General features: G+C 38.7%; 3 protein-coding genes and 1 non-coding gene across 5 annotated transcripts in view; 2 read left to right on the top strand and 2 right to left on the bottom strand.

Annotated features, from left to right (window-relative positions):
- Nucleotides 1–38,359, bottom strand: part of LOC133542864 (general transcription factor IIF subunit 2-like) — a 45,258-nt gene extending 6,899 nt beyond the window's left edge. Inside the window, exons 1-7 of one of the 2 annotated variants that reach the window (XM_061887077.1) lie at nt 38,189–38,359; nt 26,519–26,592; nt 26,407–26,431; nt 15,016–15,157; nt 6,540–6,599; nt 1,789–1,870; nt 1,417–1,516 (exon numbers count right to left, since the gene is read on the bottom strand). In XM_061887077.1, coding sequence (XP_061743061.1) covers nt 1,417–1,516; nt 1,789–1,870; nt 6,540–6,599; nt 15,016–15,157; nt 26,407–26,431; nt 26,519–26,592; nt 38,189–38,254 — 549 coding nt within the window. In that variant the 5' untranslated portion in view covers nt 38,255–38,359. The remainder of the gene's footprint in view (nt 1–1,416; nt 1,517–1,788; nt 1,871–6,539; nt 6,600–15,015; nt 15,158–26,406; nt 26,432–26,518; nt 26,593–38,188) is intronic. The other variant, XM_061887078.1, reaches the window with a different exon arrangement.
- On the top strand, nt 16,631–16,749 carry LOC133543217 (5S ribosomal RNA). Its single transcript, XR_009804342.1, has one exon. It is a non-coding gene; the product is annotated as a 5S ribosomal RNA (ribosomal RNA).
- Nucleotides 38,360–39,146: 787 nt separating the features above from the next.
- Nucleotides 39,147–60,165, bottom strand: LOC133542776 (GPALPP motifs-containing protein 1-like). Its single transcript, XM_061886929.1, has 7 exons — nt 59,972–60,165; nt 53,903–54,014; nt 53,728–53,823; nt 47,360–47,615; nt 44,314–44,478; nt 42,479–42,580; nt 39,147–42,384 (listed from the first exon to the last, which is right to left on the bottom strand). The coding sequence occupies exons 1-7, from the start codon at nt 60,048–60,050 to the stop codon at nt 42,166–42,168; spliced, it is 1,029 nt and encodes a 342-aa protein (XP_061742913.1). The 5' UTR covers nt 60,051–60,165; the 3' UTR covers nt 39,147–42,165.
- Nucleotides 60,166–70,928: 10,763 nt separating this feature from the next.
- Nucleotides 70,929–132,409, top strand: LOC133543195 (cytochrome P450 27C1). The gene is made up of 9 exons (XM_061887705.1): nt 70,929–71,345; nt 80,972–81,162; nt 81,252–81,451; nt 88,088–88,297; nt 104,975–105,138; nt 127,312–127,478; nt 131,698–131,776; nt 131,869–132,072; nt 132,134–132,409. The coding sequence occupies exons 1-9, from the start codon at nt 71,070–71,072 to the stop codon at nt 132,251–132,253; spliced, it is 1,611 nt and encodes a 536-aa protein (XP_061743689.1). The 5' UTR covers nt 70,929–71,069; the 3' UTR covers nt 132,254–132,409.
- The last annotated feature ends 11,770 nt before the right edge of the window (nt 132,410–144,179 follow it).

The following is a 144,179-nucleotide window of genomic DNA, read 5'->3' as shown; positions in this document are numbered from 1 at the left end:
TATGTAATAGTCCTTTTATTGTCCCAAGGCTTGAGATTTTACGTGGGACCGCTGCAGGCAGCACTTTGGACACCCCTGACTTTAATTGTTCTGCAAACTTGTGCATTCTTCTACTCTGCTCCCTTGGACTGGAGTGTGAGCTGCATGCTTTTCTCGTCATCGTTTCGTAAAATCTCGCACTCTTGCGCGTTTTTGATTACCGTATTTCCTTGAATTGCCGCCGGGTATATAGTATGCGCCTGTCTAGAATTACTGCCGGGTCAAACTCGTTTGGCAAAATAATTAGCGCATGCTTAGCATTACCGCTGGCTCAAACTCGTTTCGCAAAATATTATTTTTATTAGTGCATGTCTAGAATTTCCGCCGGGTCAAACTCGTCACGTCACTAGTGACACTTCACCTGTCATCATTTTCAAAATGGAGGAGGCTGATTTCAATCATTTGAAATCGCAAAAAGGGAAGAAGATTAAGAATTATTCAGTATGATTTAAGGTCCAAGCTATTGAATATGCTAAAAAGAACAGTAAGCAGCTATGTTTTATTAATATACCGTAGCTGTGTGTGTCAAATATGAGTCATTAAATGACTCCCGCCTCCTGGTGGTAGAGGGCGCTAGTGATCCTTCTTGCGACTACTCGGCTGCAGAAGAAGTGACAACAAGCAGCAAGAGTGAGCAGCGATCCTTTATTTTGTTCCTCTCGGTTGCACTTTTAACATGGAGGATTACATATCTAAGATAAAACAGTTTTCTAAACTGGACTTTCAATCGAAGCAGGAGGTAATAAAGGAAGATCTCCATCGAGACAGAGGGACTTTTAAAACTGAAGAAAGATAAGGAAGACTTCTATAAACAAGTTACCGATGCTTTTGATAAGAAGGAGCTGCGCATGAACTTAATTTATAAGTAAGACCATAATAATGTTTTTTTTTATAAAATGTGCTTTTCATGATGGTATCCTTACATCACACTCAAATTTATAAGCGCTGGCCTAAATTTACCGCATGCATTTGGTAAGTGCCGGAGTGAGAAGAGGTTTTAAAATAATTAGCGCATGCTTGCCTTTACCGCATGCCTTTTGGTAAACGCCGGAGTGAAAAAAAGGTTTTAAATTAATTAGCGCCCCGGTTGGCAATTCAAGGAAATACGTTACCTTTCCAATAACTCTGAAGAACCGCTTATCCTTTTCTTGATGTGTAGGATTCGTAAAGCCAAGAACAACACAAGCATTTTGCTTTTTTTCTAAAAGAAAGGCGCCTATAACCCATTGCGAACAACTAGCTTGACCACCCCACGTATTTATTGGGTGGGACGTGAAATCCCAGCAATATATAAATATAAATAAAGAGTATTGTATTCCAACACCTTTTCTTGCATGGTTCATGATGTGTGCAGTGAGAATATCAATCTGTTCTTACATTGTAGGCATGGTTCGCCACAGGTTTGTAGTTGTTGGTGACTGCTTTGGCCAACTGCTGCGAAAGCCGGATGGGCTTGGAGGACTCTTCAATTTGTAACCTGGAATACAATCACAACACATTTCTTCCATTTGAAATTCTACATGCACGTTTACATGACAACATGATCCCTGCAGTAGACATAAACATCAAAGGCTGGAATTGGGGGGGTTAAATCACCAAAATTATTCTCGTGCGCTCCACTCACCTCCCAGGAAATGGGTTAAATGCAGAGAGTAATTTCACCACACCTCGTGTGTGTGTGTGTGTGTGTGTGACTATCAGAGGTACTTTTTAATAAATAGTGTTAGGGAGAAGACATAAAGAACTCACCTCTTTAGCTTCATATAACTTTCACTAACAGCAGGCCGGCACTCTGCTCTCTGCACCACCAGTCCCTCCAAAGCTATTTTATCTGGGAATAAAAACAGAACCACAACTTAAGTCCCAACTCTAAAATTGCTATAAAATGACGTTTATGTGTATAAAAAAACCTTACTAAATTATATATTAGTGGCATTATTGAATATCTCAGTAAAGTCATTTCTTCTTCGTGGGGAAAGAGTCGTGTATTTTTTCCATTCTATTGTAGTCCGATTTAATACAACGTGGATAAAATCAAGTTCCTCCCACACACTTGCTGATCACAAGTTAATGATAGTACTTTATATATTGTATGTCCATCATCAGTGTACACAGTCAAACTACAAACCCCGTTTCCATATGAGTTGGGAAATTGTGTTAGATGTAAATATAAACAGAATACAATGATTTGCAAATCATTTTCAACCCATATTCAGTTGCAACAAAGACAACATATTTGATGTTCAAACTGATAAACATTTTTTTTTTTCAAAAAATCATTAACTTTAGAATTTGATGCCAGCAACACGTGACAAAGAAATTGGAAAAAGTGGCAATATACACAGATAAAGTTGAGGAATGCTCATCAAACACTTATTTGGAACATCCCACAGGTGTGCAGGCTAATTGGGAACAGGTGGGTGCCATGATTGGGTATAAAAACAGCTTCCCAAAAAATGCTCAGTCTTTCACAAGAAAGGATGGGGCGAGGTACACCCCTTTGTCCACAACTGCGTGAGCAAATAGTCAAACAGTTTAAGAACAACCTTTCTCAAAGTGCAATTGCAAGAAATTTAGGGATTTAAACATCTACGCTCCATAATATCATCAAAAGGTTCTGAGAGTCTGGAGAAATCACTCCACGTAAGCGGCATGGCCGGAAACCAACATTGAATGACCGTGACCTTCCATCCCTCAGAAGGCACTGTATCAAAAACCGACATCAATCTCTAAAGGATATCACCACATGGGCTCAGGAACACTTCAGAAAACCACTGTCACGAAATACAGTACGTCGCTACATCTGTAAGTGCAAGTTATAACTCTACTATGCAAAGCGAAAGCCATTTATCAACAACATCCAGAAACGCCGCCGGCTTCTCTCGGCCTGAGATCATCTAAGATGGACAGATGCAAAGTGGAAAAGTGTTCTGTGGTCTGACGAGTCCACATTTCAAATTGTTTTTGGAAATATTCGACATTGTGTCATCCGGACCAAAGAGGAAGCAAACGATCCAGACTGTTATCGATGCAAAGTTGAAAAGCCAGCATCTGTGATGGTATGGGGGTGCATTAGTGCCAGAGGCATGGGTAACTTACACATCAGTGAAGGCACCATTAAAACAGGTTTTGGAACAACATATGCTGCCATCCAAGCGCCGTCTTTTTCATGGACGCCCCTGCTTATTTCAGCAAGACAATGCCAAGCCACATTCAGCACATGTTACAACAGTGTGGCTTTGTAAAAAAAGAGTGCGGGTACTTTCCGGGCCCGCTTGCAGTCCAGACCTGTCTCCCATGGAAAATGTGTGGCGCATTATGAAGCGTAAAATACGACAGCGGAGACCTCGGACTGTTGAACGACTGAAGCTCTACATAAAACAAGAATGGGAAAGAATTCCACTTTCAAAGCTTCAACAATTAGTTTCCTCAGTTCCCAAATGTTTATTAAGTGTTGTTAAAAGAAAAGGTGATGTAACACAGTGGTGAACATGCCCTTTCCCAACTACTTTGGCACGTGTTGCAGCCATGAAATTCTAAGTTAATTATTATTTGCAAAAAAAAAATAAAGTTTATGAGTTTGAACATCAAATATCTTGTCTTTGTAGTGCATTCAATTGAATATGGGTTGAAAATGATTTTCAAATCATTGTATTCCGTTTATATTTACATCTAACACAATTTCCCAAATCATAAGGAAACAGGATTTGTAAATAAATATGTATCTTCTATATCTATATCTATATATATATATATATAAGTGTTTCTATATACATCAATATATATATTTATATCTACTATATACATCAATATATAGCTTCTAAATACATCTATATATATTTCTAAACACATCAATATATATATCTTCTAAATACATCGATATGTATCTTCTATACATCAATATGTATCTTCTATATATCAATATGTATCTTCTATATATCAATATGTATCTTCTATATATCAATATGTATCTTCTATACAGCTACTGTATGCAAGTCTGAGTAATTACAGTACACTCAACTATGTGTAATCTTTGAATGTAGTTATCCCTCATTCATCGCGGTTAATTGGTTCCAGGCCAGACCATGGTAATCCGTGAAGTAGAATTATCAATAATAAATCAAATATTTTCATTGTTAGAGCATAAAAAAACATAACGTTTATAAACTTTTTAAATTATAGCCCTTTAACATTAAAAGAAGGACATATCATCACCTTCACACACACCTGATGTATTGGCTTTGAGTGTGTTCTACTGTAGATTACAGAACTCACTGGTAGCCTGGAGGATTCTCCAAGCGTAATTGCTATAGTTGTCACCCAGCCACTACAACACAACCACTACCTGGAAATACTGCATCACATCCTGGGTAATTCCTCTAAATTAGAACTGGGTTTCCATGTGCTGAAACCACGGGCATAAGTTTTCTGGGAAAAAACCTGGTCGACTTGATTGTCGTGGTAAAGATAGCGCTAAGATTAGCCGCCTTGTTGTTAGCATTGTTCACCTTTAACTCGGAAAAATAAGTCGTGCTGGGTGACTCTCTTTATCGACTGCCCCAACATAATAAGTAAGACTTCAATCAACACTTAATCAAGTACAAAATAAGTAGAATTTACCGCAATATTTGAGGTGTGGTGTGGTGAGAGACGACTGTAGTAATAAATATAGACATTTTTGGGCCCAAAATGTGACTTTAGTAACCCGAGTGATCCATGTAGGTCAGGGGTCACCAACCTTTTTGAAACCAAGAGCTACTTCTTGGGTACTGATTAATGCGAAGGGCCACCAGTTTGATACACACTTAAAATTTGCCAGAAAAAGCCAATTTGCTCAATTTACCTTTAATAAATAAATCTATATGTATAAAAAATGGGTATTTCTGTCCGTCATTCCGTCATACATTTTTTTTTACTTTTACGGAAGGTTTTCTGTACAGAATAAATGATGAAAAAAACACTTAATGGAACGGTTTAAAAGAGGAGAAAACAGGAAAAAAATGAAAATTAATTTTTGAAACATAGTTTAGCTTCAATTTCGACTCTTTAAAATTCAAAATTCAACCGAAAAAAATTGAGAAAAACTAGCTAGTTCGAATATATTTGAAAAAATTAAAAAAATTATTTATGGAACATCATTAGTAATTTTTCCTGATTAAGATTAAATTTTTAAATTTTGATGACATGTTTTAAATAGGTTAAAATCCAATCTGCACTTTGTTAGAATATACTGTATTTCCTTGAATTGCCACAGGGCATATAGTATGCGCCTGCCTTGAATTACTGCCGGGTCAACGCTTCCCAAAATAATTAGCGCATGCTTAGTATTACCGCCTGGTCAAACTTGTGACGTCCCCTGTCATCATTTTCAAAATGGAGGCTGATTTCAATACCGGTAATTTGAAATCACATAAAGTGAAGAAGATTAAGAGCTATTCAGTGGGATTTAAGGTCTAAGCTTACATCACACTCCAATTTTTACTGCATACCTTTGGTAAGTGCCGGAGTGAGAAGAGGTTTTAAAATAATTAGCGCATGCTTACTTTTACCGCATGTCTTTGGTAAGCGGAGGAGTGGGAAGAGGCTTTAGATTAATTAGCGCCCCGGCGGGAAGTCAAAGAAATACGGTATAACAAATTGGACCAAGCTATATTTCTAACAAAGACAAATCATTATTTCTTCTAGATTTTCAAGAACAAAAATTTTAAAATAAATTCAAAAGACTTTGAAATAAGATTTAAATTTGATTCTACAGATTTTCTAGATTTGCCAGAATAATTTTTTTTAATTTAAATCATGAGTTTGAAGAAATATTTCACAAATATTCTTTGTCGAAAAAACAGAAGCTAAAATGAAGAATTAAATTAAAATGTATGTATTATTATTTACAATAAAAAAATAAAATACTTTTCCATTGATTTAAATTGTCAGGAAAGAAGAGGAAGGAATTTAAAAGGTAAAAAAGTATATGTGTTTAAAAATCCCAAAATAATTTTAAATGTTGTATTTTTTCTCTAAAATTGTCTTTCTGAAAGTTATAAGAAGCAAAGTAAAAAAAAATAAATGAATGTATTTAAAAAAGTGAAGACCAAGTCTTTAAAATATTTTCTTGGATTTTCAAATTCTATTTGAGTTTTGTCTCTCACAATTAAAAATGTCGAGCAAATAGAGCCCAGCTTGCTAGTAAATAAATACAATTTAAAAAATCGAGGCAGCTCACTGGTAAGTGCTGCTATTTGAGCTATTTTTAGAACAGGCCAGCGGGCGACTCATCTGGTCCTTACGGGCGACCTGGTGCCCGCGCGTTGGTGACCCCTGCTGTAGGGTGTCTAGAAACTTTGCACAGAAATATTTGTTGCTTCAGGCTTTACATGAAGGTTAATGCCAACGTTCTGGACAACAAACAACACAGTAGTGATAATTCACAGATGACACTCATTTGATTGTGTAATTTTCGGCGATGCAGCTGAATCACCCGCTGGCAAAAATGGTGAACTCACCTGGACCAGCCCCTGCCCCTGAACCTGAGCTGCCACCATCAGATCTCTCTTCTGATTGGCCTACAGGGGGGGGAGGGAGGGATGGTAAAATAAAAATATGTGGATATATATGGGCAGGGGAAATGGATAAAGGAGGGGATCGAACAATCAGAGCCACACCCAGGGTTTAGTTGCACGCCAAATAAAAGTCACCTCTGCTGAGCACACCACAAGCACAAAGCCTCACACCACAAATTCATATTCTGCAGAAAAACGCTAAAATTACAATACATGCAAACACACATAACGATAGAAAAGTCCAATCAAGGTATTAAAATAGATTTCCACTAACAGTATTTTTTTAATAATCTCAGCTGGCAGCATGCCAGTTGTCTACATTTTACATGATGAACATGATTCAGAAATGCACGATTGCAAGCTCACCAGCACCCATAGCAAGAAACACCAGTGCACGCACACACACACACACACACACACACTCACACACACACTTTATTTCAAAGAAACACAACAACCATGCATGTGTGATGCTATTGCAAATCAGCAATAACAATATCAATAAGTATTGATTTGGTTTATTCCATAGTAGAAGTACAGTATTCTAAATGGGGCCAGTGTGTCTGATTTTGGGGAAAAAAACATGTATTTATTAATTTGTTTAACATTTTGTCATACAGGAAGGTAACATTTCACCGTCTCAGTGATTTAAGTTACACAAAACATTGACTACATGATTTGTTTTTAAAAATAGAAAATACAAAGTTAGCATTAATGTTAGTTTCCGCAGAGTTTGGTGAATATATGTCCATTTGTAGAAATGTTTGTTGGTTTATGTCAACTGTGTGCCATTAAATAATATTTGTTAAGGCTTTGCATAGGTTAATAACATCAGAATGCTAATTTTCGTTAGCCTGTCAAAGGGCTCGTCCATTGTATGTTAGCATTAAGCTAGTCAACATTTATCTTGTAAGTTGTATTTGGATTTTTTCAGTTTAAGCCAAACTGTATTGTTGATTTAACGTGATTCTTACATGTATGTGCACTTCACATGAATTTCAATGTATTTTTCTTGGTGTGCTTAGTGTTACAGTAACTTTATTGTGGAGACTAGCAATAAACAACCTCAAGTTTTTTCGTCTTTAAATTTAAAGAAATCTGCCAAACTACATTCCAACATTGTTTATGTATAATTATGTATAGCAATATAATATGTACAACAATTTTGGGGCGGTATAACTCGATTGGTAGAGCTATAGAACTTGAGAGTTCCAGGTTCGATGCCGCTTCCGCCATCCGAGTTTCTGCCGTTGTGTCCTTGGGCAAGACACTTTACCCACCTGCTCCCAGCGCCACCTACACTGGTATAAATGTAACTTAGATATTGGGTTTCACGATGTAAAGCGCTTTGAGTCACTAGAGAAAAGCGCTATATAAATATAATTCACTTCACTTTAGAGTTTAAAAAAACAAAATAAAATAATTATTCAATGTCAAATTGAAACCGCCCCCCACTGTCACAAATATATTGCTGCTCTACGGGAAACATTGTGACGTATTATTTTTGTAATTAGTAGTAGTTATTGTTCTGTATAAAAATAAGTCATAAAATAAATGTGACTTTACTCAGCAGACTAAAATATAATAATTGGCATAACAGCAGCAACAGAAGAGTGTCTCAAAAACTGGCGAACCAAAAATGAAAATTGAATGCTGACATTAAAGCATCTCAAACTGTGTGCAGTTTCTGGAGTACCTTTCTGCAAGGCTTTGGGTCCTAAGCAGTCCCATACTCACAAAGTTTATAAAAGACTACTAATTGTGAAACTAAATGACAACATTTAGAGACGTGATGTTTGTGAACGAATAGAGTCAAAAGGCTCTTTCAAGTGAACGACCGATTCATAGTCATGAGCCGTTTGTTAAGGAACTGTTTTTAAGCCAGGGACTGGACTGCTGTCACACCCATAGACATCTTCTAAGGCCGGGGTCGGCAACCCTCGGCTCTGGAGCCCCATGCTGCTCTTAAGCGCCGCCCTAGTGGCTCTCTGGAGCTTTTTCAAAAATGTATGAAAAATGGAAAAAGATCCATCCATCCATCCATCTACTTCCGCTTATCCGAGGTCAGGTCGCGGGGGCAGCAGCCTAAGCAGGGAAGCCCAGACTTCCCTTTCCCCAGCCACTTCGTCTAGCTCTTCCCGGGGGATCCCGAGGCGTTCCCAGGCCAGCCGGGAGACATAGTCTTCCCAACGTGTCCTGGGTCTTCCCCGTGGCCTCCTACCGGTTGGACGTGCCCTAAACACCTCCCTAGGGAGGCGTTCGGGGGGCATCCTGACCAGATGCCCGAACCACCTCATCTGGCTCCTCTCGATGTGGAGGAGCAGCGGCTTTACTTTGAGTTCCTCCCGGATGGCAGAGCTTCTCACCCTATCTCTAAGGGAGAGACCTGGAAACTCATTTGGGCCGCTTGTACCCGTGATCTTATCCTTTCGGTCATGACCCAAAGCTCATGACCATAGGTGAGGATGGGAACGTAGATCGACCGGTAAATTGAGAGCTTTGCCTTCCGGCTCAGCTCCTTCTTCACCACAACGGATCGGTACAACGTCCGCATTACTGAAGACGCCGCACCGATCCGCCTGTCGATCTCACGATCCACTCTTCCCTCACTCGTGAACAAGACTCCTAGGTACTTGAACTCCTCCACTTGGGGCAGGGTCTCCTCCCCAACCCGGAGATGGCACGAACCATGGACTCGGACTTGGAGGTGCTGATTCTCATTCCGGTCGCTTCACACTCGGCTGCAAACGGAAAAAGATGAGGGGCAAACATTTTTTTTGTTCTAATTTAGTTTCTTTGGGAGGACAAACATGACACAAACCTCCCTAATTGTTATAAAGCAAACTGTTTGTATTAAACATGCTTCACTGATTCAAGTATTTGGTGAGCGCCGTTTTGTCCTACTCATTTTGGCAGTCCTTGAACTCAGAATAGTTTGTTTACATGTATAACTTTCTCCGACTTTCAAAGACATGTTTTATGCCACTTTTTTTTCTGTCTCATTTTTTTCACCAAACTTTTAACGTTGTACGTAGATACACAAAGGTGAGTTTTGTTGATGTTATTGGCTTATGTGGAGTGCTAGTCAGATATACTTGGTCACCGCCTGACTGCAAGCTAATCGATGCTAACATGCTATTTAGGCTAGCGGTATGTACATATTGCATCATTATGCCTCATTTGTAGCTATATTTGAACTCATTTAGTTTCCTTTAAGTCCTCATAATTCAATTAATTTCTCATGACACACTATTGTTTTTGTATTTTTGGTCCAATATGGCTCTTTCAACATTTTGGGGTTGCTGACCCCTGTTCTATGGGTACGCAGCATGGAGCGCTACTGCCTACTGGCGCCGACGAGACGCGGGGCCGCCATCTTGGAGTGGTGATCCGCTCCACTCAGTGCAATTCACTTGGCAGGAGCAAAGAACTTTCAGCGCATTTCATTCATTTTACCTCAATGAATACCACTCATTTTCACGCGCTTTGTTGTCATACGTGTAGCTATGATAAAAGGACACATGATTTATTATTTCATAGTTTGTTTAACAGTAATAAAACATGCTATAAGTGACCGGACGTCCCAGATCAAAACTGGGAATATAATCCCAGAGAAAGGGGAAAAAAACGCTCAGCTATTTTTGCGTTAAAGAAACAATATGATTAGGTTATATATACACATGCGTATATCCTACATAAACAATGTACGAATACATTAGATATCTAAATATCTTATAGACTGTTTCTCTGTTGCTGCTGTCTTGACACTTTGTATTGATATTTTCTATTACATTCTTCCCTTAAATGATCATGTTTACAGTGATTGTTTTATATGTATTTTTTATGTACGTCGCTTTGGATAAAAGCATCTGCCAAATACTTCAACATAAACATATATAAACACCTGAGAGTCTTTCTATCAGCTAAAACCACCAATCAGTTTCACTGGATTCAGAATAAAACCAAATTCTTTCTTACCCAAACAATGTTAGTATTTGAATATTATTACTTGAAGCTCGACTAAATTTAGACTTGTATAATACTGTATAGCCACTGCCCATCTGATTGTGTAGTTTGCTAACATATATAACAGTGATTGGAGCACCTACTTGTTGGTCACAAAAAACATTCATGAAGTTTGCTTCTTTAATGAATTTATTATGGCTCTACTGATAATGTGAGCAAATGTGCTGGGTCAAAAGTATACATACAGCAATGTTAATATTTTCTTACATTGATTTAAATAGACTCCCTTTTTAGACCAGTTGATCTGCCGTTTCTTTTCTTTTTCTCCTATGTCCCACTCTCCCTTGTGGAGGGGGTCCGGTCCGATCCGGTGGCCATGTACTGCTTGCCTGTGTATCGGCTGGGGACATCTCTGCGCTGCTGATCCGCCTCCGCTTGGGATGGTTTCTTGCTGGCTCCGCTGTGAACGGGACTCTCGCTGCTGTGTTGGATCCGCTTTGGACTGGACTCTCGCGACTGTGTTGGATCCATTATGGATTGAACTTTCACAGTATTATGTTAGACCCGCTCGACATCCATTGCTTTCCTCCTCTCCAAGGTTCTCATAGTCAACATTGTCACCGACGGGTGTGAGTTTATGTGGGCCTACCGAGGATGTCGTAGTGGTTTGTGTTGTGGTTTGTGCAGCCCTTTGAGACACTAGTGATTTAGGGCTATATAAGTAAACATTGATTGATTGATTGATTGATTGATTGACATGTCCTTTGGCAAGTTTTACTGCAATAAGGTGCTTTTGGTAGCCATCCACCAGCTTCTGCTTACATTTTTGAACACTCCTCTTGACAAAATTGGTGCAGTTCAGCTAAAGTTGTTGGTTCTCATAGTCATCATTGTCACCGACGTCCCACTGGGTCATTATTGTCACCAATGTCCCACTGGGTGTGAGTTTTCCTTGCCCTTATGTGGGCCTACCGAGGATGTCGTGGTGGTCTGTGCAGCCCTTTGAGACACTAGTGATTTAGGGCTATATAAGTAAACATTGATTGATGGTTTTCTGACATGGACTTGTTTCTTCAGCATTGTCCACATCTTTAAGTCAGGACTTTGGGAAGGCCATTCTAAAACCTTCATTATAGCATTATTTAGCCATTCCTTTACCACTTTGGGTGTGTTTGGGGTCATTGTCCTGTTGGAACTAGGGCTGGGCTATATATCGATATACACGATATATCGTGGGTTTGTCTCTGTGCGATATAGAAAATGACTATATGGTGATATTGGAGTATACGTTCTCACGCAGTTGCTTTTAGCTGCGGGCATTACATTACAGGCTCTCCTCGCTCTTTCCTGTCTCTCCTTCTCACAGACAAGCGCACTTTCTTACATACGTCACATATTGTCACGTCACATACGTATACGCCCTCGCGGAGCAGAGGTAGCAGCATGGGTAACGTTAGCTGTGATGCTAGCGGAGCCATGCGAGTGGTAAGACGAGAGACAGAAGGTGCGAATGAAGGAAGAATTAATTCCCTAGAAAAACAGCAGGTGGAGGTGGTTTGTCGTCAAGTGGGAATATGTCGAACAGACAACCGTAATTTGTCAAGTGTGGTGCTGAAGTGTTGCTATAAAAAGTAGCATCACTGCTAATGTGTAGCATCATTTGAAAAGTCACCCGCTAGACCAGGGGTCACCAACCTTTTTGAAACCAAGAGCTATTCTTGGGTACTGATTAATGTGAAGTTTAATACACACTTAAATAAATTGTATTTCTGTCCATTATTCCGTCATACTTTTTTTTCTTCCTTTTACGGAAGGTTTTTGGTAGAGAATAAATGATGAAAAAAACAATTAATTGAACAGTTTAAGAGGAGAAAACACGAAAAAAATGAAAATTAAATTTTGAAACATAGTTTATCTTCAATTTCGACTCTTTAAAATTCAACATTCTACCGAAAAAAAGAAGAGAAAAAATAGCTAATGCGAATCTTTTTGAAAAGATTTAAAAAATAATTTATGGAACATCATTAGTAATTTTTCCTGATTGAGATTAATTTTAGAATTTTGATGACATGTTTTAAATAGGTTAAAATCCAATCTGCACTTTGTTAGAATATATAACAAATTGGACCAAGCTATATTTCTAACAAAGACAAATAATTATTTCTTCTAGATTTTCCAGAACAACATTTTTTAAAGAAATTCAAAAGACTTTGAAATAAATCTGATTCTACAGATTTTCTAGACATGCCGGAATATTTTTTATTTATTTTAATCATAAATTTGAAGAAATATTTTACAAATATTCTTCGTCGAAAAAACAGAAGCTAAGATGAAGAATAAAATTAAAATTGATTTATTATTCTTTATATTAAAAAAAAAAAATTTACTTGAACATTGATTTAAATTGTCAGGAAAGAAGAGGAAGGAATTTAAAAGATAATAAGGTGTAAGTGTTTAAAAATCCTAAAATCATTTTTAAGGTTGTATTTTTTCTCTAAAATTGTCTTTCTGAAAGTCATAAGAAGCAAAGTAAAAAAAAATGAATGAATTTCTTTAAACAAGTGAAGACCAAGTCTTTAAAAATATTTTCTTGGATTTTCAAATTTTATTTGAGTTTTGTCTCTCTTAGAATTAAAAATGTCCAGCAAAGCGAGACCAGCTTGCTAGTAAATAAAAAAAATAAAAAAAATAGAGGCAGCTCACTGGTAAGTGCTGCTATTTAAGCTATTTTTAGAACAGGCCAGCGGGCGACTCATCTGGTCCTTACGGGCGACCTGGTGCCCGCGGGCACTGCGTTGGTGACCCCTGCGCTAGAGAATGAAGAATGTTAAACTTCGCATGTCAACATCTCCATTCGGTGCCACACGCCCACACCGAGGCAAACATTTCCAGATCGACACCGTATGAAAAAAATAGTCAACAGAATCTAAAAAAACGTCCGTAGTGACCTACCACATAGCGAAAGAGGAATACTATTTGATTTCCTATTATGCAGCTCATTTTTATTTGACCTCTAGGCTGATGATTTTAGGTTTTACAGAGAGTAAATGGGACAATAAAAAAGGAGGATTAGCTCCAAATTCTTCAGGACAAGCTAAAATCATCAGCCCGGATGTTGGGTCTTAGGCGCAGTTGGGTGTTCCAACAGGACAATGACCCCAAACACACCTCAAAAGTGGTAAAGGAACGGCTAAATCAGGCTAGAATGAAGTTTTTTTAGAATGGCCTTCCCAAAGTCCTGACTTAAAGGTGTGGACAATGCTGAAGAAACAAGTCCATGTCAAGTCCAAGTCCATTGGGACGGCGTGGCGCAGTGGGAGAGTGGCCGTGCGCAACCCGAGGGTCCCTGGTTCAATCCCCACCTAGTACCAACCTCGTCACGTCCGTTGTGTCCTGAGCAAGACACTTCACCCTTGCTCCTGATGGGTGCTGGTTGGCGCCTTGCATGGCAGCTCCCTCCATCAGTGTGTGAATGTGTGTGTGAATGGGTAAATGTGGAAGTAGTGTCAAAGCGCTTTGAGTACCTTGAAGGCAGAAAAGCGCTATACAAGTATCCATTTTCTATCCATTTTCTACCGCTTATTCCCTTTCGGGGTTGCGGGGGGCGCTGGCGCCTATCTCAGCTACAATCGGGCGGAAGGCGGGGTACACCCTGGACAAGTCGCCACCTCATCGCAGGGCCAACACAGATAGACAGACAACATTCACACTCACATAGGGCCAACTTAGTGTTGCCAATCAACCTATCCCCAGGTGCATGTGGCGACTTGTCCAGGGTGTACCCCGCCTTCCGCCCCGATTGTAGCTGAGCTAGGCGCCAGCGACCCCAAAAGGGAATAAGCGGCTATACAAGTACAACCCATTTATTTATTATTTATGTCAGAAAACCAACAACTTTAGCTGAACTGCAGCAATTTTGTAGTGAAAAATGTAAGCAGAAGCTTGTGGATGGCTACCAAAAGCGCCTTATTGCAGTGAAACTTGCCAAGGGACATGTAAGCAAATATTAACATTGCTGTATGTATACTTTTGCTCACATTTTCAGTAGAGCCATAATAAATTCATAAAAGAAGCAAACTTCACTAATGTTTTTTGTGAGCAACAAGTATGTGCTCCAATCACTACATCACAACAAAATAAGAGTTGTAGAAATGATTGGAAACTCAAGACAGCCATGATCTTTACAAGTGGATGTATACTTTTGACCACGACTGTATATAATAACAATAGTTTATGGAACTTTTTTATAGTGAAACTGAGTTGCACACTTTGGGAAAAACCATGAAGATGTCAAAGAAGAAGAACAAGCAGGTCAGACAAGAACGTATGGACAGGCTGCACACACGGGCACCTCCACCAACCACCAAATCATAATCTACTTACCTCTAAGCTGCAGAGCAAGCAGTTAATAACATCTTATTTCACGCAGGTAAGAAACACTTTTAAAGCTCACCCGCTGATGATGCCTCTGTGAAGACCGCCAGTGTCTGACCTCCCACCGTCTGCATGGTTAGCGGGTGATCCCGAGGTGCAGACACCGTCTTGTCTTCCAGACCCTCGATTACGGTCAATTCTTCATTTAATGTGAAAGACACCTGCAAAGTATCATCTTTGTTCAAATATGCGTTTCCAGCTGGCTCCTCATCTCTCATGTGTATCATTTTTAGCCTCCATTCACATTTTAGGGGAAATAGCTGAAATAAACCACTTTTCTGCTTGCCTTAACTTTCAGTGCATATTAGAGATCGATCGATTCGGTTTTTCATGGCCGATTCTTATTTTTAGTAGTCTAGGAGGCCTTTATTTGGAGCTGATATTTATTGATAGTTTGAAGTTATTTCAACATGATTAGTCTGTAAACAGCTGGACAAGGCTTAAAGTTGTTTTTGCACGATATTTTTAAGACCATTTGCGGTCCGCAGCTTGTTTTTTATGACACATTCTAAAGACTAAATAAAATGATCGCAAATTACAACATTGTACGATAAAAGTAGAATCAGCATTTTTGGGAAAAATTCTATGTGAATGTCTATTGCATAAGCTAAACTTCAATTGTAATGTTAGCATGCTAAGAGTTAGAGTGCGTCAAGTACCAGGTCATATGACTGAAGCGTAATATGTATAAAATTACCTTAAAAAGTTAGCGCTATAAGCTTGCATTTGTCAAGTACCAAGTTATATGACTGAGTAGTTTTGCTGCGTAATTGGCTAAAAAAGTAAGCATAGTAAAATGCTAACAGTATGTATCAAGTACCAAGTCCTATGACTCTAAAGCAGTGGTCCCCAACCACCGGCCCGGTACCGATCAGGCCACGGCCCGGTAACGGGCCACAGAATAATTTTTTATTCATTTTTATAAAAATAAAATAAAAATAAAAATGTGTTCATTTTTTTTATTAAATCAACATAAAAAACACAATATACACTTACAATTAGTGCACCAACCACATAAACCTCCCTTTTTCATGACAAAACGTCCCTTTTTCATGACAAAGAAAAAAAATTATTAGGCGTTGACCGGTCCGCGGATACAAAAAGGTTGGGAACCACTGCTCTAAAGTGTTTAACTGCAAAATTGATAGATAGCATGCTAATGTTAGCTTGCTAATAACACATGTCAAATACAAAGTTATACGAGTCTGCGGCATTCAAGGTGTTTGGTTGCAAAATTGGCTTAAAAAGTTAGCATTATAATGTTAGCTTGCTAATAACACATGTCGAATAAAGTTATACGAGTCTGCGGCAGTCGACTGCAAAACTGGCTAAAAAAAGATAGTATGCTAAAGTTGGTAATGTTGCTTGAGGCTAAGCGGATCAGGGACCACAAAACTGAACCGAGCAGTCTGATTGGTTTGGTTTTACGGAGTAAGACAACTTACACTGAGCCTAGTCTTATCTAAACTTTTCTACAACTCCCTGATACCGAAGTACATGTCAAACTACTTCCGGAACGTAAATGACCGCCATAACCACAACACCAGGGGGAGCTCTACAAACCACGTCAAACCCAGATTCCGATCTAACAAAGGTCTTAACTCATTCTCCTTCTATGCCACATCACGTGTATGGCGTACGGCCATACTACCCTGAGCACGCCCGATCTCGTCCGATCTCGGAAGCTAAGCAGGGTTGGGCCTGGTTAATACTTGGATGGGAGACCGCCTGGGAATACCAGGTGCTGTAAGTCTCGTCCGATCTGTACCCTGTACACCCTGTACACCGCTGACTTCTGCTACAACTCAGAGCTGTGTCACATCCAGAAGTACGCGGATGACACAGCCATCGTCGGGTGCATCAGGGACGGCAGAGAGGAGGATTTTCGGAATCTGGTGAGGGACTTTGTTGTCTGGTGCCACACGAACCTCTTGCAGCTCAATCCATCAAAGACCAAGGAGCTGGTCATTGCCTTTGGGAAGTCTAGTCCACGGTCACAACCTATTTCATCGAGGGAGTTGAGGTACAGACCGTGGACTCATTCAAGTACCTTGGGGTTTGGGTGGACAATAAGCTGGACTGGACTGTTAACACGGACCACCAGTACAAGAAGGGACAGAGCAGGCTGTACTTCCTCAGGACACTACACTGCTTCAACATCTGCAAAAAACTACTGTGGATGTACTACCAGTCTGTGGTTGCCAGTGTTCTGTTCTACATGGTAGTGTGCTGGGGGGGGGGCAGTACATCTAAGAAGGACAGCTCCAGACTTGAGAAACTGATCAGGCGGGCCGGTTCTACAATGGGAATGAAACTGGACACACTGGCAGAGAAGAGGACTGTGGACAAACTAGTGAGCATCCTGGATGATGCCAGTCACCCTCTGCATAGTGTTATCAGTAGCCAGAGGAGCCTGTTCAGTGCTAGACTGCTTCATCCCAAGTGCAGGACTAATAGACTCAAAAACTCCTTTGTCCCACACGCCATTAGACTGTACAACTCCTCTCTGGGGAGGGGGGCGGGGGGTACTAGGATGACAGGGGATGCAAAACAATAATAGTGCAATACTTTTTCATAACATGGTCACTACTGCCTACTTTGTCTTGTTATATTCTTAATTTCCATCCATTTTCTACCTTTTATTCCCTTTTGGGGTTGCGGGGGGCACTGGCGCCTATCTCAGCTACAATTGGGCGGAAGGCGGGGTACACCCTGGACAAGTCGCCACTCATCGCAGGGCCAACACAGATAGACAGACAACATTCACACTCACATTCACACACTAGGGCCAATTTAGTGTTGCCAATCAACCTATCCCCAGGTGCATGTCTTTGGAAGTGGGAGGAAGCCGGAGTACCCGGAGGGAACCCACGCATTCACAGGGAGAACATACAAACTCCACACAGAAAGATCCCGAGCCTGGATTTGAACCCAGGACTGCAGGAACTTTGTATTGTGAGGCAGACGCACTAACCCCTCTGCCACCGTGAAGCCCATATTCTTAATTTACTGTTATATTTTTATTCCCATTGTTGCTTTTTAGTTCTTATTCTTATTGTAATATTTCTCTATTTTGTTTCCATTTAAACCCCCATTATTTACTTTTTACTTTTATTTTAATCAATGGTTCCCAAACTTTTGCAGGCTGGCGCCCCCTTGGCTCCCCAGTGAATTCCTACCACCCCCCCCCCCCACCCTCCCAATCTCCCCCAACCCCCACAGACACATATGGAAACAAACACCTCTTTCTTGATATTTGGTATGCTGCAATTTGAAAAGAGAAAGGTTAAACACAAATGTGTATTTCACAAATAAAACCCAATTTAGTAAACCAATTTATTTTTTAGCAGTTTTAACTGTTTCAGCAACATAGAATGGTAAATAAACATTCCACCAGTAACCTTCATTGTCTCACACTTAATATTAATGGGATGGATGTGCTTGGTGCAGGGACATAAGCTTCTCAACATCAGGCTGGAACTCACTAAGAAGAAGTCGTAGATCCCCGCGGATCTACGACGGATCTGACTGGGCCAGAGCGGCGTGTGGTAACCGGACCCTGATGCGTCGTCCACTGACTCGTCCTGCTGCACGTGTTGTGTACAAATCGTCAAACAAACGTTCGAATTTCTGACGTCGACTTCGGACTGCCGCCCCCCTACCGCCCCCTTCTTCCTCACCGCCCCCCCAGATCTTTCCACCGCCCCCAGGGGGGAGGTACCGCCCACTTTGGGAACCACTGATTTAAATTGATCTCAACTCTGTACACTGCTGCTGGAATTTTAATTTTCCTGAAGGAACTCTCCTGAAGGAATCAATAAAGTACTATCTATCTATCTATCAATGTGGAATGCACTCCCAACAGTTGGAAAAGAAAGTGCATCTCTATCCTCCCTCAAAAGCGCGCTAAAAGAACACCTTCAGGCAACTTCAACCCTAGCCTAACCCCCTCACATCCCACCTCTCCAGATTGTAAATAATAAAATGTAAATAATCAAATGTATATACTTGTTCTTATGCTATCTGAACTCAATATGTTCACTGCTGGCTGTAAAGTCAGACCTACACTGTTTCAATGTCATTTTCTCAGATTATATAATTATAAGCCACCCCCCCTCCACCCTCCCACATCCCACTCCCCCGGACTGTAAATAATTCAATGTATATACCCTGATGATTAACTTATGTGATGACTGTATTATGTTGATAGTATATATGTGTACCATGAATTGATTAACGTGGACCCCGACATAAACAAGTTGAAAAACGTATTGGGGTGTTACCATTTAGTGGTCAATTGTATGGAATATGTACTGTAATGTGCAATCTACTAATAAAACAATCAATCAATGGTCTTGTGCAGTGGCCAATACTCCTGTAGAATTGGTATTTTTAGTTCGTCGAGCCATTTTTATGCTCGGAAATTTTTAATTTAGGGCAAAATGACAAACTTAATGGTTTGTTACTATAACACACAGGTGAAATATGGATGTGTTCAAATAATTTAGCATGTATTGATTGACCTACATTGTATTTGTTTTAGTATATTTAATAAACAAAATGTATCAAAGTGGCCTGTGCATCTTTCAATTTTTATTGACACGCTAGAACAAGTTTGGACACCCCTGCACTGTGTTTTATCTAAAAGCAGGTATTGTGTGTATATATTATATTTGCTGGTGTAGTTATGTTGTAATTGTTTAAAAAAAAAAAAAAAGGGGCTGATATCATCCATCCATTCTTCCATTTTCTACCGCTTGTCCCATTCGGGGTTGCTGGCGCCTATCTCAGCTACAGTCGGGCGGAAGGCGGAGTACACCCTGGACAAGTCGCCACCTCATCACAGGGCCAACACAGATAGACAGACAACATTCACACTCACATTCACACACTAGGGACAATTTAGTGTTGCCAATCAACCAATCCCCAGGTGCATGTCTTTGGAGGTGGGAGGAGCCTATCCCCAGGTGCATGTCTTTTTGGAGGTGGGAGGGGCCTATCCCCAGGTGCATGTCTTTGGAGGTGGAAAGAGCCTATCCCCAGTTGAATGTCTTTTTGGAGGTGGGAGGAGCCTATCCCCAGGTGCATGTCTTTGGAGGTGTGAGGAGCCTATCCCCAGGTGCATGTCTTTTTGGAGGTGGGAGGAGCCTATCCCCAGGTGAATGTCTTTTTGGAGGTGGGAGGAGCCTATCCCCAGGTGAATGTCTTTTTGGAGGTGGGAGGAGCCTATCCCCAGGTGGATGTATTTGGAGGTGGGAGGAGCCTATACCCAGGTGCATGTCTTTTTGGAGGTGGGAGGAGCCTATCCCCAGGTGCATGGGTTTTTGGAGGTGGGAGGAGCCTATCCCCAGGTGAATGTCTTTTTGGAGGTGGGAGGAGCCTATCCCCAGGTGGATGTATTTGGAGGTGGGAGGAGCCTATCCCCAGGTGGATGTCTTTGGAGGTGGGAGGAGCCTATCCCCAGGTGCATGTGTTTTTGGAGGTGGGAGGAGCCTATCTCCAGGCGCATGTGTTTGAGGTGGGAGGAGCCTATCCCCAGTTGAATGTCTTTTTGGAGGTGGGAGGAGCCTATCCCCAGGTGCATGTGTTTGAGGTGGGAGGAGCCTATCCCAAGGTGCATGGATTTTTGGAGGTGGGAAGAGCCTATCCCCAGTTGAATGTCTTTTTGGAGGTGGGAGGAGCCTATCCCCAGGTGCATGTCTTTGGAGGTGGGAGGAGCCTATCCCCAGGTGCATGTCTTTTTGGAGGTGGGAGGAGCCTATCCCCAGGTGCATGTCTTTTTGGAGGTGGGAGGAGCCTATCCCCAGGTGCATGGGTTTTTGGAGGTGGGAGGAGCCTATCCCCAGGTGAATGTCTTTTTGGAGGTGGGAGGAGCCTATCCCCAGGTGGATGTATTTGGAGGTGGGAGGAGTGAAGTGAAGTGAATTATATTTATATAGCGCTTTTTCTCTAGTGACTCAAAGCGCTTTACATAGTGAAACCCAATATCTAAGTTACATTCAAACCGATGTGGGTGGCACTGGAAGCAGGTGGGTAAAGTGTCTTGCCCAAGGACACAACGGCAGTGACTAGGTTGGCAGAAGCGGGAATCGAACCTGCAACTCTCAAGTTGCTGGCACGGCCACTCTACCAACCGAGCTAAACCGCCCCAGGAGCCTATCCCCAGGTGGATGTCTTTGGAGGTGGGAGGAGCCTATCCCCAGGTGCATGTCTTTGGAGGTGGGAAGAGCCTATCTCCAGGCGCATGTGTTTGAGGTGGGAGGAGCCTATCCCAAGGTGCATGGATTTTTGGAGGTGGGAAGAGCATATCCCCAGTTGAATGTCTTTTTGGAGGTGGGAGGAGCCTATCCCCGGTGCATGTCTTTGGAGGTGGGAGGAACCTATCCCCAGGCGCATGTGTTTTTGGAAGTGGGAGGAGCCTATCCCCAGGTGCATGTCTTTGGAGGTGGGAGGAGCCTAACCCCAGGTGCATGGGTTTTTGGAGGTGGGAGGAGCCTATCCCCAGGCGCATGTGTTTTTGGAGGTGGGAGGAGCCTATCCCCAGGTCCATGCCTTTGGAGGTGGGAGGAGCCTATCCCCAGGTGCATGGTTTTTTGGAGGTGGGAAGAGCCTATCCCCAGGTGGATGTCTTTGGAGGTGGGAGGAGCCTATCCCCAGATGGATGTCTTTGGAAGTGGGAGGAGCTTATCCCCAGGTGCATGTCTTTTTGGAGGTGGGAGGAGCCTATCCCCAGGTGCATGTCTTTTTGGAGGTGGGAGGAAGCTGGAATACCTGGAGGGAACCCACGCAGTCACGGGGAGAACATGCAAACTCCACACAGAAAGATCCCGAGCCCGGCATGGAACCCAGGACAATTCAACAAAATGCCAAATATTGGCCCGTCTGATAATCGGTCCATCTCTAATGCTCATTGTCAACATTAAAATTGCACTTTTAACATGAGTGCATTAAAAACAACAACAAACTTCGCTATGCCCTGCTGTCACTAGACCATCGGTATGGGGTCCACGCATGCACAAAAACTGCGTCACTTCCTGTAGTCGCACATTTTACAACAGTGCTTCTGTGACGTCACGTCTTGCGACATTTAAATGTGTGATTAAGCATTTTGGCCATGGTTCATGGCCAAAAAGTACAATCCATACGTTCCTTTTCTACCGCTTGTCACCTTTTGGGGTCGCTGGAGCGTATCTCAGCTGCATTCGGGCAGTAGGCAGGGTACACCCAGGACAAGTCGCCACCTCATCGCAGGGCCAACACAGATAGACAACATTCACACACTAAGGGCCGATTTAGTGTTGCCAATCAACCTATCCCCAGGTGCATGTCTTTGGAGGTGGGAGGAAGCCGGAGTACCCGGAGGGAACCCACGCAGTCACGGGGAGAACATGCCAAAAAGACGGATAATATGAAAATGAATAAAAAGTGTGAGTTTCACTTTGAATCACATCTACTCTGTCATCGCACTGAATCCCAACATTTGTATTAAACGTTCCATTTTTCAATCTACTTACACTTATTAATTACCAGTATGGTGAATTGATGTAACTAAAAGTAGCAAAAATAATCAATTACTTTGTATTTTGCAGAATTCAAGGCTGCAGAGCAAATGGTTTGGGTTTCTGTACGGATCGTTAAAATGACTATTTGTCTCTAGTGCTTTATAATAATAATAATAAATTACATTTGTAACAAACTTTACATTTGTTAAAATCTCAAAGTGCTACAAGTATAATAAAAAAAGATAAAAATAGAAAGTTAGAATATATAATAGAAGATTTAAATAGAAATGACGAGATGGTGACTTGTCCAGGGTGTACCCTGCCTTCTGCTCGGTTGTAGCTGAGATAGGCACCAGCCCCCCCCGCAACCCCAAAGGCAATAAGCGGTAGAAAATGGATGGATGGATGGAAGAAAACATGAAACACTAGATAAAACAGAAACATAGATACAAATAGCAATAAAAGCATGAAAGCAGTGGATAAAACAGATAGGCAAGCAGTGTATTTAAAAACAAGAAGGTAGAGAAATTAGATAAAAGCTGTGCTAAAAAAGTGAGTTTGGTCCGTTTTTAAAAACGGTCGAACGACTGTGGCGCGCTGAGATGGTCGGGGAGAGTGAAGTGAATTATATTTATATAACGCTTTTTCTCTAGTGACTCAAAGCGCTTTACATAGTGAAACCCAATATGTAATTTAAAGCAGTGCGGGTGGCACTAAGAGCAGGTGGGTAAAGTGTCTTGCCCAATGGCACAACGGCAGTGACTAGGATGGCGGAAGCAGGGATCGAACCGGCAACCCTCAAGTTGCTGGCACGGCCGCTCTACCAACCGGGGTATACCGCTCCAGAGTTCGGGTGCGGTCGAGCAGAAAGCATGGCGGCCCATTGATTGTAAGTTTGTCCTGATAGGTTTGAGCAGTGGCCCCCAACCACGGGGTCGCGGCTTGATAGCTACCGGGCCGCAGAAGAATTTTTTATAAAAATATATATATATATGTAATTAGTGCACCAACCCAGGACTGCAGGACCTTCGTATTGTGAGGCAGACGCACTAACCCCTCTGCCACCGTGAAGCCTGCCCTGAACTTAAAATACGCAAAAACATAGTTTCCGCGCGGCTACTGTATTAGAGCGCACACAGGTGTGTGTGTGTGTGTGTGTGTGTGTGTGTGTGTGTGTGTGTGCGTGCTACGCAATCGCAAAGACCACGTCACTTCCTGTCAACGTGTTTTATGGCTGTCATGCTTTACATTTTTCAAAAGTATCTTTATTTAAATAACATTGTGAGATAAAAGTTTGTCCTCAAACCCAGTGGTCCCCAACCTTTTTGTAGCTGCAGACTGGTCAACACTTGATATTTTATCCCGCGGGGTGGGGGGATTTTTTAATTTTTTTTTTGTCATGAAAAAGGGAGGTTTTTTGGGTTGGTGCACTAATTACATATATATATATATATATATTTATAAAAAATTCTTCTGCGGCCCGGTAGCTATCGAGCCGCTCCAGAGTTCGGGTGCGGTCGAGCAGAAAGCCTGGCGGCCCATTGATTGTAAGTTTGTCCTCATAGGTTTGAGCAGTGGTCCCCAACCACGGGGTCGCGGCTCGATAGCTACCGGGCCGCAGAAGAATTTTTTATAAATATATATATATATATGTAATTAGTGCACCAACCCAAAAAACCTCCCTTTTTCATGACAAAAAAATAAATAAAAAAATCCCCCCACCCCGCGGGATAAAATATCAAGTGTTGACCAGTCTGCAGCTACAAAAAGGTTGGGGACCACTGGGTTTGAGGACAAACTTTTATGTCACAATGTTATTTAAATAAAGATACTTTTGAAAAATGTAAAGCATGACAGCCATAAAACACGTTGACAGGAAGTGACGTGGTCTTTGCGATTGCGTAGCAAGCACGCACGCGCACACACACACACACACACACACACACGAACACACCTGTGTGCACTCTAATACAGTAGCCGCGCGGAAACTATGTTTTTGCGTATTTTAAGTTCAGGCACTGAAGCAACAGAAAATTAATTTAAACTTTTTTCTAATCAAGTAATCGCTGCAGCGCTCATAATGTTATTGTTGGAGCCTCCATCCATCCATCCATCATCTTCCGCTTATCCGAGGTCAGGTCGCGGGGGCAGCAGCCTAAGCAGGGAAGCCCAGACTTCCCTCTCCCCAGCCACTTCGTCTAGCTCTTCCCGGGGGATCCCGAGGCGTTCCCAGGCCAGCCGGGAGACATAGTCTTCCCAACGTGTCCTGGGTCTTCCCCGTGGCCTCCTACCGGTTGGACGTGCCCTAAACACCTCCCTAGGGAGGCGTTCGGGTGGCATCCTGACCAGATGCCCGAACCACCTCATCTGGCTCCTCTCCATGTGGAGGAGCAGCGGCTTTACTTTGAGTTCCTCCCGGATGGCAGAGCTTCTCACCCTATCTCTAAGGGAGAGACCCGCCACACGGCGGAGGAAACTCATTTCGGCCGCTTGTACCCGTGATCTTATCCTTTCGGTCATGACCCAAAGCTCATGACCATAGGTGAGGATGGGAACGTAGATCGACCGGTAAATTGAGAGCTTTGCCTTCCGGCTCAGCTCCTTCTTCACCACAACGGATCGATACAACGTCCGCATTACTGAAGACGCCGCACCGATCCGCCTGTCGATCTCACGATCCACTCTTCCCCCACTCGTGAACAAGACTCCTAGGTACTTGAACTCCTCCACTTGGGGCAGGGTCTCCTCCCCAACCCGGAGATGGCACTCCACCCTTTTCCGGGCGAGAACCATGGACTCGGACTTGGAGGTGCTGATTCTCATTCCGGTCGCTTCACACTCGGCTGCGAACCGATCCAGTGAGAGCTGAAGATCCCGGTCAGATGAAGCCATCAGGACTACATCATCTGCAAAAAGCAGAGACCTAATCCCGTGGCCACCAAACCGGATCCCCTCAACGCCTTGGCTGCGCCTAGAAATTCTGTCCATAAAAGTTATGAACAGAATTGTTGGAGCCTATTTATATTATTTATTCATTGATTGTTTTGACAATGGAATCCAATGCCAATGATGATGTTGATTGATTATTGGATGTTTTAGATTAATTATTGTGTTCGGCTGCTCACGCTCCTCCTGGTGAGCCACTTCCTCCTCCTATGCCTTTGTCTGTCATGCTGAAGGAGTGAGGAGTGATATAGTTTGTTTACCACTAAATAAGTTTATTTTTGATTATGTAGAACAGGAGTAGGGAACCTATGGCTCTCGAGCCAGATGTGGCTCTTTTGATGACTGCATCTGGCTCTCAGATAAATCTTAGCTGACATTGCTTAACATAAGTAATTAATAATTACGCTCAAAATATAAATAACGTTCAAAATAATAAACATTCTCATGCATTTTAATCCATTCATCCGTTTTCTACCGCACCTGTTCACGAAGTTGCATTAATTGTAGAATTATTTTATTTATTACTGGTTTACTATTTACTGTTACTATTTACTACTAGCTTCAGAATAACCATGTTATTAAAAAGAATAAGAGACTTATTATACTCTAAAAATGTTGGTCTAACTTAAAAATCCACACATTTAGTTGTATTCAGTGTTAAAAAATATTATAAGGCTCTCACGGAAATACGTTTTAAAATATTTGGCTTTCATGGCTCTCTCAGCCAAAAAGGTTCCCGACCCCTGATGTAGAAAGTCAACCAAGGAGAATAGTTTTGGTTTGTGAAAATAAATTAATATTTTTTGAATCTAGAAATATCTCCGTGAGTGCTTATTCAAGAATTTAGTGCGTCATAAACCTCCTCCTCAGGGCTACTATGCTAACTTTATTTTTTCGAAACTTTTATGGAACGCAAGAGTAGCCGTAACAGTTATTCATTGACAAAAAAATAAGTTCCTTACCTCTGGCTTTCCTTGGTTTCCTTTCCTTAAAAGACAACAAAGCTTAGTTGATGACAGTGTGACAGTTCACTCACCACCACGTTCGTGCTTTTTTGGGGGGGGTTGCACCTACTTTGATATTCTGAGTTTCCCAACGTCGCCTCTTCCTGTGGCTTTTGCCCATTGTTGAGAAAGATACTTAGGAACCTGGAAGCAGTCAAAAAGCGTTGGTTTATTATTTCCGTGACAAAGGTCCTGGATCACCTACGGTTAGGGTTGCCAACCGTCCCTTGAAAAACGGAATTGTCTGGTATTAAGTAAGACAATTATGCCTTCCGTATTGAGTTGTCAAGTGACGCTCTTTGTTCTGTATTATTATTACCGTGAGAGTTATAGATAGATATAGATGTAAGATATCAAACTCTAACGACAACAGCTTCAAAAAAGTCTGACATGGACTAGAGAAGTGGTTCTCAACCTTTTTTCAGTGACGTACCCCCCGTGAACATTTTTTTAATTCAAGTACCCACAAATCAGAGCAAAGCATTTTTGGTTGAAAAAAAGAGATAAAGAAGTAAAATACAGCACTATGTCATCAGTTTATGAATTATTAAATTGTATAACAGGTCAAAATATTGCTCATTTGTAGTGGTATTTTTTGATTGATTGATTGATTGAAACTTTTATTAGTAGGTTGCACAGTTCAGTACATATTCCGTACAATTGACCACTACTGTAAATGGTAACAACCGAATAATCAATCATCAATCAATGTTTACTTATATAGCCCTAAATCACTAGTGTCTCAAAGGGCTGCACAAACCACCACGACATCCTCGGTAGGCCCACATAAGGGCAAGGAAAACTCACACCCAGTGGGACGTCGGTGACAATGATGACTATGAGAACCTTGGAGAGGAGGAAAGCAATGGATGTCGAGCGGGTCTAACATGATACTGTGAAAGTTCAATCCATAAATGGATCCAACACAGTCGCGAGAGTCCAGTCCAAAGCGGATCCAACACAGCAGCGAGAGTCCTGTTCACAGCGGAGCCAGCAGGAAACCATCACAAGCGGAGGCGGATCAGCAGCGCAGAGATGTCCCCAGCCGATACACAGGCAAGCAGTACATGGCCACCGGATCGGACCGGACCCCCTCCACAAGGGAGAGTGGGACATAGGAGAAAAAAGAAAAGAAACGGCAGATCAACTGGTCTAAAAAGGGAGTCTATTTAAAGGCTAGAGTATACAAATGAGTTTTAAGGTGAGACTTAAATGCTTCTACTGAGGTGGCATCTCGAACTGTTACCGGAATAAGTTTTTCAACTTGTTTAAGTCGGGGTCCACGTTAATCAATTCACGGTTGAACTATTTGGAAAAAAAGATATAAAAATTAATTGAAAAATAAACAAGTAATTCAATTAAAAACAAAGATTTCTACACATAAAAGTAATCATCAACTTAAAGTGCCCTCTTTGGGGATTGTAATAGAGATCCATCTGGATTCATGAACTTCATTCTAAACATTTCTTCACAAAAAAATAAATCTTTAACATCAATATTTATGTAACATGTCCACAAAAAAATCTAGCTGTCAACACTGAATATTGCATTCTTGATTTTCTTTTCACAGTTTATGAACTTACATTCTTATTTTGTTGAATAAATATCCTTATGAAGGATTTTGGAATTGTTGCTATTTTTAGAATATTTTTTAAAAATCTCACGTACCCCTTGGCATACCTTCAAGTACCCCCAGGGGTATGCGTACCCCCATTTGAGAACCACTGGACTAGAGTGACTGATCGCGCTGGCATCGGTTCGTTTTGCCTTGGCTGCCGTCCCTACCTCACAATTTCGTAGATGTTTTTTGTCCAACAGGGAAGCTACATGTGACTATCACTTCAATGAGGTACATACTAACTTAGTAGTAGTAGCAGGTGCCATTCAACAACTCTGCTCTTTGGTTGTTAGTATGATTAAGTCTTGTTATCAAAACACTAGTTGTGTATCGAAATGGTTTAACACAAACATCACGTGTCCAGCTTTACACCAAATCTGATTTTTTTGACACAGATCAGGAGGTAGTCCGAATCCGTTTGGAGTCTGATCTTTTCAAATGTGCCTGCAGTCTAAACGGCGATGAATTGATTAACGTGGACCCCGCCTTAAACAGGTTGAAAAACTTATTGAGGTGTTAACGTTTAGTGGTCAATTGTACGGAATATGTACTGTATTGCGCAATCTATTAATAAAAGTTTCAATCAATCAATCAAAGACTTGATTGCAACTTTTACATCATCTTTGGTCGAGCTACGTCATTGGTGTGCGCCAAGGAGAAGAAGATAGTGGATTAAATGATCTTCTTGCATCTGTAGTTCTTTTCCATCATCTGCCTACTTCCACAACACAACAGGGTCCGTGCTGCTTCCGTGCATTCTATTACCAATTCTGAAACGCAAATCAAAAAATAAAATTAGGGCTGTTTTTCGATTTTTATTATATATGGCAGATTTTAAAAACAAACATAACAGGGGTTGATTCTCATAAAAAATATTGCCATAAAACTGGATGATGTGCTGTTTTCCTTTTATAGATTTTTATTTTTCTAGATAAACACAAAAATCTAAAAAATGTTCATCCAAAATGCAAAATTGCGCGGTTTTCTGTGTGATGAACGCTTACATCTTTGTTCAGGAGTCCTATTGATCCGTGTACCTTCTGTCCATTCGATTTTTAAATGTAAATCAAATAACTAATTTCGGGCTATTTTTTCCTATTTTCATTTCTGAAATAAAAGTTTGACAATTATTGAAATTAAACAATGGATGTCCGCTAACTTTTTGCAACTCAACGCCCAAAAAACGGAAATGCTGATTATCGGTCCTGCTAGACACTGACCTCTATTTAATAATACAACTCTAACATTTGACAACCAAACAATTAAACAAGGCGACTCGGTAAAGAATCTGGGTATTATCTTCGACCCAACTCTCTCCTTTGAGTCACACATTAAAAGCGTTACTAAAACCGGCCTTCTTTCATCTCCGTAATATCGCTAAAATTCGCTCCATTCTGTCCACTAAAGACGCCGAGATCATTATCCATGCGTTTGTTCCGTCTCGTCTCGATTACTGTAACGTATTTTCAGGTCTCCCAATGTCTAGCATTAAAAGATTACAGTTGGTACAAAATGCGGCTGCTAGACTTTTGACAAGAACAAGAAAGTTTGATCACATCACGCCTGCACTGGCTTCCTGTGCACTTAAGATGTGACTTTAAGGTTTTACTACTTACGTATAAAATACTACACGGTCTAGCTCCATCCTATCTTGCCGATTGTATTGTACCATATGTCCCGGCAAGAAATCTGCGTTCAAAGGACTCCGGCTTATTAGTGATTCCCAAAGCCCCAAAAAAGTCTGTGGGCTATCCATCCATCCATTTGCTACCGCTTATTCCCTTTCGGGGTCGCGGGGGGCGCTGGCGCCTATCTCAGCTACAATCGGGCGGAAGGCGGGGTACACCCTGGACAAGTAGTCTGCGGGCTATAGAGCATTTTCTGTTCGGGCTCCAGTACTCTGGAATGCCCTCCCGGTAACAGTTCGAGATGCCACCTCAGTAGAAGCATTTAAGTCTCACCTAAAACTCATTTGTATAGTCTAGCCTTTAAATAGACTCCCTTTTTAGACCAGTTGATCTGCCGTTTCTTTTCTTTTTCTCCTATGTCCCACTCTCCCTTGTGGAGGGGGTCCAGTCCGATCCGGTGGCCATGTACTGCTTGCCTGTGTATCGGCTGGGGACATTTCTGCGCTGCTGATCCGCCTCCGCTTGGGATGGTTTCCTGCTGGCTCCGCTGTGAACGGGACTCTCGCTGCTGTGTCGGATCCGCTTTGGACTGGACTCTCGCGACTGTGTTGGATCCAATGTGGATTTAACTTTCACAGTATCATGTTAGACCCGCTCGACATCCATTGCTTTCCTCCTCTCCAAGGTTCTCATAGTCATCATTCTCACCGACGTCCCACTGGGTGTGAGTTTTCCTTGCCCTTATGTGGGCCTACCGAGGATGTCGTAGTGGTTTGTGCAGCCCTTTGAGACACTAGTGATTTAGGGCTATATAAGTAAACATTGATTGATTGATTTACTGAGATTATTTAAATGACAACAAGACTCCTGCTGATCTTAGCGTTATGCTTAAAACATGCTAATCGCCAAGGAAAAGCTAAAACACTTCTTCCCGTTTAATTTTGTCGTCACACAGATAACCACGCATTTTTGATGAACATATATTCAATTTTTGTGGGTATCTGAAAAATAAAAATCCATAAAAAAGAAAAAAACACAAAATCCAATTTTATGCCAATATTTTCATGAAAAACAACCCTGGGTTTGTTTTAAAATCTGCCATATAAAATAAAAATCGAAAAAAGGCTTTAATTTAGTTTTTTGGTTTGCGTTTAAAGGGGAACATTATCAGCAGACCTATGTAAGCGTCAATATATACCTTGATGGTGCAGAAAAAAGACCATCTATTTTTTTAACCGATTTCCGAACTCTAAATGGGTGAATTTTGGCGAATTAAACGCCTTTCTGTTAATCGCACTGGAAGCGATGACGTCAGATTGTGACGTCGCCGAGGTAACACACCCGCCCTTTTCATTTTCAACACATTACAAACACCGGATCTCAGCTCTGTTATTTTCCGTTTTTTTGACTATTTTTTGGAACCTTGGAGACATCATGCCTCGTCGGTGTGTTGTCGGAGGGTGTAACAACACTAACAGGGAGGGATTCAAGTTGCACCACTGGCCCGAAGATGCCAAAGTGTCTGCCGCCAGACCCCCATTGAATGTACCAGAGTGTCTCCACATTTTACCAGCGATGCTAAGGCAGATATGGCACAGAGATGTATGGATAACCTGCAGATGCATTTGCAACGACAGTCAACGGAATCACAAAGGTGAGTTTTGTTGTTGACTGCAAGCTAATCGATGCTAACATGCTACGCTAATCAATGCTAACATGCTATTTACTGGCGGTGCTAAAGCAGACATGGAACAGAGATGTATGGATAACCTGCAGATGCATTTGCAACGATAGTCAACGGAATCACAAAGGTGAGTTTTGTTGATGTTGACTGCCAGCTAATCGATGCTAACATGCTACGCTAATCAATGCTAACATGCTATTTACTGGCGGTGCTAAAGCAGACATGGTACAGAGATGTATGGATAACCTGCAGATGCATTTGCAACGATATTACGTTTCCTTCCACCCACTTTTAATGCGAAACAAACACTTGCCAATCGACAGATTTAAGTTGCTCCAGTGTCAAAAGATGCGAAAGTCCTGATCGTTTGGTCCGCACATTTTACCGGCGATGCTAACGCAGCTATTCGGCCATGCTATGGCTATGAATAGCGTCAATAGCTATTCGCTCAATAGCTTCAGTTTCTTCTTCAATATTTTCATACTCCAACCATCTGTTTCAATACAAGCGTAATCTGTTGAATCGCTTAAGTCGCTGAAATCCGAGTTTGAATCCGAGCCAATGTCACTATATCTTGCTGTGGTATTCCCATTGTTGGTTTACATTGGCAGCACTGTGTGACGTCACAGGGAAATGGCCAGTGTCTTCACAGAGAGCGAAAAAAAGGCACTTTAAAGCTTTATTTAGGGATATTCCGAGACCGGTAACATTTTGAAAAAAACTTCAAAAAATACAACAAGCCACTGGGAACTGATTTTTATTGTTTTAACCCTTTTGAAATTGTGATAATGTTCCCCTTTAAGAATTGAAAATAGAATGACCGGAAGGTACACGGACCCAACAGCCATGGCACAAACCCATAAATACTTTGATCTGCGGGGGTCCATGTTTTCATGTGTAGTAGACACTTCCTTGATCATTTACCAAATCTGGTCAACTTCCTTTGTTCTCACATTATTGAACTGCGAATGCAAGGGACGTGGAGGCCACTTTGGGGCCTATGCCTTTACATTGGAGTCGGATAAAGATCAGATTCTATTTGTAAACAAAACAATGGAGAAAAAAAAAATCAGGTTAAAAAATAAAATCTGTTTGGACCACTTTGGCCTTAACATAGTCATGGTAACACTACAGGAGTCTCACAGGTAATCTAGTACCTCACAAGGTAAAACAATATTTGCTTCAACTCTTGGTACCAAATTTCTGAAAGTATTCACTTCTGACTTTATGCTTCTATTAAATGAAATATTACCACAATAGCCCCGCGATGAGGTGGTGACTTGTCCAGGGTGTACCCCGCCTACCGCCCGAATGCAGCTGAGATGGGCTCCAGCGACCCCCTGCCTCCCCAAAAAAGGGACAAGCGGTAGAAAAATGGATGGATTACCACAATATAGCATAAAGACAATCACCAACACTGTTTGGGTGGAGATTTGCTTCATAAATGTATTCACTTAATAAATGAAGCCCAGATAAAAGCTGACAGTCATAAATAAAATAGAAGTATCTCACCTTTCTTTTTGTGGAAGTACAAACCCCATTTCCATATGAGTTGGGAAATTGTGTTAGATGTAAATATAAACAGAATACAATGATTTGCAAATCATTTTCAATCCATATTCAGTTGAATATGCTACAAAGACAACATATTTGAAGTTCAAACTGATAAACATTTTATTTTGAAAATAATCATTAACTTTTGAATTTGATGCCAGCAACACGTGACAAAGAAGTTGGGAAAGGTGGTAATAAATACTGATAAAGTTGAGGAATGCTCATCAAACACTTATATGGAACATCCCACAGGTGTGCAGGCTAATTGGGAACAGGTGGGTGCCATGATTGGGTATAAAAGCAGCTTCCATGAAATGCTAAGTAATTGACAAACAAGGATGGGGCGAAGGTCACCAATTTGTAAGCAAATTGTTGAACAGTTTTAGAACAACATTTCTCAACGAGCTATTGCAAAGAATTTAGGGATTTTACCATCTTTACCATTTTTTTTTTTTTCCCAAGATGGCGCTGCTGTAGTGGCAGCTGTAGGCAGGAGCTCTGTGCTCTTGTGTCATCCTTTTGTGTTTCCCTCTTGTTTTCATGTCTTATTATATTTTTTTGCCTTTTGGTCCGGGACCCTTTGGGGCTGTATGACAAGGGGTGGCACTTTCGTGACCTCTGTGGTGCTTTTTTTTGTGGACTTCTGGATCTGCCTCCCGGGAGCCTTTTGGCCATGGAGACCAGCTGCTGGGTGTCTGCTACACCAGAGTATGTTTGGATGTACTGGAGGAGATGCGGATGAGGGGACAGGACTGCGGAGCTAGCACTGAGCGCTGGGACGGAGAGGCTTCGCGGTGTCTTGGCTGGGTGAGCAGGTGTCGGACACCTCAGTCACCTTGGACGTATCCTCGCTCATCCATGCGGACTGGACACTAGCCGAGAGTGGAGTCGGCTGTCTTGGTTGCTTTGTTGGGTCTGCTCCTGTCTCTGACCATGCTCCCTCCTCCCCAGCAGACGATGGCGTGGAACACCGCAGAGGCCACCACAGTGGATATGTTTCTTTTGGGGCGGCATAGCTCGGTTGGTATAGCGGCCGTGCCAGCAACTTTAGGGTTGCAGGTTCGATTCCCGCTTCCGTCATTCTAGTCACTGCCGTTGTGTCCTTGGGCAAGGCACTTTACCCACCTCCTCCCAGTGCCACCCACACTGGTTTAAATGTAACTTAGATATTGGGTTTCACTATGTAAAGCGCTTTGAGTCACTAGAGAAAAGCGCTATATAAATATAATTCACACTTCACTTCTTTTACTTTTTATTCATAGCTGTATGTAGAAGTGTCTGGTTTTATGTGCTGCTTTAATGTCTTTAATGTCCTCTGTGTTCTTTGATGTTTGATGTTTCCCTCTTACACACATGTAAGAGGGATGTGTACCATGGTTATGAGTTGTTTTTTAATTTTTTTATTTTTTTCCCTTGGCCTCAGTCTGCACCTCCTCTCCAGGGCCCAGGCAAAGACCGATTTTTAAAATTTTATTTTAATCTTCTATTTTTTTCTCCCCCCCCTCCCCCCCTTTGTTTACCTTTATCTCATCTTTTTTGTAAGGGGCGCTGGAAGCCGGCAGACCCGTCAGCGATCCTGTTCTGTCTCCCTGTAATGTTTGTCTAAACTTGAATGGGATTGTGCTGAAAATTTTAATTTTCCTGAAGGAACTCTCCTGACGGAATAAATAAAGTACTATCTAATCTATCTATCTAATCTACGGTCCGTAAAATCATCAAAAGGTTCAGAGAATCTGGAGAAATCACTGCACGTAAGCCATGATACTACGCAACTTGGATACCTCAGGCGGTACTGCATCCAAAAGCAACTTCAGCGTGAAAAGGATATCACCACATGGGCTCAGGAACACTTCATAAAACCACTGTCAGTAACTACAGTTGGTCGCTACATCTGTAAGTGCAAGTTAAAACTCTGCTACACAAAGCAAAACCCAGGAACGCCGCAGGCTTCGCTGGGCCCGAGCTCATCTAAGACGGACTGATGCAAAGAGGAAAAGTCTTCTGTGGTCTGACGAGTCCACATTTCAAATTATATTTGGAAACTGTGGACGTGGTGTCCTCCGGAAAAAAGAGGACAATAATCATCTGGATTGTTATACGCGCAAAGTTCAAAAGGCAGCATCTGTGATGGTATGGGGGTGTATTAGTGCCCAAGGCATGGGTAACTTACACATCTGTGAAGGCACCATTAATGAATGGTCCACACAGGTTTTGTAGCAACATATGTTGTCATCCAAGCCACGTTATCATGGACGCCCCTGCTTATTTCAGCAAGACAATGCCAAGCCACGTGTTACAACAGTGTAACTTCATAATAAAAGAGAGCGGGTACTTTCCTGACCCGCCTGCAGTCCAGACCTGTCTCCCATGGAAAATGTGTGGCACATTATGAAGCGTAAAATACGACAGCGGAGAGTCAGAACTGTTGAACAACTGAAGCTCTACATAAAACAAGAATGGGAAAGAATTCCACTTTCAAAGCTTCAACAATTAGTTTTCTCAGGTCCCAAACATTTATTGAGTGTTGTTTAAAGAAAAGGTGATGTAACACAGTGGTGAACATGCCCTTTCCCAACTACTTTGGCACGTGTTGCAGCCATTAAATTCTAAGTTAATTATTATTTGCAAAAAAAAATACTAAAGTTTATGAGTTTGAACATCAAATATCTTGTCTTTGTAGCATATTCAACTGAATATGGGTTGAAAAGGATTTGCGAATCATTGTATTCCGTTTATATTTACTTTTAACACAATTTCCCAACTCATATGGAAACAGGGTTTGTACTTGTCATAGTGATGAAATTGTGTTCCGTTCTAAGTGAAGTTATGATAAAGAAAGATGTTATTTTTTATTCTGTTGAGCGCGAACGATTTATTTTTAAGACCTAAAAACACACAGAAAATTTTACAAAATTCTGTTACCCATAAACTCGTATTATTCCAAAACCTGCGAAAGGTTGAATAAACGCAACTCTGAAACATTCTAAACAAACAAGAACAACCAAGTTGCGATCAGCTTATGTGTGTAGTATAAAACTCATTTCTCACAAATAAAAAAGGAGAAACAATAATTGGGTCCCTTCTTTTCTCCAATGAATAAGCTGTTTTTTCCTGTAAATACTAACTCCTTTTGACAAATATTGAATTGGTGTGGCACATCTTTTATAGAACAAAACATATTGGAAAAGTACATAAATGTCCTTATATGGATAATACTTTTATCCAATGAGCTGCATTTATGTAACTCACCCACAATATTAGAACCACAATATATTAGTAATACAATCGGGCGGAAGGCGGTGTACACCCTGGACATATTATCAATCAATCAATCAATGTTTACTTATATAGCCCTAAATCACTAGTGTCTCAAAGGGCTGCACAAACCACTACGACATCCTCGGTAGGCCCACATAAGGGCAAGGAAAACTCACACCCAGTGGGACGTCGGTGACAATGATGACTATGAGAACCTTGGAGAGGAGGAAAGCAATGGATGTCGCGCGGGTCTAACATGATACTGTGAAAGTTCAATCCATAATGGATCCAACACAGTCGCGAGAGTCCAGTCCAAAGCGGATCCAACACAGCAGCGAGAGTCCCGTTCACAGCGGAGCCAGCAGGAAACCATCCCAAGCGGAGGCGGATCAGCAGCGCAGAGATGTCCCCAGCCGATACACAGGCGAGCAGTGTATACAAATGAGTTTTATATATATATTAATATATATGATACGTGTGTGTATGTATATATGAGGTAGATCACCTCGACTTGGTCATTTATTAAATAATTGATTGACGTTGAAAAACTTATTGGGGTGTTACTATTTAGTGGTCAATTGTAGGGAATATGTACTGTACTGTGCAATCTACTAATACAAGTTTCAATCAATCAATCAATCAATGCCTACTGAGCCTATGGTGCTGTTAATTTAGTTTGGCTCAATGTGCCTTATTTTAATGTATTATTATTTAATATATATTATTGTTTTAGTTGCTTAAGAGATATTCCTGGCTCTGAATTTGCTCATTGCTATTTTTATGTTTTTGTGCATTATTTGTTGCCGTAATGAGGTTACTCATCAGTTACTCAGTACTTGAGTAGTTTTTTCACAACATACTTTTTACTTTTACTCAAGTAAATATTTGGGTGACTACTCCTTACTTTTACTTGAGTAGAAAATCTCTAAAGTAACAGTACTCTTACTTGAGTACAATTTCTGGCTACTCTACCCACCTCTGCCAGTGTCCAAAAAACTCTAAATTAAGTCTTTGTCACTTAGAATATGTTCGCCTTACTAAAGTGTTACCAAAAACACATAACTTTGTCTTGAATAAAAAATGTTTTTTTAAAAAGAGGATTCGGTGAATGCGCATATAAAACTGGTGGGGTTCGGTACATCTGTGTTTTAAAATTTTGATTTCTAATTACTGTTTTAATTGGTTTCACCCTTAAAATCGTTTATCATATTTATTTTATATGTATTTATTTATTATTATTTATTTTTATTCAGTCACTGGTGGAGCTCAGGATAGTATTAGAATGTTTTTAATATTGTTGTGCAGCACTTTGGAAACATTTTGTTGTTTAAATGTGCTATATCAGGGGTAGGGAACCTATGGCTCATTTATCATTAGTAAATATAAGAAAGAAGAGCAAAAATTGTTTTAGAAAGACAATAATATATAATACGTATATAAATACAATTTATAATTTCATAATTATACATATAGGTTATATGTATATGTAACTCATTTCACACAAATAAAAAGTAGTTCTTGGTTTCAAAAAAGTTGGTGACCCCTGGTATATAGTATAAAACTCCACCTATCCATTTCCTACCGCTTGTCCCAACTCATTTCACACAAATAAAAAGGCAAAACAAAAATTGGGTCCCTTTTTTCTCCCAGTTAGTCAACTTTTTTTTCAGTAATTAATGTGGCACATCTTTTATAGAACACAACGTATCGGAAATGTCCATAACTATGTCCTTATATGGAGAATACTTGCATCCAATGAGCTGCGTTTACGTAACTCACCCACGATATTACAAGCACCAATACAAAGATGTTTTTAGTCTCGGTGAGGCTCATTTTGTGTATGTTTGTATAGATATATGAATGAAATAAAAGTTCATCTTAAAACGTCGCCGATAATCTTAACTTGATTCTGTTAGCCATTAGCTGCGGCCTGCTAGCCACGCCAGCCTTGTTTAGCATAACCACTGTTTGTCGTAAATGTTGCAAGAGTGTACATACCTTTACCAGCCACACGCCCGTGTTTAACTTGGCACCAGTTAAATCAACTTCTCCTTTCTCGGACATACTTGTTATTTTGGTTATATTTAACTAAATTTGGTAGGTCGAGGTGGCGAGCGCAGTAGCGCATGCGTGAGTTTCAGTGCGTTGCGTGGATCGATACTGGCTTGTCGATACCAGATGTTTACGATCTCGTATAGAACCTCAAAATCAAAATATCGACACTTAACACATTACTAATTTTAGATTATGCATATAATAACAAGGAACACACTGGAAAGTTATTAATAAAGTACTATCTATATATCTGATGTATGCGAACGTATGTATAACATGAAAGTATATTTGCAAAATAGCCTTGATTGATTCAGATGTGGTTTAAATTATTTGAAGTACACTACTTTGTCGAATGTACCAAACACAAAGCAGTGGTCCCCAACCACCGGGCCGCGGCACGGTACCGGGCCGCAGAAGAATTTTTTTATTTAAAAAAAAAAAAAAAAAAAAAAAAAAAATATTTTTTTTTTTTTTAAATTAAATCAACACAAAAAACCACAATATACACTTACAAATAGTGCACCAACCACAAAAAAACTCCCTTTTTCATGACAAAAACGTCCCATTTTCATGACAAAGAAGAATAAAGAAGAAAAAAGGACCCCCCCCCCCCTGGGCCGCGGGACAAATTAGGCGTTGTTGGGGACCACTGACATAAAGTATCAGTATCACCGATATCGGACTGAGTCTACTCAGTATCAGATCGGAAGAATGCTTCAGAAAATCCAGTTGTCATAAAAGTAGTTAGGGGGGATGCAACTTATTTCATTATTTTGAAACTTATACATTTACAGTTTCTTGAATCATTTAAAAAATGAAGTTTTTTAGGCAGGAGGTGAAATTAATAATTTTCTAAGAAAGTTCAAGTTTTTTTTTGTGGTTTAACAGATGAGATAACAGCTTCAGTAGACAAAGCTTTTTATGACTATTATTACTAAAAAGGCTCATTCACATTTGCATAAACATGTGTTTCGCCCCAGTCTCTCCTAAAAAAAATATTGAATCTTCTTTATTCTAAAAAAAAAAAAAAAAAAAGTATGTTTACAAAACTAAAATGCACCACACAACAGCACATTGTAAATATTAAATGATCTGATCCAAAAATTCTGTCATTTACCTGGTAGGGAAAAAAAATACCTTCAGTTTTACATGTCTACACAATAAAATACTATGTGATGATACAAAACAAGACAAAACATTGATTAAAAAACATTTTGATGCTGCAGTATAATTTACAGAATTTAAAAAATGTACAGTTTAAATCAGCCAAATTGTTTTGTATTGTATGCACATTTTTGTTGTCTAGAGCAGGGGTGTTCAAAATGTGACCCGGGGGCCATTTGCAGGCCACAGCTCATTTTTTTAACGGTTCGCGGATCATTCTAAAAATGATATTACCCAAAAAAACGAAATAAAAAAAACAAACAAGTGAAATAATAACACAACATACTTTAAAACTGTCATTGCTCAAAAATATAATGAAACTTGTCAGATGGATAGATCAGTAGTTGATCAAGAGAGCGTTGAAAGTAAAAATAATATTGATCTATGATTTATTTTTAACACGTGTGTGGCCTTGACACCTTTAGTGTGATTTTATTTGAACTATTAATGAATGAAAAGCATGAGTTATTCACCTAAGGCTTCAAATATTCCATTTTGGAAAAACATTTTTGGGGGAAAATATTTAATATTTTGTTTTTGCAATGAAAAAAAAACAGACTAAAAAGGATATACCGGTAAAACAAAAAAATAACTATGGAAGCAGATCTGAAGTTGATCAATTGAGCGTTGAAAGTAAAAATTATATTGATCTATAATTTATTTTTTAACACTTTTGTGTGTGGCCTAAGCAGCTTTAGTCTGATTTTTAAACTGTTAGTGAATCAAAAGCATTATATGAGTTATTGACCTATTTAAGGCTTCAAATATTCAATACTGGATATTGTTTTGTAGAAAAATTTTTAATATTTTGCAATGACAAAAGGGTTATATTTGGGGAAAAAAGCGTATCAAACAAAAACAAAAAACTTGATGGAAACGGATGGATCTGAAATTGATCAAGAGAGCGTTGAAAGTAAAAATATTGAGTTATGATTTATTTTTAACATGTGTGTGGCCTTAAAACCTTTAGTGGGATTTTATTTTAACTGTTAATGAATGAAAAGCAAGAGTTATTGACTTAAGGCTTTAAAATATTCCATTTTGGAAAAACATTTTTTGGGGAAAGTATTTAATATTTTGTTTTTGCAATGAAAAAAAACAGGCTAAAAAGGATATACCGGTAAAACAAAAAAAATAACTATGGAAACAGATCTGAAGTTGATCAATTGAGCGTTGAAAGTAAAAATTATATTGATCTATAATTTATTTTTAACACTTTTGTGTGTGGCCTAAGCACCTTTAGTCTGATTTTTAAACTGTTAGTGAATCAAAAGCCTTATGAGTTATTGACCTATTTAAGGCTTCAAATATTCAATATTGGATATTAATGTTTTGTGGAAATGTTTTGAATATTTTGCAATGACAAAAGGGTTATATTTGGGAAAAAAAGGGTATCAAACAAAAACAAAAAACTTGATGGAAACGGATGGATCTGAAATTGATCAAGAAAGCGTTGAAAGTAAAAAATAATATTGAGCTATGATTTATTTTTAACACTTGTGTGTGGCCTTGACACCTTTAGTCTGATTTTTTTTTAAACTTTTATTGATTAAAAAGCATTATAAGGCTTAAATATTACATTTTGGAAAAAAATATTGAATATATTTAATGTTTTTGCAATGAAGAAAAACAGTTATCTATGAAAAAAGGGTATGAAACAAACAAAAAACTATGGAAATGGGTAGCTCTGAAGTTGATCTAAATATATTTAAGTGTAAAGTACAAAAAATATTAATATATGACTTATTTTTAAACATACACATTTTAAAACTGTCCATCCATCCATCATCTTCCGCTTATCCCAGGTCGGTCCGCGGGGGCAGCAGCCTAAGCAGGGAAGCCTCTCACCAGCCACTCCGTCTAGCTCTTCCCGGGGGATCCCGAGGCGTTCCCAGGCCAGCCGGGAGACATAGTCTTCCCAACGTGTCCTGGGTCTTCCCCGTGGCCTCCCACCGGTTGGACGTGCCCTAAAAACCTCCCTAGGGAGGCGTTCGGGTGGCATCCTGACCAGATGCCCGAGCCACCTCATCTGGCTCCTCTCGATGTGGAGGAGCAGTGGCTTTACTTTGAATTACTCACAGTCCGCTGAAAAACCTAATGAAACTCGTCATCGACAGTTAGATCTGAAGTTGATCAAGAGAGAAATAAAAGTAAAAGTAATATTGATCTATTTTTAACACCTTTGTGTGTGGCCTTGACACCTTTAGTCTGGTTTTACTGTTAATGAATCAAAATAATTTAGTTATTGACCTATTTAAGAAGGCTTCAATTACTTCACATCAAATATTACATTTTGAAATTTTTTTGGGGGGGGGGAAATATTTGATATTTTGTGTTTTGGCCATGAAAAAAAAGGTTATCTTTGAAAAAAAAAAATGTATACAAAAACATTAATGGAAACTAATAGATCTGAAGATGATCTAAATATATTTAAGTGTTGAAACTACAACAAATAGGACTTATTTTTAACACTTTAATGACTAAGACTTATTTACTATTCACCAAAACTGAGGGGACCCCTAATGTTTTTGAAAATTAAAAATATTCAAATTTCATTCGTCGGAGGTACAAGTTTGGACACCCCTGGTCTAGAGGGATATATATCATCATCTCACATATTGCCAACATGTCCTGAAAATGCAAACAATGTGCTTCTTCTGCTATCTCCATCTTACTTACAAAAGTTGGACTGCATCAGCGATGGCTGGGCATTCTTGTGCAGGATCGTCCAAGTTCATGAGTTCAAAGTTCTGTCCTCACAGGAACATCCGATCCTTGCTGTGCGAGAAGCGCGTGTTGAGTTCCTGAGATTTCTTCAGCAGCCGCTGCTTCTGCGCTTCGTCAAAGCGGTTGACCTGCAGGTCGGTCTCCCGGTCGAACGCCCGCCTCTCCGCCGGCTGCTCCTCGCCTTCCTTTGCCTTCTCCTTCAGGTTCTTTGCATGCAAACTCAGCAAAGACTCCGAGCGTTTTGTATTCTTGAAAAAAAAGACAAAAAGGTTGATGTTTGGGCTTGTACACCAGATGAAGAGATGCATCAGTCCAAACAAGGCTGATGATAGGAGGACTTACATTATACTTGGACACCTTCTCTGCTGTTTCCAGATCCTTCGGAGACACTCGCGGGGGGCTGTCTTTCTTAGCATCGCCTTTTTTCTTTTTCTCACGCCGCTCCTGTTGTTCCACAAGAATTCTTTGTCAATTGAAATCATGCTACATCATGCTAGACCTGGGCGATTAAACCATATGTGTCAGGTTCAAACACTGACAATATCTGTTAAACAAGACAAGAAGCAAGGAATTAAACGGAGACAGAATTCAATTAAGCTCAATTGAGGAGAAACGCGTAGACCAAGGGGTAGGGAACCTGTGGCTCTTTTGATGACTGCATCTGGCTCTCAGATAAATCTTAGCTGACATTGCTTAACACGATAAGTAACAATTCCGTTGGTTGTCGCAGTGTTAAAAATAACGTTGAAAATATAAAAAATTCTCATGCATTTTAATCCAACCATCCGTTTTCTATCACACCTGTTCAAGATGTCGCATTTATGGTAAGAAGTATTATATTTATTATTGGTTAACTTTAGAATAACAATGTTATAGTATAATAAGACACTTATTATGCTCTTAAAAATGCACGCATTCAGTTGTGTTCAGTGTTAAAAAATATATGGCTCTCACAGAAATACATTTTGAAATATTTGGCTTTCATGGCTCTCCCAGCCAAAAAGGTTCCTGACCCCTGGCGTAGACACTGTCTTGTACAGTGTCGTCCCACGCTCTGACAAAAGATTGTACGCCTCCTCTTTTATTTGTACTTTCCCTGATTACATGGCAACAGCAGTTTCTAAGGGAAGGGGGTCGTAAACAGCCATCGCCTTTTGGTTACATTTTGAAATATTTGGCTTTCATGGCTCTCCCAGCCACCGACCCCTGGCGTAGACACTGTCTTGTACAGTGTCGTCCCACGCTCTGACAAAAGATTGTACGCCTCCTCTTTTATTTGGACTTTCTCTGATTACATGGCAACAGCAGTTTCTAAGGGAAGGGGGGTCGTAAACAGCCATCGCCTTTGGTTCCAAAACAGTTCAAAGAAGATGTTGTAAAACAGTTCAAAGAAAAGGTGCCTGGAGCGGGGTCAGGCCCTGCCTCCTCTCCGCTTTGTAGATCTCTGGTCAAGACAATATCTTCCTGTGAATTACAATACATCAAAGAAACAGACACCTTCAATTATCTTCCCATCCTACACAGTGGTTTTACAAGCCTTCTTCTTGGTAGGCTCAAAGACAGCTTTTGTCCTCTCGCAGGGCGAGCTGAACTCAATGCAACACAAAGTTTCGTGATAACTTTGATACAATTATTCGGAAAATGCGTGTTCTATAATTTTTTGGTCTTTTTCGTTGGTTGCATGAACATAGGCACCCGCTCTCCGGTAACCGAGCAACGCAGGAAGTGATTCCTGATCAGGGGGAGTGACAGGCTAACAGCCAATCAGGTGACGATATCAACCATCAAGTATGGTTATTTATTTGCATGGAACGAGAAGAAAAAGGCAGAATATGTGGATGAACAAGGAAAAGTAACTTTTTGGGATTTTTCCACAAGGACCGTAGTCAGACCAGTGTGGTCTGTACAGGATGCAAGGCAAGACCGCTGATAACACACCACCTTAGCCAGACTCACCCTTTAGAGCACAGCCACTAAACCTGCGGAAAATAGTTCCTCTCAAGTTTCTACATGTTTACATTTTGCACTATTTATTTATTTCTCCTGCTCCTTATTTTCCATAGGTCATAAAAATATCAATAGTTATCGATATGGACCGGTATGAAACACTTATATCGTGATATAGTTTACAGCCGTATCGCCCAGCCCAAATACTTTCAATGCCAAAGTCGTCCTACCGTGGCTTTGCGCTCTCTATCCGCAGGCGTATCGGTCCAAATTGAGCGGTCGCCCTTCTCCGGCCCAGACTTCTTCTTGAAAGTGCGAGCGCCCAAACCGATGTGCTGCAGTTCTGGTGGGAGCTCCGTCATCCACGTGTCTCTGCTTGGCATCTCGGGAGTGTCCTAAAAACACACTGGTTAAATCAGGGAGCCACAGTCTCTATTATGCGATAATTCATTATTGTCATTGTCAATTCTGCACCACATTTTTTCGGTAAAAAAACTGGCAGCTCAGTTGCCAGAGTTAAATAAAAAAATAAAATAAAAGTGGTGCTTTTTTTCCATTTGCAGCAACATGTAAAAAAACACAGTAAATGTTACAAAAAAATTCTGTTAAACTGCCATTTATTTAACAAACTCTTTGGTTATAGTTTTTGTGGTGTACTAATAAAAATGGAAAAACGGTCCCACATTAAAAAAATAATTATAAAAATAATGTGGTACCGTTTTTCTATTTTTAAAGACATCCAAAGATTTTAAGGTAAAAAAAAAAGGCAGCTTCACCCGAATTTAACTAACATTTAGGGTGTTTTTTTTTACATGTTGCTGCAAATGGAAAAACCGTACCACTTATTATTTTATTTTTACAAATAATTTTGGCAACTGAGCTGCCAGTTTTTACCGTTAGTGTGGTATGTTTTTTTTCCATTTATAATACACCATAGAAACAACAACCAAAGATTTTAAGGTAAAAAAAATAGCAGATTCACCCAAATTCTACTGTAACATTTAGGGTGTTTTTTTTTTTTTTTTACATGTTTCTGCAAATGGAAAAACCGTACCACTTTTTATACATACATACATACATACATATATATATATATATATATACATATATATATATATATATATTTTTTTTTTTTTTTATTTATTTTATTTTTTTTTCAAATTAATTCTGGCAACTGAGCTGCCAGTTTTTACCGTTAGTGTGGTATGTTTTTTTTCCCCATTTATGACAATACACCATAAAAACGACAACCAATGATTTCAAGGTAAAAAAAATAGCAGCTTCACCCAAATTCTACTGTGTTTTTTTTTTTTTTTTTTTTACATGTTGCTGCAAATGGAAAAACCGTACCACTTTTTTTTTTCCTTATAATTCTGGCAACAGAGCTGCCAGTTTTTACTGTTTAAGTGTGGTACATTTTTTTTCCATTTATAATACACCATAAAAACGACAACCAATGATTTTAAGGTAAAAAAATAGCAGCTTCACCCAAATTCTACTGTAACATTTAGAGTGTTTTTTATATGTTGCTGCAAATGGAAAAACCGTACCACTTTTTATTTTTTTTTTTTTTATAATTCTGGCAACTGATCTGCCAGTTTTTACCGTTAGTGCGGTATGTTTTTTTTCATTTATAATACACCATAAAAACGACAACCAAAGATTTTAAGGTAAAAAAAATAGCTGCAAATGGAAAAACCGTACCACTTTATATATATATATATATATATATATATATATATATATATATATATATATATATATATATATATATATATACACTTATATATACAATATATTTTTTTTTAAATAATTCTGGCAACTGAGCTGCCAGTTTTTACGGTTTAAGTGTGGTACATTTTTTTTCATTTATGATAATACACCATAAAAACAACAACCAAAGATTTTAAGGTAAAAAAAATAGCAGCTTCACTCGAACTCTGCCGCAACATTTAGGGTGTTTTTTTTTTTTTTTTTTACATGTTGAGGCAATGGAAAAACCGTACCCCTTTTTTTATGAATTTTTTTTTTATAATTATGGCAACTGAGCTGCCAGTTTTTACCGTTAAAATGTGGTACCGTTTTTTTTTTCCCCATTTATGATAATACACCATAAAAATGCATGGAAATTTTAAGGTAAAAAAAAAATGGCAGCTTTGCCAGAATTTTAGTGTAACTTTAAGAGTGTTTTTTACATGATGATGCAAATAGAAAAACAGTACAATTTTTAAAAAAAATTATTAGAAAAAAAAAAAAGGTACAAAACTGGCACCTCAGTTGCCCCAAAAAAACTGGTGGTACTGTGTTGTAAAAAACACTGTATATCATAAAATCTACATGTTTTTACTGTGTATTAATTGATGGATGCTCTAAATGGGGACAAAACATTACTTTAACGGTAAAATCTGGCTGCTCAGTTGCCAGAATTTAGGAAAAAAAAGTGGTACTGTTTATCCATTAGCAGCAACACCTAAAAAACACCCTAAATGTTACAGTAAAGTTGCCATTTTTCTAACGTTAAAATCTTTGGTTGTCGTTTTTACGGTGTATTACTAAAAATTGAAGTACTGTACCACCCTTTTTTTAACGGTACAAAACTGACAGCTCATTTGCTAGAGAAACAAAACAGTGGTACTGTGATGTAAAAAAACAACGTATTACCTGCCAGTTCTTTGTTTTTTTTTACCGTAAAATCTGCATTTTGTTTTTACAGTGTATAAATGGATGGATGGATACTGTAAATGAAAAAAAAACTTATTTTTTTTCCCAGTAAAATCTGGCAGCTCAGTTGCCAGAACTTTAAAAAAGGTGGCACTGTCTTTCCATTTACTGTAGTACGTTGCAAAAAAACCCCACCATAAATTTTACAGTATACTTCTGGCGACTAAGCTGCCCGTTTTTTCCCTTAAAAAACAGTGGTACTGTTTTTCCATTAACCGTAATACATTTTTAAAAACACTATTTTACAGTAACATTTTGTTAACGGAGGTAACAATTTTTCTACTGTAAAATATACACATTTTTTTTAGCGTACCTAAAAAAAAAAAACATATACCGGTATACACATATATCTACATATACACTCGCACACACGATTTGCTGTTAAAAGCGGCCCTTTGAGGGCAACCATAACTGTGATGTGACCCTCAATAAAAACCAGTTTGACACCCTGATCTAGACCATGAATGAACATAGCTTACAATTACCACATGTACAATTTAAAGGCAAAGTTAGAAAGTGAAGAGAAAGTGTATTTTTAGGAGAGCTGGTACTCACAACTTTAGTCAGCTTGTCTCTCATCATTTGTGCCCTGCGTTCGATGTCCAGAGCCACAGTGTTTTCAACTGGCCCTTTGGCCGGCATGGGTCCGATGACAAAATCCTCCTCTTCCTCGCTGCTGGATGGATCCGCCTGGTAGCCTGGGGGCAAGGCAGGTCCTGGTACATCCTCTCCATCTTCATCCTGGTCATCCTGGTCATCGTACGCAGCACGGCGGAAACCTGGCGGCAAAGCTGGTCCCAGCACAGGTGACCTGAAAGAATATTTCACCATCCCCAAAACTTTCCATATTATTAAAAGCTCTCAATACCATTCAAATAAAACATCTGATTTCTAATAAGAGGCACACACTCTGAATTTAAAAGGTAAGCTTTGCAACAATGTGTTGCGTTTACTTAAGTTACATGCAATAAAACATGTTCACTTCCATAATCTATGGTCAAAGCATCGGATAAGGACTCGCAATCGGATATTTTGCCAAAAATGTTGATATGGACTTTATTGAAACAAACATTTGTATAAAGAAAACTCATTGTCCTGTCCCATGACTACAAACCTATGCAACGAAATGTAGAATTCTTGCTAGCGGCTAACGTCCTCCACAGTGAAACTGCAAAGCCACTTTTAGGTCAGAAGTTCTCGTCTCCATGGCGACAAATAAACTACGTTTCATACGAGTAAGTAACGTGGATTAGCTAAATATGCTAAACTGCTAACCACAACGCCGGCTTTTAAAGGGGAACATTATCAGCAGACCTATGCAAGCGTCAATATATACCTTGATGTTTCAGAAAAAAGACCATGTATTATTTTAACCGATTTCCGAACTCTAAATGGGTGAATTTTGGCAAATTAAACGCCTTTCTGTTTATCGGTCTTTTAGCGATGACGTCAGCACGTGACGTCACCGAGGTAACACACCCGCTATGTTCATTTTCACATTACAAAAACTGGGTCTCGGCTCTGTTATTTTCCGTTTTTTCGACTATTTTTTGGAACCTAGGAGACATCATGCCTGGTGGGTGTGTTGTCAGAGGGTGTAACAACACTAACAGGGAGGGATTCAAGTTGCACCACTGGCAAGAAATCTGCCGCCAGACCCCCATTGAATGTACCAGAGTGTCTTCACATTTGGCCGGCGATGCTAAGACAGACATGGCACAGAGATGTATGGATAACCTGCAGATGCATTTGCAACCATTAAGTCAACGAAATCACAAAGGTGAGTTTTGTTGATGTTATTGACTCATGTGCTAATCAGACATATTTGGTCACGGCATGACAGCCAGCTAATCGATGCTAACATGCTACGCTAATTGATGCTAACATGCTATTAATGCTAGCTGTATGTACATTTGAAACTAGATACCCACATTCAATGCGAAACAAACACTTACCAATTGACGGATTTAAGTTGCTCCAGTGTCACAAGATGCGAAAGTCCTGATTGTTTGGTCCGCACATTTTACCGGCGATGCTAATAAGGCAGCCATGCTATGGGCCACTTCATTAGGTACACCCACGCTATGGCCGAATAGCGTTAATAGCTATTCGCTCAATAGCTTCAATTTCTTCTTCAATTTCGTTTTCGCTATCTGCCTCCATACTCCGACCATCTGTTTCAATACATGCGTAATCTGTTGAATCGCTTAAGCCGCTGAAATCCGAGTCTGAATCCGAGCTAATGTCGCTATATCTTGTTGTGCTAACCGCCATGTTGTTTGTATTGGCAGCACTGTATGACGTCACAGGGAAATGGATAGTGGTTTCAAAGATAGCGAAAATAAGGCACTTTAAAGCTTTATTTAGGGATATTCCGGGACCTGTAAAATTTAGAAAAAAACTTCAAAAAATTCATTAAGCCACTGGGAACTGATTTTTATTGTTTTTAACCCTTTTGAAATTGTGATAATGTTCCCCTTTAAACGTAAACAAAGGTGGGCGGAGCCATGCAAATAACAGTATTGAAACCAAGGACAATATCCTTATATGGTCGACACTACAGTGGTCAAAGTGACATATTTTTAATGGCCCCAAAAAATATTTGTCCTTTTTGTTATTGCTTACACATTCAGGAAATAAGTCCCTGGACACAGGATGCCTTTAAGGGCAAAAATAAAATGGATTTAAAATGGGAACTGTAATTTTTTTTTTATGTATTTCACCCATCATTCACAATCCCTATGTAAGACAAGAACACACATTTTTTTCTTCTTTTATCCATTCTAATCGGTAAGTAAGAGGCAAGTACGAGGTGGCTAACAATGCAGATAATGGGAGTACACTATTCCGCCCATTAAGCCCTCTAAAATCACCCAAAAAGCGCCAACAATACTCTATTTACATGCCTTGACCTGAATATTAACAAGTATTAGGGATATTGTTATTATAAGCGCTAACACAGAGGAACTACTTTTAGCAATGCCGTGTTCACAGAGAGCTAACTAGCTTATGCTGCTACATTGACATATTGAACTGCCTGCTGCATCGGCTCAGAGTTGGTGAAAGTTAATTCTAGATGATAAATCCTGCCTCTCACCTGGATAGTAGAATGTTGTGGACATAAACCCACAAGTTGGTCAACTTTAACATCTAACTTAGACTCGGATATGGCCAGAAAGAGATTTAAAAAAATGTATTTAACCCTTTGTGAGGATAATGATGAATTGATGATGTAAAAGGGGATGATACAAACATCCCATCAGCCTTCATCCTAATGGGAGCAGACATTGTACAGTAAGTGATTGTTTCATTATGTTTGTAAATCTTGTTTAGCACTTAGCAATACTCAGGCACGTGATTTGACCACAATGAAAAAGAGCCAGGTCCAGAGCGGTGCACTGGTGGGGGCACAAGAGGGGCAACGCCCCCTGAAGCTCCTGGTTTTTCATCAATTTAACATGCTAAAATTAACAAAGACAGCACCATTTGAAGAAAATATTTTAGTGTTTAGTAGAACATACATACCCCAATTATCCTAATGCAGGGGCAGGGAACCTATGGCTCTACAGCCAGATGTGGCTCTTTTGATGACTGCAGCTGGCTCTCAGATTAATCTTATCTTACATTGCTTCACACAATAAGTAATGAATAATTCCACTGGTAATCAGTGTTAAAAATAACGTTCAAAATGTAAAAAATTTCTCATGCATTTTTATCCCTCCATCCGTTTTCTACCGTAGTGTTTTTCAACCTTTTTTGAGCGAAGGCACATTTTTTTGCGGAGGCACACCACCAGCAGAAATGTATTAAAAACGAAACTCAGTTGACGGTAAAAAGTCGTTGTCACAATAGTTGAATACGACTTTAAAGCATAACCAAGAATGCATCAATATAGCTCTTGTCTCAAAGTAGACGTTCTGTCACCACCTGTCACATCACACCCTGACTTATTTGGAGTTGTTTGCTGTTTTACTGTGTGTAGTGTTTTAGTTCTTGTCTTGTGCTCCTATTTTGGTTGCTTTTTTCTCTTTTTTTGGTATTTTCCTGTAGCAGTTTCATGTCTTCCTTTGAGCACTACTTGCCGCATCTACTTTGTTTTAGCATCCAAGAATATTTCAGTCGTTTTTATCCTTCTTTGTGGGGACATGGTCGATTGTCATGTCATGTTCGGATGTACATTGTCTTTGCTCCACAGTAAGTCTTTGCTGTCATCCAGCATTCTGTTTTTTTTGTTTACTTTGTAGCCAGTTCATTTTTAGTTTTGCTCTCTATAGCCTTCCCTAAGCTTTAATGCCTTTTCTTAGGGGCACTCACCTTTTGTTTATTTATTTTTTAAGCATTAGACACTTTTTTACCTTCACCCTGCCTCCCGCTGTTTCTGACATCTTCAAAGCAATTAGCTCTAGACAGCACCGACCACTCAACAACACCGCATCATTTTCAGACTGTAATTACTGGTTTGCAAAAAACAATTTTAACCCATATAGGTGAAATTAGATAATTTATCTTGCTGTGCTATTCCCATTGTTTGTTTACATTGGCAGCACTGTGTGACGTCACAGGGAAATGGCCAGTGTCTTCGCAGAGAGTCAAAAATAAGGCACTTTAAAGCTTTATTTAGGGATATTCCGAGACCGGTAAAATTTTGAAAAAAACTTCAAAAAATATAACAAGCCACTGGGAACTGATTTTTATTGTTTTTAACCCTTTTGAAATTGTGATAATGTTCCCCTTTAAGTTATTCCTCATCCACGAATCCCTCAAATTCTTCTTCTTCAGTGTCCGAATCAAACAGTTGGGCAAATACGGCATCCAACATGCTCCGTCTCGTCGAAGTCGTCATTAAAGGAGTCAGTGTCGCTGCTGTTGATGTTAAAATCTCTCGCTGCTGCTCTATTCCCGTCTTCTACTGTGTGACTGATCGCCTTCAGTTTAAACTCTGCACAGAAACAGCACTCCTCCAGCAGTTATATATCCCAGCATGCACCGCGCACTTCTTCTTCAACGGGGGAAAATAAGGTTGGCGGCTGCTTACCGTAGTTGCGAGACCTCTTGTGGCATGTTTAATTCGGACTCTGAAGAAAAAGAATTAGAGGGATTCGTGGATGAGGAATAACTTAATAAAGTGAGCTTTACGTGTTTATTTTGTGTGTTGTGTGACATTATCGTTTGAGCAACGTTGAGCTATTGATATATTGTTATTGCTTTGCACTATTTTTGTTGCTTTGTTGGGTCTGCTCCTGTCTCTGGCCATGCTCCCCCCATCCCAGCGGACGATGGCGTGGAACACCCCAGAGGCCACCACAGTGGATATGTTTCTTTTACTTTTTATTCATAGCTAGTATGTAGAAGTGCCTGGTTGTATCTGCTGCTTTAATGTCTTTAATGTCCTATGTGTTCTTTGATGTTTGATGTTTCTCTCTTACACACATGGAAGAGGGATGTGTACCATGGCTATGAGTTGTTGTTTTTTCCCTTGGCCTCAGTCTGCACCTCCTCTCCAGGGCCCAGGCTAAGACCGATTTTTTTTATCTTATTTTAACCTTCTATTCCCTACCCCCCTCCTTGTTTACCTGTATCTCATCTTTTTTGTAAGGGGCGCTGGAAGCCGGCAGACCTGTCAGCGATCCTGTTCTGTCTCCCTGTAATGTTTGTCTAAACTTCAATGGGATTGTGCTGAAAATTTTAATTTTCCTGAAGGAACTCTCCTGACGGAATAAATAAAGTACTATCTAATCTAATCTAATCTATTTCGAGACGTTGTTAATGGAGTCAGTGTCACCGCTGTTGTCCAGCAGTTCAGTGACAATTCCTGCTTTCCTGAAATCATGTCTCTCAATAGGAGCCATTTTGGGGTCTTTACACAAACACACAAATTGAAATGAAAACGGCACCCTTGGCGCAGTCATATATCCCAGCATGCACCGCGCGCTTCTTCTCCTACGGAGGAAAATTAAATCGGCGGCTGCTTACCGTAGTTGTGAGACCTGTTGTGGCTCAAGGCGCACTGTCAGCTTTTGAGAAAATTTTTGGTTTTAAGGTGCGCCTTATAGTGCGGAAAATATGGTATATGTTATGAATGTGTTACTACATTACATAGATACTTACAGCGTGTATATAAAACCTTGGAAGTTTTTGTATGTATGTATGTTTTTAGAAGGCTTTATAGGTGGAAGTCAGTGACACTTCTGTTTACTATATTAACTGCAAACATTAGTTTTTGTCCACTTACAGCAGGGCTATTCATTTGGCAGACGGGGGAAATGACACCCCTGAGTTCAGTACAAGACTTGGAAGATAAACATTTTTGCAGCAAATTCTCTAAAAAGACTAGAGTGCTTTTGTTGTATAGAGGAACTTCAGATCCTTGCATCTATCAAACAACACTGTACAATAAGCAGCAACAATTAACAATAGAGAAAAATGATGAGGAAAAAATATTTGGTAATATTAATAAAACATTTGTTTTTTAACGGGACGGCGTGGCGCAGTGGAAGAGTGGCCGTGCGCAACCCGAGGGTCCCTGGTTCAATCCCCACCTAGTACCAACCTCGTCACGTCCGTTGTGTCCCGAGCAAGACACTTCACCCTTTTATCCTGATGGGTGCTGGTTAGCGCCTTGCATGGCAGCTCCCTCCGTCAGTGTGTGAATGTGTGTGTGAATGGGTAAATGTGGAAGTAGTGTCAAAGCGCTTTGAGTACCTTGAAGGTAGAAAAGCGCTATAAAAGTACAACCCATTTATTATTTATTTAATAGACTGACTCTCATTGCCTCCATTGTTAGCTGACACTTGCTAGCGTTAATTTACAATAGAATGCATTAAAAAAAAAACAACACACGTTCTTGTCTCACATAAGGATTGTGAATGACAGCAAACACTTAAAAAAAGTGCAGTTCCCCTCCAGAAGATTAATTTGCTCACCTGTCTGGTGAACTGGGTGTCTTGCTAAAACCTGGTGGTAAAGCCGGCCCAAAGAAGCCGTCGTCATCGTCGTCTTCAGTCTTTGTCTTCTCCACCCTGCTCAGATGACAAACTTTTGTTCACGTAGATGTTTTTTTTAATATTTTTAATGCATTTCCTGGTCTTCGTGACATACCCTGCATGTTTGTGTTCCGTCTTCACTCTTTTGAACACCACGTCCTCACTTTCATCCGAGGAGCTGGAAGGTTCTCCTCGTTTGTAGCCAGGGGGCAAAGCAGGACCGGCAACTGACAAATGAAATGAGAAAACATCCAAAAGTGAAGAGCAAATTTTAGCTTTACAACAGTTCTGTGTGGTAGAAGTGTTTTTCAACCACTGTGCCGCGGCACTAGTGTGCTGTGAGATATTGTCTGGTGCGCTGTAGGAAATGATGCAACTTATCCTACTTAGTCTATAAAATATTTTTTGCAAATAAATAATTATAATCTGCAAATAATGTGGCGTTGTCTAGTGGTTGTGCTGTATAGAGCTCGGCAGGGGAACCATGTAATACTCCACGTCAGTAGGTGGCAGCAGGTAGTTCATTACTTTGTAGAAGTCGGAATGCGTCGAGGATAGTTTGTCGTGACCCAAATATGCAGAGCCCAGCGGGAGATGGTGTGGAGGTAAAAAAAGGTATGTAACATTTAAACAAAAAAATGAGCAGAAAGGAATAGGCAATGAAGCATAAGGATGGTTATGCAAAACAAAAGTAAAACTGAACTGGCTACCAAGTAAACAAAAATAGAATGCTGGACAACAGCAAAAACTTACGGCGTCCACAAAGCACATCCAAACACATAATTGCCAACCCTCCTGGATTTTGCAGGAGACTCTCGAAATTCAGCGCCTATCCCGAAAACCTCCCGGGACAAATTTTCTCCCGAAATTCATGTGGAGCTGGAGGCCACGCCCTCTCCAGCTCCATGCGGATCTGAGTGACGTGTCGACAGCCTGTTTTCACGTCCGCTTTCCCACAATATAAACAACGTGCCTGCTCAATGATGTTATAACTGTAGAATGATCGAGGGCGTGTTCTTGGTTTCTTATGTGGGTTTATTGTTAGGCAGTTTCATTAACGTCCTCTCAGCGCGGTAACAACACACAACAACAGCAGTCGCGTTTTCGTCTACCGTAAAGCAGTTCGTCTGCCGTAAACAGCAATGTTGTGACACTCTTAAACAGGACAATACTGCCATCTACTTTACATGCATATGTGACAATAACATCTATGGCTTTTAGAGAGTGCAGAAGAACGAGGAAGAAACAGCCATGGTGACGCCGACGATGAGTAAGATGAAGAAATGCGCTTGTGCGTTCCAAGCCGCAGCTGCGATTGGACCTGAAAAGCCTCCGGGAAGAAGTAGTGGACTACCAATTGCTTGGCAGTGAAGATCTTCCTCAGGAAGCAAAGACTGACCGGTTTTGGGCCATACTAGGGAGAGATGGAAGATTCCAGACTTTAGTGCAGTGGTTCTTAACCTGGGTTAGATCGAACCCTAGGGGTTCGGTGAGTCGGCCTCAGGGGTTTGGCGGAGGTCAAGACACACCCAACTCATCGTATGAATATAAACTTCTCCCTATCGCTATATTATGGATACCCCCAAACAATGTTCCCTCTAATTTTTCATCTGATTTGCAGGTGGGCAATTTGTTGTGACGGTTTAGCTCAGTTGGTAGAGTGGCCGTGCCAGCAACTTGAGGGTTGCAGGTTCAATTCCCGCTTCTGCCAACCTAGTCACTGCCGTTGTGTCCTTGGGCAAGACACTTTACCCACCTGCTTCCAGTGCCACCCACACTGGTTTGATTGTAACTTAGATATTGGGTTTCACTATGTAAAGTGCTTTGAGTCACTAGAGAAAAAGCGCTATATAAATATAATTCACTTCACTTCACAGTTCATGCTCTGTGTTGGTTTTGTTCTTTGAACAAGATGATGTTGATGCACAGTGCATTTTGTGGACCAGTAAATAAAACATATAACTTTGTCTTGAATTTGAGAAAAAGAAAAAAAAAAATCAGTAAAGATGGGTTCGGTGAATGCGCATATGAAACTGGTGGGGTTCGGTACCTCCAACAAGGTTAAGAACCACTGCTCTAGTGCATTTCATGAAAGCACTTTTGTTCCTGCCACACAACAATGCATCATCAGAGAGGGTGTTCAGCATGGTTAGAAAAATAGTGACAGAGAATAGAACGATGGACAATTCAACCCTTAACTCATCAATGAGTAAATGAGTCTTATGTGTGTGTATATGTGTAAATAAATGAACACTGAAAATCAAATATTTCTCATATATATATATATATATATATATATATATATATATATACATACATATATATATACATATACATACACATATATATATATACATACACATATATATATATATATATATATATATATTGTATTTGCTTGAATTGCCGCTGGGCATATAGTATGCGCCTGCCTTGAATTACTGCCGGGTCAAACTCACGTCACAAAACATTAGCGCACGCTTAGTATTACCGCCTGGTCAAACTCGTGATGTCACGAGTGACACTTCTTCCGTCATCATTTTCAAAATGGAGGAAGCTGATTTCAAAACCGGTAATTTGAAATTGAATAAAGGGAAGAAGATTAAGAGCTATTCCGTAGGATTTAAGGTCCAAGCTTACATCACACTCAAATTTTTACTGCATGCCTTTGGTAAGTGCTGGACTGAGAAGAGGTTTTAAAATAATTAGCGCATGCTTACTTTTACCGCATGCCTTTGGTAAGCGCAGGAGTGAGAAGAGGTTTTAAATTAATCAGCGCCCCGGCGGCAATTCAAGGAAATATGGTAAATATCTGCGATGAAGTGGCGACTTGTCCAGGGTGTACGGCGCCATCCGCCCGATTGTAGCTGAGATAGGCACCAGCGCCCCCCCGCGACCCCAAAGGCAATACGCGGTAGAAAATGGAGATATATATATATATATATATATATATATATATATATATATATATATATATATATATATATATATATATATATATATATATATATATGAAAATACTTGACTTGGTAAATTCTAACTGTAAATAAACTCCTACCCTCTTAACCACGCCCCCGCCCCACCCCCGACCAGGCCACCCACCGCATCCCCCACCTCCCGAAATTGGAGGTCTCAAGGTTGGCAAGTATGTCCAAACATGACATGACAATCAACAAGTTCCACACAAAGGAGAGCGTCGGCACAACTGAAATAGTCTTGTTTGCCAATAGAAAGCAGGTCAGGCAATAGCGCTCAAAGAAAAGTGTGAAGCGGTTACAGGAAAACAACAAAACAGGAAGAGCCACCAAAATAACAGCGCAAGACAGGAACTAAAGCGCTCCACACAGGAAAAAAAAACAAACTCAAAATAAGGCACGACAACATAGTATGAGGTTGCAAAGGTAAAATTCATTTTCAATTTTTTTTTCAATACAGTGTACCTGTATAACCAAATAAATATTATTTAATGTATATTATTGTTTTAGTTGCTTAAGAGATATTTCTGGCTGTGAATTTGTTCATTGCTATTTTTTATGTTTTTGTGCATTACTTGTTGCCGTCATTAAAGGCCTACTGAAAGCCACTACTACCCATCACGCAGTCTGATAGTTTATATATCAATGATGAAATATTAACATTGCAACACATGCCAATACGGCAACTTTAAATTTCTCGGGAGTTTCGTCTTGAAAACGTCATGTAATAATGACGTGTACGCAAGACGCCACGGGTTTTTAGGAAGTATGAGCGCTGCGCACACACACACAGCTAAAAGTCGTCTGCTTAAACGGCATAATTACACAGTATTTTGGAGATCTGTATTGCTGAATCTTTTGCAATTTGTTCAATTAATATTGGGGAAGTCAGAGTAGAAAGATGGAGTTGGGAAGCTTTAGCCACACAAACACACAGTGATTCCTTGTTTAAAATTCCTGGAGGTGAAACTTTACTATGGATCACAGCGGTCAAGCGAACATGAATCACGACGGAATGTCAACCAGCAGGTTTCGGTGAGAAAATTGTGGTTAAAAAGTCGCTTCTTATCGGAGAAAAGCTGAGCTTGTGCCGTCCATAGCTGCCGTCGACCCCCCTGAGACATTGGCGTCAAGACACCCGTGGCCACACCCCTCCGACTATCAGGTACTGTTAAACTCACTAAAACACTAGCAACACAATAGAAAAATAAAGGATTTCCCAGAACTATCCTAGTAAATGTGTCTAAAAACATCGGAATCCGTCCCAAATGCAATCGCGTTTTTTTTTTTTCTTTCCTAGTCCGTCGCTATCAATATCCTCAAACACGCATCGTTCATCCTCGCTCAAATTAATGGGGAAATTGACGTTTTCTCGGTCCGAATAGCTCTTTTTGTTGGAGGCTCCCATTAAAATCAACGTGAATATGTGAGGAGCCATCAAACATGTGACATCATCGTCTGCGACTTCCGGTAGAGGCAGGGCTTTTCTCTTAGCACCGAAAGTTGCAAACTTTATTGTGGCTGTTCTATACTAAATCCTTTCAGCAAAAATATGGCAATATCGCGAAATGATCAAGTATGACACATATAATGGACCTGCTATCCCCGTTTAATAGGGATGCACCGATTAATCGGTAACCGAATATATTTTCGGCCGAATATTGCAAAAAAAGCCACATTCGGGCTTCGGTGGAATGAGTTAAATGCAAGGCCGAATAGTGGCGTGTGACGCAATTTTTTGACGTGGTGACGCAATCAACCAACGTGCGGTGACGTAACTCGGCGCCTTCGGAAAAAATGTCAGCAGTGTGGAGATATTTTAAAGTGTCGGAAAGTGACAAAAGTATTGCAGTTTGTAACGAATGTTCAGCCAAACTGTCTCGAGGAGGTGACTCGTGGCCGACGTCTTTGAGAGGATGAAAAAGTTTGCGACCGACAGTGCCAAAGCAAACGGAATTACAAAGAAGGTAATGGAGTTTATGGCTTTGGATGATCAACTGTTTGGTGTTGTGGAAGACATTGGCTTTCGGAGACTCATGGATCACATTAAGCCCCGTTACACGATACCGAGCAGACGGTATTTCTCTGATGTGTGTTCTTTACATTGTGTGTGTGCTGTTTACATTATTAGCCTGTTGTGTAGGCTACCTGTATAAGTGTATGAGGTTACAAGCACACACTTAATTGAGATTTACTTGAGCCTTCTGTTTACATTATTAGCCTGTTGTGTAGGCTACCTGTATAAGTGTATGAGGTTATAAGCACACACTTAATTGAGATTTACTTGAGCCTTCTGTTTATATTATTAGCCTATCTACTGTGGCTAAGTAGACTTTTGCCAAAACGACAATAATTCATTTGTTGTGGGTTTATCCACTTTAATGCACTTTATTTTTTTTTGCAATGCATGTTTTGTTTTAAGGCCTAATATAAATGAAAAACTTTGTGCCTTTTTTTGAAAAGCAAAGGCTACTAGAATATTAAAAACATGTCAATATTCAATAAAAATGTACTTTATTTAAAAAAACAAGTCTAAAAATTTATTGTAGGCTGTTTATTTTATTTTATTTGTCATTTGTCTGATCTTGAATGGGATTGTGCTGAAAATTGTAATTTTCCTGAAGAAACTCTCCTGACGGAATAAATAAAGTACTATCTAATCTATCTAATCTAATCTATGCATTATAAAAAAAATTATGAAAAACTGTATTCATTATTCGGTATTCAGTATTCGGCCTTCGGCCAAGCTTTTAAATTTTATTCGGCTTCGGCCACAAATTTTCATTTCGGTGCATCCCTACCGTTTAAATAAGAAAATGTCATTTCAGTAGGCCTTTAAACGAACAAGTTACTCATCAGTTACTCAGTACTTGAGTAGTTTTTTCACAACATACTTTTTACTTTTACTCAAGTCCATATTTGGGTGACTACTCGTTACTATTACTTGAGTAATACATCTGTAAAGTAACTGTACTCTTACTTGAGTACAATATCTGGCTACTCTACCCACACCTAGAGCCAATGGTTTGTGCCGTCATGTTGTTTAAGTTATCCTACAATACATTTTCCTACGTTTGTGCTGCATACAAATGTGTTTAACTATTATAGTTTTGGTTTTATTTACGATGTATGATTGACATCCAGCCCCATAAATGCTTACAACGGCCAACTTCACCCAGGTTTCTGGACGAGGTCTTACAAACACTCACAGTCGCGTTCGTCATCGGAATCTTCAGTCTTGCTTAAGTCCGGGGGCAGTGCGGGCCCAATCAAGTCCTGAGAAGACATACTGGCAAGGGAGCGCACTAAATAATGGTTTAAACGGCTTTAGGACATTATTATGCTACAAGACAAATGCTACGTCCGAACCACAGCCGACATTTTGAGCCGCACTGCGCATGCCTCTTTTATTATGACGACACCGGAAGTTACCCACAAAAATAAAACGATAAGAAATGGATTTCTTAAAGGCCTACTGAAATGAGATGTTCTTATTTAAACGGGGATAGCAGGTCCATTCTATGTGTCATACTTGATCATTTCGCGATATTGCCATATTTTTGCTAAAAGGATTTAGTAGTGAACATCGACTCTTGTTGCCTTTACCGGAAGTAGCAGACGATGTGCGCGTGACGTCACATGTTGTAGGGCTTGTCACGCCAAATTTCTTCCCCCCTACAAAAACTCCCCCCCCCTCATTTACTTCCGGGGTCATGATTAATACAGACGTTTTGTTAACGCTATATTATAAAAATATAACGCTATATTATAAAAAATACAGACGTTTTGTCAACACTATATTATAAAAAAAAATGAGAAAAAACAATTTACAAACACAAGCTATGGGACAAAACTGCTTGTAACTTCTGTTAGGAATGTCGTAGAGACATGAAACAAAGACTTCTATGTAGGTCTGACTTAGACCAGGGCTTGGCAGCGGCCAAAGGCGGACCCGACCAACGCTGCTTGCAGCTTTAATTAATATTTAATACTCTATCTGTATTTGCTTTTGTTTTCTTCCTTGATCTTGAAAGTGCCTTGACTTTTGTGTGAATTATAAATGCATTTGTGGTCAATAAAAAAAACAAAAAACAAAAACAAAACAAAAACGAGTTTACCCACATGAAAAAAATGTCTGATGTATTATCCTGTAGGGCGGTATAGCTCGGTTGGTAGAGCGGCCGTGCCAGCAACTTGAGGGTTGCAGGTTCGATCCCCGCTTCCGCCATCCTACTCACTGCCGTTGTGTCCTTGGGCAAGACACTTTACCCACCTGCTCCCCGTGCCACCCACACTGGTTTAAATACGGTATAACTTAGATGTTGGGTTTCACTATGTAAAGCGCTTTGAGTCACTAGAGAAAAAGCGCTATATAAATCTAATTCGCTTCGCTGTATAACTGCATTTATGTATAAACATATTGACCCAGATGACTGTAGATCATGTTTGAGTCCCATGGAGCCGGACTACAGTTTCAAGACACACACACACACACACACACACGCACACACACACACACACACACACACACACACACACACACACACACACACACACACACACACACACACACATATACTCTGTATAGCGCTGCACCTGGGTTGCAGTTCTGTGACTGGACGCTAGAGGGCAGTGTTTTCCTAAGGCTGAGCAACCACAACTCCTGGGAGTTAACTTCCTGTCTATTTGTAGACAACAATGGCGAGTCAGATGACTTTTATTTTTATTTTTATTCTTTTTAATTGAACAACAAACATGCATTTATAATTCATACAAAAGTTAAGGCACTTTCAACAACTATTTATTACTTTTAAACAGGGGCGTCCAAAGCTAATTCGACGGAATTTTTTGCATGTTAGCTTGTTTTCAAATTTTTCGTAACTTAACATATGCTACCTGTTAGCATGATGAAGCGAGCTTTCCAGCTTTTTTTTCCAATTAATTTAAAAGTATACTTAATGCATGCTAACGTTAGCATTTTAAACAAAATTTTCAGGCACACGCCTAAGCCGGGGATTCTCAAACTGCGGTACGTAGGCTCCTCCCTCTGGTGGTACGGCAAAATAAAATCACTTGATTAAAGTGCCGTGTTTTATTTACCTATATTCAAACACAGTGTTACTGTTCAAACTGTGTGTAATGTTACAGTGGCCAAAAATATTAAATATGCTTATTAAATAAAACCTCTGCCCTGTTTTTAGTTACTACTTAGGCATACTATGTTACTGTGTTTTCGTCAGTATGGTGGTACTTGAAGAGCCAAGTTTTTTTCTGATCGAGGTAGTACTTGGTAAAAAAAAATCAACAAAAAGTTTAAAAAAAACGCGTTTTAACCCGAGTAATATATTCTGGTGTGTGACATATTATAGTTAGCATTTTAGAATGCTAATGTTAGTATGCTAGATTTATTTAGCTAATCTAGCATTGCTATTGCACTAATGCTAAACATGCTATTGTTAGCATAGTATTGTTATCATGCCAGCTTTTTTTTTTTTTAGCTTATTTTGCTCATATTTTTTGTTACTCGATGCTATCTGGCCAGTGTGCTAACTGTTAACATTCATACGAAACTTCTCCCGAAATTGCCTTTTGTAGTTGTTTGATTAAAAAAAAAACGTGTTTTACTGGTTTTGCAGGTGAAAACAACACAGATAGCGTCAAATAATTAAATATACTTATTAAATGAAACCTCAGCCTTGTTTGTAGTGACTACTTGGGCCTACTATGCTACTGTGTTTTCGTCAGTATGGTGGTACTTGAAGAGCCAAGTTTTTTTCCGATCGAGGTAGTACTTGGTAAAAAAAAATTAACAAAAAGTTTAAAAATCCCCGTTCCAACCCGAGTAATATATTCTGGTGTGTGACACATTATAGTTATCATTTTAGAATGCTAATGTTAGTATGCTAGATTAATTTAGCTAATCTAGCATTACTATTGCACTAATGCTAAACATGCTATTGTTAGCATGGTATTGTTATCATGCCAGCTTTTTTTTTTTTTTTTCGCTTATTTTGCTCATATTTTTTGTTACTCGATGCTATCTGGCCAGTGTGCTAACTGTTAACATTCACATGAAACTTCTCCTGAAATTGCCTTTTGTAGTTGTTTGATTAAAAAAAACTTATTTTACTGGTTTTGCAGGTGAAAACAACACAGATAGCATCAAATAATAAAATATACTTATTAAATAAAACATCAGCCTTGTTTGTAGTGACTACTTGGGCCTACTATGCTACTGTGTTTTCGTCATTATAGTGGTGCTTGAAGAGCCAAAATTTTTTCTGAGGTGGTACTTGGTAAAAAAAATTTAATAAAAAGTTTAAAACCACTGTTCTAACCCGACTAATATTTTTTGGTGCTTGGCACGTTTGTTACTTGACGCTATCTGACCAGCGTGCTAACTGTTAGCATTCAAACAAAATTTCCACCGAAATTGCCTTCCGTAGTTTGATTAAAAATATAAAAAAACATATATTATACTGGTTTTGAAGGTGAAAACAACAAAAATATCGTAAAATCTGTGGACACACTTGTTTGAAAGAAACAGTTTTTTGGCAAACAACGCTGTAAAAGGTAGTTTATGTGTACATACTTCATGTTACTGGTATTTTAGTGTTGACCGAGCATAAAGTCACGCAGAGATGTTCTGTGGGGATTAGACGGAGGAGAATTAGCGCTTCTTTGTTTTCCTTCAGAGGTTTAGAAGAGACGATGTTCCAATAAGCTTCTTAGAGAAAATGCTTTGTGCACTTTGCCAAATAGCGAGCGTGGGAAAGTGCCCACCTCTGTCACTCAGGCCTGAGGGTCCTCTGTCTTGTCGGACACTTGAGCCCACTTGGCTTGCAACCAGACAACTGGATTTTGGGAGTCTGTGAAAGGCAGGCTTGTGCAAGAAAAATCCCCAATTTGGAATTTCAATTCCGAGTGAACAGGCTCTGGATGTGGAAGTGGAACAACAGGAAGTGGATTTCAAAAAGACAAATCCGAAAGCCGAGTTAGATTTTTTCATGTCTGTGTAATCATGTATTTTTTTTAGTCATGTTCGGTTTTGTTTTTGGACTCTTTGTGCACTTTTGTTTGTTTTGTCACCATAGCAACTCATTAGTTTTCACCTTGTCCCCATGTCACGCACCCGTTTTCACTAATCACCACAGTATTATTTAAGCCACAGTTGCAAGGTAGTCAGCCTGGCAACATCACCATCTATCACCCTCGATCACACTCTCCACATCCATGCCCCTTGTCTCTTTCCAAGTAAGTTTTTTGTTATTCATGCCATTGTGCAAGTGTTTTGTTTTATGTTCATAGTTTCGTTTCATAGTTAAGTTTTTGCACCTCTGCTGAGAGTGCCTTTCGTTTGTTCCTGTATAACAGTGGTAGGGAACCTATGGCTCTTGAGCCAGACGTGGCTCTTTTGATGACCGCACCTGGCTCTCAGATAAATCTTAGCTGACGTTGCTTACCGGGTTAAGTATTTAATAATTCCGCTGGTAATCAGTGTTAAAAATATTCTTCAAAATATAAAACATTCTCATGCATTTCGATCTATCTATCCGTTTCTAACGCACCTGTTCAAGAAGTTGCATTAATGGTCAAAAGTATAGCTAACTTCAGAATAACAATGTCATTAAAAAGAATAAGAGATGCACCCATTTAGTTGTTGTAATCTGGGAAAGTTCAAATGAACGAGGAGGCGTAGAATTGTACAAGTGTACAAGTCTACGGGTTTCTCTCCTCATTGAGCTAAATTGATTCCTGTCTCTGTTTAATTCCTTGCTTCTTGTGTGTTTAATAGATGTCATCAGTGTTCGAACCTGACAGTTGTATTCGGTGTTAATAATGTTATATGGCTCTTTCGGAAATACATTTTAAAATATTTGGCTTTCATGGCTCTCTCAGCCAAAAAGGTTCCCGACCCCTGCTGAATAAAATAAAATAAAAAATAATAATAAGTAAAATAAAATATGTCTTTACCTTCACGCCTTGCTCGGTCCAACTTTGGCTTTGCACCTCGGGAAAACAATCCACGGCCAAGTCTAAGTCGTGACAGATTTGTCACATTTAATGACGGTTTCGGCTTCAATCTTACTGGAATAAGTTAACAAGCACTAAAAACAAACACATTGCAACTATTTTAAATACAGTACTTTGATACAGTAATATAAGTATGTCTAATACGCACAATGCCTAACCCAAGAGCTACTTCTTGGGTACTGATTTGTGCGATGGACTACCAGTTTGATACACACGTAAATAAATTGCCAGAAATAGCCAATTTGCTCAATTTACTTCTAATAAATAAATCTATATATATATAAAAAAATGGGTATTTCTGTCTGTCATTCCGTCATACATTTTTTTTCCTTTTACGGAAGGTTTTTTGTACAGAATAAATGATGAAAAATACACTTAATTGAACGGTTTAAAAGAGGAGAAAACACAAAAAAAAGAAAATTACATTTTGAAATATAGTTCATCTTCAATTTCGACTCTTTAAAATTCAAAATTCAACTGAAAAAAATGAAGAGAAAAACTAGCTAATTCGAATCTTTTTGAAAGAATTTAAAAAATAATTTACGGGACATCATTAGTAATTTTTCCTGATTAAGATTAATTTTAGAATTTTGAAGACATGTTTTAAATAGGTTAAAATCCAATCTGCACTTTGTTAGAATATATAACAAATTGGACCAAGCTATATTTCCAACAAAGACAAATCATTATTTTTTCTAGATTTTCCAGAACAAAAATTTTAAAATAAATTCAAAAGACTTTGAAAGAAGATTTAAATTTGATTCTACAGATTTTCTAGACTTGCCAGAATATTTTTTTTGAATTTTAATCATAATAAGTTTGAAGAAATATTTCACAAATATTCTTCGTTGAAAAAACAGAAGCTAAAATGAAGAATTAAATTAAAATGTATTTTTTATACTTTACAATAAAAACATAAATTTACTTGAACATTGATTTAAATTGTCAGAAAAGAAGAGGAAGGAATTTAAAAGGTAAAAAGGTATATGTGTTTAAAAATCCTAAAATAATTTTTAAGGTTGAATTTTTTCTCTAAAATTGTCTTTCTGAAAGTTATAAGAAGCAAAGTAAAAAAAAAATTATGAATTTATTTTAACAAGTGAAGACCAAGTCTTTAAAATATTTTCTTGGATTTTCAAATTCTATTTGAGTTTTGTCTCTCTTAGAATTAAAAATGTCTAGCAAAGTGAGACCAGCTTGCTAGTAAATAAATACAATTTGAAAAATAGATGCAGCTCACTGGTAAGTGCTGCTATTTGAGCTATTTTTAGAACAGGCCAGCGGGCGACTCATCTGGTCCTTACGGGCGACCTGGTGCCCGCCGGCACCACGTTGGTGACCCCTGGCCTAGCCCCTTCCTGCTCCGTCACTGATAAGAATACAATCGCATGTTTTCATTTTTCCTGGTCTCAAACTTTTTAAGTACCTTGATAGTAAAGTTCCAGTCCGTTCCATAGTTCCTTAGACCAGGAGTTCTTAACCCTGCAGGCACGAGACATCCGAACAATGTTGAGAACTTGTTGAATTAGGTCTTGGCGTTGGAACAGCATGCTTTTTGACAACGTTTAATCAATGTTGGGTTCTGGCGTTGGTTAGACCATTGAATTTTGGTAATTTCCCAACCTACCATATTTCCTTGAATTGCCGCCGGGGCGCTAATTAATTTAAAACCTCTTCTCACTCTGGCGTTTACCAAAGGCATGTGGTAAATTTAGGCCTGCGCTTATAAATTTGAGTGTGATGTAAGGATACCATCATGAAAAGCACATTTAATAAAAAAAAAACGTTATTATGGTCTTACCTTTACTTATAAATGAAGTCCATGCGCAGCTCCTTCTGATCAAAAGCATCGATAACTTGTTTATAGAAGTCTTCCTTATCTTTTTTCAGTTTTAAAAGTCTCTCTGTCTCGATGGAGATCTTCCTTTATTACCTCCTGCTTCGATTGAAAGTCCAGTTTAGAAAACTGTTTTATTTTAGATATGTAATCCTCCATGTTAAAAGTGCAAGCGAGAGGAAAAAATAAACGATCGCTGCTCATTCTTGCTGCTTGTTGTCACTTCTTCTGCAGCCGAGTAGTCGCAAGAAGGATCACTAGCGCCCTCTACCACCAGGAGGCGGGAGTCATTTAATGACTCATATTTGACACACGCAGCTACGGTATATTAATAAAACATAGCTGCTTTAGCATATTCAATAGCTTGGACCTTAAATCCTACTGAATAGCTCTTAATCTTCTTTCCTTTATGCGATTTCAAATGATTGAAATCAGCCTCCTCCATTTTGAAAATGATGACCGGTGAAGTGTCACTCGTGACGTGACGAGTTTGACCCTTTGGAAATTCTAGGCATATGCTACTTATTTGTCGAAACGAGTTGACCCGGCGGAAATTCTAGACATGCGCTAATAAAAATTATATTTTGCGAAACGATAGGCGCCAGCGCCCCCCGCGACCCCAAAGAGAATAAGCGGTAGAAATGGTTGGATGGAAACGAGTTTGACCCAGCGTTAATCCTGAGCCGGCGGTAATGCTAAGCATGCGCTAATTATTTTGCGAAACGAGTTAGACCCGGCAGTAATTCTAGGCAGGCGCATACTATATACCCGGCGGCAATTCAAGGAAATAGGGTATGTTGTACAACACAAATACAACGTTCAAACAACATAATTTTTAATGAAATTTAATCAATGTTGGGTCCTGGCGTTGATCTGACCATTGAAATTTGATCATTTTTCAATCAATATTCAACAACACGTATACAACGTTAAATCAACATTATCTTTGATGACGTTTATTCAATGTCAGGTTCTGACTTCTTTTTTTTGGCCGTTAAATTGTGGTCATCTCCCAACTAATATTCTACAAAACAATATTGAAGCAACATGCTTTTTGTTGCTCAAAAACGTTAATTATGTCTTCTTATTCATGTATTATTTGCTAAGATTGTTAGCTGACTTTTGCTAACAGTTATTTATGATTTAAAATGCATAAAAAACATGTTTTTGTCTAACAGAAGGATTGTGGAATAGAAATACACTTCCAAATAAACCTTGTCCTTACATGTTATTATGAATGTTACTAGATACTACATATATACTTACAGCATGTATATAAAATATGTAAATATGACATGTTATTATGAATGTTATTAGATACTACATGTATACTTACAGCATGTATATAAAATATGTAAATATGACATGTTATTATGAATGTTACTAGATACTACATTTATTTACTTACAGCATGTATATAAAATATGTAAATATGACATGTTATTATGAATGTTACTAGATACTACATATATACTTACAGCATGTATATAAAATATGTAAATATGACATGTTATTATGAATGTTACTAGATACTACATTTATACTTACAGAATGTATATAAAATATGTAAATATAACATGTTATTATGAATGTTACTAGATACTACATATATACTTACAGCATGTATATAAAATATGTAAATATGACATGTTATTATGAATGTTACTAGATACTACATACATACTTACAGCATGTTTATAAAATATGTAAATATGACACGTTATTATGAATGTTACCAGAGACTACACATATACTTACAGTGTGTATATAAAATATGTAAATATGACATGTTATTATGAATGTTACTTGATACTACAAATATACTGACAGCATGAAAATAAAACCTTGATGGAGGTTTTTTAATATGTTTTAGAGCACTTTGTAGGTGTATTAAAACCTCTATTGTTAGCTGACTTTTGCTGACAGTTATTTACGATTTAGAATGCATTAAAAAAACATGTTCTTGTCGTACATAAGGATTGGGGAATACAGATACACTTCTAAAAAAAAGCTTAGTCCTTACATATTATGAATGTTACTAGATACTACTTATATACGTACAGCGTGTATATAAAATATGTAAATATGAATGTTACTAGATACTACAAATATACTTACAGCATGTATATACAATGTGTAAATGACATGTTATTATGAATGTTACTAGATACTACATATATACTGACAGCATGTATATACAACTTTGATGGAGGTTTTTTAAATAGTTTTTAGAGCACTTTATAGGTGGAATAGAGCCTCTATTGCTACCTGACTTTTGCTAGCAGTTATTTACTATTTAGAATGCATTAAAAAACATGTTTTTGTCTTAAATAAGGATTGTGGATGGGAGACACACTTCCAAAAAAAGATTTGTCCTTACATGTTATTATGATTGTTACTAGATACTACACATACTTACAGCGTGCATATAAAATATGTAAATATGACATGTTATTATGAATGTTACTAGATACTACACATATACTGACAGCATGTGTATACAACCTTGATAGAGGTTTTTTAAATAGTTTTTAGAGCACTTTATAGGTGGAATAGAGCCCTTATTTTTAGCTGACTTTTGCTAACAGTTATTTACGATTTAGAATGCATTAAAAAAACATGTTCTTGTCTTACATAAGGATTGTGGAATAGAGATACACTTCCAAAAAACCTTTGTCCTTACATGTTATTATGAATGTTACTATATACTACATATATACTTTCAGCGTGTATATAAAAAATGTAAATATGACATGTTATTATGAATGTTACTAGATACTACATATATACTTACAGCGTGTATATAAAATAGGTAAATATGACATGTTATTATGAATGTTACTAGATACTATATATATATATATATATATATATATATATATATATATATATATATATACTTACAGCATGTATATAAAATAGGTCAATATACATGTTATTATGAATGTTACCAGATACTACATATATACTTACAGCATGTATATAAAATATATAAATATGACATGTTATTATGAATGTTACTAGATACTACATATATACTTACAGCATGTATATAAAATATGTAAATATGACATGTTATTATGAATGTTACTAGATACTACATATATACTTACAGCGTGCATATAAAATATATAAATATGACATGTTATTATGAATGTTACTAGATACTACATACCTTATATACTTACAGCATGTATATAAAATATGTAAATATGACATGTTATTATGAATGTTACTAGATACTACATATATACTTACAGCATGTATATAAAATATGTAAATATGACATGTTATTATGAATGTTGCTAGATACTACACATATACTGACAGTATATATATATACAACTTTGACCAAAGTTTTTTAATAGTTTTTAGAGCACTTTATAGGCGGAATAGATGTCACGTTGAAAACACATTGTGGTTGCGTGTTGAGTCACCCCAAGATACACGAAGACCAGACAGGCAGGACTTGCAGGTAGGAGCTCGGTTTAATACAAAGAATAAACGAACACTGGTACAAAACGGTAAAAGAAAAGGCGTGCCGCACGCATGGTAAGTTAAGCTAAAACTTAGAATACAGCCGAGTGCACGAGAAGCTAAGGCGTAACTTATCACAAGTATTTACATCGAAGATAAATCAACTTGATTGTTGCATGGAGCAAACAACGAATCAAGACAGAACTGAGGTCGAAGGCAGGCTTAAATACTAAAGCAATAGTCAAAACACAGGTGCGCGTCGAAAACAAGGACAGGTGGAACAAATCAGAAACCATGGAGAAAAGATACATAAGGAAGTGCAAAAACTAAGAACAGTAAGAGTCCAAAACGATCGGAAAAACACAAAAATACTCTACAACCAAAAACATGATCCGGGCGGCGGAGCATAACAACAGAGCCTCTATTGTTAGCTGACTTTTGCTAACAGTTATTTATGATTAAGAATGCATTAAAAAACATGTTCTTCTCTTAAAAAAAAGGATCGTGGGTGAGGGACACACTTCCAAAAAAAAAAAAAAAAAAAGCCTCCTTTAAAGTTGAAAAGCCTTCTTGGAAGAAAAACCGGCAATGAGTCAACAAGTGGAGATTTATGAAGAAAGTGCTCACAGGAAATGACTTTTGAGTACATCAGCTTGTGCACGCGGATGTATGTTCTGTGCGTGTGATGTAACGCTGTTATAACACCCCCCCCCACACCCCCCTTTTTTTAGAATCTCCCCCAATGAAAGTGTGACTCCAGCAGCCCATTTGGGGGGCCAAGCAACGCCCACAAGCCTTATTCAGACTTCTCCCTCCTTCTTGCCGACCCTCTCCACGTCCTGAGGGGCCCAAAAGACACACTTTGTCCAAAACTCCCGACACAACAAGACGCTTCGAGTCGCGTACGCGGTGCGCACGTGCAGGGCGCCGCCAGCTTTTGACGCACAACAACAACAACAATGGCGGTTTTCAGTCATTTCACTGCCGGTTGCAGGAAGAACTTCCAGGTGGAGCGGATCAACACGCAGCTCAGGGTTTTGCACAAGTCGGCATTCGGGATCCCGTCGGCCACGGACGAGGACGGCGCGCCCCGCAACGTCCTGGCGGCGGCGGCTCAGGTCGCTGCAGCGGACAAAAGCGCGAAGAGCTTGAAGGAGATGCCGGGACCCAGCACCGCCTCCAACCTGCTGGAGTTCTTCTGGAGGGACGGTTTCAGTCGGATCCATCAAATCCAGGTAGCGAATTGTTCTCGCTTTAAAATGGTGCGTAAAATGGAACAGGACTTTGCGTAAAAGCGCGTCAGACAGGGGCGGTCCTGGTTCAAACAGGGCCCTACGCGGGATTTGATTTTAAGGAAAAAAAAAAACACAACCCCCCAAACCTCCTGCGAGATGTTTTTATTTAAATGAAACTATTTTTATATGTTTAAAAAAGTTTTTTACAATTACTATTTAGTGCTGGTCCTCTGATAGGAAGAGTTGCACTTTTACAGTATCTTTGAACATTTTTTTAAATAAGTGAAGTGAAGTGAATTATATTTATATAGCGCTTTTCTCTAGTGACTCAAAGCGCTTTACATAGTGAAACCCAATATCTAAGTTACATTTAAAGCAGTGTGGGTGGCACTGGGAGCAGGTGGGTAAAGTGCCTTGCCCAAGGACACAACGGCAGTGACTAGGATGGCGGAAGCGGGAATCGAACCTGCAACCCTCAAGTTGCTGGCACGGCCACTCTACCAAACGAGCTATGCCGCCCCGTAAGAGCCATATAATATATTTTTAACACTGAACACAACTAAAAGTGTGCATTTTTAAGTAAGGCCAACATTTCTAGAGTATAATAGGTCTCTTATTCTTTGTAATAACATTGGTATTCTGAAGCTAACTGTGGAAGGGGCGTGGCCTGCGGGCCTGCAGCGAAGCGGGGTGTTGCCAGGACCGGCCTCGAAATCAGCGACCGGTGTGTAGATTGCCCACCTGGGCCTTGTTATCTAATCACCTGTCGCTCTGTTTAGAAGAAGCAGCCAGGTGGAGAGACGGGGTTGGGGCTGGAGCCAGAGCGTGAGCGAGAAAGAAAGAGAAAAAGACAATTGCTGGAAAGCAACTGAGACACTTATTGAAAAATAAAAAATATTGTAACCCTGAACCAAGCTCTCAAGGTGGTCTACTAATATTAATTACAAATTTATAGTTAGTGAGCATCCATCCATCCATTTTCTACCGCTTATTCCCTTTTTGGGGTCACGGGGGGCGCTGGCGCCTATCTCAGCTACAATCGAGCGGAAGGCGGGTACACCCTGAACAAGTCGCCACCTCATCGCAGGGCCAACACAGATAGACAGACAACATTCACACTCACATTCAAACACTAGGGCCAATTCCATCCATCCATCCATTTTCTACCGCTCATTCCCTTCTGGGGTCGCGGGGGGCGCTGGCGCCTGTCTCAGCTACAATCGGGCGGAAGGCGGGGTACACCCTGGACAAGTCGCCACCTCATCGCAGGGCCAACACAGATAGACAGACAACATTCACACTCACATTCACACACTAGGGCCAATTTAGTGTTGCCAATCAACCTATCCCCAGGTGCATGTCTTTGGAAGTGGGAGGGGCCTATCCCCAGGTGCATGTCTTTGGAAGTGGGAGGGGCCTATCCCCAGGTGCATGTCTTTGGAAGTGGGAGGGGCCTATCCCCAGGTGCATGTCTTTGGAAGTGGGAGGGGCCTATCCCCAGGTGCATGTCTTTGGAAGTGGGAGGGGCCTATCCCCAGGTGCATGTCTTTGGAGGTGGGAGGGGCCTATCCCCAGGTGCATGTCTTTGGAGGTGGGAGGGGCCCATCCCCAGGTGCATGTCTTTGGAGGTGGGAGGGGCCTATCCCCAGGTGCAGGTCTTTGGAAGTGGGAGGGGCCTATCCCCAGGTGCATGTCTTTGGAAGTGGGAGGGGCCTATCCCCAGGTGCATGTCTTTGGAAGTGGGAGGGGCCTATCCCCAGGTGCATGTCTTTGGAGGTGGGAGGGGCCTATCCCCAGGTGCATGTCTTTGGAGGTGGGAGGGGCCCATCCCCAGGTGCATGTCTTTGGAGGTGGGAGGGGCCTATCCCCAGGTGCAGGTCTTTGGAGGTGGGAGGGGCCTATCCCCAGGTGCATGTCTTTGGAGGTGGGAGGAAGCCGGAGTACCCGGAGGGAACCCACGCATTCACGGGGAGAACATGCAAACTCCACACAGAAAGATCCCGAGCCTGGATTTGAACCCAGGACTGCAGGAACTTTTTATTGTGAGGCAGACGCACTAACCCCTCTGCCACCGTGAAGCCCTAGTTAGTGAGCATATTTTATTAAATTTTTCATTAAAAAGTATACAAAGGATTTCTTATGAAAAGTGCGAAATGTATTTGTAATGAAGTGAATTATATTTATATAGCACTTTTCTCAAGTGACTCAAAGCGCTTTACATAGTGACACCCAATATCTAAGTTACATTTAAAGCAGTGTGGGTGGCACTGGGAGCAGGTGGGTAAAGTTTCTTGCCCAAGGACACAACGGCAGTAACTAGGATGGCACAAGCGGGAATCGAACCTGCAACCCAACCGAGCTATACCGCTATAATGAGGGTCCTTTTCAAACAAAATTCCAAAATTCGCTCAGTGCTTCTGAATTATTTCCTGTGACGCTTCCCCTAAGACAGGGGTGTCCAAACATTTTGACTTGGGGGCCGCATTGGGCTAAAAAAACGTCGTTGAGGGCCGAAAGTCGACTGCATGTAGAGTAACTATGTCAGTTATTTGGTGTCGAACCCCAAGATGCAGAGATGCAGAGGCAGGCATGGAATGTGAACACATGATTTAATTAAATACTAAGACAAAAACAAAACCAAAAGGGTACAAACACAAAGCACGCACGAGGCGGATAATCAAACAAAAGGAGCTAGCCTTGGAGCTAGGAAATAACAAACAGGAGCTTAGCGTGGAAGCTAGTGGGTAGCGAACAGGCAAACAGAAGTCGTACTTGTATAATGAAAAATAAAACGGAAGCAGGGAACAAAAAACAGTAAGCTACAAACATCAGCTGAATTTAGCTTACCGCTACGCTGCAGAGACAAGGTACGACGCGACAGGAGCGATAACACATCACTCTGTGTTGGCCCTGCGATAAGGTGGTGACTTGTCCAGGGTGTACCCTGCCTTCCGCCCGATTGTAGCTGAGATAGGCGCCAGCGCCCCCCGCGACCCTGAAAGGGAATAAGCGGTAGAAAATGGATGGATGGAAGAGCGACTAGACGCGACATCGACAAGACAATACAATGATCCAGCAACTGACACAAGACAAAGCAGGTACAAATAGGAGCAGGCTGATTGGCAACAGGTGTGGCCAGATGCCAATCAGCCGAAGCTGAGTGAAAACAGGACACAGGGAGACAAACAGGAAGCTGAACCAAAATAAGAGCACTCGACAGGAACTAAGGACAGGAAATACTAAACACAAACCAACTGTCAGTGGCAACTCTGACAAACTATATACATTAATATATATATATATATATATATATATATATATATATATATATATATATATATATATATATATATATATGTATATATATATATATATATATGTAGGTGTGGGAAAAATCACAAGACTACTTCGTCTCTACAGAACTGTTTCATGAGGGGTTCCCTCAATCATCAGGAGATTTCCTGATGATTGAGGGAGACGAAGTAGTCTTGTAATTTTTCCCACACCTACATATTGCGCTCTACCACGGTATCAAGCACTATTCTCTGGATAATCCAATCAAGACATATATATATATATATATATATATATATATATATATATATATATATATATATATATATATATATATATATATATATATATATATAATATTTACTCTACATGCAGTCGACTTTCGGCCCTCAACGACATTTAAAAAAAATATATATACATATATATGTATGTGTGTGTGTGTGTGTTAGGGTTTTAGGGTATTAGTATAGTACCGCGATACTAATTAATCATATTCGGTACTATACCGCCCCTAAAAAGTACTGGTCATTTTCTCATCACGCTTTGTAATTGATGGGTGTAATTTATTTTTATTTTTATGATGATTGGAATTTTTTTTTTTTCCAAATTATCCACAAAGTTCAGTGACCTTGTCTGTTTACATTTTGTATTGAGTGGATTTTTTCATTTTTTTTTCTTTTTTGCACCATGACTAGGAAAGGTTATTTGCATTAAGAAATGCTGCACATTTGCATAAATAGATGCTGCACATTCCAAACATAAAAAGTCATTGACCAGGAAAAACAAATTTTGTCCACGAGTTTGAGTAAAAATGTATTTAAAATGTTATACATTTGAAATTAATGCAATATCCCTGAGCCGCATTTGGCCCGCGGGCTGCACTTTGGACACCCCTGTCCTAAGAGGAACAATAATAGGATTATAAACATTAAATAGTATCATTTGTCTATCAATTTGTTGTACGTACGCCTCTGCATAACATTGCATCATCATTAACATGAAAGAAAACAAAAAAGAAAAAAATAAAGATCTAAGAAAGATTCAACCCAAAAATAACTTAATTAACTTGTTTTTTTAATCTGTAACAAAAAAGATTAAAAATGCATCAATTTGCCTGAAAAAAAAAAGTTTTCAGTGCGTAAAAAGGAACAGGACTTTGCGTAAAAGCGTGCCAGACAAGGGCGGCCCTGGCTTAAACGGGGCCCTACGCGGAATTTGATTTTGAGGGACACCCTCCACCCCCCGGAAACATTTTTTTTTTTTAAATGTAACAATTTTTATACTTTAAACATTTTTTTTTACAAATAAATTTACTATTTAGTGCTGGCCCTCTGATAGGAGTATGTTGAATGTATTGTTTTTTCACTACAACATTTTTTAAATACAATTAATTGATTAAAAATAAATAGTTTGTGAGCAAATTTGATTCAATTTTAATTTAAAAAGTATAAAAATGATTTGTGAAATTGATTTGTAACGAGGGTCCTGTAACGGCCTGGTCGCATGGTGATGCGGATTTCGTTCTCCCAGGCATGCAGACGGCCTTCAGAAACAGCGTGAAGGTAGGAAATGATTTATTTAGGCAATAAAACAGACTTTGACTAAACCAAAAGAGCTAGCATGGGAGCTAGAAAACAAATAGCCTAGCGTGGAAGCTACCAGGTAGCGAGCGGCAAAACAGAAGTCGTCACTTGTTGTATAAAAACAGACTAGGAAGCAAGACTGACTGACTGGAGAAGGCAGGCTTAAATAATGATAGTAATCACAAAACAGGAGCACGTCCGGAACAGGCGGCAGGTGAAAATAATGAGTAACTTTGGAAACCAACTGAGAGGTGCACAAACAGGAACCGAAAGAGTCCAAAACCAACAGAAAACACAAAACAGCGGATGATAAGAGGTCATTTTCAAACAAAATTCTTGCTTAGGCCCCAAATTAGCTCAGTGCTTCTTAATTATTTTATGAGACGCTTCCCCCAAGAGGAACAATAATAGGATCATAAACAATAAATAGTATCATTTGTCTATCAAATTGTTGTACGTACGCCTCTGCATAACATTGCATCATCATTAACATGAAAGAAAACAAAAAAGAAAAAAATATAGATCTAAGAAAGATTCAATCAAAAAATAACTTAATTAGATTTGTTTTTTTAATCTGTAACAAAAAAGATTTAAAATGCATTAATTTGCATAAAAAAAAAAAAAGGTTTAAATGGGATCCATTCAAATCCAGGTAGCAAATTGTTCCGCTCTAAAATGGTGCGTAAAATTAATTTGACTCTCTTAACATGCTTCAAAACTCACCAAATTTGACACACACATAAGGACTGGCGAAAATTGCGAAAAACTCAAAATTGCACTTTAGCGCCCTCTAGGAAGAAAACACAGACAAAACTGTCTGTAACTTCCAGTAGAAATTTCGTATAAACATAAAATAAAAAACCACTACGTAGGTCTCAGTTAGACCTATATTTCATCCACTGAAACCCCCCGACTAAAATCAACACAAAGTTTGCTATTCTCACTTCAATACAAAAGTTGGCTAAAAAATGTCGCATTTTTTCAAACATTATCTGCTCTGAGGTCGTTTCGGCTTCAAATAAGCGCAGAAGAGAGATTGAACCCTTCTGATTAAAAGTTAAAGAAAGAGTTTTAATCACTTCCCCGGTTTGGATTTTATGAGCCCGCAAAGAACCATTGCGCTGCTGCTGCTGTCACAAAATGGCGGCTTTCTGCTCAGACAAAACTGTAGGACTGTCATACACACATGAAACAAAAACCTCAATATAATGTAGGTCTCACTGAGACCTATATTTCATACACTGACCGCCCCCAACTAAAATCAACAGGAAGTTTGCTATTCTCACTTCAATACAAAAGTTGGCTAAAAAATGTCGCATTTTTTCAAACATTATCTGCTCTAAGGCTGTATGTCGATTCGGCTTTCAATAAGCACAGAAGAGAGATTGAACCCTTCTGATTAAAAGTTAAAGAAAGAGTTTTAATTACTTCCCCGGTTTGGATTTTATGAGCCCGCAAAGAACCATTGCGCTGCTGCTGCTGTTGTCACAAAATGGCGGTTTTCTGCTCAGACAAAACTGTAGGACTGTCATACACACATGAAACAAAAACCTCAATATAATGTAGGTCTCACTGAGACCTATATTTCATACACTGACTGCCCCCAACTAAAATCAACAGGAAGTTTGCTATTCTCACTTCAATACAAAAGTTGGCTAAAAAATGTCGCATTTTTTCAAACATTATCTCCTCTGAGGCCGTTTGTCGTTTCGGCTTCAAATAAGCACAGAAGAGAGATTGAACCCTTCAAATTAAAAGTTAAAGCAAGAGTTTTAATTACTGCCCCGGTTTGGATTTTATGAGCCCGCAAAGAACCATTGCGCTGGCGCTGTTGTCACAAAATGGCGGCTTTCTGCTCAGACAAAACTGTAGGACTGTCATACACACATGAAACAAAAACCTCAATATAATGTAGGTCTCACTGAGACCTATATTTCATACACTGACCACCCCCAACTAAAATCAACAGGCGGCACCAAGGCGTCCTTATAAAATGCCCAAGCCACTTCACAACTGTTATTACTATGAGAATGATGTATAACACATGTGTATACAACTTTTTCTCTGTGTAATAATCCATCCATCCATCTTCTACTGCTTATCTGGGCTTGGGTGGCGGGGGCAGCAGCCAAAGCGGTCCCGTCCATCGCTGCTTGCAGCTTTAATTAACTTTGTTTTTTTAATCTTGTCAAGATGGGGGAAGGGGGGGTCGCAGCTTGCTGCGGGGTCGTTCTCCCAGGAAGGCAGACGGACTACTCGGGACATGGTGTGTAGGTAAAAACATGATTTAATCATGACTAAAAAGGTACAAACAAAAGGCGCGCACAAGGCGGAGGCACAAACAACTTAGGACATGAAACATAAACCAAACAACGCAATAAACTGTGGCTTGAATAACAAAGAACACTTCCGTGACAAGACAAGAGCAGCATGAATCAAGCATGAACAGAGTGTGAAAAGATCAGTGACGCCAGGCCGACTGACTGGCAAAGATGAGCTCAAATGCTGCCTCTGATCAGCGCTCGGGAAGCAGAGACAGGTGAACACAATGAGCAACCAAGGAATTGCAAACAGGAACTAATGGAGTCAACATGGAAACTAAAAACAAACAAGGGTGCACAAAGACAGGAACTAATGGAGTCCAAAACTAGCAGACAAATAACAAAACATAATCAAGATTACAAAACATGACAAATCTGTAACAAAAAAGATTTAAAATGCATCAATTTGCCTGAAAAAAAAAGGTTTCAATGGGATCCATTAAAGTCCAGGTAGCGAATTGTTCCGTTCTAAAATGGTGCGTAAAATGGGGGCCTACGCGGAATTTGATTTTGAGGGATCCCCCGATTACAACATTTACCCCTAAGGACCTGACTTAAATTGAATCGTGAGTTGTAGAAAGATTCACATCTGTAATACGAGTAGGGATCCGATACCAAATCCGGTACCTTTTTTTGGCACTGAAGGGTAGTACGGATTCACGTAGAATCAAACGGTGCCATCCTACGGTACGTGTGTTGCGTAGGACGTCACACTATGGCGTTTGGCGACCACTCCAGCAGCACTGAGAGCGTACTCGGCCAAACTACCTCCAGGTAATGTGGCAATTTTCAATGTCAATGAAGTCATTGTTTATGTAAGCATGTCAAGTCAGGCTGCACTTTTCCTAGCTCGATGCTAAAATACATTGGGTTGGCTATTTGCATGCTACTGATTAGCATTTGCGATGCTACATGGCGATTTCAACACTTCCAAATGGGTCAATGAAAACTACAACCACGTTCCATTCAAACATCTGCTCCGCAATGACTTACAGTATGAACACTTTTTAAGGCGCAACAAAAACGTACAACTGACGAGCCAACTCACCATAAACTATACACTATAAACTTTTATAATCATATATACCAAATAGTATTTGTGCAAGATTTGGTCTGAATATGAACCCTAAAGCCAGGATTCACATCTGTAATACTAGTAGGGATCCGGTACTTTTTTGGCACTGAACGATCCAGGCACTGATTCATGTAGAATCAAACAGTGCCATTTTACAGTGCGTGTGTTGCGCGGGACGATCACTCCAGCAGCACTGAGAGCAGACTCAGCCAAACTACTAATGTGGAAATTTTCAATGGCAACAAAGTAATCGAGTAAATCGAGCTCCCCTTTTCCTAGCTCGATGCTAGTATACCTTGGGTTTGCTGTTTACATGCAGCTAATTAGCATTAGCGATCCTACAATGGGAGACCGGGCTTTTTGCTCCGCTGCTCCCAGTCTGTGGAACGCTCTCCCTGACAACCTGAGGGCACCTCAGACTGTGGATGCTTTTAAAAAAGGCTTAAAAACCCATCTTTTTAAAAAAAGCCTTTCTATAGACATGCATGCTGGTTGTAGCCTTTGGGCTGTTTCTAGTTTTATATTTTATTAATTTTTTATTATTACTATTTTTTTTTACACTGTGGCACATTGAGGTTGTTTGCTCAACGTAAAGTGCTTTTTACAAATAAAATCTATTATTATTATTATTATTATTACAAGGCGATTTTGCAACACTAAATGGTCCCTAGTGTGTGAAAGTGGGTGTGAATGTTGTCTGTCTATCTGTGTTGGCCCTGCGATGAGGTGGCGACTTGTCCAGGGTGTACCCCGCCTTCCGCCCGATTGTAGCTGAGATAGGCGCCAGCGCCCCCCGCGACCCCAAAAGGGAATAAGCGGTAGAAAATGGATGGATGGATGGATTTTAACACTTTCAAATGTGTTAATGAAAACTACAATGAAAATGCACGTTACATTCAAACATCTGCTGTGTAATGACTTACAGTATGCACACTTTTTAGGGCGCAACAAACACTTAGAATTGACGAGCCAACACACCATAAACTCTACACTGCTGCCATCTAACGTCTTGGACCTTAAAAGTATAATTGAGACTCAGAAATGCGGTAATAAGATTTAACAGCCGGACAGTAGTTGTCATAATCGGCTCATTTTTAAATGTTTCAATAAAAATGAGATTTTGTAAGGAAAACAATTTATTTTTTAACATATACACACAAATACAGAAATTGGTACTGGTATTGATTTCAGGTACTGGGAATTGGTTCCGTATGTGAACATTTCCATGGGACATAGGTGGCAATTTAACAATTGTAAGTGACATTAAAGCTCTGATTTTGTGGAAAACCTGAATAAAACCTGCCATGAAGACCAAGAAGTGTAAGAAATGACCAGGTTCTTGATGTTTGCTAGATGGAACACAGCAAGAAGTATGGGAAAATCTTCAAGTCCCACTTTGGACCACAACTGGTGGTCTCCATCGCAGACCGAGACCTGGTGGCTCAGGTGCTGCGGGCCGAGGGCGTGGCCCCTCAGAGAGCCAACATGGAGTCCTGGAAGGAGTACAGGGACATGAGGGGACGCTCCACAGGCCTCATCTCGGCGTAAGAGCGGCTCAATGGAAGACTTTGTAGACCCGGTTGGTCGGCAGCAAAAGTTGTGTCTTTGACTCCAAAACCTGAAACGTCCGCAGGGAGGGCGACCACTGGTTGAAAATGCGAAGCGTCCTGAGGCAACTCATCATGAGACCCCGCGACGTGGCGGTCTTCTCCGACGACATCAACCAGGTGGTGGACGACCTGGTCCAGAGACTTTGTATCCTGCGCAGCCAGGAGGCGGACGGAGTGACCGTGGTCAACGTCAACGACCTCTTCTTCAAGTACGCCATGGAAGGTAAGTCCGTCTGAAAGGAGGACTTGACTCCACCTGGTCATACTCTCAAATCCTTGTACCTACACCAAGGTCTCAAACACGCGGCCTCTGGCCGAGACGTTATTTTGCGGCCGCCATCTTAATATGAAAGTCTAATGTTAGTGCGACCCGGGAATTTTATTTGAATGGCGCTTGTGTTATTTGGGTCTAAAATGGCTCTTTCAACGTTCTGGGTTGCCTACCCCTGCATTAGTGGAAAAGCAGAAAATGAGTGGAAGCGACAGAGATGTTGCCATGGAGACGAGGGTTTTCTTACGTGCAGTCACACCGCGACACATGTCCGTCAGTAATAACAGTCCCCAATAACCTGAACCAATTCAAACCGTTATCGGACTACCGGTATTATCGGCCGATAAATGCTTTTTAAAATGTTTTATCCGAAATTATCTGTATCAGTTTCAAAAAGTGAAATTCATGACATTTTAAAACGCCGCTCTACGGCGTGGTACACGGACGTAGGGAGAAGTACAGAGCGCCAATAAACCTTAAAGGCACTGGTGTTGCATAATATCTGCGGCTTTTCACACACACAAGTGAATGCCAGGCATACTTGGTCAACAGCCATACAGGTCACACCGAGGGTGGCCGTATAAACAACTTTAACACTGTTGTAAATATGCGCCACACTGTGAACACACACCAAACGGCATAGCTCGGTTGGTCGAGTGGCCGTGCCAGCAACTCCAGGGTTGCAGGTTCAATTCCCGCTTCCGCCATCCTAGTCACTGCCGTTGTGTCCTTGGGCAAGACACTTTACCCACCTGCTCCCAGTGCCACCCACACTGGTTTAAATGTAACTTAGATATTGGGTTTCACTATGTAAAAGCGCTTTGAGTCACTATATAAAATATAATTCACTTCACTTCACAAACACATTTTGGGAGAACATCCGCACCGTAACACAACATAAACACAACAGAACAAATACCCCAAAACCCCTTGCAGCACTAACTCTTGCGGGACGCTGCAATATTTTCTTTTCTTGCGGCCCAGCCTCACCCAGACTCTGCATCCAGTGGGCCCCAGGTGAATTGAGTTTGAGACCCCTGACCTACACGGTGGCCTAGTGGTTAGAGTGTCCGCCCTGAGATGGGTAGGTTGTGAGTTCAAACCCTGGCCGAGTCATAGCAAAGACTATAAAAATGGAAGCCATTACCGCCCAGCTTGGCACTGAGCATCAGGGGTTGGAATTGGGGGGTTAAATCAACAAAAATGATTCCCGGGCGTGGCCACCGTTGCTGCTCACTGCTCCCCTCACCTCCCAGGGGGTGGAACAAGGGGATGGGTCAATTGCAGACGACAAATTTCGATGACAACTCAATGGTTTCACCTGTACTTATTTGGGTTAGGGTTTTTTGGTTTCAGTCTGTCTTTGTGGTAGTTTTTTTTTTAAACATATTTTAGCCAAGTTTGTTCTCTGCCTTGTGCGCGCCTTTTGTTTGCACTTTTTTTTCAATTTTACATAGATAAATTAAAACATGTGTTCACGCCATGTCCCGTCACCTTCCTTTGCATTCCGGGAAAACCAACCACACCATAGTCCGAGTCTTGACACAAATCCTTTTATTTATTGAATTAAAAATACTGAAATTCCCCGACATGGTGAATATGCAAACAGCTAAAATGATACACAAAGCAAACTATATATAGTCTTCTACCCAATAATATACAATGACTCTTCTCAAAAAAAGAGACGAAATATAATCTTAGAGAAAAATGTAATTCAAAACATTTGTATTCACGTAAAGCACTTGAGACCTTCAGTATATCAGTATGTGGAATTAAATGATAGAATGGATTAAGCAAAGGAATCAAACAATGTACTAATAGGATCCACTTCAAGAAACTCTTCAAACTTACTGTTTACAAAGTACAAAGAAGAAAAACTATGATGAATATTCCGAATTTATTTAATCAGAAGGGTTAAATTTCTCTCCTGTGGTAGTTTGAAGCCGACACGACAAACTCGCTCAGAGGAGATAATGTTTGAAAAAAGGTGACAGGTTTTTGAAAAACTTTAGTTTTGAAGGGGGAATTGCAAACTTCCTGTTAATTTTTACTGGTGCTTGTCAATAAATGAAATGTAGGTCTAAGTGAGACCTACATAGAGGTTTTTGTTTCATGTCGCCACAACATTCATACTGGAAGTAACAGGCAGTTCCTAGGAGCAGTTTTGTCAGTGTTTTATTCCTAGGAGGCGCTAGAGCACAATTTTGAGTTTTGGGGTTAGGTTTTTTGATTAGATCGCCATTTTCACCAGTTCTTATGTGTGTGTGTTCAGTTTGGTGAGTTTTGAAGCATGTTAAGCAGGTCAAATTACAGCTCAAAGAGGCAAAGGTGAGTGTTTTTACAAAAGTTTAGTTTTTCAAGGGGGAATTGCAAACTTCCTGTTGATTTTTCCTGAAGGATGTCAGTGTATGAAATCTAGGTCTAAGTGAGACCTACATAGAGGATTTTGTTTCATGTCGCTACGACATTCCTACTGGAAGTAACAGGCAGTTTTGTCTTTGTTTTCTTCCTAGGAGCAGTTTTGTCTGTGTTTTATTCCTAGGGGGCGCTAGAGCGCAATTTTGAGTTTTGGTGCTTTTTTTTTTTTTTTATTAAATCGCAATTATCGCCAGTCCTGATGTGTGTGTCCAGTTTGGTGAGTTTTGAAGCATGTTAAGGGGGTCAAATTACAGCTCAAAGAGGCAAAGGTGAGTGTTTTTACAAAAGTTTAGTTTTTCAAGGGGGAATTGCAAACTTCCTGTTGATTTTTCCTGAAGGATGTCAGTGTATGAAATCTAGGTCTAAGTGAGACCTACATAGAGGATTTTGTTTCATGTCACTACGACATTCCTACTGGAAGTAACAGGCAGTTTTGTCTTTGTTTTCTTCCTAGGAGCAGTTTTGTCTGTGTTTTATTCCTAGGGGGCGCTAGAGCGCAATTTTGAGTTTTGGTGCTTGTTTTTTTTTTTTATTAGATCGCAATTATCACCAGTCCTGATGTGTGTGTCCAGTTTGGTGAGTTTTGAAGCATGTTAAGAAGGTCAAATTACAGCTCAAAGAGGCAAAGGTGAGTGTTTTTGCAGAACTTTGGTTTTGAAGGGGGAATTGCAAACTTCATGTTGACTTTTGCTGAAGGATGTTAGTGTATGAAATCTAGGTCTAAGTGAGACCTACATAGAGGTTTTTGTTTCATTCATACTGGAAGTTACAGGCAGTTTTGTCTGTTTTCTTCCTAGGGGGCGTTAGAGCGCAATTTTGAGTTTTGGGTTAGGTTTTTTATACTAAATTGCATTGTTCGCCAGTCCTGATGCGTGTGTCAAATTTGGTGAGTTTTGAAGCATGATAAGGGGGTCAAATTACAGCTCAAAGCTACGGAATAATATTACAGAAAGAATAAAACGCTAGAAATTCAATAGTGTCCTCTGTCCCAAAGGGACATTCGGTCCCTAATAAGAATTCCAACACCAGACCCTTCTTTGAACTTCACTGCTTTACTTTTCCACCAGGAAGGCCAAATATGGCCTGGGGGGGGACATACCTCATTGAATCATTAAAGACATTAAATCAACAACAAAAAAAGAAGTAAAAATAAAGCAAAAAGATACAAAGGCTAAAGTGCTGATACTAATGAGGAATAAACAACACAAATATTTGTCTTTATAGGAATGTTTCAGCCTTTTGATTAGTCTATCCATCCATCCATTTTCTACCGCTTATTCCCTTTTGGGGTGGCAGGGGTCGCTGACGCCTATCTCAGCTACAATCGGGCGGAACAAGTCGCCACCTCATCGCAGGGCCTTGATTAGTCTATTTAATTACAATTAATGCATCCATATCTCCCGTGACCCCAAAGGGAATAAGTGGTAGAAAATGGATGGATGGATGGATGGCATCCATATCCATATTGCAGCCAATACTGACTGATTGATACTTTTATTAGTAGGTTGCACAGTACAGTACATATTCCGTACAATTGACCACTAAATGGTAACACCTGAATAATTTTTCGACTTGTTTAAGTCGGGGTCCACGTTATTATTATTATTATTAATTTATGGTAATTTTTGTTGTAAATATGCGATATTAAACCGTATTAGTAGCTCACCTGTGGTCTTCTTGTTAAATGTTTTGGTTAGTAACATGTAGCTGAAGCAGTTAAAATGAATAATTGCCCTTACCAAGATGGCCGCCCTGTAGGCACGTCGCTCAGAATGACTGCTGGTCAAATTGATTGATTGATTGACACTTTTATTAGTAGATTGCACAGTACAGTACATATTCCGTACAATTGACCACTAAATGGTAACACCCCAATAAGTTTTTCAACTTGTCCACGTTAATCAATTCATTATACAAATATATACTATCAGCATAATACATACACTGATATTGTCAGGACTTGGACTTGGACCTGGATTCTTTTCCCGAGGTGCCAAGCGAAGGGTGTGGAAACGGCGTGAAGGTAGAGACATCTTTTATAAACAAAAGGCGCGCACCACGGCGGAAGTACAAAACTTGGCTATGAAACAAAACTATGAACATAAAACAAAACACTTGCACAATGGCATGAATAACAAAAAACACTTACTGTAACGAGAAAGGAACATGGGTCTCTTGCATGGAAGGCATAGAACATGGGTGTCAAACTCTGGCCCGCGGGCCAAATCTGGCCCGCCGTGTAATTTAATTTGGCCCTTAAGGCAATATCAAATTAACATTAGTGAAGTGAAGTGAATGATATTTATATAGTGCATTTTCTCTAGTGACTCAAAGCGCTTTACATAGTGAAACCCAATATCTAAGTTACATTTAAACCAGTGTGGGTGTCACTGGGAGCACGTGGGTAAAGTGTCTTGCCCAAGGACACGACAGCAGTGACTAGGTTGGCGGAAGCGGGAATCGAACCTGCAACCCTCAAGTTGCTGACACGGCCGCTCTACCAACCGAGCTGGCCCGCCGCTGTATCACCGCATTCACCACTAATACTCATACTCGTCAACCCTCCCGATTTTCCCGGGAGACTCCCGAAGTTCAGTGCCCCTCCCGAATTTCTCCCGATTTCCACCTGGACAATAATATTGGGGGCAGGCCGTAAAAGCACTGCCTTTGGCGTTCTCTACATGTCGCCACGTCCGCTTTTCCTCCATACAAACAGCGTGCCGGCCCACTCACACAATATAAGCGGCTCATACACACACAAGTGTATGCAAGGCATACTTGGTCAACAGCCATACAGGTCACACTGAGGGTGGCCCTATAAACAACTTTAACACTGTTACAAAGATACGCCACACAGTGAACCCAGAGCAAACAAGAATGACAAACACATTTTGGGAGAACATCCGCACCGTAACACAACATAAACACAATATAAACACAACCGAACAAATACCCAGAACCCCTTGCATCACTAACTCTTCCGGGACGCTACAATATCAATCAATCAATCAATCAATGTTTACTTATATAGCCCTAAATCACTAGTGTCTCAAAGGGCTGCACAAACCACTACGACATCCTCGGTAGGCCCACATAAGGGCAAGGAAAAACTCACACCCAGTGGGACGTCGGTGACAATGATGACTATGAGAACCTTGGAGAGGAGGAAAGCAATGAATGTCGAGCGGGTCTAACATGATACTGTGAAAGTTCAATCCATAATGGATCCAATACAGTCGCAAGAGTCCAGTCCAAAGCGGATCCGACACAGCAGCGAGAGTCCCGTTCACAGCGGATATACACCCCGGCTACCACCAAACCCCGCCCCAACTCAAACCCGCCGCCGAAAAGAGGCATTCAATTAGTATTTTTATTTTATTTGATATGCCATTGATATGTTTTAATTATTATTATTTTAAACTTGATTTTCCATGTGACTATAAAGTTATATAAGCCATCCATCCATCCATTTTCTACCGCTTATTCCCTTTCGGGGTCGCGGGGGGCGCTGGCGCCTATCTCAGCTACAATCGGGCGGAAGGCAGGGTACACCCTGGACAAGTCGCCACCTCATCGCAGGGCCAACACAGATAGACAGACAACATTCACACTCACATTCACACACTAGGGACCATTTAGTGTTGCCAATCAACCTATCCCTTGCTTGGTCAATATTCAATGCAAAACTTGTTTGGGTCCCTATTAAAGGATTAATTTGTTCAACCTCGGCCCGCGGCTTCGTTCAGTTTTAAATTTTGTCCCGCTCTGTATTTGAGTTTGACACCCCTGGCATAGAAGGTGGTGAAGGAGGTGATGTTGCCAGGGCGAACAACAGAAACAGACAGGCTTAAATAATATTGTGGTGATTAGTAAAAACAGGTGTGAGACATGAGGACAGGGGCGTGACATGAGGACAAGGTGAAAACTAATGAGTTGGCATAGTAATAAGACAAACAAGGGAGTGCAAAAACTAAAAACAATGCAGTCAAAACAGAACATAAGTAAACAAAAACATGAACAGACATGACAGATATTTGATCTTAAATGTTTGACACTTGGAACTGTTTTCAAATTTAAATATTTCGATTTCTACAGTGGCACGGGGACAGGTGTGGCATGTTTTCACGGCGCTGACGTTATTATCGTGTGTGTTTTTTTCTGTCTTGGCAGGCATCGCGGCCATTTTGTACGAGTGTCGCCTCGGCTGTCTGCAGAACCAGATTCCCCAGGAAACTCAAAACTACATCGACGCGCTGCACCTCATGTTCAGCTCCTTCAAGACCACCATGTACGCCGGAGCCATCCCCAAGTGGCTGCGGCCCATCATCCCCAAACCTTGGGAGGAGTTCTGCTTCTCCTGGGACGGCCTCTTCAAATTCAGTGAGTGGTCGCCCATCAACACGTTCAGTTGGCTCCTTTGCAGCTTTTTAAAGGCTGATTGAGCTCTTAAAGGAGAACTGTTGGGGGTTTTTTTGAGACAAGAACACATATCTTTTCTTTACTCTGACTTCTAAATCAGTGTTTTTCAACTACAGTCTGGTGTGCCGTGGGAAATTATCTAATTTCACCTATTTGTCTTAAAAATATTTTTTGCACACCAACAATTATAGTCTGCAAATGATGTGTTGTTGTTGAGTGTCGATGCTGTCTAGAGCTCGGCAGAGTAACCGTGTAGGTAGCTAATTGTTTTGTCGATGTCGGAAACAGCGGGAGGCAGGGTGCAGGTAAAAAGGTGTCTAATGCTTAAAACCAAAAATAAACAAAAGGTGAGTGCCCCTAAGAAAAGGCATTGAAGCGTAGGGAAGGCTATGCAGAACAAAACTAAAACTGAACTGGCTACAAAGTAAACAAAAACAGAATGCTGGACGACAGCAAAGACTTACTGTGGAGCAAAGACGACGTCCACAATGTACATCCGAACATGACATGACAATCAACAATGTCCCTACAAGTAAGGATAAAAACTACTGAAATATTCTTAATTGCTAAAACCAAGTAGATGCGGGAACTATCGCTCAAAGGAAGACATGAAACTGCTACAGGAAAATACCAAAAAAAGAGAAAAAGCCACCAAAATAGGCGCCCAAGACCATAAGTAAAACACTACACACAGGAAAACAGCAAACAACTCCAAATAAGTCAGGGTGTGATGTGACAGGTGGTGACAGTACACCTACTTTGAGACAAGAGCTATAGTCATGCATGCTTGCTGATGCTTTAAAGTCATATCCAACAATTGCGACAAAAACTTTTTACTGTCAACTGAGTTTCGTTGTTTTTAATGCTGGTGGTGTGACTCTGCATTTTTTCAACGCAAAAAATGGGCTTTGGCTCAAAAAAGGTTGAAAAACACTGGTCTAGAGCTCGGCAGAGTAACCGTGTAATACTCTTCCATATCAGTAGGTGGCAGCAGGTAGCTAATTGCTTTGTAGATGTCGGAAACAGCGGGAGGCAGGGTGCAGGTAAAAAGGTGTCTAATGCTTAAAACCAGAAATAAACAAAAGGTGAGTGCCCCTAAGAAAAGGCATTGAAGCGTAGGGAAGGCTATGCAGAACAAAACTGAAACTGAACTGGCTACAACAGTGGTCCCCAACCACCACTCGAATGGTACTAGGCCGCAGAAGAATTTATTATTATTATTTTTTTATTATTAATATTTTTTAATTAAATCAACCTAATAAAACACAAGATACACTTACAATTAGTGCTCCAACCCCAAAAAAATAATGCCCTCCCTCCCCAACTCACGCGGACAAAATATTTCCATGTCTAAGTCGTCAAATATGGCAAGTAAGAGGTGGCTAACAATGCAAATAATGAGAGTACATTTTTTCGCACGTAAAGCCCTCTAAAAAAATCCAAAAAGCAACAACAATACTCCATTTATATCATGTCACCTTGACATTAACAAGTATTAGCGATTTTGTTATCATATGTGCTCACACAGACAAACTATTTTTATGTCTAAGACGTGAAATATGGCAAGTAAGAGGTGGCTAACAATGCAAATAATGAGAGTACACCTTTTCGCACCTAAAGCCCTCTAAAAACATCCACAAAGTGCCAACAATACTCCATTTACATCTCGTCAACTGAATAATACCAAGTATTAGCGAATTTGTTATCATAAGTGCTAACAAAGACAAACTATTTTTATGTCTAAGACGTGAAATATGGCAAGTAAGAGGTGGCTAACAATGCAGATAATGAGAGTACACTTTTTTGCACATGAAACCCTCTAAAAACATCCAAAAAGCATCAACAATACTCCATTTACATCCTGTCACCTTGATATTAACAAGTATTAGCGATTTTGTTATTATAAGTGCTGACACAGACAAACATTTTTATGTCTAAGTCATAAAATATGGCAAATAAGAGGTGGCTAGCAATGCAAATAATGAGAGTACACTTTTTCGTACATAAAGCCCTCTAAAAACATCCTAAAAACAACAACAATACTCCTTTTACATCTTGTCACCTGAGCATTAACAAGTATTAGTCATTTTGTTATTAAAACTTGCTAACTCAAACTATTTTTATGTCTAAGTCGTAAAATATGGCAAGTAAGAGGTGGCTAACAATGCAGATAATGAGAGTACACTTTTTAGCACATAAAGCCCTCTAAAAACATCCTAAAAACAACAACAATACTCCTTTTACATCTTGTCACCTTGATATTAACAAGTATTAGTGATTTTGTTATTATAAGTGCTGACACAGACAAAATATTTTTATGTCCAAGTCGTAAAATATGGCAAGTAAGAGGTGGCTAACAATGCAGATAATGAGAGTACACTTTTTCGCACTTAAAGCCCTCTAAAAACATCTAAAAGGCGCCAAGACTACTCTATTTACATCTCGTCAACTGAATAAAACCAAGTATTAGCAACATTTTTTATAACAAGTGCTAACGCAGACAAACTATTTTTATGTCCAAGTCGTCAAATATGGCAAGTAAGAGGTGGCTAACAATGCAAATAATGAGAGTACACTTTTTAGCACATAAAGCCCTCTAAAAACCTCGAAAAACACCAACAATACTCCGTTTACATCTCGTCACTGGAGTATTAACAAGTATTAGCCATTTTGTTATTGAATGTTGCTAACTCAGACAAACAATTTTATGTCTAAGTCTTAAAATATGGCAAGTAAGAGTTGGCTAACAATGCAGATAATGAGAGTACACTTTTTCGCACATAAAACCCTCTAAAAAAATCTAAAAAGCGCCGACAATACTCCATATACATCTCGTCAACTGAAAATTACCAAGTATAAGCGAATTTGTTATCAGAAGTGCTAACGCAGACAAAATATTTTCATGTCTAAGTCGTCAAATATGGCCAGTAAGAGGTGGCTAACAATGCAAATAATGAGAGTACACTTTTTCGCACATCAAGCCCTCTAAAAACATCGAAAAAGCAACAACAATACTCCGGTTTATTAGTAATATTGTTATTATAAGTGCTAACGCAGAGGAACTACTTTTAGTGCTAACTAGCTTCGACTGCTGTATTGACATATTAAGCTTGGAGTCGGTGAAAGTTAATTCTAGATGATAAATAACGTCTCTCACCTGGATAGTAGAAGGTTGTGGACATAAACCCACAAGTGGGTCAACTTTGACAGCCAATTTAGACCCAGGTATGGCCAGAAAGACGAAAAAAAAATGTTTTTTTTTTTTTACCTTTTTGTGAGGATTTTGATGAATTGTTGATGTAAAGGGGAAGATATAAACATCCCATCAGTCTTTATCCCAGTGAGAGCAGACATTGTACAGTAAGTGATTGTTTTATTATGTTAATATATCTTGTTTAGCACTCAGCAACACTGCTACATGTTTACACTTTTTCGCACTTAAAACCCTCTAAAAACATCTAAAAAGCGCCGACAATACTCCATATACATCTTGTCACCTGAATATTACCAAGTATTAGCAAATTTGTTATTATAATTGCTAACGCAGACGAACTATTTTTATGTCTAAGTCGTAAAATATGGCAAGTAAAAGGTGGCTAACAATGCAAATAATGAGTACACTTTTTCGCACATCAAGCCCTCTAAAAACATCGAAAAAGCAACAACAATACTCCGGTTTATTACCAAGTATTAGTAATATTGTTATTATATGTGCTAACGCAGAGGAACTACTTTTAGTGCTAACTAGCTTTGGCTGCTGTATTGACATATTAAGCTTGGAGTCTGTGAAAGTTAATTCTAGATGATAAATAACGTCTCTCACCTGGATAGTAGAAGGTTGTGGACATAAACCCACAAGTGGGTCAACTTTGACAGCCAATTTAGACCCGGATCTAGCCAGAAAGACGCAAATGTGTTTTTTTTTTTTTTTACCCTGTGTGAGGATTTTGATGAATTGTTGATGTAAAGGGGAAGATACAAACATCCCATCAGTCTTTATCCCAGTGAGAGCAGACATTGTACAGTAAGTGATTGTTTTATTATGTTAATATATCTTGTTTAGCACTCAGCAACACTGCTACATGTTTACACTTTTTCGCACTTAAAACCCTCTAAAAACATCTAAAAAGCGCCGACAATACTCCATATACATCTTGTCACTTGAATATTACCAAGTATTAGCGAAGTTGTTATTATAAGTGCTAACTCAGACAAAATATTTTTATGTCCAAGTCGTAAAATATGGCAAGTAAGAGGTGGCTAACAATGCAGATAATGAGAGTACACTTTTTCGCACATCAAGCCCTCTAAAAACATCGAAAAAGCAACAACAATACTCCGGTTTATTACCAAGTATTAGTAATATTGTTATTATAAGTGCTAACGCAGACAAACTTTTTTCATGTCTAAGTCGTAAAATATGGCGAGTTAGAGGTGGCTAACAATGCAAAAAATGAGAGTACACCTTTTCGCACATAAAGCCCTCTAAAAACATCGAAAAAGCAACAACAATACTCCATTTTATTACCAAGTATTACCAATATTGTTATTATAAGTGCTAACGCAGAGGAACTACTTTTAGTGCTAACTAGCTTTTGCTGCTGTATTGACATATTAGGCTTGGAGTCTATGAAAGTTAATTCTAGATGATAAATAACGTCTCTCACCTGGATAGTAGAAGGTTGTGGACATAAACCCACAAGTGGGTCAACTTTGACAGCCAATTTAGACCCGGGTATGGCCAGAAAGACGCAAATGTTTTTTTGTTTTTTTTACCTTTTGTGAGGATTTTGATGAATTGTTGATGTAAAGGGGAAGATATAAACATCCCATCAGTCTTTATCCCACTGAGAGCAGACATTGTACAGTAAGTGATTGTTTTATTATGTTAATATATCTTGTTTAGCACTCAGCAACACTGCTACATGTTTACACTTTTTCGCACTTAAAACCCTCTAAAAACATCTAAAAAGCGCCGACAATACTCCATATACATCTTGTCACCTGAATAATACCAAGTATTAGCAAATTTGTTATTATAATTGCTAACGCAGACGAACTATTTTTATGTCTAAGTCGTAAAATATGGCAAGTAAAAGGTGGCTAACAATGCAAATAATGAGTACACTTTTTCGCACATCAAGCCCTCTAAAAACATCGAAAAAGCAACAACAATACTCCGGTTTATTACCAAGTATTAGTAATATTGTTATTATATGTGCTAACGCAGAGGAACTACTTTTAGTGCTAACTAGCTTTTGCTGCTGTATTGACATATTAAGCTTGGAGTCTGTGAAAGTTAATTCTAGATGATAAATAACGTCTCTCACCTGGATAGTAGAAGGTTGTGGACATAAACCCACAAGTGGGTCAACTTTGACAGCCAATTTAGACCCGGATCTAGCCAGAAAGACGCAAATGTGTTTTGTTTTTTTTTTACCCTGTGTGAGGATTTTGATGAATTGTTGATGTAAAGGGGAAGATACAAACATCCCATCAGTCTTTATCCCAGTGAGAGCAGACATTGTACAGTAAGTGATTGTTTTATTATGTTAATATATCTTGTTTAGCACTCAGCAACACTGCTACATGTTTACACTTTTTCGCACTTAAAACCCTCTAAAAACATCTAAAAAGCGCCGACAATACTCCATATACATCTTGTCACCTGAATATTACCAAGTATTAGCGAAGTTGTTATTATAAGTGCTAACTCAGACAAAATATTTTTATGTCCAAGTCGTAAAATATGGCAAGTAAGAGGTGGCTAACAATGCAAATAATGAGAGTACACTTTTTCGCACATCAAGCCCTCTAAAAACATCGAAAAAGCAACAACAATACTCCGGTTTATTACCAAGTATTAGTAATATTGTTATTATAAGTGCTAACGCAGACAAACTTTTTTCATGTCTAAGTCGTAAAATATGGCGAGTAAGAGGTGGCTAACAATGCAAAAAATGAGAGTACACCTTTTCGCACATAAAGCCCTCTAAAAACATCGAAAAAGCAACAACAATACTCCATTTTATTACCAAGTATTACCAATATTGTTATTATAAGTGCTAACGCAGAGGAACTACTTTTAGTGCTAACTAGCTTTTGCTGCTGTATTGACATATTAGGCTTGGAGTCTATGAAAGTTAATTCTAGATGATAAATAACGTCTCTCACCTGGATAGTAGAAGGTTGTGGACATAAACCCACAAGTGGGTCAACTTTGACAGCCAATTTAGACCCGGGTATGGCCAGAAAGAGGCAAAAGTTTTTTTTACCTTTTTGTGAGGATTTTGATGAATTGTTGATGTAAAGGGGAAGATATAAACATCCCATCAGTCTTTATCCCAGTGAGAGCAGACATTGTACAGTAAGTGATTGTTTTATTATGTTAGTATATCTTGTTTAGCACTCAGCAACACTGCTACATGTTTACACTTTTTCGCACTTAAAACCCTCTAAAAACATCTAAAAAGCGCCGACAATACTCCATATACATCTTGTCAACTGAATAATACCAAGTATTAGCGAAGTTGTTATTATAAGTGCTAACTCAGACAAAATATTTTTATGTCCAAGTCGTAAAATATGGCAAGTAAGAGGTGGCTAACAATGCAGATAATGAGAGTACACTTTTTCGCACTTAAAGCCCTCTAAAAACAACAATACTCCTTTTACATCTTGTCACCTGAATATTACCAAGTATTAGCGAATTTGTTATTATAAGTGCTAACGCAGACAAACTATTTTTATGTCTAAGTCGTCAAAAATGGCCAGTAAGAGGTGGCTAACAATGCAAAAAATGAGAGTACACTTTTTCGTACATCAAGCCCTCTAAAAAAAAAATCCAAAAAGCAACAACAATACTCCGGTTTATTACCAAGTATTAGTAATATTGTTATTATAAGTGCTAACGCAGAGGAACTACTTTTAGTGCTAACTAGCTTCGGCTGCTGTATTGACATATTAAGCTTGGAGTCTATGAAAGTTAATTCTAGATGATAAATAACGTCTCTCACCTGGATAGTAGAAGGTTGTGGACATAAACCCACAAGTGGGTCAACTTTGACAGCCAATTTAGACCCAGGTATGGCCAGAAAGACGCAAATGTTTTTTGTTTTTTTTTTACCTTTTGTGAGGATTTTGATGAATTGTTGATGTAAAGGGGCAGATATAAACATCCCATCAGTCTTTATCCCAGTGAGAGCAGACATTGTACAGTAAGTGATTGTTTTATTATGTTAGTATATCTTGTTTAGCACTCAGCAACACTGCTACATGTTTACACTTTTTCGCACTTAAAACCCTCTAAAAACATCTAAAAAGCGCCAACAATACTCCATATACATCTTGTCACCTGAATATTACCAAGTATTAGCGAAGTTGTTATTATAAGTGCTAACTCTGACAAAATATTTTTATGTCCAAGTCGTTAAATATGGCGAGTAAGAGGTGGCTAACAATGCAAATAATGAGAGTACACTTTTTCGCACATAAAGCCCTCTAAAAACATCGAAAAAGCAACAACAATACTCCGGTTTATTACCAAGTATTACCAATATTGTTATTATAAGTGCTAACGCAGACAAACTATTTTTAGTGCTAACTAGCTTTTGCTGCTTTATTGACATATTAAGCTTGGAGTCTGTGAAAGTTAATTCTAGATGATTTTTAACGTCCCGGATAGTAGAAGGTTGTGGATATAAACCCACAAGTTGGTCAACTTTGACAGCCAATTTAGACCCGGGTATGGCCAGAAAGACACAAATGTTTTTTTTTGTTTTGTTTTTTACCTTTTGTGAGGATTTTGATGAATTGTTGATGTAAAGGGGAAGATATAAACATCCCATCAGTCTTTATCCCAGTGAGAGCAGACATTGTACAGTAAGTGATCGTTTTATTATGTTAGTATATCTTGTTTAGCACTCAGCAACACTGCTACATGTTTACACTTTTTCGCACTTAAAACCCTCTAAAAACATCTAAAAAGCGCCGACAATACTCCATATACATCTTGTCACCTGAATATTACCAAGTATTAGCGAAGTTGTTATTATAAGTGCTAACGCAGACAAAATATTTTTATGTCCAAGTCGTAAAATATGGCAAGTAAGAGGTGGCTAACAATGCAAAAAATGAGAGTACACCTTTTCGCACATAAAGCCGTCTAAAAACATCGAAAAAGCAACAACAATACTCCGGTTTATTACCAAGTATTAGTAATATTGTTATTATAAGTGCTAACGCAGACAAACTTTTTTCATGTCTAAGTCGTAAAATATGGCAAGTAAGAGGTGGCTAACAATGCAAAAAATGAGAGTACACCTTTTCGCACATAAAGCCGTCTAAAAACATCGAAAAAGCAACAACAATACTCCGGTTTATTACCAAGTATTAGTAATATTGTTATTATAAGTGCTAACGCAGAGGAACTACTTTTAGTGCTAGGTAGCTTTGGCTGCTGTATTGACATATTAAGCTTGGAGTCTATGAAAATTAATTCTAGATGATAAACAACGTCTCTCACCTGGATAGTAGAAGGTTGTGGACATAAACCCACAAGTTGGTCAACTTTGACAACCAATTTAGACCGGGTATGGCCAGAAACACGCAAATGTTTTTTTTTTTTTTTTTTTTTTTACCTTTTGTGAGGATTTTGATGAATTGTTGACGTAAAGGGGAAGATACAAACATCCCATCAGTCTTTATCCCAGTGAGAGCCGACATTGTACAGTAAGTGATTGTTTTATTATGTTAGTATATCTTGTTTAGCACTCAGCAACACTGCTACATGTTTACACTTTTTCGCACTTAAAACCCTCTAAAAACATCTAAAAAGCGCCGACAATACTCCATATACATCTTGTCACCTGAATATTACCAAGTATTAGCGAAGTTGTTATTATAAGTGCTAACTCTGACAAAATATTTTTATGTCCAAGTCGTTAAATATGGCAAGTAAGAGGTGGCTAACAATGCAAATAATGAGAGTACACTTTTTCGCACATCAAGCCCTCTAAAAACATCGAAAAAGCAACAACAATACTCCGGTTTATTACCAAGTATTAGTAATATTGTTATTATAAGTGCTAACGCAGACAAACTTTTTTCATGTCTAAGTCGTAAAATATGGCGAGTAAGAGGTGGCTAACAATGCAAAAAATGAGAGTACACCTTTTCGCACATCAAGCCCTCTAAAAACATCGAAAAAGCAACAACAATACTCCATTTTATTACCAAGTATTACCAATATTGTTATTATAAGTGCTAACGCAGAGGAACTACTTTTAGTGCTAACTAGCTTTTGCTGCTGTATTGACATATTAGGCTTGGAGTCTATGAAAGTTAATTCTAGATGATAAATAACGTCTCTCACCTGGATAGTAGAAGGTTGTGGACATAAACCCACAAGTGGGTCAACTTTGACAGCCAATTTAGACCCGGGTATGGCCAGAAAGAGGCAAAAGTTTTTTTTACCTTTTTGTGAGGATTTTGATGAATTGTTGATGTAAAGGGGAAGATATAAACATCCCATCAGTCTTTATCCCAGTGAGAGCAGACATTGTACAGTAAGTGATTGTTTTATTATGTTAATACATCTTGTTTAGCACTCAGCAACACTGCTACATGTTTACACTTTTTCGCACTTAAAACCCTCTAAAAACATCTAAAAAGCGCCGACAATACTCCATATACATCTTGTCACCTGAATATTACCAAGTATTAGCGAAGTTGTTATTATAAGTGCTAACTCAGACAAAATATTTTTATGTCCAAGTCGTTAAATATGGCGAGTAAGAGGTGGCTAACAATGCAAAAAATGAGAGTACACCTTTTCGCACATAAAGCCCTCTAAAAACATCGAAAAAGCAACAACAATACTCCGGTTTATTACCAAGTATTACCAATATTGTTATTATAAGTGGTAACGCAGAGGAACTACTTTTAGTGCTAACTAGCTTTTGCTGCTTTATTGACATATTAAGCTTGGAGTCTGTGAAAGTTAATTCTAGATGATTTTTAACGTCCCGGATAGTAGAAGGTTGTGGATATAAACCCACAAGTTGGTCAACTTTGACAGCCAATTTAGACCCGGGTATGGCCAGAAAGACACAAATGTTTTTTTTTGTTTTGTTTTTTACCTTTTGTGAGGATTTTGATGAATTGTTGATGTAAAGGGGAAGATATAAACATCCCATCAGTCTTTATCCCAGTGAGAGCAGACATTGTACAGTAAGTGATTGTTTTATTATGTTAATATATCTTGTTTAGCACTCAGCAACACTGCTACATGTTTACACTTTTTCGCACTTAAAACCCTCTAAAAACATCTAAAATGCGCCGACAATACTCCATATACATCTTGTCACCTGAATATTACCAAGTATTAGCGAAGTTGTTATTATAAGTGCTAACGCAGACAAAATATTTTTATGTCCAAGTCGTAAAATATGGCAAGTAAGAGGTGGCTAACAATGCAGATAATGAGAGTACACTTTTTCGCACATCAAGCCCTCTAAAAACATCGAAAAAGCAACAACAATACTCCGGTTTATTACCAAGTATTAGTAATATTGTTATTATAAGTGCTAACGCAGACAAACTTTTTTCATGTCTAAGTCGTAAAATATGGCAAGTAAGAGGTGGCTAACAATGCAAATAATGAGAGTACACCTTTTCGCACATAAAGCCCTCTAAAAACATCGAAAAAGCAACAACAATACTCCGGTTTATTACCAAGTATTAGTAATATTGTTATTATAAGTGCTAACGCAGAGGAACTACTTTTAGTGCTAGGTAGCTTTGGCTGCTGTATTGACATATTAAGCTGCTGCATCAGCTTGGAGTCGGTGAAAGTTAATTCTAGATGAAAAATAACTGGCTAGTAGAAGGTTGTGGACATAAACCCACAAGTGGCTCAACTTTGACAGCCAATTTAGACCCGGACATAGCCAGAAAGATGCCCCCCCAAAATTTTTTTTAACCTATTGTGAGGATTTTGATGAATTGTTGATGTAAAGGGGAAGATATAAACATCCCATCAGTCTTTATCCCAGTGAGAGCAGACGTTGTACAGTAAGTGATTGTTTTATTATGTTAGTATATCTTGTTTAGCACTCAGCAACACTGCTACATGTTTACACTTTTTCGCACTTAAAACCCTCTAAAAACATCTAAAAAGCGCCGACAATACTCCATATACATCTTGTCACCTGAATATTACCAAGTATTAGCGAATTTGTTAGTATAAGTGCTAACGCAGACAAACTATTTTAATGTCTAAGTCGTTAAATATGGCAAGTAAGAGGTGGCTAACAATGCAAATAATGAGAGTACACCTTTTCGCACATAAAGCCCTCTAAAAACATCGAAAAAGCAACAACAATACTCCGGTTTATTACCAAGTATTACCAATATTGTTATTATAAGTGCTAACACAGAGGAACTACTTTTAGTGCTAACTAGCTTTTGCTGCTTTATTGACATATTAAGCTTGGAGTCTGTGAAAGTTAATTCTAGATGATTTTTAACGTCCCGGATAGTAGAAGGTTGTGGATATAAACCCACAAGTTGGTCAACTTTGACAGCCAATTTAGACCCGGGTATGGCCAGAAAGACACAAATGTTTTTTTTTGTTTTGTTTTTTACCTTTTGTGAGGATTTTGATGAATTGTTGATGTAAAGGGGAAGATATAAACATCCCATCAGTCTTTATCCCAGTGAGAGCAGACATTGTACAGTAAGTGATTGTTTTATTATGTTAATATATCTTGTTTAGCACTCAGCAACACTGCTACATGTTTACACTTTTTCGCACTTAAAACCCTCTAAAAACATCTAAAATGCGCCGACAATACTCCATATACATCTTGTCACCTGAATATTACCAAGTATTAGCGAAGTTGTTATTATAAGTGCTAACGCAGACAAAATATTTTTATGTCCAAGTCGTAAAATATGGCAAGTAAGAGGTGGCTAACAATGCAGATAATGAGAGTACACTTTTTCGCACATCAAGCCCTCTAAAAACATCGAAAAAGCAACAACAATACTCCGGTTTATTACCAAGTATTAGTAATATTGTTATTATAAGTGCTAACGCAGACAAACTTTTTTCATGTCTAAGTCGTAAAATATGGCAAGTAAGAGGTGGCTAACAATGCAAATAATGAGAGTACACCTTTTCGCACATAAAGCCCTCTAAAAACATCGAAAAAGCAACAACAATACTCCGGTTTATTACCAAGTATTAGTAATATTGTTATTATAAGTGCTAACGCAGAGGAACTACTTTTAGTGCTAGGTAGCTTTGGCTGCTGTATTGACATATTAAGCTGCTGCATCAGCTTGGAGTCGGTGAAAGTTAATTCTAGATGAAAAATAACTGGCTAGTAGAAGGTTGTGGACATAAACCCACAAGTGGCTCAACTTTGACAGCCAATTTAGACCCGGACATAGCCAGAAAGATGCCCCCCCAAAATTTTTTTTAACCTATTGTGAGGATTTTGATGAATTGTTGATGTAAAGGGGAAGATATAAACATCCCATCAGTCTTTATCCCAGTGAGAGCAGACGTTGTACAGTAAGTGATTGTTTTATTATGTTAGTATATCTTGTTTAGCACTCAGCAACACTGCTACATGTTTACACTTTTTCGCACTTAAAACCCTCTAAAAACATCTAAAAAGCGCCGACAATACTCCATATACATCTTGTCACCTGAATATTACCAAGTATTAGCGAAGTTGTTATTATAAGTGCTAACTCAGACAAAATATTTTTATGTCCAAGTCGTTAAATATGGCGAGTAAGAGGTGGCTAACAATGCAAAAAATGAGAGTACACCTTTTCGCACATAAAGCCCTCTAAAAACATCGAAAAAGCAACAACAATACTCCGGTTTATTACCAAGTATTACCAATATTGTTATTATAAGTGGTAACGCAGAGGAACTACTTTTAGTGCTAACTAGCTTTTGCTGCTTTATTGACATATTAAGCTTGGAGTCTGTGAAAGTTAATTCTAGATGATTTTTAACGTCCCGGATAGTAGAAGGTTGTGGATATAAACCCACAAGTTGGTCAACTTTGACAGCCAATTTAGACCCGGGTATGGCCAGAAAGACACAAATGTTTTTTTTTGTTTTGTTTTTTACCTTTTGTGAGGATTTTGATGAATTGTTGATGTAAAGGGGAAGATATAAACATCCCATCAGTCTTTATCCCAGTGAGAGCAGACATTGTACAGTAAGTGATTGTTTTATTATGTTAATATATCTTGTTTAGCACTCAGCAACACTGCTACATGTTTACACTTTTTCGCACTTAAAACCCTCTAAAAACATCTAAAATGCGCCGACAATACTCCATATACATCTTGTCACCTGAATATTACCAAGTATTAGCGAAGTTGTTATTATAAGTGCTAACGCAGACAAAATATTTTTATGTCCAAGTCGTAAAATATGGCAAGTAAGAGGTGGCTAACAATGCAGATAATGAGAGTACACTTTTTCGCACATCAAGCCCTCTAAAAACATCGAAAAAGCAACAACAATACTCCGGTTTATTACCAAGTATTAGTAATATTGTTATTATAAGTGCTAACGCAGACAAACTTTTTTCATGTCTAAGTCGTAAAATATGGCAAGTAAGAGGTGGCTAACAATGCAAATAATGAGAGTACACCTTTTCGCACATAAAGCCCTCTAAAAACATCGAAAAAGCAACAACAATACTCCGGTTTATTACCAAGTATTAGTAATATTGTTATTATAAGTGCTAACGCAGAGGAACTACTTTTAGTGCTAGGTAGCTTTGGCTGCTGTATTGACATATTAAGCTGCTGCATCAGCTTGGAGTCGGTGAAAGTTAATTCTAGATGAAAAATAACTGGCTAGTAGAAGGTTGTGGACATAAACCCACAAGTGGCTCAACTTTGACAGCCAATTTAGACCCGGACATAGCCAGAAAGATGCCCCCCCAAAATTTTTTTTAACCTATTGTGAGGATTTTGATGAATTGTTGATGTAAAGGGGAAGATATAAACATCCCATCAGTCTTTATCCCAGTGAGAGCAGACGTTGTACAGTAAGTGATTGTTTTATTATGTTAGTATATCTTGTTTAGCACTCAGCAACACTGCTACATGTTTACACTTTTTCGCACTTAAAACCCTCTAAAAACATCTAAAAAGCGCCGACAATACTCCATATACATCTTGTCACCTGAATATTACCAAGTATTAGCGAATTTGTTAGTATAAGTGCTAACGCAGACAAACTATTTTAATGTCTAAGTCGTTAAATATGGCAAGTAAGAGGTGGCTAACAATGCAAATAATGAGAGTACACCTTTTCGCACATAAAGCCCTCTAAAAACATCGAAAAAGCAACAACAATACTCCGGTTTATTACCAAGTATTACCAATATTGTTATTATAAGTGCTAACACAGAGGAACTACTTTTAGTGCTAACTAGCTTTTGCTGCTTTATTGACATATTAAGCTTGGAGTCTGTGAAAGTTAATTCTAGATGATTTTTAACGTCCCGGATAGTAGAAGGTTGTGGATATAAACCCACAAGTTGGTCAACTTTGACAGCCAATTTAGACCCGGGTATGGCCAGAAAGACACAAATGTTTTTTTTTGTTTTGTTTTTTACCTTTTGTGAGGATTTTGATGAATTGTTGATGTAAAGGGGAAGATATAAACATCCCATCAGTCTTTATCCCAGTGAGAGCCGACATTGTACAGTAAGTGATTGTTTTATTATGTTAGTATATCTTGTTTAGCACTCAGCAACACTGCTACATGTTTACACTTTTTCGCACTTAAAGCCCTCTAAACACATCTAAAAAGTGCCGACAATACTCCATATACATCTTGTCACCTGAATATTACCAAGTATTAGCTAAGTTGTTATTATAAGTGCTAACGCAGACAAACTTTTTTTTTTCATGTCTAAGTCGTAAAATATGGCAAGTAAGAGGTGGCTAACAATGCAAATAATGAGAGTACACTTTTTCGCACATCAAGCCCTCTAAAAACATCGAAAAAGCAACAACAATTTATTACCAAGTATTAGTAATATTGTTATTATAAGTGCTAACGCAGACAAACTATTTTAATGTCTAAGTCGTTAAATATGGCAAGTAAGAGGTGGCTAACAATGCAAATAATGAGAGTACCCTTTTTCGTACATCAAGCCCTCTAAAAACATCGAAAAAGCAACAACAATACTCCGGTTTGTTACCAAGTATTAGTAATATTGTTATTATATGTGCTAACGCAGAGGAACTACTTTTCGTGCTAACTAGCTTTTGCTGCTTTATTGACATATTAAGCTTGGAGTCTGTGAAAGTTAATTCTAGATGATTTTTAACGTCCCGGATAGTAGAAGGTTGTGGACATAAACCCACAAGTGGGTCAACTTTGACAGCCAATTTAGACCCGGGTATGGCCAGAAAGACACAAATGTTTTTTTTTGTTTTGTTTTTTACCTTTTGTGAGGATTTTGATGAATTGTTGATGTAAAGGGGAAGATATAAACATCCCATCAGTCTTTATCCCAGTGAGAGCCGACATTGTACAGTAAGTGATTGTTTTATTATGTTAGTATATCTTGTTTAGCACTCAGCAACACTGCTACATGTTTACACTTTTTCGCACTTAAAGCCCTCTAAACACATCTAAAAAGTGCCGACAATACTCCATATACATCTTGTCACCTGAATATTACCAAGTATTAGCTAAGTTGTTATTATAAGTGCTAACGCAGACAAACTTTTTTTTTTCATGTCTAAGTCGTAAAATATGGCAAGTAAGAGGTGGCTAACAATGCAAATAATGAGAGTACACTTTTTCGCACATCAAGCCCTCTAAAAACATCGAAAAAGCAACAACAATTTATTACCAAGTATTAGTAATATTGTTATTATAAGTGCTAACGCAGACAAACTATTTTAATGTCTAAGTCGTTAAATATGGCAAGTAAGAGGTGGCTAACAATGCAAATAATGAGAGTACCCTTTTTCGTACATCAAGCCCTCTAAAAACATCGAAAAAGCAACAACAATACTCCGGTTTGTTACCAAGTATTAGTAATATTGTTATTATATGTGCTAACGCAGAGGAACTACTTTTCGTGCTAACTAGCTTTTGCTGCTTTATTGACATATTAAGCTTGGAGTCTGTGAAAGTTAATTCTAGATGATTTTTAACGTCCCGGATAGTAGAAGGTTGTGGACATAAACCCACAAGTGGGTCAACTTTGACAGCCAATTTAGACCCGGGTATGGCCAGAAAGACACAAATGTTTTTTTTTGTTTTGTTTTTTACCTTTTGTGAGGATTTTGATGAATTGTTGATGTAAAGGGGAAGATATAAACATCCCATCAGTCTTTATCCCAGTGAGAGCAGACATTGTACAGTAAGTGATTGTTTTATTATGTTAGTTTTTCTTGTTTAGCACTCAGCAACACTGCTACATGTTTAAAATCGCGGCCGCTCGGGAGGAACCGAGAGTTCCTTCCAAAACGGTCTGAGAAAGAGAGGTTGGGAGCGCGATGTCGGTCTGTTACGTAAGCCGGTCTTCCCGCCCTCCTCTTCACGCCCCCCCCCCCACCTTCTCCACCCCCCAGGCGTCCTTCACATCCAGGAGAGGCTGGCTGAGATCAAGGTGCAGCTGGAGCGCGGGGAGGAAGTGAAGGGAGGCCTGCTGACTCACATGCTGCTCACCCAGGAGATGAGCATGGAGGAAATCTACGCCAACGCCACGGAGATGTTACTGGCGGGCGTCGACACCGTGAGTCTTTGCATTTTCAACGCCAGCACGCCTGTGTCCTGCGGCTACATTCGCACGCCACTTCCTGTTACTCTCAAGCCATCAATCACTTTTGGGTGGGGAACAAATATGATGGATCAATACGGTTTATGGCAGGGGCGTCCAAACTTTTTCCACTTAGGGCCGCAGACTGAAAAACCAAAAACATTGATTTTGATTCATTATTATTTTTTAAAGAAAGAAACAGCCTGCATGGCAGCTTTGTGTTATTAGAGTAAACATTGCAACATTTTCTTGTATATCACTTTTTACGTTTAAAAATGTTTCAATCGTATTTTCAAAATGTGCCGTGGGGCCATTAAAAAATGACCTGTAGGCCGCAAATGGCCCCCGGGCCACACTTTGGACACCCCGTGGTTTATGGGACACTTGAAAGATGTGTAAATAGTTCAGAAATATCTTGTAAAATAACTCAAATCAAAATTGTTCGTCACATGAACTATTATTTTATTATTTACAGAGTGCCTCTTTTTCCAGCTGTGGTCCGTACTCAGTTGTAATACACTTTTCCACCACTTGTGGCAGTACTGACATAATCAAACAAACAGAAGAAGTCTGGAGGTGAAGTCCTAAAGAAGTTTTTTTAAGCCCAAAAGTTACAACTTAAGAGGCGAAGCTGTATTTTCATTTGTGCTTTTGTTAAATTTATTTATTTACTTGTATTTTTTCGTAATTGAAAAATATATATATTTTAGAAACTTAATTTATTCTTTGGTTTTTATTAAATAATCAGATTTTAATTTTTGTTGTAGCATTGTAATTTTATGTAAAGTTATCAATTTACTTGTACATTTTTTTAAATAAACTATTTATTTTAGCACTGTGTAATTTTAAAAATGTATTGTTAATTGTTTTTTATGCGTCCCTTTTTTCCCCCAGTATATTTATTTAGTATTTATTTTTGTACTCAGTCATAATTAAGTTTTTTTAAACGCAAACATTACGACTAAAGAGGTGAAGCTGTATTTTCAGTTGCACTTTTGTCAAATGTATTTATCTACTTGTATTATTTTCATAATTAAAAAAATATATATTTAAGAAGTTAAATTTATTATTTAATTTTATTAAATAATTAGATTTCTTTAAATTTTAGCATTGTAATTTTATGTAACGTTATCAATTTACTTGTAAATGTTTTTTAATAAACAATTTATTTTAGCACTGTGTAATTTTGAAAATGTATTTTTAATCGGTTTTTTGGAGTCCCTTTTTTTTCCCAGTATATTTATTTAGTATTTATTTTTGTGCTCAGTCATAATTAAGTTTTTTAAGCGCAAACATTAAGACTAAAGAGGTTAAGCTGTATTTTCAGTTGCACTTTTGTCAAATGTATTTATCTACTTGTATTCTTTTCATAATTAAAAATATATATTTAAGAAACTTCATTTATTATCAATTTTTTATTAAATAATTAGATTTTTTTTATTTTAACACTAATTTCATGTAAAATAATTATTTTACTTGTATATATTTTTAATAAACTTTTTTTTAGCACTGTGTCATTTTAAAAATATATTGTTAATCGTTTTTATGAGTCCCCTTTTCTTCCAGTGTATTTATTAAGTATTTATTTTTTTACTCAGTCATAATTAAGTTTTTTTAAGCGCAAAAATTACGACTAAAGAGGTGAAGCTGTATTTTCAGTTGCACTTTTGTCAAATTTATTCATTTAATTGTATTTTTTTCATAATTAAAACATATATAATTAAGAAAGTTAAATTATTATTTCGTTTGATTAAATAATTATAATTTATTTATTTTAGTACTGTAATTTTATTTAAAGATATATATTTTTTTAATAAACGATTTATTTTAGCGCTGTGTAATTTTAAAATTGATTTTTAATCGTTTTTTATGAGCCCCTTTTTTTGCGGTGTATTTATTTTTGTACTCAGTGATTAGGTTTTTTAAGCGCGAAAAATATGACTAAAGAGTTGAACCTGTATTTTCAGTTGCACTTTTTTTAAATTAATTTATTTACTTGTATTTTTTTTCATAATTAAAAAAATAAAGAAACATAATTCATTTTTATTTTTTTAATTAGTTAGAATTAATTTATTTTAGCACCGTATTATTTCATGTACAATTATTGTTAAACAGTTTTTATGAGTCCCTTCTTTTGCAGTTTATTTACCTAGTATTTATTTTTGTACTCAGTCATAATGAGGTTTTTTCAAGCTCCAACAATATGACTAAAGAGATAAAGCTGTATTTTCAGTTGCACTTTTTAAACCATTTTTATTAATTTACTTGTATTGCTTTCATAACTAAAAAATATATTTGAAAATATGTTGGAAACTTAATTCCTTATATTATTTTTTTAATTAGTTAGAATGTATTTATTTTAGCACTGCTTAATTTCATGTAAATGTGTTAATTTACTCATATTTTTTCTTAATACACTTTTTTAAGAATTTTAATGTATTATTTTTATCAATTAGTTAGAACTTTTTTTAGCACTGTGTAATTTTATGTAAATGTATTAATTTACTTGTATTTTTTTCTTGATAAGAAACAATTTAAGAAACTTAATTCATTTTTTTTAATTAGTTAGAATTTATTTATTTTAGCACTTTGTAATTTTCTGTAAATTTAATAATTTACTTGTATTTTTTTCTTGATAAGAAACAATTTAAGAATTTTAATTCATTATTATTTTTTTGAATAGTTAGAATTTATTTATTTTAGTACTGTGTAATTTTATGTAAATTTAATAATTTACTTGTATTTTTTTCTTGATAAGAAACAATTTAAGAATTTTAATTAATTATTATTTTTTTAATTAGTTAGAATTTATTTATTTTAGCACTGTGTAATTTTATGTAAATTTAATAATTTACTAGTATTTTTTTCTTGATAAGAAACAATTTAAGAATTTTAATTCATTATTATTTTTCTAATTAGTTAGAATTTATTTATTTTAGTACTGTGTAATTTTATGTAAATCTAATAATTTACTTGTATTTTTTTTCTTGATAAGACACAATTTAAGAAACTTAATTCATATTATTTTTTTGATGAGTTATAATTTATATATTTTAGGACTGTGTAATTTTATGTAAATGTATTAATTTACTCGTATTTTTTCTTATGAATTTTTGAAAATGTTATTTATTATTATTTTTGTCAATTAGTTAGAATAATTTTTTTAGCACTGTGTAATTTTATGTAAATGTATTAATTTACTTGTATTTTTTTCTTAAAAAGAAACAATTTAAGAAACTTAATTCATTATTTTTTAATTAGTTAGTATGTATTTATGTTAGCTTTATTTAATTTTATGTAAATGTATTTATTTACTTGTATTTTTTTCTTAATACATTTTTGTATTTGACTTTATTAAATGTTTGGCTAGAATTTTATTCAACAAAACCGGTTTTCTTTTAAGTAATATAGACATTTTATCAGACCTTTTTATCTATTTTATGGAAGAATGTAGTTAATCATAGACCTGGCACCCAATGTTGTTAAAAAGTAAGGATTTTAAATTGAGAATCATTTGGAATCGAATCATTACCCTCAAGAATCGAATCGAATCATGCGGTGCCCAAAGATTCCCAGCCCTAGTAAATGTGAATAATTGGTTCCGGTCCCGACAAAAGTCCATATTTAAATGAAGGTTTGTGCACTTTGAACACAACATCAAGTATAATACAACACTGTATATCAAACATGACAAGGATTCACTTTCCCGTTATTAACAAGCTAAAACATCAACAACGACAAGCAGAACCGTCCTGTATGTGCTGCTCTGTCAACACAAAAACTCCTTCACTTCAACAACCATGTTGCTACAACAATAAAGATTTTAAAAAAGTCAAATCCACTGATGTTAACATCAACAAATGAGCAGCTCATCAGAGGAGAGAAAGGAACAGACCGGGGTGTGTGTGTTTTTGCACCATGATTCAGGAAGGTTGTTTGCATCGGGTCATATAAGTAAGTAAAGGTCAGGGGGTAAGATTGTCTATGACAGGGGTGCCCATTACGTCGATCGCGAGCTACCAGTCGACCGCGGGGGGTGTGTCAGTCGATCTCCAGCCAGGCTTTTAAAAAAAATAGACCTAAAAATGAGTGATCATCAATCTTCACCAAGACGTCACTTAAATGACATTCACGGTACCGGAGGGTCTTGTGAGATGACGCTGGCTGCTGCAAGATCATTATTATGAAAATATGACCGAGAGGAAGGCGAGAAACACTTTTTATTTCAACACTCTCGCGCCGTACCTTCCGTCAAAACTCCAAAGGCCGACTGCACATTTCCTATCTTCACAATAAAAGCCCTGCTTCATGCTGCCTGCGCTAACTAAATACAGAGTCTCGGAAAACTGGCGTGCACAAGCGATCCCTCAGAAAGCTGGTGTGCACATCGCTTGTGCACGCCAGCTTTCCGAGACTCTTATTTTGTTAGCGCAGGCAGCATGAAGCAGGGCTTTTATTGTGAAGATAGGAAATGTGCAGTCGGCCTTTAGAGTTTTGACGGAAGGGACGGCGCGAAAGTCTGTTGAAATAAAAAGTGTTTCTCGCCTTCCTCTCTGTCATTTTTTCATAACAATGAACTGGCAGCAGCCAGCGTCATCTCACAAGACCCTCGGGTGCCGTGAATGTCAATCAAGCAAGCTACGGAATTTGCCGCCAATGTTTTTCTTGTAAAGTGTATGGAAGCTGGATGAATTAGATGCCCAAAACCAACCACTTTCATGTGGTATTGTACAGAAAGGACAACTTTTTTTCTCCTCCATTTGAAAATGTGGGCGTTATCATCATTACTGTCTGATTCCAATCAATGCAAGTCATCAGAATCAGGTAATACACCAACTTATATTCTTGTCTTCGTGAAAGAAAGACATCTATATGTGTTACACATGCTTGTATTATCATTAAACACATTTAACTTGTTTACAAAAATGTCTCTTTCATAAATAAATGAATATAAATGATATATATAAATGAGGTAGATCCCCTCGAGTTGGTCAATTGAAAAGTAGCTGGCCTGCAGAAAAAGTGTGGGCACCCCTGGTCCATCACATTCATGGCGCCTCACAGGCCGTAGTTTGGACACCCTTGGTTTATAAAGAGCATGATAACAAAATGGCATAAATCACATGGTTGAATTTATTTTAGTTGGCTCTAAAAGGTGCTTTGTGCAGTCCAGGAATGCTCTGCTGCACGCGGTGTTTGTTTTAGCAGCAGGTGGAGGAATCACATACACGTGTGTGTGTGTGTGTGTGTGTGTGTGTGTATGTGTGTGTATGTCTGAGTCAGCGTTGACTTTCAAGGGTAGCATTTCTGGCAGCACTTCCATGTCTGTGAAGCCGTGCCAGCATCAGGGTAGTCAATGGTGGAGGAAGTGTTCCTCGGACTAACTTCTCACTGCTATTTGGTTTCTTTGCTCCGTCCGATCGTCACAAGCTGGCTTTTGTCTTCTTTCTTCCTCCATCCGTGTCAGGGCTCCATGCGGGTTCTGCACGAGGCCATCATTCAGGGACTGTAGACCCAGTGATGCATGACCCAGAACCTCCGGGATGGGTCGGCATCAGAACCAGGGAGTGTCTCACTGTGGCTGAACGCTGATTGGAGTCATCACATGCGTCCAGAGATGAGCAATTTGCAACTCTTGCGTCATTTGTGCATGTAACAGAGGCCAGACGGTGTGGTTAGGCCATGTGTACAGGTTCGAGTCCCGTGCGGGACGGACAAATCGGGGACAGAACCATGTATAGTGGTGCCGAAACATGGATGAAGGATGAGGTTTAGGGGGGTAGGTAAGCCTCACTCCCTGACAACATCAAGAGCAGTGCTGGCTATCTAGTTGATAGCCCGGGCTTTTAGCTTGGTAGCTAGCACACTCGTCTCATGTTCGAGTCTCAGGCAGAACAGAAAGCATGGACTGAACCACACAGTGACCCGGATGAGGGTGAGGTTTGGGGGGGGCTACTGTAACAGTGGCCCGACAGTATGTCTGGGCAATGTGTACAAGTTTGAGTCTTGTGCAGAACAGAAAAATCAGGGACGGAACTCTCTATAATGGTGCCGAAACGCAGATTAAGGATGAGGTTTAGGGGGGTGAGTGTAACGGAGGCCTGTGTACGTTGGTAAGCCTCACTCCCTGACAACATCAAGAGAAGTGCTGGCTATCTGGTTGATGGCCCGGGCTTTTAGCTTGGTAGCTAGCACACTCGTCTCATGTTCGAGTCTCGGGCAGAACACAAAGCATGGACTGAACCATGCAGGTTACAGAGGTGCCGTGACCCGGATGAAGGGTGAGGTTTAGGGGGGTGAGTGAAACAGTGGCCAGACAGTACGTCTGGGCCATGTGTACTGGTTTTGTGCAGAACAGAATAATCAGGGACGGAACTCTCTATAATGGTGCCGAAACACGGATTAAGGATGAGGTTTAGGGGGGTGAGTGTAACGGAGGCCTGTGTACGTTGGTAAGCCTCACTCCCTGACAACATCCAGAGCAGTGCTGGCTATCTGGTTGATGGCCCGGGCTTTTAGCTTGGTAGCTAGCACACTCGTCTCATGTTCGAGTCTCGGGCAGAACAGAAAGCATTGACTGAACCATGCAGGTTACAGTGGTGCCGTGACCCGGGTGAAGGATGAGGTTTAGGGGGGTGAGTGTAACAGTGGCAAGACAGTACGTCTGGGCCATGTGTACTGGTTTGGTGCAGAACAGAAAAATCAGGGACGGAACTCTCTATAATGGTGCCGAAACACGGATTAAGGATGAGGTTTAGGGGGGTGAGTGTAACAGTGGCAAGACAGTACGTCTGGGCCATGTGTACTGGTTTGGTGCAGAACAGAAAAATCAGGGACGGAACTCTCTATAATGGTGCCGAAACACGGATTAAGGATGAGGTTTAGGGGGGTGAGTGTAACGGAGGCCTGTGTATGTCGGTAAGCCTCACTCCCTGACAACATCAAGAGTAGTGCTGGCTATCTGGTTGAGGGCCCGGGCTTTTAGCTTGGTAGCTAGTACACTCGTCTCATGTTTGAGTCTCGGGCAGAACACAAAGCATGGACTGAACCATGCAGGTTACAGAGGTGCCGTGACCCGGATGAAGGGTGATGTTTAGGGGGGTGAGTGAAACAGTGGCCAGACAGTACGTCTGGGCCATGTGTACTGGTTTTGTGCAGAGCAGAAAAATCAGGGACGGAACTCTCTATAATGGTGCCGAAACATGGATGAAGGGTGAGGTTTAGGGGGGTGAGTGTAACGGAAGCCTGTGTACGTTGGTAAGCCTCACTCCCTGACAACATCAAGAGCAGTGCTGGCTATCTGGTTGATGGCCCGGGCTTTTAGCTTGGTAGCTAGTACACTCGTCTCATGTTCGAGTCTCAGGCAGAACAGAAAGCATGGACTGAACCATGCAGGTTACAGAGGGGCCGTGACCCGGATGAGAGTGAGGTTTGGGGGGAGCTAGTGTAACACTGGCCAGACAGTACGTCTGGGCCATGTGTACTGGTTTTGTGCAGAACAGAAATATCAGAGACGGAACTCTCTATAATGGTGCCGAAACACAGATAAAGGATGAGGTTTAGGGGGGTGAGTGTAACGGAGGCCTGTGTACGTTGGTAAGCCTCACTCCCTGACAATATCAAGAGTTGTGCTGGCTATCTGGTTGATGGCCCGGGATTTTAGCTTGGTAACTAGCACACTCGTCTCATGTTCGAGTCTCGGGCAGAACACAAAGCATGGACTGAACCATGCAGGTTACAGAGGTGCCGTGACCCGGATTAGACTGAGGTTTAGGGGGGTGAGTGTAACAGTGGCCAGACAGTACGTCTGGGCCATGTGTACTGGTTTTGTGCAGAACAGAAAAATCAGGGACGGAACTCTCTATAATGGTGCCGAAACACGGATGAAGGATGAGGTTTAGGGGGTGAGTGTAACGGAGGCCTGTGTATGTCGGTAAGCCTCACTCCCTGACAACATCAAGAGTAGTGCTGGCTATCTGGTTGATGGCCCGGGATTTTAGCTTGGTAGCTAGCACACTCGTCTCATGTTGGAGTCTCGGGCAGAACAGAAAGCAAGGACTGAACCATGCAGGTTACAGAGGTGCCGTGACCCGGATGAAGGATGAAGTTTAGGGGCGTGAGTGTAACGGAGACCTGAGTACGTTGGTAAGCCTCACTCCCTGACAACATCAAGAGCAGTGCTGGCTATCTGGTTGATAGCCCGGGCTTTTAGCTTGGTAGCTAGTACACTCGTCTCATGTTCGAGTCTCGGGCAGAACAGAAAGCATGGACTGAACCACACGGTGACCCGGATGAGGGTGAGGTTTGGGGGGGCTACTGTAACAGTGGCCAGACAGTATGTCTGGGCAATGTGTACAGGTTCGAGTCTTGTGCAGAACAGAAAAATCAGGGACGGAACCCTCTATAATGGTGCCGAAACACGGATGAATGATGAGGTTTAGGGGGGTGAGTGTAACGGAGGCCTGTGTATGTTGGTAAGCCTCACTCCCTGACAACATCAAGAGCAGTGCTGGCTATCTGGTTGATGGCCCGGGCTTTTAGCTTGGTAGCTAGTACACGCGTCTCATGTTTGAGTCTCGGGCAGAACAGAAAGCATGGACTGAACCGTGCAGGTTACAGAGGTGCCGTGACCCGGATGAAGCGTGAGGTTTAGGGGGGTGAGTGAAACAGTGGCCAGACAGTACGTCTGGGCCATGTGTACTGGTTTGGTGCAGAACAGAAAAATCAGGGACGGAACTCTCTATAATGGTGCCGAAACACGGATGAATGATGAGGTTTAGGGGGGTGAGTGTAACGGAGGCCTGTGTATGTTGGTAAGCCTCACTCCCTGACAACATCAAGAGCAGTGCTGGCTATCTGGTTGATGGCCCGGGCTTTTAGCTTGGTAGCTAGTACACGCGTCTCATGTTTGAGTCTCGGGCAGAACAGAAAGCATGGACTGAACCGTGCAGGTTACAGAGGTGCCGTGACCCGGATGAAGCGTGAGGTTTAGGGGGGTGAGTGAAACAGTGGCCAGACAGTACGTCTGGGCCATGTGTACTGGTTTGGTGCAGAACAGAAAAATCAGGGACGGAACTCTCTATAATGGTGCCGAAACACGGATGAAGGATGAGGTTTAGGAGGGTGAGTGTAACAGAAGCCTGAGTACGTTGCTAAGCCTCACTCCCTGACAACATCAAGAGCAGTGCTGGCTATCTGGTTGATGGCCCGGGCTTTTAGCTTGGTAGCTAGTACACGCGTCTCATGTTTGAGTCTCGGGCAGAACAGAAAGCATGGACTGAACCGTGCAGGTTACAGAGGTGCCGTGACCCGGATGAAGCGTGAGGTTTAGGGGGGTGAGTGAAACAGTGGCCAGACAGTACGTCTGGGCCATGTGTACTGGTTTGGTGCAGAACAGAAAAATCAGGGACGGAACTCTCTATAATGGTGCCGAAACACGGATGAAGGATGAGGTTTAGGAGGGTGAGTGTAACAGAAGCCTGAGTACGTTGCTAAGCCTCACTCCCTGACAACATCAAGAGCAGTGCTGGCTATCTGGTTGATGGCCCGGGCTTTTAGCTTGGTAGCTAGTACACGCGTCTCATGTTTGAGTCTCGGGCAGAACAGAAAGCATGGACTGAACCGTGCAGGTTACAGAGGTGCCGTGACCCGGATGAAGCGTGAGGTTTAGGGGGGTGAGTGTAACACTGGCCAGACAGTACGTCTGGGCCATGTGTACTGGTTTTGTGCAGAACAGAAAAATCAGGGACGGAACTCTCTATAATGGTGCCGAAACACGGATGAAGGATGAGGTTTAGGGGGGTGAGTGTAACGGAGGCCTGTGTATGTCGGTAAGCCTCACTCCCTGACAACATCAAGAGCAGTGCTGGCTATCTGGTTGATGGCCCGGGCTTTTAGCTTGGTAGCTAGTACACGCGTCTCATGTTTGAGTCTCGGGCAGAACAGAAAGCATGGACTGAACCGTGCAGGTTACAGAGGTGCCGTGACCCGGATGAAGCGTGAGGTTTAGGGGGGTGAGTGAAACAGTGGCCAGACAGTACGTCTGGGCCATGTGTACTGGTTTGGTGCAGAACAGAAAAATCAGGGACGGAACTCTCTATAATGGTGCCGAAACACGGATGAAGGATGAGGTTTAGGAGGGTGAGTGTAACAGAAGCCTGAGTACGTTGCTAAGCCTCACTCCCTGACAACATCAAGAGCAGTGCTGGCTATCTGGTTGATGGCCCGGGCTTTTAGCTTGGTAGCTAGTACACTCGTCTCATGTTTGAGTCTCGGGCAGAACACAAAGCATGGACTGAACCATGCAGGTTACAGAGGTGCCGTGACCCGGATGAAGGGTGATGTTTAGGGGGGTGAGTGAAACAGTGGCCAGACAGTACGTCTGGGCCATGTGTACTGGTTTTGTGCAGAACAGAAAAATCAGGGACGGAACTCTCTATAATGGTGCCGAAACACGGATGAAGGATGAGGTTTAGGGGGTTGGGGGTAACGGAGTCCTGTGTACGTTGGTAAGCCTCACTCCTTGACAACATCAAGAGTAGTGCTGGCTATCTGGTTGATGGCCCGGGCTTTTAGCTTGGTAGCTAGCACACTCGTCTCATGTTGGAGTCTCGGGCAGAACAGAAAGCATGGACTGAACCATGCAGGTTACAGAGGTGCCGTGACCCGGATGAAGGATGAAGTTTAGGGGGGTGAGTGTAACACTGGCCAGACAGTACGTCTGGGCCATGTGTACTGGTTTTGTGCAGAACAGAAAAATCAGGGACGGAACTCTCTATAATGGTGCCGAAACACGGATGAAGGATGAGGTTTAGGGGGGTGAGTGTAACGGAGGCCTGTGTATGTCGGTAAGCCTCACTCCCTGCAACATCAAGAGCAGTGCTCACTATAAGATTGATAGCTTGAGCAAAAGCTTGGTAGCTTGCACGCTCATATCTCATGCAAATTCGAGTCCCAAGTTACAGTGGTGCCGTGACCCGGATGAGAGTGAGGTTTAAGGGATGAGTGCAACAGACACCAGTTGGTGTGTCTGGGTGATGTGTAGATTAGTAAACTTCACACCCTGACAACCTCCTCAACAGCAGATCTGGCTATTGGACTGATAGCCCGGGCTTTTAGCTTGGCAGTTATCACGCTTGACTCTCATGCAGACGGCAAACAGAGACTGAACCACGCTGGGTTGCAGTGGTGCCGTGACCCGGATAAGAGTGAGCTTTGACGTTGGTGTGGATTAGCCATGTGTACCTTAGCAAACCTTACTCACTGACAACATCAATTTTGTTGGCAGCCGGGCTTTTAGCTTGGTAGCTAGCACATTCATCTCTCATGTCGGCGACCCAGGCTCAAATCCCGTGCAGAATGGAAAAAGCAGAGAGCCACGCGGATGCCGAAACCCAGGACCAGGGTTTTGACCTGGATGAGAGTGAAGTTTAGGAGGGTCCATGTAACAGAGGCCAGCCTTTGGTTAAACCTCACTCCTTGACAACCTCAACAGCACTGCTGGCTATCAAATTGATAGCATGTTTACTCATATCTAATGTGGAAAACCAAGGTTTAAATACAGCAGAAAGCAGAACCACGGCAGTTACAGTGGTGCCGTGACCCGGATGAGATTGAGGTTCGTGGGGGGGTGAGTGAAACGAAGGCTAGCCAGTGTAGCTAGGCCTTTTGAATGTTGGTAAACCTCACTCCCTGACAACCTCAAGAGCAGAGCTGGCTGATCGGATTGATAGCTCGCTTGCTTATATCTCATGCGGGCAATCCAGGTTGGATTTGAACAGAAAGCAGAACCACGGCAGTTACAGTGGTGCCGTGGCCCGGATGAGAGTGAGGTTTGAGGGGTTGAGTGAAACGGAGCCCAGGCAGTGTAGCTGGGCCTTTTGAATGTTGGTAAACCTCACTCCCTGACAACCTCAAGAGCAGTGCTGGCTATCAGATTGATAGCTCGCATAGTCATATCCCATCCGGAGAACACAGGTTCGAGTAGAACAGAAAGCAGAACCATGGCAGTTACAGTGGTGCCGTGACCCGGATGAGTGTGAGGTTTGAGGGGTTGAGTGAAACGGAACCCAGGCAGTGTAGCTGGGACTTTTGAATGTTGGTAAACCTCACTCCCTGACAACCTCAAGAGCAGTGCTGGCTATCGGGTTGATAGCCGGTTGCTAGCATACTTGTCTCTCATGCCGAATGACCCAGGTTCACGTTCCGGGCGTACCAGAGAAAGCAGGGCCCGAACCAGGCGGGGTTCCATCTGCACAGTTCCTAATTAGTTTGGGGTAGTGTGGAATTAAGGTGAACGATGCGTTTAGTGCTCCTTTGGGGGCCGGCGGATGAAAGGGCCTGTTTTTGTTGAACTTGTTGCAACGGCCATGTGCTGGTAGGGGGTGGACTCAGCTGGGCCGGGCCTTTACTCAGCAAACACAGGAGCTGTCAGGACACATTAGCCACAGCCAGAGTTATGGCACATACTGGGCAGAGGTGAGGTGGGCCGGGGGGTGGGGGGGGGCGCTTGGAATCAAAGGGAGGTTTTTATAAGCGGGGGAGTGAAGAAGATGGGAGAGTATGATGGATGGGAGGATACCAGGAGAGAAGGCCCAGAGCCCCTTGGGTGAGTCTTTGTCATATGATTCCTTTGGCCTTTGTTGGAGGTGTTGCCAACGTCTCTGCCAGCTGGGCCTGATTAGGAACTCGGCTGCTAAATGGGGGGGGGGGGGGGTGGGGGGGGGATGGGGGGGGGGGGGGGGGGGGCCTGTAGTCTGCCCGAATAAAAAGAATGGCCGATCATACCAAAGCCTGGACAGAGGAGGGTAGTCATACTTTTTACTTTTGAGGAGTTTTTGTCAAGAAGAAACACTTCTTTTATTTTGTTACGCTCTACGGCTGCAGCTGTCGATTATTTTAGTAATCCGTCGATTTGTTTGTTCGATTAATCGAGTAATCGGACAAAACACATTTAATAGCCCTAACGTGGGTATTTCATGGAAATTACTTGAAATAAACAACTTATTTTATTACGATCTAGATTTCAGGACGTCAAAGATTCTTTGTGAGTTTTTCTATACGTGCAATACACATCTATTGCTGCAGCTGTCCATTATTTCAGTAATCCATCTATTTGTTTGTTCGATTAATCGAGTAATCGGACAAAACACACCTAATAGCCTTAAGTAGGTATTTAATGGAAAATAGTTGAAATAAATAACAAAAAGAAACACTTTTATTTTGTTACGCTCTACGGCTGCAGCTGTCGATTATTTTAGTAATCCATCAATTTGTTTGTTCGATTAATCGACTAATCGGACAAAACACATTTAATAGCCCTAACGCAGGTATTTCACGGAAAATACTTGAAATACACAACTTATTTTATTACGATCTAGATTTCAGGACGTCAAAGATTCTTTGTGAATGTTTCTATACGTGCAATACACATCTATTGCTGCAGCTGTCGATTATTTCAGTAATCCATCGATTTCTTTGTTCGATTAATCGAGTAATCGGACAAAACACACCTAATAGCCTTAACGCAGGTATTTAAAGGAAAATAGTTGAAATAAATAACAAAAAGAAACACTTTTATTTTGTTAAGATCTACGGCTGCAGCTGTCGATAATTTTAGTAATCCATCGATTTGTTTGTTCGATTAATTGACTAATCGGACAAAACACATTTAATTGCCCTAACGCAGGTATTTCACAGAAGTTACTTGAAATAAACAACTTATTTTATTACGATCTAGACTTCAGGACGTCAAAGATTCTTTGTAAATTTTTCTATACGTGCAATACACATCTATTGGTGCAGCTGTCGATTATTTCAGTAATCCATCTATTTGTTTGTTCGATTAATCGAGTAATCGGACAAAACACACCTAATAGCCTTAACGTAGGTATTTAATGGAAAATAGTTGAAATAAATAACAAAAAGAAACACTTTTATTTTGTTACGCTCTACGGCTGCAGCTGTCGATTATTTTAGTAATCCATCGATTTGTTTGTTCGATTAATCGAGTAATCGGACAAAACACATTTAATAGCCCTAACGCAGGTATTTCACGGAAATTACTTGAAATAAACAACTTATTTATACGATCTAGACTTCAGGACGTCAAAGATTCTTTGTGAGTTTTTCTATACGTGCAATACACATCTATCGCTGCAGCTGTCCATTATTTCAGTAATACCTCGATTTGTTTGTTCGATTAATCGAGTAATCGGACAAAACACACCTAATAGCCTTAACGTAGGTATTTAATGGAAAATAGTTGAAATAAATAACAAAAAGAAACACTTTTATTTTGTTAAGATCTACGGCTGCAGCTGTCGATTATTTTAGTAATCCGTCGATTTGTTTGTTCGATTAATCGACTAATCGGACAAAACACATTTAATAGCCCTAACGCGGGTATTTCATGGAAATTACTTGAAATAAACAACTTATTTTATTACGATCTAGATTTCAGGACGTCAAAGATTCTTTGTGAGCTTTTCTATACGTGCAATACACATCTGTTGCTGCAGCTGTCCATTATTTTAGTAATCCGTCGATTTGTTTGTTCGATTAATTGACTAATCGGACAAAACACACTTAATAGCCCTAACGCAGGTATTTAATGGAAATTACTTGAAATAAACAACTTATTTTATTACGATCTAGACTTCAGGACGTCAAAGATTCTTTGTGAGTTTTTCTATACGTGCAATACACATCTATTGCTGCAGCTGTCCATTATTTCAGTAATCCATCTATTTGTTTGTTTGATTAATCGAGTAATCGGACAAAACACACCTAATAGCCTTAACGCAGGTATTTAATGGAAAATAGTTGAAATAAATAACAAAAAGAAATACTTTTATTTTGTTACGCTCTACGGCTGCAGCTGTCGATTATTTTAGTAATCCGTCGATTTGTTTGTTCGATTAATCGAGTAATCGGACAAAACACATTTAATAGCCCTAACGCAGGTATTTAATGGAAAATAGTTGAAATAAATAACAAAAAGAAACACTTTTATTTTGTTATGCTCTACGGCTGCAGCTGTCGATTATTTTAGTAATCCATCGATTTGTTTGTTCGATTAATCGACTAATCGGACAAAACACACTTAATAGCCCTAACGCAGGTATTTCATGGAAATTACTTGAAATAAACAACTTATTTTATTACGATCTAGACTTCAGGACGTCAAAGATTCTTTGTGAGTTTTTCTATACGTGCAATACACATCTGTTGCTGCAGCTGTCGATCATTTCAGTAATCCCTCGATTTGTTTGTTCGATTAATCAAGTAATCGGACAAAACACACCTAATAGCCTTAACGTAGGTATTTAATGGAAAATAGTTGAAATAAATAACAAAAAGAAACACTTTTATTTTGTTAAGATCTACGGCTGCAGCTGTCGATTATTTTAGTAATCCGTCGATTTGTTTGTTCGATTAATCGACTAATCGGACAAAACACATTTAATAGCCCTAACGCGGGTATTTCATGGAAATTACTTGAAATAAACAACTTATTTTATTACGATCTAGATTTCAGGACGTCAAAGATTCTTTGTGAGCTTTTCTATACGTGCAATACACATCTGTTGCTGCAGCTGTCCATTATTTTAGTAATCCGTCGATTTGTTTGTTCGATTAATTGACTAATCGGACAAAACACACTTAATAGCCCTAACGCAGGTATTTAATGGAAATTACTTGAAATAAACAACTTATTTTATTACGATCTATACTTCAGGACGTCAAAGATTCTTTGTGAGTTTTTCTATACGTGCAATACACATCTATTGCTGCAGCTGTCCATTATTTCATTAATCCATCGATTTGTTTGTTCGATTAATCGAGTAATCGGACAAAACACACCTAATAGCCTTAACGTAGGTATTTAATGGAAAATAGTTGAAATAAATAACAAAAATAAACACTTTTATTTTGTTACGCTCTACGGCTGCAGCTGTCGATTATTTTAGTAATCCATCGATTTGTTTGTTCGATTAATCGAGTAATCGGACAAAACACATTTAATAGCCCTAACGCAGGTATTTCATGGAAATTACTTGAAATAAACAACTTATTTTATTACGATCTAGACTTCAGGACGTCAAAGATTCTTTGTGAGTTTTTCTATACGTGCAATACACATCTGTTGCTGCAGCTGTCGATCATTTCAGTAATCCCTCGATTTGTTTGTTCGATTAATCAAGTAATCGGACAAAACAAACTTAATAGCCTTAACGCAGGTATTTAATGGAAAATAGTTGAAATAAATAACAAAAAGAAACACTTTTATTTTGTTACGCTCTACGGCTGCAGCTGTCGATTATTTTAGTAATCCGTCGATTTGTTTGTTCGATTAATCGGGTAATCGGACAAAACACATTTGATAGCCCTAACGCAGATATTTCATGGAAATTACTTGAAATAAACAACTTATTTTATTACGATCTAGACTTCAGGACGTCAAAGATTCTTTGTGAGTTTTTCCATACGTGCAATACACATCTATTGCTGCAGCTGTCCATTATTTCAGTAATCCCTCGATTTGTTTGTTCGATTAATCGAGTAATCGGACAAAACACACCTAATAGCCTTAACGCAGGTATTTAATGGAAAATAGTTTAAATAAATAACAAAAAAAAACACTTTTATTTTGTTACGCTCTACGGCTGCAGCTGTCGATTATTTTAGTAATCCATCGATTTGTTTGTTCGATTAATCGACTAATCGGACAAAACACATTTAATAGCCCTAACGCAGGTATTTCATGGAAGTTACTTGAAATAAACAACTTATTTTATTACGATCTAGACTTCAGGACGTCAAAGATTCTTTGTAAATTTTTCTATACGTGCAATACACATCTATTGCTGCAGCTGTCCATTATTTCAGTAATCCATCGATTTCTTTGTTCGATTAATCGAGTAATCGGACAAAACACACCTAATAGCCCTAACGCAGGTATTTAATGGAAAATAGTTGAAATAAAAAAAAAAAGAAACACTTTTATTTTGTTACGCTCTACGGCTGCAGCTGTCGATTATTTTAGTAATCCATCTATTTGTTTGTTCGATTAATCGAGTAATCGGACAAAACACACTTAATAGCCTTAACGCAGGTATTTAATGGAAAATAGTTTAAATAAATAACTATGAAATGTATAGCTCGGTTGGTAGAGTGGCCGTGCTAGCAATTTGAGGGTTCCAGGTTCGATTCCCGCTTCCGCCATCCTAGTTACTGCCGTTGTGTCCTTGGGCAAGACACTTTACCCACCTGCTCCCAGTGCCACCCACACTGGTTTAAATGTAACTTAGATATTGGGTTTCACTATGTAAAGCGCTTTGAGTCACTAGAGAAAAAAAGCGCTATATAAATATAATTCACTTCACAGATGTTGCATATTTTATAATGGAAGGATGGTGTTTTTGCCATAAAAACAAGATTTTATTTTTTTAAAAAAGATGCATGAAACATAAAAAAATATATACTGTTGAAATCAAAAGTTAACATACACTTGTAAATAACATAATGTCATGGCTGTCTTGAGTTTCCAATAGTTTCTACAACTCTTACTTTTTTGTGATAGAATGATTGACCAAATTGGTGCAGTTCAGCTAAATGTGTTGGTTTTCTGACATCGACTTGTTTCTTCAGCATTGTCCACACGTTTAAAGGGGAACATTATCACAATTTCAAAAGGGTTAAAAACAATAAAAATCAGTTCCCAGTGGCTTGTTGTATTTTTTGAAGTTTTTTTCAAAATGTTACCGGTCTCGGAATATCCCTAAATAAAGCTTTAAAGTGCCTTATTTTCGCTCTCTTCGAAACCACTATCTATTCCCCTGTGACGTCACACAGTGCTGCCAATGTAAACAAACAATGGGAATGCCACAGCAAGATATAGTGACATTAGCTCGGATTCAAACTCGGATTTCAGCGACTTGAGCGATTCAACAGATTACGCATGTATTGAAACAGATGGTTGGAGTATGAAAGTATTGAATAAAAAACTGAAGCTATTGAGCGAATAGCTATTGACGCTATTCATAGCCATAGCATGGCCGAATAGCTGCGTTAGCATCGCCGGTAAAATATGCGGACCACACGATCAGGACTTTCGCATCTTTTGACACTGGAGCAACTTAAATCCGTCGATTGGTAAGTGTTTGTTTCGCATTAAATGTGGGTGGAAGGAAACGTAATATAGTTGCAAATGCATCTGCAGGTTATCCATACATCTCTGTGCCATGTCTGCTTTAGCACCGCCGGTAAATAGCATGTTAGCATCGATTAGCGTAGCATGGTAACATCAACAAAACTCACCTTTGTGATTTCGTTGACTATCGTTGCAAATGCATCTGCAGGTTATCCATACATCTCTGTGCCATGTCTGCTTTAGCACCGCCGGTAAATAGCATGTTAGCATCGATTAGCGTAGCATGGTAACATCAACAAAACTCACCTTTGTGATTTCGTTGACTATCGTTGCAAATGCATCTGCAGGTTATCCATACATCTCTGTGCCATGTCTGCTTTAGCACCGCCGGTCAAATGTGGAGACACTGGCACATTCAACGGGGGTCTGGCGGCAGACACTTTGGCATCTTCGGGCCAGTGGTGCAACTTGAATCCCTCCCTGTTAGTGTTGTTACACCCTCCGACAACACACCGACGAGGCATGATGTCTCCAAGGTTCCAAAAAATAGTCGAAAAAACGGAAAATAACAGAGCTGAGACCCTGTGTTTGTAATGTGTTGAAAATGAAAATGGCGGGTCACATTCTGACGTCATCGCCTCCAGCGCGATAAACAGAAAGGCGTTTAATTCGCCAAAATTCACCCATTTAGAGTTCGGAAATCGGTTAAAAAAATAGATGGTCATTTTTCTGCACCATCAAGGTATATATTGACGCTTACATAGGTCTGCTGATAATGTTCCCCTTTAAGTCAGGACAGTCCTGATTTAGCCATTCCTTTACCACTTTTGACGTGTGTTAAGGGTCAATGTCATGTCAACATCCAACTGCGCCCAAGAACCAACTTAACAGACTGAGGTTTTTAACTTGTCCTGAAGAATTTGGAGCTAATCCTCCTTTTTCATTGTCCCATTTAAAGCAGCAGTTCCTTTGGCAGCAAAACAGGCCCACAGCATAATACAACCACCACCATGCTTGACGGTAGGCATGATGTTCCTGGGATTAAAGGCCTCACCTTTTCTCCTCCAAACATATTGCTGGGTATTGTGGCCAAACAGCTAAGTTTTTGTTTCATCTGACCACAGAAGTTTCCTCCAGAAGGTCTTATCTTTGTCCATGTGATGTTTGGAGGGGAGCCCTAAGGGTTAAAAAAAATGATATATTGGTTTTAAAAAATATCAAAATGGTCCCTGCATGCCTCAGTGTGAAAATTGGGACCCCTGCTGAAAAGTAACAGAACTCTAACTCGAGTACAAAGCTTGCTAGCGGACCACCTGTGGGCCTGGACGAGGTTCAGTTCCTCGTCAGACAATAATACCAGACTGACCTCCCGGGTGTGCCCGTGACTCATCATGACCACATTCTTGGGCGGGGAAGCGAGAAGAGTGAATGCGAGAAATCCAGACGTACGTAACCCGAGCAGGACAAGTCCAGTGTGGGAAGATGACACACGTGTGACGAAAAAAAAGTGCGTGGAAAGTCATCACAATGAGCTGTGATGTCATCAGCAGGCTGAAATAAATCACCCAGACTAGAGATAAATCGTATTATTATGTTTATCTTACCTAAAAATAAATATATTTATTAATGAAAAAAATAAATAAATACATTTTTACTATATTTTGCTAAAAACATCAAAATTAATTGTATTTTTTTTTGTATTATTTCCTGACAGCCATTAAAATAAAAATTTTGAAAAAATTAATTTTAAATAAACATAATAATTCATTTAAAATGCCATCCATCCATCCATTTACTACCGCTTAATCCCTTTTGGGGTCGCGGGGGGCGCTGGCGCCTATTTCAGCTACAATCAGGCGGAAGGCGGGGTACACCCTGGACAAGTCGCCACCTCATCGATATTTAATTATTAAAATAATTGCTTGTTTATCAACAACTTTAGCATTTTTTTTCATTACATTTTGAAGCTCTCAGAAGCCAAGTTATGTTATATTCCTTAAGATTTATTTATGCAAGTTTTGAAGCAGAAATGATCTAAACACAGTTTTGTTTGCATATTTTGAGGTTTCATATATATATATATATATATATATATATATATATATATATATATATATATATATATATATATATATACATATATATATATATATATGTATATATATATATGTGTATATATATATACATATATATATATGTATATATATATATGTATATATATATGTACTGTGTATATATATATACATATATATATATGTATATATATATGTACTGTGTATATATATATACATATATATATATATATATATGTATGTATATATATATATATATATATATATATATATATATATATATATATATATATATATATATATATATATATATATATATATATATATATATATGTATATATATATATATATATATATTAGGGGTGGGCAGATTAGTGAGTTAATTACGAGTTAACTCATCAATCTATTAACGTCGACAATTATTTTATCGCGCATTTGCGTATGTTGTTTACATGCTTTTATTTTGTTAACGCCTTTTCTTAACAAGATGGCGTGGAGGGGCTCTTGGTAAAGATGGAACATTTGGCAAAAATACCGGACAATTCTGCAAATTTCATGGCTGGCTTACAGCGTGGTCACTCCGGGATCACTTACGACCGCCAGACAATTCTGAATGTGGATAGATCAGGCCGTTTTGGACTGAATGACGCGTGCTTGCTAGACCGGCTAGCTCGCATGGGAATACTTTGCCGGCTACATCCAGCGGCCTGTGAAGCAGCGGAGTATATGTGTTGTCTGTCTATTTATGAATAATGCAGACCAGGAGTGTTGGCTGAGTTCTTAACGTTTGCTTTCAGAGCGTGCATATCACAACATACAAGATGTCGTCATGGCGACACAACCTATACCGGGCTACCGCGCATGCTCGTCACTCCTGTTGCATGCTGGGTAGGGTAGTTCTTTTTTTCCCTGGCTCATAACATCACAATATAGTACCATGTATATGATGCCTTCAGTTTATCAAAGCACCAAGCAAACAATCGGAAAATTCCCATCATATCAATTCCTAGATATGGTCATAATTATTTTAAGTGCACAACGCAGAATAAACACAACATTATTAATATTGCTATTACGGATAATTTGATCAAAAATTCCCTAAAACAGCCCACTACCTATAATATAGGTTTTTTAAACATAAGACCCTGATAAAAAAAATGTTTCTGCTGTTACCTCAGAAATTGCCTGTTCAGATGTTATGATTGTGGCTCAGAGATTTGTATGTAGATTATATTTATTTTCCATAACAAACAGGATAACTTAAATACCCTGGCAGTGGCAATAAGCTTAAATGTTTGTAATTACATTTTTGGAGTTGATTTTCATAAAATATGCTATTTAACTGCTACTGTTTAACAAGGACTGATTTAAATTGTGTTTGCACAACAAATGTGTTGGCGCTTTTGTTCATGTGGGAGAATATTCCAATAAAGGTGCACTACACACTACTTTTGAATTCATTATTGGGCTTTGCGTATACAATGCAGTTAATCACGATTAATCGGAGAAATAGTGCGATTAACTTCGATTAAAATTTGTAATCGTTGCCCAGCCTATATATATATATATATATATATATATATATATATATATATATATATATGTATGTATTGACTTGGTGAATTCTAGCTGTAAATATACTCCTGCCCTCTTAACCACGCCCCCGTGGTTGGGGCAAGTATGTCAGCAGCGGCCAAGGAAATGTCAAGTGTGTGTGGGGGAGCCTCTCTGTGTGGAATCTGATCCCACACTATTTTTATTCCCACAAAGTACAGTTACACGCTGATTCATGGCGAGCTTTAGAGGATTGTGAGTGCAGCTGGTGTCTGCTCGGCATGCGGAAGAAGAAGCTTCTTACCCAACACTCTTATATCACCTCCGTCAATGAAAGCTGCCCCACACTCAACATGTGTGTCCTTCCAGACCTCCTTCACCCTGTCCTGGGCCAGCTACCTGCTGGCCAGACACCCTGAGATCCAGGAGCAGATCTACACGGAGGTGGAGAGGACTTTGGGCCCTCGAGCTGTCGCCACGGCCGACGACGTTCCTCGTCTGCCTCTGATCAGAGGCCTGGTCAAAGAGACTCTCAGGTGCAAACAACTCACTACCTGCTACAAAACAACAGAACCGCGACTCATAATCATCTCGAAATTTTAAAAATCAGTTTGGAGAATAAATAAAAAATGGTAAAAAGACGTTTTTAGGCGATCTCCGCGCAAACAGAAGGAGCTTTTTTAACCTGCAAAGGTTCCATTTTTGTTATTATAGCAATTACCGTATTTCCTTGAATTGCCGCCGGGTGTATAGTATGCGCCTGACTAGAATTACTGCCGGGTCAAACCCGTTTTGCAAAATAATTAGCGCATGTTTAGTATTACCGCCGGCTCAGGATTAACGCCGGGTCAAACTCGTTTTGCAAAATATTATTTTGATTAGCGTACGTCTAGAATTTCCGCAGGGTCAAACTCGTCACGTCACAAGTGACACTTCCCCTGTCATCATTTTCAAAATGGAGGAGGCTGATTTCAATCATTTGAAATCGCATAAAGGGAAGAAGAATAAGAGCTATTCAGTAGGATTTAAGGTCCAAGCTATTGAATATGCTAAAAAGAACAGTAAGCAGCTATGTTTTATTAATACACCGTAGCTGCGTGTGTCAAATATGAGTCATTAAATGACTCCCGCCTCCTGGTGGTAGAGGGCGCTAGTGATCCTTCTTGCGACTACTCGGCTGCAGAAGAAGTGACAACAAGTGCTGGGGACGGATATGACGCGGGGGGTCCACGATGGACCTTTTAGGATGTAACACCTATGCTGGCTATGTAAACAACAGGGCTGAAATAAAGCATGTTCCAGTCCTAAATACCCAGTGTATTATTTATACAATAACACTTCCTGGTGGCAGCGGTGGGATAAAGAGATCACCCACTGAGCAGAACGGGAAGGGGAGTTGTACGAGGATAATTCTGTTGTCACCCGCACTACACGTGAGGAGCCGAGCTAACTGATATATATATATATATATATATATATATATATATATATATATATATATATATATATATATATACTCTCCGGGATGGCGGAGGAAGTAAAACAGCTCTTTTAGTCATTGTCTTTGGTATCCCCGACCAAATCGCAAGCATGTAAAATTTTTCACATGCAAGACGATTGTTGGTGTAGTTTGGGAAGGGAATTTATTGGAAAAAGGAACAGTTTGTTCCAAAATCAAATCTACTGTTTAATTGAAAAAGTACTCTTTTGATTAATCGATTGAAGAATGGTTTGGTGCAGCTTTAGTCCTGTTGTTGAACTTTAGTACTATTGTTGAACTTCAGTACTATTGTTGAACTACAGTACTATTGTTGAACTTTAGTACTATTGTTGAACTTTAGTTCTATTGTTGAACTACAGTACTATTTTTGAACTTTAGTCCTATTGTTGAACTACAGTACTATTGTTGAACTTTAGTCCTATTTTTGAACTTTAGTACTATTGTCGAACTACAGTACCATTGTTAAACTTTAGTCCTATTGTTGAACTTTAGTCCTATTGTTGAACTACAGTACTATTGTTGAACTACAGTACTATTGTTAAACTTTAGTACTATTGTTGAACTTTAGTCCTATTGTTAATCTTTAGTACTATTGTTGAACATTAGTCCTATTGTTAAACTTTAGTCCAATTGTTGAACTTCAGTCCTATTGTTGAACTACAGTACTGTTGTTGAACTTTAGTACTATTGTTGAACTTTAGTGCTAATGTTGAACTTCAGTACTATTGTTAAACTTTAGTCCTATTGTTAAACTGTAGTACTATTGTTGAACATTAGTCCTATTGTTAAACTTTGGTCCAATTGTTGAACTTTAGTCCTATTGTTGAACTACAGTACTGTTGTTGAACTTTAGTACTATTGTTGAACTTTAGTGCTAATGTTGAACTTCACTACTATTGTTGAACTTCAGTACAATTTTTTAACTTTAGTCCTATTTTTGAACTTTAGTACTATTGTTGAACTACAGTACTATTGTTGAACTTCAGTCCTATTGTTAAACTTTAGTCCTATTGTTGAACTTTAGTACTATTGTTGAACTACAGTACTATTGTTGAACTTTAGTACTATTGTTGAACTTTAGTCCTATTGTTAAACTTTAGTACTATTGTTGAACATTAGTCCTATTGTTAAACTTTAGTCCAATTGTTGAACTTCAGTCCTATTGTTAAACTTTAGTCCTATTGTTGAACTTTAGTACTATTGTTGAACTACAGTACTATTGTTGAACTTTAGTACTATTGTTGAACTTTAGTCCTATTGTTAAACTTTAGTACTATTGTTGAACATTAGTCCTATTGTTAAACTTTAGTCCAATTGTTGAACTTCAGTCCTATTGTTGAACTACAGTACTGTTGTTGAACTTTAGTACTATTGTTGAACTTTAGTGCTAATGTTGAACTTCAGTACTATTGTTAAACTTTAGTCCTATTGTTAAACTTTAGTACTATTGTTGAACTTTAGTACTATTGTTGAACTTTAGTACTATTGTTGAACTTCAGCACTATTGTTGAACTTTAGTACTATTGTTGAACGTTAGTACTATTTTTGCACTTTAGTCCTATTTTTGAAATACAGTACTATTGTTGAACTTCAGTACTATTGTTAAACTTTAGTCCTATTGTTGAACTTTAGTCCTATTTTTGAACTTTAGTACTATTGTTGAACTACAGTACTATTGTTGAATTTCAGTACTATTGGTGAACTTTAGTCCTATTGTTGAACTTCAGTCCTATTTTTGAACTTTAGTACTATTGTTGAACTTCAGTACTATTGGTGAACTTTAGTCCTATTGTTGAACTTTAGTCCTATTGTTGAACTTTAGTCCTATTGTTAAACTTTAGTCCAATTGTTGAACTTTAGTCCTATTGTTGAACTACAGTACTGTTGTTGAACTTTAGTACTATTGTTGAACTTTAGCCCTATTGTTGAACTACAGTACTATTGTTAAACTTTAGTACTATTTTTGAACTTTAGTCCTATTGTTAAACTTTAGTACTATTGTTGAACATTAGTCCTATTAAACTTTAGTCCAATTGTTGAACTTCAGTCCTATTGTTGAACTACAGTACTGTTGTTGAACTTTAGTACTATTGTTGAACTTTAGTACTATTGTTGAACTGTAGTGCTAATGTTGAACTTCAGTACTATTGTTAAACTTTAGTCCTATTGTTGAACTTTAGTCCCATTGTTGAACTTTAGTCCTATTGTTGAACTACAGTACTATTGTTGAACTACAGTACTATTGTTAAACTTCAGTACTATTGTTAAACTTTAGTCCCATTGTTGAACTTTAGTCCTATTTTTGAACTTTAGTACTATTGTTGAACTACAGTACCATTGTTGAACTTCAGTCCTATTGTTAAACTTTAGTCCTGTTGTTGAACTTTAGTCCCATTGTTGAACTTTAGTCCTATTGTTGAACTACAGTACTGTTGTTGAACTACAGTACTATTGTTAAACTTTTGTACTATTGTTGAACTTCAGTCCTATTGTTGAACTTTAGTACTATTGTTGAACATTAGTCCTATTGTTAAACTTTAGTCCAATTCTTGAACTTTAGTCCTATTGTTAAACTTTAGTACTATTGTTGAACATTAGTCCTATTAAACTTTAGTCCAATTGTTGAACTTCAGTCCTATTGTTGAACTACAGTACTGTTGTTGAACTTTAGTACTATTGTTGAACTTTAGTACTATTGTTGAACTGTAGTGCTAATGTTGAACTTCAGTACTATTGTTAAACTTTAGTCCTATTGTTGAACTTTAGTCCCATTGTTGAACTTTAGTCCTATTGTTGAACTACAGTACTATTGTTGAACTACAGTACTATTGTTAAACTTCAGTACTATTGTTAAACTTTAGTCCCATTGTTGAACTTTAGTCCTATTTTTGAACTTTAGTACTATTGTTGAACTACAGTACCATTGTTGAACTTCAGTCCTATTGTCAAACTTTAGTCCTGTTGTTGAACTTTAGTCCCATTGTTGAACTTTAGTCCTATTGTTGAACTACAGTACTATTGTTGAACTACAGTACTATTGTTAAACTTTTGTACTATTGTTGAACTTCAGTCCTATTGTTGAACTTTAGTACTATTGTTGAACATTAGTCCTATTGTTAAACTTTAGTCCAATTCTTGAACTTTAGTACTATTGTTGAACTACAGTACTATTGTTAAACTTTGGTACTATTGTTGAACTTTGGTACTATTGTTGAACTTTGGTCTATAATATAATTGCATTGTCTTTTTGTCAGGCTTTTCCCAGTCCTCCCTGGCAATGGGCGGATTACCCAGGACGACTTGGTGGTGGGCGGATACTTCATCCCCAAAGGGGTACGGTTGGCGTGGGTTTACTACTTTGCTGTTTTGTAGCGAGCCAAACTGTTTAGCAGCTCCAGTTCTCACTCGTCCCCCATCTTTGCCAGACCCAGTTGGCCCTGTGTCACTACTCCACTTCCCTGGAAGAGGAGAACTTCGCCGACGCCTTGGACTTCCGGCCGGACCGCTGGATTCGGAAGGACTCCTCGGATCGCGTGGACAACTTCGGCTCCATTCCCTTCGGCTACGGCATCAGGAGTTGCATCGGCAGGAGGATAGCGGAGTTGGAGATGCACCTGGTCCTGACCCGGGTAAGGACTAAACCCAGCTCTTCCAAAATGTTGCATTCATACTTCACGCGTCTTTGCCCAGCTGGTTCAGAGGTTCCACATCGGCACGCCCGCGCTCTCAGCCCACGTCAAGGCCAAAACGCACGGTCTCCTGTGCCCTGCAGACCCCATCCACCTGCAGTTCACCGACAGGAAAAACTAGGGAGGGATCTTCTTCGTATTCTGAAGTACTGTACTGTTCGTGTATGACTAAGTTGTTTTTGTGGGAACTCAACCTTCTGTTTTACTGAGGTTTTACTCAGACTTGGTGTAGCAATGAAGACAATACCGGACCAATAAAGTCAAATTGTTGTTTTTATCTAGTTGGCTTCTCCCCTTGATTCAGACCCACAGGCAGAGGTGGGTAGAGTAGCCAGAAATTGTACTCAAGTAAGAGTACAGTTACTTTAGAGATGTATTACTCAAGTAAAAGTAAGGAGTAGTCATCCAAATATTTACTTGAGTAAAAGTAAAAAGTATGTTGTGAAAAAACTACTCAAGTACTGAGTAACTGATGAGTAACCTGTTTGTTTAATGATTACGGCAACAAGTAATGCACAAAAACATAAAAATAGCAATGAGCAAATTCAGAGCCAGGAATATCTCTTAAGCAACTAAAACAATAATATATATTAAATAACAATACATTAAAAAAAATAAATTAAGGCAAATTGAGCCACAATAACTTAACAGCACCATAGGCTCAGTAGGCATTTATTGATTGATTGATTGATTGATTGATTAATTGATTGATTAATTGATTGAAACTTGGATTAGTAGATTGCACAGTACAGTACATATTCCGTACAATTGACCACTAAATGGTAACACCCCAATAAGTTTTTCAACGTTAATCAATTCCTTAATAAATGACCAAGTCGAGGTCATCTACCTCATATATACATACACACACATATCCTATATATATATATATATATATATATATATATATATATATATATATATATATATATATATATATATATATATATAGTATATAGTATATAATTTATAGTTTTTTATTTTGCCGTTTTTGTTGACATGTTAAAGGTGTTTTAATGAATATACATGCATGTTTAACATATAGATTCCTAACTTTCAGGAAGACAAGAATATAAGTTGGTGTATTACCTGATTCTGATGACTTGCATTGATTGGAATCAGACAGTATAGTGCTGATAATGTCCACATTTTCAAATGGAGGAGAAAAAAAGTTCCTCTTTCCTGTCTAATACCACATGAAAGTCGTTGGTTTTTGGCATCTTATTAGTCCAGCTTCCATAATGGTTTTTATTCACTCTACAAGAAATACATTGGCGGCAAACTCCGTAGCTTGCTCGCTTGTTTGCGCTGGCTTTCGGAGACTCTTATTTTGTTAGCGCAGGCGCGATGGAGCGGCGCTTTTATTGTGAAGACAGGAACTGTGCGATCAGTCTTTAGGCTTTTGACGGGAAGTACGGTTGAAATAAAAAGTGTCTTTTTTCTTTTACACTTTTGATTGATTGATTGAAACTTTTATTAGTAGATTGCACAGTACAGTACATATTCCGTATAATTGACCACTAAATGGTAACACCCCAATAAGTTTTTCAACTTGCTTAAATCGGGTTTTACGTGTGACGGTCATGTGACCGCCTGGTTCTGTTTGATTGGTCCAACGTCAGCAGTGACTGCATTTGATTGGTGAAACGCAGGCATGCGTAGTTCCTACTTTGAATGCGTGTCTGACAAAATCAAAACAAACAAAACATGCATTAACAGATCGATAAAAAAAAAAGTAGCGAGTAACGAGCTGATTGTAGATAAATGGAGCGGAGTAAAAGTAGCGTTTCTTCTTTATAAATATACTCAAGTAAAAGTAAAAGTATGTTGCATAAAAACTACTCGTAGAAGTACAATTTATCCCAAAAGTTACTCAAGTAGATGTAACGGAGTAAATGTAGCGCGTTACTACCCACCTCTGCCCACAGCCGTTTACATAATACACTGGATTATGTCACTCCAGAGGTGTCAAACTCAAGGCCACGTCAAACAATATGTGGTAATAAAGTACTTGATCTTTTCTTACTGGATCTATTCCTTCTTTCCATTTTGACAGGGACATTTACAGTATTTTGTACATTGTAGATTGTCACATCAAAACTACGAATGAACACATGTGGAGTTATGTACTTAACAAAACAAAGATAAAATAACTGAAAACATGTTTTGTATTCTAGTTTCTTCAAAATAGCCACCCTTTGGTCCGAGTACTGCTTTGCACAGTCTTGGCATTCTCTCCATGAGCTTCAAGAGGTCGTCACCTGAAATGGTTTTCACTTCACACGTGTGCTTGAAGCGCATGAAGGAGCACACTGAAAATGTTTAGATTTTATGCTCTTTTTGTCGAACCCCTGACTTTATGGCAAGTACACAAAATATTCAATATTTTGCCCCTAAGAAAATTCCAAAGTGTAATATTTGTTATGAAGTAATTGGAGCCAAATTTGATTTTGATGCATTATTATGAGCAGTGACAGTTTTAAAAAATCCCACTAAATTTATTGGTAAAACAAAAAAGCCCCGAATCATAAAAATATTAAAAAGAAGTCATCCTTGTTTCTTTTACTTTTAATACTTAAGTCTCTCAATCAACTTCAGATCTATACATTGGTGATATGTTGTTTTTTTTCATGTCTTTTTTTTGATTGTTCTATGCCCTTTTTGTCAAAGAAAACTTGTTTTTTACGGTATTATTTCCCCCCAAAAATATTCAAAATGTAATATTTGATGTGAAGTAAGTGGAGTCTTGAATAGGTCAAAATTTGATTTTGATGCATTATTATGAGCAGTGACAGTTTAAAAAAATCCCACTAAATTTATTGGCAATCCAAAAAGGCCCCACTCATAAAAGTATTAAAAACAAGTCATCCTTTTTTTTTTTTTACTTTTAACACTTAAGTCTCTCGATCTATTTCAGATCTATACATCGATAATATGTTGTTTTTTTTATGTTTTATTTTTTGTTTGATTGCTCTATGCCCTTTTTGTCAAAGAAAACTTGTTTTTTACGGTATTATTTCCCCCCAAAAATATTCAAAATGTAATATTTGATGTGAAGTAAGTGGAGCCTTGAATAGGTCAAAATTTGATTTTGATGCATTATTATGAGCAGTGACAGTTTTAAAAAATCCCATTAAATTTGTTGTCAATACGAAAACGCCCCACTCATAAAAGTAGTAAGAAGTCATCCTTTTTATTTATTTATTTTTTTTAACACTTAAGTCTCTCGATCAACTGCAGATCTATACATCGATAATATGTTTTTTTTTCATGTTTTATTTTTTTGTTTGATTTTTCTATGCCATTTTTATCAAAGAAAACTTGTTATTTTGTGGCAATTACCCCCCCCCCCCCCCCCCAAATATTCAAAGTGGAATATTTGATGTGAAGTAATTGGAGCCTTGAATTGGTCAAAATTTGATTTTGATGCATTATTATGAGCAATGATAGCTTTAAAAAATCCCACTAAATGTATTGGCATTCAAAAAAGGTCCCACTCATAAAAGTGTTAAAAAGAAGTCATCCTTTTTCCTTTTTTTTTTTTTTAAGTTTTAACACTTAAATCTCTCGATCCTCTTCAGATCTATACATCGATAATACGTATTTTTTTTTTCATGTTTTATTTTTTGTTTGATTGTTCTATGTCCTTTTTGTCAAAGAAATATGTTCTATTGTTTTATGGCAATATTTCCCCCCCAAAAAATATTCAAAGTGTATTATTTGATGAGAAGTAATTGGAGCCTTGAATAGGTCAAAAATGTATTTTGATGCATTATTATGAGCAGTGACAGTTTAAAAAAAATCCCACTAAATTTAATGGCAATCCAAAAAGGCCCCACTCATAAAAGTGTTAAAAATAAGTCATCCTTTTTTCTTTTTTACTTTTAACACTTAAGTCTCTCGATCAATTTCAGATCTATACATCGATAATATGTTTTTTTTTTAATGTTTTATTTTTTGTTTGATTGTTCTATGCCCTTTTTGTCAAGGAAAACTTGTTTTTTTTAATGGCAATATTTTCCCCCAAAAAACATTCAAAGTGGAATATTTGATGTGAAGTAATTGGAGCCTTGACTAGGTCAAAATTTGATTTTGATGCATTATTATGAGCAGTGACAGTTTAGAAAAATCCCACTAAATGTATTGGCAGTACAAAAAGGTCCCACTCAAAAAAGTGTTAAAAAGAAGTCATCCTTTTTCCTTTTTTTTTCTTTTAACTTTTAACACTTCTGTCGACCCTCTTCAGATCTATACATCGATAATACGTAATTTTCATTTGCATGTTTTACTTTTTTGTTTTATCGTTCTATGCCCTTTTTGTAAAAGAAAATTTGTTTTTTTAATGGCAATATTTTCCCCAAAAAATATTCAAAGTGGAATATTTGATGTGTATTGGAGCCTTGAATAAGTTTTGATTGATAAATTGATTGATTTAAACTTTTATTAGTAGATTGCACAATACAGTACATATTCCGTACAATTGACCACTAAATGGTAACACCCCAATACGTTTTTCAACTTGTTTAAATCGGGGTCCATGTTAATCAATTCATGGTAAAATAAGGTCAACAATTTTGATTTATTATTATTTCTAAAAAAATGACCGCTTTAAAAAAAAAAAACAGCTTTGTGTTATCAGAGTCAACATTGCAACTTTTCCTCCTTACATTTCATCTGTTTGCTCCTTTATTCCACTCTATAGTATCTTTTTCAGTAATATTTTCAGAAAGTGCTGCGGGCCGTTTAAAAATGAGCTGCGAACTGCAAATGGCCCGCAGACCGCACTTTGGACACCCCTGTTCTGTAGGGTGTATCAGAATGAGTGTTTTTTCATACGTCCAATAAGTATATTCCGCTTGTGATGTAGATGAGAACTAACGGATGTTACATTAGAAAGGGGATTGGACGTAAACATTGTGCAGATTCACACTGGCTGGCATGGAGGAAAATAGAAAGCTTTGACATATTCTTTTTTATATTTTGTATTTGTTCTTAAATTCCTGTAAATAAGTATTATTTAGAATGCTTTGTATTTCAATTGTCTCCATCAGAAGAAAATTAAAGCTATACCCTCTGAATGTGTGAAAATGAAATGATTTGTCATGGCTAAAATTAAATTGATTGCTAAACCAAGAAGTGTTGGTGTTTGCATGCTTCACATGGTAGCAAAACACAATTTTGGTTAAAAAAAAACCCAACTAATTAATAAATTGATTCCATTCATCCATCCATCCATTTTTACCGCGTGTCCCTCTCGGGGTCGCGTGGGTGCTGGATCCTATCCCAGCTGCATTAATAAAACAAAAACATTTTTTTTTTATTTTGGCACGGAACAAACTTGTATTTGGGGAAAAAAAACTAAATACTAAATAATTTTCTGAAAAAAATCAGTAAATAAAACACAAAAAATTACAAACTGACAGTTTGTTTGTGTTTTAGTATTTCCTGTCCTTAGTTCCTGTCAAGTGCTCTTATTTTGTCAGCTTCCTGTCTTGTTCCTTGAGTGTTCTGTGTCCTGTCAGCTACCGCTGATTGACACCTGGCCACACCTGTTGCCAATCAGCCCGCTCCTATTTGTACCTGCTTTGTCTTGTGTCAGTTGCTGGATCATTGTATTGTCTTGTCGATGTCACGTCTAGTCGCTCTTGTGATGTGTTATCGCTCCTGTCGTGTCGTACCTTGTCTTTGCAGCGTAGCGGTAAGCTATATTCAGTTGATGTTTGTAGCTTACTGTTTTTTGTTCCCTGCTTCCGTTTTATTTTTTGTTGTACAAGTACGACTTCTGTTAGCCTGTTCGCTACCCGCTAGCTTCCACGCTAAGCTCCTGTTCGTTATTTTCTAGCTCCCAGGCTAGCTCCTTTTGTTTGATTATCCGCCTGGTGCGCGCTTTGTGTTTGTACCCCTTTGGTTTTGTTTTTGTCTTAGTATTAATTAAATCATGTTTTCTCATTCCATGCCTGCCTCCATCTCTGCATCTTGGGGTTCGTCACCAAATAACTCTGACAAAATGTTTGTTATTTTGCAACAAAGCCAATATAGATGTGCTCTTTTAAAAAAAATAAAAATAATAATTTAAATCCTGTGGATAAATGAGTTCCCATTTCAATAATTATTTAATTAAATTTGTATTGAGATTGCAGACATTTTGAATACAGATAAGAAATAATAATACATGAATTAATAAAATAAGACTACATTTTATTTTGGGACGGAAATAACTTGTTTTATGAAAAAAAAACTAAATCATTTTTAGAACAAAAAATAATTAAGGGTGTCAGCTTCCCCCGTTTATCAAAAAATAAAAAAATAATTATTTTATGTCATTTGGTACCAAAATCTATAAAGATGTGTTTTTATTTTCTCACTAAAATCCTTTGGCTAATTTATTTCTCATTCTGGATTATTTCATTGACTTTATATTTAGAAGGAAGACAAATAATAATAATAATACAACAAAAAGATTAGTTTTTATATTGGCACAGGAATAATTATTTTTAGAGTTTTTTTAGTAAATGCATAGGTTGTAAAATAAAAATAAAATAAAAATAATTACATTATCTTTTTGTCATATGGTTTTAAAAAAATCCATAAGGATGCGTTCTTTATGTTTTATTAAAATCATGTGGCTAAATTGTTACCCATTTTAATAAGTATTTAATATAATTTGTATTTAGATTGCAGACACTTTAAATAAAGATAACAAATAAAAATAAATTAATTAATATTTTTGTATTATTATTTTTGGCATGGAAACAACTTGTTTTATGAAAAAAAAATACTAAATGGTTTGTTTTTTTAGGAAAAAAAAATCATTAGAGACAAACCCCGAATGGGACAAGCAGTAGTAAATGGATGGATGGATGGGAATGGGTGTCAGATGCCCCCATTTATTAAATTAAATTAAAAAATAAATATATAATTATATTGTTGTCATTTGGTACCAAAATCCATAAAGATGTGTTCTTATTTTCTTACTAAAATCCTCTGGCTAATTTCCCATTCCAGATTATTTCATTGATTTTATATTTAGATGGAAAACAAACAATAATAATAATAATAATAATAATAATACAACTGAAATATTTTTTTTTTATTATTTTGGCACCGACATAACTCGTTTTTGGAAAAAAAAAATTAAATCATTTTTGGATTTTTTTTTGTAAAGGCATAAGTTGTCAGCCGCCCCATTTCTAAAATAAAATAAAAATAATTACATTATCTTTTTGTTGTATGGTAAAAAAATAAATAAAAAAAACGATAAAGATGCGATGTCATGTTTTAACAATATCATGTGGCTAAATTATTTTCCATTTTAAAATATTTATTCATTGACTTTATATTTAGATTTACACAACAAAAACATTTAGCACTAAAAATGTGTTCGAAAGAAAGGTTAATCATTTATTTTTCAGTCCTTTTGAAACTTTCCTTCCAATGCTGTCGTGTCCCACAGTGATGACACACACACACACACACACACACACACACACACACACACACACACACACACACACACACACACACACACACACACACACACACACACACACACACACACACGCACGCTTGTATGTGTTACCTTTTTGAGACCTGAGAAAAATGCCTCCCTCTTTAGGACCAGCCTTTCTAGATATATAAAGAAGTGTATTTACAACATTAATAATACATACATACTATGCAAATATAAAAAAAAAACTTGTTGTAAAAAGTGAGTTGAAATTTTACAAGAAAAAGGTCACAATTACACAAGAAAAACTTAGAATTTTGGCAGTATAAAAATACAATTTGTCATTTTACTCATCGCTAGTCAAAATATTACAAAAAAAACTGAAAATGTTTTCAATATTATGACAAAAGTTGGAATTTTACTCAACGCAAGTCAAAATTTGACAAGAAGAAGTGATTATTTGTGCTATGTTATGATAAAAGTTGGAATTTTACTCAATAACCGTGGCAATTTTACAAGAAAAGCTTAACACTTTGGCAATTTTATGAAAAGAGTCGTCATTTCGCTCGACAAAAGTCACAATTTTAAAAGAAAACCTAAAAGTTTTGGCAATATTATAACACTAATCGGAATTTTACTTGGCAAAATTGTGACAAAAATCATAATTTTACTCCAAAAATGTCACTGTTTTACAAGAAAAACACAATAATTGGCAATATCCTGATACAAGTCAGAATCTTATCCGACAAATCTCCCCATTTTGCATTAAAAAGTAATAATTTCACATTAAAAAGTTCTAATTCTACGAGAAAATATTGCAATATTGCAGAAACAGAAAGAATATGAGAAATTGTTCCCGATTTTATGAAAATAAATCGACTGCTTTTAGTTAATGTTTTATTTTTGGTTTGTATTTTTTTTTAATCGTTATTATTTACTTCAAGTTATTACTGTATGTTTCTATATACATATTTATTTATGTATTTTAATTAATTTTGGCCTGAGGGGGAGCCCTTAAATTTTTTACACACACTTCTTATTTCATATGTTGACCAGAGGGGGGGGGGGGGGGGGGGGGGGGGGGGCACTTTTAAAAGCGACACAGTCTATTTGATGAATCCCTCCTTTTTGGGACCAGCAGGGGCGCTACTTTGACATTTTCTATTAGATGCAATGGTTTTCCCTATTAGGACCATGATATACAGTATGTCCTAACTCAGGGGTCACCAAGGCGGTGCCCGCGGGCACCAGGTCGCCCGTAAGGACCAGATGAGTCGCCCGCTGGCCTGTTCTAGAAATAGCTCAAATAGCAGCTCTTATCAGTGAGCTGCCTCTATTTTTAAAATTGTATTTATTTACTAAAAAGCTGGTCTCGCTCAGCTCGACATTTTTAATTCTAAGAGAGACAAAACTCAAATAGAATTTGAAAATCCAAGAAAATATTTTAAAGACTTGGTCTTCACTTGTTTAAATAAATAAAAAAAATTTTTTTTACTTTGCTTCTTGTAACTTTCAGAAAGACGATTTGAGAGAAAAAATACAACCTTAAAAATGATTTTAGGATTTTTAAAAACATAGCTTTTTACCTTTTAAATTCCTTCCTCTTCTTTCCTGACAATTTAAATCAATGTTCAAGTACATTTTTTTTATTATAAAAAATAATAAGTACATTTTAATTACATTTTCCATTTTAGCTTCTGTTTTTTTGACAAAAATATTTGTGAAATATTTCTTCAAACTTATGATTAAAATTAAAAAAAATTATTCCAGCAAATCTAGAAAATCATTAGAATCAATTTAAATCTTATTTCAAAGTCTTTTGAACTTCTTTTAAAATTTTTGTTCTGGAAAATCTAAAAGAAACATTGATTTGTCTTTGTTAGAAATATATCCATCCATCATCCGTCCATCCATCCATCCATTTCCTACCGCTTATTCCCTCTTGGGATCACGGGGGGCGCTAGCGCCTATCTCAGCTACAATCGGGCGGAAGGCGGTGTGCAACCTGGACAAGTCGCCACTTCATCGCAGGGCCTGCTAGAAATAAAGCTTGGTCCAATTTGTTATATATTCTAACAAAGTGCAGATTGGATTTTAACCTATTTAAAACATGTCATCAAAATTCTAAAAATAATCTTAATCAGGAAAAATTACTAATGATGTTCCATAAATTCTTTTTTTAATTTTTTCAAAAAGATTCGAATCGGGCAGTTTTTCTCTTCTTTTTTTCGGTTGAATTTTCAATTTTAAAGAGTCAAAATTGAAGATAAACTATGTTTCAAAATTGTATTTTCATTTTTTTCGTGTTTTCTCCTCCTTTAAACGGTTCAATTAAGTGTTTTTTTCATCATTTATGTTCAACAAAAAACCTTCCGTAAAATGAAAAAAAATGTACGATGGAATGACAGACACAAATACCCATTTATATATATATATATATATATATATATAGGTATATATATATATATATATATATATATATATATATATATACACCTATATATATATATATACCTATATATATATATATATATATATATAGGTGTATATATATATATATATATATATACACACCTATATATATATATATATATATATATAGGTATATATATATATATATATATATATATATATATATATATATACGCACCTATATATATATATATATATATATATATATATATATGTATATATATATATATATACAGTACTTCCTTGAATTGTCGCAGGGTATATAGTATGCGCCTGCCTTGAATTACTGCTGGGTCAAACTCGCTTCCCAAAATAATTAGCGCATGCTTAGTATTACCGCCGGGTCAAACTCGTGACGTCACGAGTGACACTTCCCCTATCATCATTTTCAAAATGGAGGAGGCTGATATCAATACCGGTCATTTGAAATCGCATAAAGGGAAAAAGATTAAGAGCTATTCAGTAGGATTTAAGGTCCAAGCTTATATCACACTCAATTTTTTTACTGCATGCCTTTGGTAAGTGCCGGAGTGAGAAGCGGTTTTAAAGGCCTACTGAAATGAGATTTTCTTATTTAAACGGGGATAGCAGGTCCATTCTATGTGTCATACTTGATTATTTTGCGATATTGCCATATTTATGCTGAAAGGATTTAGGAGAGAACATCCACCATAAAGTTTGCAACTTTTGGTCGCTAATAAAAAAGCCCCGCCTTTACCGGAAGTATGTGCGCATGACGTCACAAGTTGCAGGGCTCCATACATATTCACATTGTTTAAAATGGGAGCCACCAGCACTAAGAGCAATTCGGACCGAGAAAGCGACAATTTCTCCATTAATTTGAGCGAGGATGAAAGATTCGTGAAGTAGGATATTGATAGAGAAGGACTAGAACAAAAAGTAAAAAAAAAGTTTAAAAAAAGCGCCCGCTTTCGGGCGGCGGCAGTGTGAGCATTTCAAATGTGATTAGACACATTTACTAGGATAATTCTGGAAGATCCCTTATCTGCTTATTGTGTTAATAGTGTTTTAGTGAGATTGTAAAGATTGTAAAGACATACCTCGATGTCGGATGGCGGCGGTGAACACGCAGTGTCTCAGAGAGAAGCCGAGGAACCAAGCTCACAGCTGCCTTTTTTGACAGCTGCTGTAGGACGACGAATAATCCAATGATGTCTCCGGTAAGATATATATCACAATGTTCCCATCCAAAAACATGCTGGTTGACGTAGAGAAAACATTTTCGTTTGACCGCTCTGCTTCACAACAAACAAAGAAACACCGGCTGTGTCTCGGTGCTAAAGACAGCTGCAATCCATCGCTTTCCACCAACGGCATTGTTCTTTATAGTCTCCATTATTAATTAAACAAATTGCAAAAGATTCAGCAACACAGATGTAAAGAATACTGTGTAATTATGCGATTAAAGCAGACGACTTTTAGCCGCTAGTGGTGCTGCTGCTAATATTTCCTGACAGCCCGTGACGTCACGCATGCGTCATCATTCCGCGACGTCTTCAACAAGAAACTCGCGGGAACTTTAAAATTGCAATTTAGTAAACTAAAAAGGCCGTATTGGCATGTGTTGCAATGTTAATATTTCATCATTGATATATAAACTATCAGACTGCTTGGTCGGTAGTAGTGGCTTTCAGTAGGTCTTTAGAATAATTAGCGCATGCTTACTTTTACTACATGCCTTTGGTAAGCGCAGGAGTGAGAAGATGTTTTAAAGGCCTACTGAAATGATATTTTCTTATTCAAACGGGGATAGCAGGTCCATTCTATGTGTCAGACTTGATCATTCCGCGATATTGCCATATTTTTGCTGAAAGGATTTAGTAGAGAACATCGACGATAAAGTTTGCAACTGTCGCTGTTAAGAGAAAAGCCCTGCCTCTACCGGAAGTTGCAGACGATGACGTCACATGTTGATGGCTCCTCACATATTCACGTTGATTTTAATGGGAGCCTCCAACAAAAAGACTAAAAAAAAACGCAATTGCATTTGGACATATTCCGATGTTTTTAGACACATTTACTAGGATAATTCTGGGAAATCCCTTATCTTTCTATTGTGTTGCTAGTATTTTAGTGAGTTTAACAGTACCTGATAGTCGGAAGGGTG

The sequence above is a fragment of the Nerophis ophidion genome, linkage group LG25, assembly GCF_033978795.1.
Source record: "Nerophis ophidion isolate RoL-2023_Sa linkage group LG25, RoL_Noph_v1.0, whole genome shotgun sequence".
NCBI classification, from domain to species: Eukaryota; Metazoa; Chordata; class Actinopteri; order Syngnathiformes; family Syngnathidae; genus Nerophis; species Nerophis ophidion.
The sequence above is the reverse complement of the archived record's forward strand: the minus strand, read 5'-3'. Positions and strand labels throughout refer to the sequence as shown.

Excerpts from the sequence above, each read along its gene's own strand:
- LOC133542776 (XM_061886929.1), bottom strand. The coding sequence starts at position 60,050 with ATGTCTTCTCAGGACTTGATTGGGCCCGCACTGCCCCCGGACTTAAGC. Across the intron at positions 42,581-44,313 it reads ATAGAGAGCGCAAAGCCACG|GAGCGGCGTGAGAAAAAGAA; the intron begins GTAGGACGACTT and ends GTGGAACAACAG. Across the intron at positions 42,385-42,478 it reads AGAAGGTGTCCAAGTATAAT|AATACAAAACGCTCGGAGTC; the intron begins GTAAGTCCTCCT and ends TTTTTTTTCAAG.
- LOC133543195 (XM_061887705.1), top strand. The coding sequence starts at position 71,070 with ATGGCGGTTTTCAGTCATTTCACTGCCGGTTGCAGGAAGAACTTCCAG. Across the intron at positions 81,163-81,251 it reads TCCACAGGCCTCATCTCGGC|GGAGGGCGACCACTGGTTGA; the intron begins GTAAGAGCGGCT and ends AAACGTCCGCAG. Across the intron at positions 88,298-104,974 it reads GGACGGCCTCTTCAAATTCA|GCGTCCTTCACATCCAGGAG; the intron begins GTGAGTGGTCGC and ends TCCACCCCCCAG.